Source organism: Ammospiza caudacuta, chromosome 14, assembly GCF_027887145.1.
Source record: "Ammospiza caudacuta isolate bAmmCau1 chromosome 14, bAmmCau1.pri, whole genome shotgun sequence".
NCBI lineage: Eukaryota > Metazoa > Chordata > Aves > Passeriformes > Passerellidae > Ammospiza > Ammospiza caudacuta.
The window spans coordinates 19,139,859-19,261,754 of NC_080606.1; the positions used below are offsets into that span (position 1 = coordinate 19,139,859).

General features: G+C 53.3%; 1 protein-coding gene across 2 annotated transcripts; it reads right to left on the bottom strand.

The window, feature by feature from the left end:
- Nucleotides 1–44,748: 44,748 nt before the first annotated feature.
- On the bottom strand, nt 44,749–104,868 carry PCDH19 (protocadherin 19). 2 transcript variants are annotated; one of them, XM_058814083.1, is made up of 5 exons: nt 102,728–104,868; nt 99,568–99,895; nt 75,982–76,040; nt 72,291–72,460; nt 44,749–48,693 (listed from the first exon to the last, which is right to left on the bottom strand). In XM_058814083.1, the coding sequence occupies exons 1-5, from the start codon at nt 104,866–104,868 to the stop codon at nt 48,107–48,109; spliced, it is 3,285 nt and encodes a 1,094-aa protein (XP_058670066.1). In that variant the 3' UTR covers nt 44,749–48,106. The 2 variants fall into 2 exon arrangements, with proteins under 2 accessions (XP_058670066.1, XP_058670064.1); XM_058814081.1 differs by having other exon boundaries at nt 72,291–72,463.
- Nucleotides 104,869–121,896: the final 17,028 nt, after the last annotated feature.

The following is a 121,896-nucleotide window of genomic DNA, read 5'->3' on the forward strand; positions in this document are numbered from 1 at the left end:
CGAGCTCCTGAGCCCCACCATGCAGCTCTGGGGCCCTCGTGGAGATGGATGGCATTTCTCCAGGGACATGTGAGGTTCAGGGCCACAGAGCAGCTGCCGTGGGAGTGCAGCAGATAATCAAAGCCTGCCAGCCAGAGGAGATCCTGGCCACAGCTCTGCCAGGGCAGAAGAGGGAATCCCAGGGAAGGAGCCAGATTCCAATGTCTGTAATTACTTATTGACCTGAACATCTTCACTTGTACCTCCAGGTAGAAAATCTGTTTGAAATTCTGGAGCAGAACCTTCCAGACAGGATGATTGGACTGTCACCAAGGAGATTATTTCTCAGTGAAGTAACATACCCATCTCTGCATGAGCTGTGCATCTGACAAACCTGTTCCTGGAAGTTTCCCAGTTCCCTCCATGGCGGATATTCACTTCCACACAAGCACTGGATTCATTTTCACTGTCACACACAGGGTCCAGCACTTGCACACCCAAGTTTCCTACAGAACCCCTCTGCAAAGCACATCCCACATCCCTCTCCCTTCATTTCCCTCTGGCTGATGGCACTGAACACAAAGAAATATCACTCAAATATGCGCCTGGAGACAGGGCACAGAGAGGAGCATGTCCAATTTGTCACTGTGCGAGGAAATGGAGCAGCCCCAGCAAAGCCTGTTAATAATGTACAGAGATGAGCTCTCCTTTGGAGCCAGTTCCAGAACAGTGGAATGACGGGCACCGGGTATCCCAAAATCCTGACTCACCACCTCAAAACACCTGAATTCAGCTAAATAAGAATAAAGAGAATCAGTGCTGGGCTCTTAGTTGCTTTCCTACTCCTGAGCACTGAGGATGCCCTGTCTTGTCATGTCCAGGAGCCCTCACATGAACATCAGTACATGTCTGTGTGGCCCTGCCGCCCCTGGGCATGCAGCAGCCCCCCACAGCTGGACAAGCAACATACATTCCCCCACAGCTGGATTAGCAGCCCCCACAGCTGGAGCAGCAGCTCTGAGCCCTCTGCAGGGGCTCAGTGCCCAGGGCACGAGGAGGGCACAGCATCCATCCCCTCCTGCAGCAGCCAGCCCTGCTCTGCCCGCGCTCTGCTGGTTGGCACCAGCCTGGAGGTGATGCCTGTTCCTCGGGGGGCAGAGGGAGGGAAGGGCAGGCACGTGCCTGAACAAGTGCTGGCTGCCAAAGCCTCCCTGCACAGGAGCTGCTCGGGCTCTGTGGCCTGGAGTCCCAGTGGGCAGCAAACAGCCCAACAGCTCAGCACAAACCCAGGACAGCTTCCCTGGGAGAGGAGCTGCCACCCCAGCACCGTGTGGCACATCCCCACTTCCCCTGGGTGCAGCCAGTCACTGCATCCCCTTTGATCTCTGCTGCAATAACAGGCTAAAAATGAACATTGTTTTCTTAAAATGCAGGGGCGTGAGGAAAGAGGGTGAGAAGGAGCAAAATTGGCCTGCTAGGTTCATCTCAACCATAAGAAAAAGTCTTTTTAACTTCTCTTAATGAGGACTACTTTTTCCAGATACTACCTAATTATTGCAAATTGCTTCATCTTTTAATTGTTACTGCAAGGCAACTAAACATTGTTACGTTGATTGCTCAAGAGTGGATTGTTAATGGCTTTAATCATTTGATAATCCAGTAATACAATCAATGTAACTCTGCACCTTGCAGGAATAATTTTGGGATACACACGCTAGGAAAGATATCCTGCCTTACCACGTGTCAGGCACCAGATCCTGCCAGTCTTCCCAAGGGCAGCTGCTCTGACTCTGGGAGCTCAGCTGTCCACAGGGATGGGATGGGATGGGGATGGGGATGGAGATGGGGATGGGGACGGGATGGGATACCCTTTTCCTCACTTCTGTTGGTCCCCAAATGCAACCATGGCTGGTTTTCACAGGTGACCACGGGGGTGTCGCAGACATCTTTTATGAAAATCCTTTCCTTAGGATTTTTCCTCCTGAGAAGCTGAAAGGCCTCAGGAACAAAATGCAAACAATGGTTATCTGCAGCTGTGGAATGCAACAGGTGCATCTGGGATTGGTCTCATGTGGTTGTTTCTAATTAATGACCAATCACAGCCAGCTGGCTTGGACAGAGAGCTGAGCCACAAACTCTTATCATTCTTTCCTATTGTATTCTTAGCCAGCCTTCTGATAAAACCTTTTCTTCTGTTCTTTCAGTATAGTTTTAATGTAATATATATATACCATAAAATAATAAATCAAGCCTTGTGAAACATGGAGTCAGATCCTCGTCTCTCCTCTCATCCTCAGACCCTTGCAAACACCGTCACACAGGGGAGTCCCCAAAATGCAACTTTAGGCATAAAAACACCCCTGGAAGGTGAATTCCTTCAGAGCCACTGGGAGAGAGGGGAGGAGGAGCACAGCCTGACAGGCTCAGTCAAAAAAGTCATTTCTGACAGACAGCAAGGAGACTAATGAACTAAAGAGTTGCTTTGATTTAGTCTTCAAGGAAAAGGAGACAATTAAGAGGCTCTGTAATTCAATAACAGTTAGCAGGAAGAGGAGCTGTCACAGGCACGAGCAGCAGTGCCAGCGCACACACCCTGCAGGGAACAGGAGCAGTGGGGCTGTCCCTGCCCCTCAGAGGCTGAGGGAAGGGAGGGAAGAGTGTTTATCCTGACCCTGCATCCCAGCAGAGTGAGGGAAATCAGGATAAACACAGCTCAGCCTCCCTCTAACACCAGGTAAAATCCAAGGGCATCAAATGGAACATGTGGGGGAAGCAGCCACCAATAAACCAAAGAGATGAAAGGCAAGCCCCATCCAGGCAAAGGCTGCCAGAGCAATTTATCCCCAAATTTTCTGAAGTGGTCTCGAGATCAGAAGGATCCATTTTCATTAGGGTTTAATTTTCTCCTGTGTTGGGAGCATACTGTCCATCAGTGGTCAGGGGATGGGCTGATGTTTGCTGGCCAGGAATCCGTGGTGTTTCCACACACACAGTGCTCCCACTGCCATCAAACCTGCCTGCAATTAAACAGAAATTAGCTCTGCACCCTTTGGTGATGGCTCAGAACAGGCAGGAACAAAGCTGAGGGGATGCTCCCAGCAAGATCTGATAAAGTCAGCAGCACCAGCCCTGGCAGCAGCAGCACCTAAAGCAGGAGTGTGAAATGCAAGCTGGTTCTGGCGGTCAAAGGCACATTACTGAGTTAGTGAGAGGATTTTTTTCCCTGTCACCTCTCCCTGTAGCTAAAGGTAACTTCTGTCCCCAGCAGAGCAAGGCAAACACGCTCAGGATAAGCTCCTTTGCAGGACAAAGCCCTGGCAGGGAGGGGAGAGCACCTGGGACAGCCAGGGCAGGTGAGAGATGGCAGCACCCAGCCCAGAGCTGATCCTCTGGGTTATGCCCTCCTTGGGGAGCAGCCTCATGCCCTGGCACAGTCCCTGCCCTGGCACAGCCCCTCATGCCCTGCACACTGCCCACCTTGGTGCTCCCATCAGGCAGAACCCACGGTGCTGGGGAAGATGAAACAGGAAGGCCTTATAAATATGATTGCCCGGCAAAAGCTTTTGAGAATATGGAAACTATAATTGAGATTGAAATGAAAGCAAGCTTTGACATCCCTCAGTTACTGAACAACTGGAAAACAATGGTGTGGCCAGCTGAAGGTGATCCCCTTTTGATGGAACAACACCCTTGGCAGAAGGGGCCCAAAAAGGAGATTTTAGGGTTTAAAGTGCAGCACCATATTTCCATTTCAGATTTTACACAAACCCTGCCCACTGTTATCAGCAGCTGCCCAGCAGATAAGGGCTCAGCCTCCCGTGTCAGGGGCTGTGTCTGCCCCCAGGAACATCCCCCGGCTGGTGGCTGCAGCTGCACAGATCATAACTTCTATTACCAAAACATCATAGGGCTCCTTACGCCGTGTAAATGAGATGAACTACAGGAGCAAAGATGTAGTGCTGATTAAAAATACATGTGCATGCACCTCAACAGGTCAGAGTCCAGCAGGCAGAAATGTTAAGTGGGGTCCCACTGAGTGCCCTGCAAGGTCAATACCATTCAGTAGTTTTATTAACAACTTGGAAGCCAGGCCAGGGGTATGCTAATGAAATCTGAGCATTTTACCAGGATGGGAGGGTAGCAAATAATTTGCAGGACAGGAATAAAATACAATACGAGCTTGATGAATTAAAGAAGTGGCCTGCAATCAATACAAAGAGATTCAGCAGGACAAATGCAAAAGATTAATACATAGGAAGGAATAAACACAAGCAGGGAGGCTGTATGGAGATATCTGGGCAAACAGCTATCCAGCAGAGAGCGGGCTGGGGGGATGATCGATTGAACAGAAGTCAATAGCACCAGGCTGCTGCATCCCTGCAAGGTAATTATTCTGCTCTTCCCAGGGCTCCTCAGGCTGCTGTTTGAAGCAACACACCCAGATCTGGGCATCACACTCTAACAAAGACAGACAAGCCAGAAGGAGTTCAAAGGACGACAAAATTTGCCAAAAGAATTCGGGAAAACAAAAAAAAAAATCTTTGTGTGCATGTGAAAAATGAACAGCAAGTGTGAGGCCTGGCTCTGCCTTTGTTCCCTGCCATTCCCAGGACCCTGCTGAGGTACAGCCCCAAAACTGAGCCTGGGCTCAGCCACAGCATGAGGTGAGGCATGTCAAACAACAGGATGGACTAAAGGGACACAGCACTGATGCTGGGATTAATCAGGGCTCACTGTGCCCCTGGTGAAACTGCAGCACTGGGCCAAAGCTCCAGCAGAGAAAATTCAGGGGAGACTTAACTCTGTGGTGAGTCTGAAAATTCAGGCAGTGGAAAGCAGCGAAACACCAGAATTCTCCTCTTGGATGGAGCTGAGACCAATCAGACACAGCACAAAAAACAGAAAAAGATAAAAAATCTGATCCCGGTGCCCATAGAAGTCTCTGGTTGGAAATGCTCTGCTGGCATCTCCCCATCAGACTCAGCCCCCACAGACCCTCCTGAGGAGGGTTCTGGGATGCTGCAGAAAGCCCAGGGCACCCAGGAGCCCCCAAACTCAGAACTGAGACCCAGAGAAGTAAAGCACCACATACAGCACTCCCACTGCCATCAAACCTGGCTGCAACTAAAGCAGAAACGAGCTCTCCACCCTTTGGTGATGGCTCAGAACTGTCAGAAATCAAATCTGCTTGGCTGCAGCTGGAGCAAGAGCCCACGAGAGCTCCCTGTGCCCCAGCACTGAGAGCTGCAGGAGGGAGCAGGGGCTGGGGGAAGGCAGAGCCTGGACAGGAGCCAGAGCCTCTCTCGGAGCTCCAGCGTGGAGACGGAGGTCTGCAGCTCCACGGCACACTGTGCAGGCTCCTGCCAAAAGCCCAATTGCACCATCTGCCAAATTAATATTCCTATTTTTAATATCTCGTTTAAAGGGAAACATGAAGCGGGGAAAGGAGGGGGAAGCAGAACAGCCCCTCGCTGACTGGATTTATCAGGCCTGCGAGGAATCGCAGCAGACACCGGGTCTGCTCCTTCCCCGAGCTCCTGCGATCAATCCCGCTGCAGAGGTGCGGGGCTGCCGGGTCCGAGGGGGAAATGCACCACCGAGCACCTGCTGCTGCTGCCACCGCCGCTTGGCGAGGGGGGCTCCGGGACACGAACCGACATGCTTCATTTCTCCGTCAGGAGCTCCTGCCCTGTCCTATTCCCATCCTGGAAGCTGCCCCTGCAGCCTCGCTCTCCTGGGAGGGACACAGGAGCTGGACATGGAGGGGAAAGGGGTGAGAGTGGAAATGAGAGAGAGAGAAGGACGGGAAATCCCTCTGGAGAGCAGCAGTGGAGTGCACAGCCGTGTGTGCCAGGGAGGGACAGCCTGCGGAGCTGATGCTGGATTAGCAGGGGAGCCCAGGCAGGAGGCAGATGCTGGGAGCCACAGCAGGGTTAGCAAAGCTGCAGGGCTGGGGCAGGGGCTGATGGCCAGCCGTGAGTCCCCCTTCCCCGAGCAGCAGCTCCTGAGCCGCTCCCCGGCTGAGCACAGCACCGCTGCTGGTGCTAATGGAATTAAACATTAATATGCTAAACAGGACAGGAGTGAGAGAGGGGCTTGGATTTCTCTAGGTAGCAGGCATGTCTGAGGTTAATGCCTGCCAATCCTTGTTTGCTCTGCCATGTCAGAACCCGTGTCCTCATTAGGCAGCCCATTAGTCCCCCGAGGCCAGGGGCCCATTAGCTCCGTCCTGGTCCTGGCAGCGCTTCGCTCTCTCCAGGAGATCGGCTCTCATTGCCAGGCGCAGCATCCACTGCACACCCGCTCCCACCTGGAGCCTTTGCAGGGCCCAGCCTGGGGCATCACCGAGCCAGCCCCAAACAAAGCGCTCAGGGAGCGAGGGTTTTACCTCTCCCACCCCGGGCTGGTGCTCTGCAAGGTGGGATGGCTTCCTCACCTTCCTCTTCCTCCTCCAAAACACTTCGTGTCTGCTCCTACTCACTCATTGCTGACTTTACATGACGGATGCTATGGAACAGGAAACTTTTCCTGGCCAGGAAAGGGTCCAGGTCCAGTCTGGAGCCACACATTCAGCGGGACAGCTTCCCAAAAGGAGATCCCCAAAGTCACCGCGATAGGAAATTGGCCATACCTCAGAGTAAACAGCCTGCTACCCCAGAGCGAACATTTCCATTGAAGTTCTCCCCTGTGCAGGCAGGGTCCTTCCGTTTCTCTCTATTCCCAAGCCTCAGATCGAGCAGAACACGGGAGCAGTTACTTACCTCTAATCAGGAGCATTAGTCGCTCCATTGAAGTCAATGGGACTTCTCAGGTGCTTAAAGCAAGGAATGCGCTCCGAGTGTGCTGCTAAGGCAAGGCGAGGGTGGCTGATGGAGACAGGCAAAAAGCAGCCAACAAATGAACCAGAACCATCTGCAAATGACTCCCAGCTGGGCAGGCTCCCTTCTAGCAGTCCCTTAGACTGCTCTGCTTGCTGAGGAATTTTTCATTATGAACACAGATCTGCTGCTGCTGCTGCTTTTAAACGGGGCTTAGCAATGGCAGCCCCTTGGGGAACTCCTGAGACACAGCCAGAGCCTCCTGCCCGCTGCTCGGGCACCCCCAGCCCAGCCTGGGCTGGCCCGGGACTGGAGGGTGGAGTATTTAAATCTGAATGGAAAATGGAAAATAAGCCCATGGCCACCATGTGGGGAGTGCTGTGATGGCTCCCACCTGAGTTAGGCATACTATTGTTATAAATGGATAAACTGGTGAGGTTATAGATGGATAAACACTGGTGAGGTCTAGAACATCACCATGAGCTCCCAAAGGAGGGCTATGAGGAAGGTGGAGGGTCTGCAGGAGAGGCCACATGAGAGAAGCTGGGGTCACTGGGCTTGTTCAGGCTCGAGGAGACTGAGGGGAGAGCTCAGAGCAGCTCCAGTTTCCTTGGGAGGGAAGAGGAGGGACAGACACCAACCCCTCTCTGTGGTGACAACGACAGGACCCAGGGAATGGCCCAAAGCTGTGTCAGGGGAGCTGTGCACACCTGGGAGGGAGCACCTGCAGGAGAAACTGCCCCTTGCTCAGCCACCCATAACCCTGACAATGAGCACCAGCTAAAAACAGTTCTTCCTAAAAGCTCAAAATTCACGTTTTAAAAATTCACCCTTTTCTGCAAGTAAACTGTCATAAAGTATTTACAACTTTCAAAGGGAATCTGAATGCAAAACAATTCTTCCCTTTTTTCAGGTGAGAAGTTTCAGAAGCTCTAGTCCTGGAGCTGTTTTCACAGTAGATTCTGCATGTTCTCTATTGCTTTTTAAAGACATTATGGGTGGCAGTTTGATTTTTATTAATTATTTCTATTGCAGCAAAACATAAGGCTGATGTGATGATGCTCTTATATTGTGTAGGAGTAGCAAATAATGAGATTATCAAGTTTTGTACTGCTTCTGAAACGCTGTATTTGGGACTTGTAACATTTGTTGCAACATACCCTGTAGACAGTATTTATCAGAGCGACGCAAAAAGAATCCATAATATCCAGTGCTGCCTCTGTGATGTGATGGGAATTCAGGGGAGCGGTTTGAGCCTCCTCCCCGCAAGGACCAGCACCACGACCACAATAAAAATGAGCCATCAGATGTTCCTGGATGTGTCCTTGAGCAGAGATGTAGCTCACAGACCAGGTTAATCTTGTCCTTGTCCCTGGGGGTGACCTGCTCATCCTGGAGGGGCTGCTCCCCTTTCCCTTGCAGGCAAAGCCTTGGGGCAGATAGCTTGAGGACTTTCGATTGTGTTTGGGTTGCAGTTATTGTAGACAGCATACAGGTAGAAGTTGAGGAGGGTGAGTTTAGGGCTGTAGATGATAAGGATTGCCATTCAGCCTAGGTGGGAGATGGGAGAAAAGGCTGGGATTTTGGGGATTTGTGTTTGGTTGAGTCCCATTCATCCTCCCAGGGCTGCTGAGAGGATGGCCAGGATAGTTGGGAGTGTGGGGTTTGACTGCAGGGGCTGTGGGGGCTCACAGCCTCCAGTACCAGCCCTGTTATCAGAGATGCCCGCATGCCAGGCAGGAGATGGATATCTGCTCCAGAGCAGGACCCACCCGGCATGAAGGGAGAGAGCTGCTGGCAGAGAGAATGTAGCTCACTATTTAAATCCCTCTTTAAAAAAAATGTCTTTCTTAATAAAATTTCCTTAGCAGAGTCTCTCTTGTGTACACAAAGCTGTGGGCAGATTTCCCAAAGGGTACAGCAGAGATTACAAGATACAGCCTAGGCTGGAGCGTCAGGGGGTGGATGCTCTGAACTCAGGGGGTTTCTAAAAGCACAAGGGAAATTATTCCAGAGTTGGAGTATTTCACAATGTTTTAATAGGGGACAAATTACTCATTTTTCTCTACCCTCTGCAGATCTGTCCAAAGAATCACAAACACTTTTCCTGCCTCAAATCATCTCTAGTGAGAGTGATAACAATGCATCCCCAACAGCCTCGCTCCACCTACAGATCCCGAAGCACTCGATAAAGTTTCTCAGGTTTCATGAGAGCTGTTTTCCAGGGGCAGGGAGAGGTGAAGTGACTTCACTAAAGACCTTACCTAAGTAGTCGAACCAAAAAAGTCCCTTATTATAGTAACACAAAGGCTTCCTTTAAGATGCTACAATTTGACATCATCCCAAAAAATATAATGCCTCGGGGCATGACTCCACAGCCATTAGCGTTTGTGTAAGGCTTTCCATTGACACCGGTGGAAGCTGGGTCTGCCTTTTAAAAGCCATCCCTTCATCCACTCAGACAAGCCCTTTCTTTCCTTCCTTCCCATTTGCAGCTGACGTTCTCCAGCCCATTTTCTGGAAAGCGCCGACTTTTCCATTTTCACATAGAGCAGCTTGATTTCCTGGCCCGTTTGGGATGTCAGGGTGTGCTCCCAGGAACGCTAACATGACATGACAGGCAGATGCAGCTCACCCCGGCAGGACCGGCCAGGGAAGCAGCTTAAAGCAGCTTTATTCCAAGGAAATGTGCTGCAGAGGGAGGGCAAGGGGAGGACTGGATCCCCCGTTTCTGCTCCCAGAGAGATTTGAAGTTTCACAGGCGGGTTTTGCTGCCAGCACGGCCCCAGAGGCGCTGGGCACAGCCAGGGCACTGCCAGCCCAGCCAGGGACAAGTGCAGCGTCCCAAGCCAGGGTGACAAGTCTCTCTGCTTGATTTACCAGCTCACACACACACAGCCAAGCTGTGTGCAAGCTCTGGGGGCCTCTCCAAACACCCAGAGACATCCTCTGGCAAAGGGGCAAAGGGAGCCGAGGATGTGCCTGGCCAGGCTGCGATGCCTCGGAGGGACAGCACAGGGTGAGTGACGGAAAGAAGGGAACATCCCACATCTGTCATGGCACAGAGAGGCTTGTGGATGTCCAGGAGGGTGAACCATCACCCAGATGGGCTGTGGGTGTCCCCCCACCCCAGCAGCAGAGGCAGTGCCCGTGCCTCGCTGGCACAGCTGCTCCCCGAGAAGGGAGAAGGGAGAGGGGCTGTGTCAGGGTGAGCAACGACTGCGCGGCAGCACAACAGCCTCTCAACACAGAAATTACTCCAGGCACAAAGAAAACACCAACAAAGATCATACTCGACAAAGAGAGGCAGGAATTTCACAGCAGAAGAGAAGAATAGAGACTTTAAAAGCTGCTTTCATTTCACTTTGCAGCTATGTCCATGGACAGTCGAACTCCAGAAACGCTGGGGCTTGGGGCACGCTGCGGGTCACCAGGATTTCCTCATTTATTGCTTATTTCTTATATAAGCTCACTACAAACAGAGGAGTCCTCGTCCTCTCTACATTGTTTGGAAGCAGCGAGACTGAACGGGATCTTTTCTCGGCTCTCCTCTCCTCTGAAGGGCTGCAGTAATGAGCAGAGGATGCAGTTCACTTGGCTGAGAGGGGAGGCTATTAGAGCTGCTGCTAAACACCCACATCAGAGAGCCTGGGGACAGCGGCTCCCTCCTCTCCTTCCCGGGGGAGTCACAATCTGCAGCTCCACTCGGCAAAGAGCGAGAGGAAGGAGCTCCTAAAGGGCGCTGCCAAAAGCACTGACCGCTCCTGGTCCAGCTCCTGCACAGAGCTCTGGCTGTGGGTCAGCCCCAGGAGATGGAACGGGCTGTCTGCAGGGAATGCCACTGTCCACATGGACACCGAGGAATTCAGGTTCTCTGAAATCTCCTGTCACAAGGCCAGGCTGAGATCGCTGTGACCCTAATGAGATTATCACCTTAAAGTAGGTTAGTGTGTTAATAAATTAATTATGCATGGAGGTAGCCGGTTGTCTGAGGAGAGAAGGATTAAAATTACCTCCTAGATAAATTAGGAGCAAGACATCCTGTGGGGAAGGCGGAGAAAGGAAGATCTGAACACGAAGGGTTCCTGCAGGAAACCCAGAGAAGAGCCCAGAGGTGAGACCTGCCCTGTGTGCCTGGAGCCAGCACCCTCCGTGTCCAGGGACAGCCAAACTGTCTCAGACAACTTTTATGGAAAATCCTTTCCTTAGGACTTTTCCTCCTGAGAAGCTGAGAGGAACAAAATGTGAACAATGATTATCTGCTGCTGTGGAATGCAACAGGTGCATCTGGGATTGGTCTCATGTGCTTGTTTCTAATTAATGGCCAATCACAGTCAGCTGGCTCGGACAGAGAGCTGAGCCACAAACCTTTGTTATCATTCTTTCTTTTCTATTCTTAGCCAGCCTTCTGATGAAATCCTTTCTTCTATTCTTTCAGTGTAGTTTTAATGTAATATATATAATAAAATAATAAATCAAGCCTTCTGAAACATGGAGTCAGATCCTTGTCTCCTCCCTTCCCCAAGAACTCCTGTGAACATGGTCACACCAAACCAGCATCACCCAGGACACAAACCACACAGGGGCCACGAGTGCTGGAGGTGATGCCAACCTGCAGCTCAAGCTGCCAGAAACCCAAGGGCTGTCTCTGAACTCCCCGTGGGATGAGACAAACACTCCAGGAGGGAGCACCGGGTCCCTCCTCCCCGGAGAAGGCAGTGATTACTGAGGACATTTCCATGAGCGGTGTATGATCTTTATTTTTTCATGCACAATGACCTTTAAAAGTACTGGCTAAGCTATTTGCATTGCCTGGCCCAGAGTTCCAGCAGACAGCAGGAAGACAAGCATTAACCTTAATGGCTAAATCGCTCCGTGCCACCGCCGTGGAGATGGAGCGCTCCCCTGGGCCCGCACAGGACTGCTCTCGTTTCATTGGTATCTATTTAAGCAGCAACAAGCCTCTCCTAAAGCTCAGAGTCCCAAACCTCCCAGTGCCTCCCTGGCTGTCTGCAGGGGCAGCCCAGGAAGGACTGTGGGATGTGATGGTGTTCACAGGGGTTCTTGCATGGGGAAGAGATGAGGATGTTGACTCCGTGTTTCGCAAGGCTTGATTTATTATTTTATGGTATTTTTTACATTAAACTATACTAAAAGAATAGAAGAAAGGATTTCATCAGAAGACTGGCTAAGAATAGAAAGGAATGATAAGAAAGGTTTGTGGCTCAGCTCTCTGTCCGAGCCAGCTGACTGTGATTGGCCATTAATTAGAAACAACCCCATGAGACCAATCCCAGGTGCACCTGTTGCATCCCACAGCAGCAGATAACCATTGTTTGCAATTTGTTCCTGAGGCCTCCCAGCTTCTCAGGAGGAAAAATCCTAAGGAAAGGATTTTCCATCAAAGATGTCTGCGACAGTGGGATGCTGTGGGAAGGAGGCAGGGATGGGATGGACACCTCTGAGGGACACAGGGATGGGATGAGGTGGGGAGGGAGAGGCTGTGCCCAGCACACACACCCTGCAGTGGCTCCTCTGCTCCTGCCATACACAACCAGGCACTGCAAACCCAGGTTTGACCCCCAGACCACCCCGTGGCACTGACTGAAGGTTTGTGACTCCCTGGAACTGGGATCTCACACTTCCATTGCAGTGACACGGTAAAGTGTAAGTTGTATTTATAACCACAGTACAGAAACAGCACAAAGAGGTGTAAATAATATCACAGTGCCCTCAGCACGTGACTTAGGTGAAAGCACCTGCTTTGGGGAAGGTTTATTTGTGTTCACACACACAGAGCCCAAGAGGTGTAAGCAATGCTGAAATGAATTCCTAGAAATTGCCCGTGGCAAAATGTTGTGTGCTATTCAGCCAGCTCTGATAATTAAAACCTCCCATCCAGTCAAGGTCAAAACATGGCCCTCATCCAAGCACATGTGCTTCCATGGAAAGGTTTGAGCTGATCCTGGAGACTCCCAGAAGGGATCCATGTACCTCTGACAGGCACACGGCCACCTCCAATCACACTGCTGTTTCCTAGCAGCTCCCACAATTGCTCTGTGATGATTTTGGGAGGAAGATAAGAGCAGCAGCTACAGAAATCACACAGCAAGAGGTGTTTGTGGGTGGGTGGGTGCTCCCACCCAGCCATGGCACCTTCTCCAGCCTCTCCCCTCCATCACATCAGCCTTAATGACTGCTCAGAATCAGAGCTTGCAGAGGTCACAGCACCCCTGAGCCACAGCCAGGGCTCTAATTCCCACCTGGAGTGGGGTCATTGAGGCTCTGATGTCACCTCTGCTGGCCTGCAGCCCCTCTAGCACTGAGGAGCACCTCTGTCTGCAGGTGTCTGTGTGTGCAACGAGAGCCACACACTGCTGGAAGTACACACAGAGCAGGAGGGGAGCCACACACTGCTGGAAATACACACAGAGCAGGAGAGTCACACTGCTGGAAACACACAGAGCAGGAGGGGAGCCACACACTGCTGGAAATACACACAGAGCAGAGCCCTCACCTCTGCCTCTGCCCTTACCCTCCCAAACGTGGGCTGGCCGGGACAAACACATCCCCAGAGAGCTCCAGGCTCACAGCCCACTGCCCACACAGACCCCAGGGATGCTGGGAGGGTTGGAACCAGGTGATATTTAAGGTCCTTTCCAACCCAAATAATTCTACAATTCTACAGCATCATGCCCGACCCAGCCAAAACACAGACACAAGATGGGTCCTAGTGATGGGTCCCGACCTGGAGCACAGACATGGAGGGGTGAAGGTGCCCAGGGGATGTGCAGGCCCCTGGAAAAGCCAGCTGCCTGCCCCAGAGGGCACAGAGACACCGGTAACAACTCCAGTGACCAGGGAAGGTTTGACACAGGACATCTGTCAAAGCCCTCCCACTACAAACCACTGAGAGGAAGCCTGTGAAGGTATTATTGGAGCTTGCATTGTGCTGCTGAGCAGTGCTATTCTTCATGTCCTTTTGTCATTTAAGAGAGACTTTTGTGACAGCATTTGCCTATCTCTTGTAATTCCGTACAGGTTTGTGAAGTGCCCTTTTTTTTTAAAGAAAAAAAAAAAAGCCATACATTAGATTTCCCCATTCTCATTTTTCATGATGTACAATACTGTCTAAATCAGTTTAAGATCAGGCCTGTACATCATCTCTGGAAATGAATACAAATACCTCTTATTCCAGTCAAATTAAATAATCAGGAGATACAGTGGCCACTCGCATATTGAATATGAAGAAGCTCAAAGCCTGGAGGTTTGTGCTGCTGTGGAAGCAGCCACACTGCAGCTCTCCATCCCAGCTTACCACCCCAGGGACAATCGAGGCCAGCTCTGTGTCAGGGGCCAGACACAGGTTTGCAAGGGGGTCTTCAGGATTGCCCGCTGCAAACAGGGGGATGCAATCACCTCATCAGCAGGTAACTGAGCACCTGGGGACTGCCCCAGTCACATTCACATTTCTGTGCAATTTAACCCAAAACATAACTCAGTGTTCACTGTCAGTCCTGCCTGCCTGCCCCAGCACAAGCTGCAGGGGCTCCTGAGACCCTCAGCACTGCCAGGACCAGGACACGGCCACTGTCCCTGCCCAGGAGTGACCATGGGCACTGTCCTGCCCAGGAGTGACCACGGCCACTGTCCCTGCCCAGGAGTGATCACGGGCACTGTCCCTGCCCAGGAGTGACCACGGCCACTGTCCCTGCCCAGGAGTGATCACGGGCACTGTCCCTGCCCAGGAGTGACCACGGGCACCTGGGCTGGCACAGGTTCTAACAAGCAGCAAATGCCTCATGGAAAGGGACACGGTGACAGCACACAGTGCCCCTCTGGAAGCCATTACCTCCTTTTAACCAGCTGCAATTACCCTGATTGGATGGAAAGAGGAGGGGCAGGTGTGGAGGGCAGCAGGAGGAGGCTGGGGAGCTGCAGGTACTGACCCCACCATTCCTGCCTAGGGCCATGGGCATCTCTTGTCTGCCACGTGATGTGACCCCCTTGATGGGCAGTGCCCATGCAGGGCACCCGCACATCTGTCTGACCACCACATCTGTCCCCAGGGGCAGGGAGCACCCCAGGTTCTGCTGGGCAAACCCATCCCTGCATCCTGCATCTCCCCAGCTTTCATCCCTGGCTCCAGCAGCCAGCCCGGCCACCCAGCTCCCCAGCCTTGCTTGGTATGCCCAGCCATGCCTCCAGCCAGCAGTATTAGCCTCCTCCTCAGCTGCTCCAGCGTGATTTTGTTTGGGTGATGGGAGCTGAATGCAGTAGTCAAGGCTGACACGTAACGCTGATTGATATATTGGCGCATAAGGGTTTTTATGTTACTGGCAAGTGACTATCAGGCACTGTGACGAGCTGCCTGCCCCTTTTCAACTCACCGGTGAAAAAATAAAAAGTAAAGCAGCAGGGGATGTGGCGGGAATGCTAAAGGAGATGCTGCCCTGCCAGCAGTGCCTGCCCCAGCCCCAGAGCCTGTGGCACAGCCCAGGGACTGGAACACCTGCTCACACAGCAATGAGGAGCTCGGTCCAAAAAGGAACCTACGGCTAAAGGAGGTGCTGAAATCTGTGCTTGGGGTGAGCAGGACCCCAGAGGCTCAGGGCCAGCAGCCTGTCCCTGCCTGAAGATGGCCAAGCACTCCTGTGTCCCCTTGTCCTCTGTGGGGTGCAGAGGTTCAGCGACATCACGCCATGACCAATATGATCCAGTGAAGCCAAATTTATCATCCCTAAAAAGACTATTTATAATAAATCTCTACTGTCCACGTGTCTCTAGCTAGTACATGATTGGGTAACCCTAGCTGTTCACACATCTAAATTAGAATGCTGATTGGATCACCTAATTATTCACCCGTCTTGCTGTGGTCATCTGGCCCACCCATAACTCACGTTTTTCTTACTTTCCCAAGCTCGCTGACAAACTTGCTGAGTCCTGATGACTCTTCTTGTATCGCTTTCAAGCATACACCAATCCCATTTCTGAATATGTCCATTATCCACTGTTTGTGCATGTGCCCATTGTCCATTAGTACAAGCAGGCTGGATTGCGCATCGGCTGAATATGGCCATTGTCTAACAAGAACTCCTCAAGCTGCAAAAACCTCTCAAGAGTCCTCCCTGAGCAGGACATGGGGCACTCCTGGCCTGAGCCCTGCAGCCCCAGAGCAGCAGCTGCTCCCCCTGCCCAGCTCCAGCAGCTCCAGCCAGGATCAGCCAGAGCCCGAGTGAGGGAAGTGGACTCAAGCATGGGACTGGAGTAGGAGCTTTTATGAGCTTTACACAGGAAAAATATGCCTTTATAAAAGCTTAACAGCAGGTAGGCATAAGGCCATGAGAAACAGGGAGGTGGTAATGGTCTTTTGAAAGTAATTCCTTTCAACCATAAAACCAAGACTTGATGAAAATGATAAGCCATGGGATGTGGCTGCCTGATAGTGTATTAACATAAATGCTTCCAGCAGCAGCCACTGCAGCCCCAGAGGCAGAGGGAGCAGGGGAATTTCAGCCTGCTCAGCCAGCACTGAGCTGCTGCACAGAGAGCCCTGTGAGGAGCATGGCAGTGATCATTAATTGTTAGCTGGAAATTACCAAAATTGGCCCATCTGCTTGGCCTGCCCCTCCTGCCCTCCACCCAGGCAGGACAGGCAGTGGTGCTGGGATTGAGAGCTAGATCTCATCCCATCCCATCCCATCCAGGCAGAATCACATCACTCATCACTCTGTGCTTGCTCTAGAGCAGGTCCTGTTTCCACCTCCTTGACCTTCTCTGCATTTCCATCCCCCAGGTCCCTGATAGACCAGCAGACACCCCTGCAGAGAGGGCTCTTGGGAGCCTCTTTCCAATTTCAGATCACCTTTCATCAGGGAGATTCTCACCTCTCCAGACCATGGTGTTGGCCGCTGAGGGCAGCCTCTGTGCCCTGCCCACAAAGCTCCCCCAGGGGTTTCCTGGAGCACAACTTCTGACCAATGAATTTCCAGGATTGCAGCATCCTGTTCCCTCACAAAACTAATATTGCAGGTCAGTGGTGTCCCCAGCAGCAGGATGTGATTTGGTTGCACAGTCTATTATGTTCAGAACGTGAAAGGTCAGGCTTAAATGGGATTTTTCATTGTAAAAGTCACCTACATGAATGACACGCAGAACCACCACGAGGCATTTGTAAAGCACACTCCAGGATTATGGATGCACCATTTACTTCTGTTTATCCCCCAAACAGGAAAGCAAAATATTTGCCTCTCCCAAGCCTCAAGCTTAAGACATTTCCTGGCTCTCTGTGGCCTTTGGTGGCAGGATGTCAAACCAACAGGGATGCAGGGAGCCATAAACACAGCGGGACTGCCATCCTGCAACCCTGCCCTGAGGTTCCATTCCCCCTTGGCTCCAGGGGGGAGATGCTCTGGGGCTGGGGGCAGTGCTGCCAGCGGGGATGCTGCAGGTGCCAGGAGCCCACAGTGGCAGTGCTCAGGGATGGGACACGGCAGGTCTGACCACAGGTGAGCAGATACAAGAGCCAAGGTCGTTTGGTACCCCAAAGGGTTCCCCTCAGTGCTCAGCAGCATCCCAGCCCCATCCCAGCCATTCCCAAACCTGCTCTGGCTGGGTTTGGGCCCCATCTCTCTGTACCCTCTCCCATCTTTCTCTTCACACTTCCCATTTTTACTGCCAGGATGAAAGGGCTTTGAAAGCAGACTCCTCCGAGGACTCAGGGAAAAAAGGGATCAAGATGTGAGGCTCAGGGGGAGAGGGGAAAGGTTTTGGGGACAAAAGAACAAAGGCACTTTGGCCTTTCAGGATCGCGCGTCCTGCTCTGGCTCACTGCAGAAGATGCAGAAGAAAGGGAGAGCCCTTTCAGCGTGGAAAAGCAGAGAAAGGTTCAGCACAGAGAGCAGCAGGAGTGAGAGCAGCCCCATTATCTGACAGAAGTAGAAATAAGACTGGGGGAAAGAATGACTTAAAAATAAAAGGAGCATTAAAACTGATGTTTCCCGGAGCATACGAGTGTGTGTTTCTTTCCAGGAGGAGGGCATTTGGAAGGATAAGCAGGGTTAAAGAGCCTCATTCATCTTCCCCTTACAACTGTGCTGACTCAGAACCTGGTCAAACAAGTTTAATCTTTTTAGCAACAACAAAGAGAAGTGGAAGGAGGGTGGAAGGGAGCCAGCCTGGATGGGCAAAGAGGGAGAAAAAGCACAGAAAGAAAACTTCCTTTTCACAGCTTTTGGTTATTCTTTCCACAGCAGAAATCTGTCCTGATAAGCTCAGGAAGAAAACCAGTGTCACCAGAGCTCTCTGCCTGTGCTCCACGCTGAAAGGACAGGGTGGGGACAGGGTGGGGACAGTGCCAGTGCTGCTGTCCTGAGCCCAGGGTGGTGCCAGGGGGGCAGAGCACTCAGAGACAGAGTGAGGGGGAGTCTGGGAGGTCACTGGTGGGGATGGAGCTGGAGTCTCCTTGTTCCCAGGCTCACACACTGGCACTCGGTGCCAGCCAAATGCTGGCAGCCCTGGCATGCAGCAAACCCCAGCTCCACCTCAGCCCTGAATGTGTTTGAGCTCCCTGGGCCAGAAGAATAGCAGAGCAAGGCAGAGAAACTGCTCTTGCCTTTTTCTGGAGAAGAACAGCATGAGGACAGCACCGTTGTGCCTTTCCTGAAATGGAGGTGTTCATTACCAGCACTGCTCTGGGAGGAAAATGGCCATCACAACAGGAGAGAGAATGCTTTAAAAAATCAAATACACCATACAAAATAATCCTACACTGGCTGGGAGATGAGGTCTTTTTCATCCTTAATTTCTGTAATTCCCAGTCATGCTGAGTATGATGCATCCTCATTTATAATGTAAGAGTTAAGGTTGGGGCAACAATTATTTTCAGGATCCTATAATCTCAACTGTAAAATTTCACCCCAGGCTGAAAATGAAAGAGCAAATCCTTCACTTTGGCATGAGCTGTGTGAGACACAAAGCAGTTCCACTGCTAGCGAGTTACGCAAATATAAATGCACATTAGATTCCCCACTTAACTTTTTTTTTCTGATCTTGAGCCAAAAATAAGATCTGAACCGAAATATGAATTTTTCATTGCGTGTTTCTGATTCGAGATGTAAAAACAGAGTTGGGAGGCTGCGAGCAGGTACCTGCAGAGCCCTGGGATGTGTTTGCTGAGCACACACCCTGCAGACAGCACACTGTCTGGCTGTGCTGCTGCAGAGCCTCTCTGGAGCTGCTCTCTCCAGCCCAGCCCTGGCTGCCCACCTGGCTGCACGCTGCCAGGCAGCCCCAGAAATCACAGGGAAAAGGGCTGGAGAGTGCTGCAAAACACAGCCCCCTTGGAAAGGCCTGCGCACAAACACAGAGCCCAGCCCAGCCCAGCAGCGTGCCTGGCACCAGCTGAGCCCTGCCTGGCTCTGTGCTGTGCTGGGCTCTCCTGCCCCAGCCACGCTGTCTGGGGAACACCCAGCCTTGGAAGGGAGAGATTCTGATGGGGAGCCCCTGCTCTCCCAGGCCTGCCAGCCCCCAGGATTTTATGGGGAGCCCCTGCTCCCCCAGGCCTGCCAGCCTCCAGGCCTCAGCACCCATCTCTGCTTGGGGAGGGGATGCTCTGACACCAGGGTGCTTGTGCAAATGCAGACACAAGCCCTAAAAGCACACCAAGAGCTGAAATGGGGAGAGATGGGGATGGAAGGAGCAGGAATCCACATGGGTTGGTGCCAGTGGCAGGTCAGGCCTTCAGCACGTGCCACCAGAGAACTCCCACAGGGCAGGGACACCTATCAGGACATGGGGATCCCCTCCTTTGGCTTGGTTTGACTGGATTTTCTTTGCCTTGAAGGGAAAGCAGCATTCCTCAGCATTCCTGTCAGGGATCAGTGCCCACAGGCTGGGCAGGGCAGGCAGTGGGATGAACATCCAGAGCGGTGCCCCCCTGTCCCAGCACAGGGACACAGCAAAGCAGCCCAGCCAGGAAAAGGGACCCAGGCACTTCTTTTGGTGATAAAATGTGACGTGCCACGACAGGCTGGGGAAACATCCACTGCCATTATTGCTGCTCTGGCCATTAACAGGAGGAATGGCCCCTGCTCTGGAGAGGTCTGCCCTGCTCTGCTCTGGGAAAGCATCCCAGGACAGCCCTCAAGCACCTGCTTGAAATTCAGCTCATGGCAAAGTGTTTCCCTCATTTGGGCTGGAGTAAGCAAGCACTTAAGGGATTTTTTTTTCTCCAAGCAGAGACAAACCAAGGCCACACAGACACAGAGCTGAGAGGAAAAACAACAGGGGAGGCTTTTCCCTTTCAGAAGATCAAGATGCTTTGAAAGACAGCAAGACTGAGTCTGCAGAAGAGCCTGGGCTATGGGACACGTGGCAGATGCACCTGCAGGCCACGAGGGAGAGCGAAGCCCTGAAATTGTGCAGCTGCAGACAGATGTGGGTGCAGCTGTGCCCCCACACCTGCGCTCACCTTAGCTCAGGCCCCCCAAAATGCCCTCTAGAGCAAACCCTTTGTCATTTCCAGCTTGGGAGTGCGAGTGGCTGATCTAAACCAGCCTGGACTGGTGGCAGGGGCTGCTCCTCCTGCAGTGGTGAGAGTGGCAGCCCAGCCCTGGGTGGGGAATGCAGGAGTGGGACCTGCCCCAGCACTGCCCGAGGAGTGCACACCCCATCCCTGGGCACCTGCCCAGCCCTGGTGATGCCATGGGGTGAGAGGGGAGCCAGACACCAATGTAAACCTGACTGCAGTATTACACACATGCACACAAGGCTGAGAGATGACAGAATTATATAATTTGCTCGGTACAGATTTGCTGCTCAATTTTGCAAAATGTAGCGTGTGATGCAGATTGCTATGAGTGTTTGTTTTTAAATACCAGATTAAATGGGCACATAAAATTACCGTAGCCTTGAGCTGATCCATTGCTCTATGACATTTAACGTTGGCTTGCATCAGTCATGGCACGTTGCGTGGCATCACATAATGCAATGTGACATGAGTGATGAGTGCAGAGCTCTGCTCCATCACCAGGGAGGGCTCTCCAGCCTGAGAGCCATCTCTGGGACCGTGGCACAGCTGGTGCTGCCACTCTGCTGCTCCTCCCTGGGCTCGCCCCCGAGCCCCCAGGATGTGCAGGCACACGAGCAGGGTTCCTGGAGCCCAAACATGCCATAACAGGATTTTCTCTGTTTTAACTCCTTCTCTCGGGCCTGGGCTCCTCCCCAGTGTGCTCATCTGGTGCTCAGCACCCTCAGCCCTGCCTGGTTCCCCAGCACAGCAGGGGCTGAGCTGCCTCAGGGCTGCCCACCCTAAGTGGGCTGATGAGGTGGGGATGGAAATCCACACCGAGCTGCAGGGAAGCACAGGGGATTGCAGGGAGCATTAGCTAAATACCCCAGTGAAAGGAGCAAGGGGGCTTGCTGTGCCACTGATGCTGACTTTGAGGGATGGGAGATGGAAGAGATTGCCTGGGGGCCTTGGACAGAGGAGGAGGAGAGAGGCCAGGGGCTGAAGAGGCAGCTAGAGCTGCCAAAGGGCGCCCTGCACCTCCTGCCCGTCCTAAACACGCTCTGAGAGGGAGGTGAAGAAAATCACAGAGGTTTTTGCCAAACCCATGGAGAGATGAGGAACCACTCTGCAGCACCAAGCCACCTCCGCAGGCCCAGCTGTGCTGCAATGATGCAGCTCATCCCTCCAGGAGATGGGAACGCTGCACCTCCACCCTGGAGCCTCCCTCAGCCCCTCCGTGGCTGCAGCCTCGCTGGGATGCTCAGCCCCCGTTCCCCCTCTGCATCCCACCTGCCTCCCGCTCCTTCTGGGCACAGCCTGGAAATCAGATCAAGGAAATTATCTGGGCTAAAAATAACCCAGATATAATCCTTTAAACTGCCAGAGAGGCAATCAAAATTACGATATTTAGGGATTTGCATGCAGTAGCTAAACGAAGATTATCTTATTTAAATTAGCAGGGGAAGGAAGGAAGGTCCATTGGGCAGGGAGGGGCAGAGGGAGCTCTGACCACCCCTGCCCACACCAGCCCCTGCAGCAGGACCGGGCCCCAGACAGTGCCCAGACCCACTGCCCATCACACTCGGCACAGGGAGAGTTAATTGTAGTGAAATGGGAACGGGTAAAGGAGCCAAATTGGCATTTAGTGCTTGGAACAAGAGCCATCCCTGACAGAGCGTGCACAGCTCCCTTGCAGAGAGCAGCCAGGAGCTGTCCCTCAGAGAGCACGAAATAAGCACCATTTACTCAGCTACCACCACTCACAGGGTTTTTTACAAATGATTGTCCCTCTGTGTGCCACTCTGGCTGGACTTTGGCAGCGAGGACACCAGAGCAGAGCCAGCCTGGTGCTGAGCAGCACAGCCACAGCAGCACGCAGGGACCCAGCCAGAATCAGGCTGTACACTGTACACACTGTGTGCTTGCTGCTCCTCACCCAGTGCATAAAACCTCCTGGGTTTAGGCACCAAAATGTGTGAGATTTAGGAGCCACAGCCCTGCTGAGCCCAGGGATGTGGGCTGGGACACAGGAGCTCATCCCCTGCTATGTATGTACACCCCAAACCACAGCAGAAACGATCCACAGAACATCAAACACTGAACCAGGAAACTTCCCTAAGCCCAGCATGGGGTTAAGCTTTGAAATATCTCACCACAGGATTTTACAGATGATTAAAATTTACTGGAGTTCAAGAAAAAGAAAGGAAATGAGTAGGAGAAAATTCCCCCGTGGGCTGAAGCATCCCAAGCCAACCCACCCCATCCCTGTGCAGCTCCTCCAGCCCACCCCAGCACTGGGGCGGTGGGAGCCCTGGGGACGCAGCTCTGCCTCTTCCTACTCACTTCCCAGGGCTGTGGCCAGAGCCCCTCCCAGGCTGGCTGGCCCTCTGCTCTGACCTGTTATGACTGCTCTTAAATCCTTAAAACAGCTCAGTTTAAATGTCAGTGAAAGATCAGTGGGAAGAGCACATCCCCAGCCGGTATCGGGGCTCTGCTGACAGCAGGTAATTTGTTATGTTGCTGTAACATGATCCTATCTGCAGCCAGCCCTCCCATGCTAACATTAGTTCTGAAAATGGAGTATGGGCAGCCCAGACAGGAAAGGCTTGGGGAAACTTTGTCCAGGAGAGAGGCACTGCCAGCAAATCCTCCTAAAATCCCTCCCATCCCTTTATTCTCGGTGAAGGTGGGGTTAAACATCCCTCTGTGATCCTGTAAGGAATCCAGGTGTGGGAGGGCTGGAACTGGGTGGTCTTTGAGGTCTCTTCCAGCTCAAACCATTCTCTTATTGGATCCCCTTCCAAGAAGACTTTTGTGTTTCCCAGTGCTGGTGGGTGCTGAGGGCTGGGGGACCACAGGGCAGAGACAGCCTGTCCCATGGGGCTGGACTGCCCACGAGCACAGGCACATGGGCCAGCTCTTGGCTAGGGTCCCCTGTAAATAAAATCTACTCCTAAGATCTCAAACCAATGAATTTTCCCAGTGGATCTCTACCAAGTTATCTAGCTGAAGGCTCTGGGTAATTGTGATGGATTGAGACAATCGCCCTGGCCGAGAGTGAGCAGCAGCAGGGACAGGGGATGAGCACGGCCAGCGGCTCAGGCCCCTGGAACTGATTTTATTTACACTGGGACATCCATCAGGCCCAGCAGCCCCAGAGGCACAGCCCAGCTGAAGGAAGGGGGAGCTGTGGAGGAAGGCACAGCCCCGGGAATGAGCAGTGCAGGGCTGAGGATGGGAGCATGGCAGCCTCCCCCAGGACAGCCTGCAGGTCTAAATGGCAATGGCATCGCTCACCCCACATGACTGCAGCGATTTAAAGGCCTCCCAAATCCAATCCTTTAAGGAACAAGACAGAAAACTATAGCAGTACTGGGAAAAATAAGTGGCTAACACCCCAGCTCCTGAGAATCAGCAAAAGAGAGCAGCAAGGAAGCTGCTACGGCACAATCTGCTCTAAGGTTTGACGCTAAAAGAGAAAGAATTAAATGTATAATTTTACACAGCACTTTAAAAAAATCTATTTTCATTTTCAGAGATTGGATTTCCTTCTTGTCCCTCTCCCAGGTAATTTTCTCTCTACTCGGCCTGATGCTGGTGATTTCTCACCATGCTTCCAGCAAGTGTGAATGGTGAGTTGCTTTGCAAACTCTGTTCCCTCCAGACTCAGATTATTATTCGCTATTGATTCATTGCATCCATCCACAAAGATGTGGACTGCAAAATATCCAGGAGCAGTACAAGAAAAGCAATACAAAATACCATTAAAAATGCAAAGAGCCAGCCACGCAGACAAAGACCAGGGGCACGAGCAATGGCAGCAGCAGCAGGCTGTGGCACTGGCCCCAGCTGCCCTTCTACAAACTCAGGGCAATCTGAGGCAGAGGAGGACAAAGACAAAGCTGGTGTGTAATCCTGACTGTGCCCACAAAAGCATTCCAAGCAGTAAGGGCAGCAGCCCTGGTCAAAGGTAACAGCAGTGGGTCCAACACATGAGGGTGGTGTGACCATAGCAGCAGGGAGACATCCCAAATTCCCTGCAGCCTACTCCCAGTACCCCACTCTGTCTCCTAGTAACCTAGAGCAAAAAACCTTCCACCCTATAACAGCCCCATCCAGGGATGGTGTGAGTTCCCTGGGAGAGCCCACACTGGTTGGGAGAGGAGCCTCAGAACCAGAATTGCTGAAAATGCAGGCAGGATGCCCAGGGACTGATCCTTCTGCTGTGCCTTTGGGCAGGTGAGGAGCCTGGCTTTGGCTCTGCCTTTGGGCAGGTGAGGAGCCTGGCTTTGCCTTTGGCTTTGGTCAGGTGAGGAGCCTGGCTGTGCCTTTGGCTCTGCCTTTGGGCAGGTGAGGAGCCTGGCTGTGCCTTTGGCTTTGGTCAGGTGAGGAGCCTGGCTTTGCCTTTGGTTTTGGGCAGGTGAGGAGCCTGGCTCTGCCTTTGGCTCTGCCTTTGGTCAGGTGAGGAGCCTGGCTCTGCCTTTGGCTTTGGGCAGGTGAGGAGCCTGGCTCTTCCTTTGGGCAGGTGAGGACCCTGGCTCTGCCTTTGGCCAGGTGAGGAGCCTGGCTCTGCCTTTGGCTCTGCCTTTGGCCAGGTGAGGAGCCTGGCTCTGCCTTTGGCCAGGTGAGGAGCCTGGCTCTGCCTTTGGCTCTGCCTTTGGCCAGGTGAGGAGCCTGGCTCTGCCTTTGGCCAGGTGAGGAGCCTGGCTCTGCCTTTGGCCAGGTGAGGAGCCTGGCTCTGCCTTTGGCTCTGCCTTTGGCTGGGTGAGGAGCCTGGCTCTCCCCTGGCAGGGCTCAGGCAGGGGACATAACTGAGCTAACTGAGACATCCCTCCCTGGGCAGGGCAGCAGCGGGCATTCCCCACCACCCTGGGTCTCCCAGCTGCAATCCAGGTTTAAAGCAATTCAAAGCTCCTCTTTGCAGGCTCCCCGCTGCAGACCCCACTGTGAGCAGCACCTCGCAGCAATGTTCAGAGGGGACCAGAATTTCCCCATCTCCTTTCCCCTGTGAACCCTTTGGGGTTTGCATTGCACGAAAGAGAAAAGAAGAGGGAAAAATATGGCTCGGTGCATAATCCAGGCAGGAAAAGCTACGTACACAGAGCACACAAATCATCTAATTCGGGGCTTTGTTTGCAGCAGTTTAATATTCATAATGCACCTATTTTTATATTAGTGCTACCCATGAATATAAGTGAATAATTGCAGCTGATTAAAGACAAAAAAGAAAGGAAATGTTAACACTGAGACAAACAAACACTGACTGTGTGATAAATAGAAACACTCAAGGATTTAATTCCCTGGATAAGAGGTGGGAGGGGGCAGTGAGAGCAGAGAGCTCCTACCACAGAATTCCTCAGAACTGATTGCAGCTCCTGTTCCTGGTTGCACCTTCTGACAAACAATTTACAGAGCTAATGTGGTTTTTGCTGTCCAAATGGTCTCAGCCCAGTGCAATACTGGAAGTTTGTCTTTCCCTATCAACCACAAGACTGAATTTGTGTGTTCCCTTCCCCTGGTGGTTCATGTACAGCCAGACTGGGCAGGCTGGGGCCAGTCCAGCTGGGCAAAGGGAGAGCAGTGCCCAGGAGATGGGAGCACTGGGAAAAGCCCCTCTCTCTCCACCTTTCCATGCAGGTGCCCCTGATCTCACACCTTGGCACAGCGAGATGCTCTGTGCCCCCCTGGCACCCGTGGGTCCCTCTTGCCCATGGCACCAAAATGAACAAAGTCTCATTTTCTCTCTGAAAAAAAAACTAAAACTGATTTTCCGACTTCTGGTCAGATTTTCCACCAAATTTAACACCCTACATGTCGTGCTCAAAATAGAACCTCTAAGAGCATAAGGCATGTGTTGTTAAGGTTTATTTTATTATATAATATTACAGTCATTCGGGATAGATTGTATCCCCTGGCAGTTTCAGAAAAGTTTTTTCCCTTGTATTCATTAGAAGGAAAATAAAGTGCTTGCAAGGGAAATCCTCAGTTTCAGTTAAACTGAGTGCATTTGCAGGGACTTCACCTTCAAGAAGGCAGCAAGATAATTTACATTCTGACCTAGATTTCTAACCCAAATGTATTTGCCTGAATGGGAAATGACATTTCATTTGCTCAAGGGTTCTATTTATTTAATTAATTATCAAAGAAAAGGGATGGAAGGAAAGGCTTTCCTTCTCAGATTTCTAGCAAAGAGCTGGGAAGAGATGAGACTAATTCTCTGGCCACACAAGTGGGAGAAGAGTGGTCTCTGTGTGATACCCAAGCCCACCAATCTGTGCTGGAGCTCAGGTTCTGGGGTCAGTCAATGCCTCAGCCCATGGGCTCTGTTCCATTGGCAGCAGGTGACAATGGCAAAGCCCAAAGATGCTTTGGGTCATACAGACACATTACGAATGTTTCCAGAAAGTTGGAGTCCCAACCAGTGAGAAATCAAGAGGTTTGGGTGTAGGAAAAATGCTGTCTCCTTGTAGGAAAAATACTATCCCCATCTATGGGAGAGTCCCTGGAACAGCTCAGGAGGACCTCCAGGCACTGAACAGTTTACCTCCACAGCCTGGCCGCTCCTGGATTGCTTTCCCAGCTAATTCTGTGCTGTTTGCAGGGTGGAAGTGAGCAGCAGCCAGCAAGAGGCAGAGGGAGAGAGGAGTCCTGGTGACCCCAAACCTCCTGCAGGCACCTCCTGTCTCCATGTTCCTCTCTCACACACATTGCCCCTGCACCTCCACGTTCCTCTCTCACACACATTGCCCCTGCACCTCCACGTTCCTCTCTCACACACATTGCCCCTGCACCTCCCTGTTCCTCTCTCTCTCTCACACATTGCCCGTGCACCTCCATGTTCCTCTCTCTCACACACATTGCCCCTGCACCTCCATGTTCCTCTCTCACACATTGCCCCTGCACCTCCCTGTTCCTCTCTCTCTCTCACACATTGCCCCTGCACCTCCCTGTTCCTCTCTCTCTCACACACATTGCCCCTGCACCTCCACGTTCCTCTCTCTTACTCACACATTGCCCCTGCACCTCCACGTTCCTCTCTCACACACACATTGCCCCTGCACCTCCACGTTCCTCTCTCACACACACATTGCCCCTGCACCTCCACGTTCCTCTCTCACACACACATTGCCCCTGCACCTCCACGTTCCTCTCTCACACACACATTGCCCCTGCACCTCCATGTTCCTCTCTCTCACACACATTGCCCCTGCACCTCCATGTTCCTCTCTCTCACGCATTGCCCCCGCACCTATAAACACCCAGTCCCACCCAGAACAGCCCTGCACAGCCCAGGGATCCCTGTTCCACACGGCAATGATCTCTCCCTGCCTCTCCTGTCCCCACATTCCTGATGGAGCCGCACTGACTCAGACGCTCCTGCTCCGGGGAGCGAGGGCAGCCGCAGCTCTGAGTCACAGCCGCAGGACCCTGAGCGCGGCTCTGCGGAGCTCCTCACCTCACGAAAGGAAAGGAAAGCAGAGGAAAGGAGGGAGACGGCGCCCAGGGCCGCAGCGCAGAGCTAATCACCGAACGAGAAAAGCCTTTGTGCGCCGTGAAGTGCGGGTCAAAGCGGCTCCGCTCGAGTGCCGTCAACAAGTCCTTGTTCTGACACAAACAGATGCTCATCACAGAGTGATAGATGAATGGGAAAAGCAGGAGGAATTGACATAATCACGAGGCAGCACCTTTAAATATGAGTGTGCTAAGATAAAGCCTGCCCCTGCCCTCCACCTGCGCGCTGGCAGCTCCCTGCAATAGCTACTCCTGGTACATGACAAAAACCAAGTCATTAGCTCTCTATTTGCCGGCAGCCGATGCCTGACCTGCGGAATCCATCTGCCTAAGAGGTTTATTCTCTCTACTTCACCGCTGGCAGTTCCATCTCTCACCAGGCGCACGTTTCTGCACCCTCCGAGCTGAGCACGGTCCCGCTCGGGAGATTCCCAGTGAAATCCTCAATGGCACCGCATCCCCTCTCACTGGGGACCCGCTCCTGTGCAGCCTCCAGCACCATTTCAGAGCCCCTGGGAGATAAAACCTCCCTTTCGGCAGCGCTGGGGTGACTCTGGCAAAAGGGGATAACGAGAGTGGCGATTTGTGCTCCGGAGCTCCCATTGTTCCCGGCCCTTTGTCTGGCTGCCCGATGCTCACTGGCCACCTGCCTCCCTCCCCGGCCTTTTGGGGAGGATTCTGCGCTTCCCTTTGTGGCTGTCCCTGCCCCACGCTGCCCGAACGGACCTCTGAAAGGAGCCAGAAAAGCGATAGGGACACAGCATAGCCAGGACAGGGGAACACACCATGGCCAGGACAGGGGACACAGCCCGGCACGGGGCAGGGCTAGGCAGGAGGCAAAGAGTGGATCTCTCATGATAAAAACAAATAAAACAAACAGAGCAGAAGAAAAACGTGAAAATGAGCCCGGGGTTCCTTATGGGAAATATTCATCCAGCCTCCGGAGGCTGCTGTAAGTTACCCAGGAGCTGCTGGATGAGCAGGGCAGCGAGCCTGGCAGGGTTTCCTGGTCACGCCCGGGCTCCAGGAACAGCCAGGCTGTGCTGGCCATGCCCGCCGCCCTCCCTGTGCTCCAAGGGCCCGACCCACACAGCAAAGGCCCCGTCTGGGAGGTGAGACAGGCTCGGAGCATCTCTCAGCACAGCCAGCCTCAGTCACGAGCTGCTGTCAGTGTGTCTGGCAGCTCTGTCTGTCAGGGTGCAGCCTCTGCATCGCTCTCTCACTGTCTGGAGCTGTGATTGTCTCTACAAAACACAGTGCCACCTCCTCTGCCCTCCTGCTGGCTCCACAAGGACTCCAGCCCCGCTGCTGGCAGGGATAAAGCTTCTGCTGCCAGTGCCTGTGCCCAACACGGCCCTGCCAGGCTGGCTCCAGCTGCCCAGCATCCACCCTGCATCCCCTTCCCCAGCTCTCCTGCAAGGATGGGGAGCAGCACCTTGGGCACCACCAAAGGGGACTCAGCTGGCACCAGCCATGAGGAGCAGACCCTCAGCAAGGGGAGGGTTTGCAGCACAGGCCTGTTCTCACACCTCCAGCCCATCCCGGGAGACAGTCACTCTGCTCTGCACAAGCCACGTGCTCTGTGCTAAGGACACGAGACAAGCCTTTCCATGGGCAGAGACCCAGCACACAAAAATAGATCATTCTCTGCTCGAGCCTGCAGACTGTGAATGGCGTTAAGGGAATAAATTGCCCCCGGCCACCCTGTGCCCTCCTGGCCCCAGCCCAGCAAGGTGTTCGTGGCAATGCTCGCAGGTCACACCTGGCTCACCCTGACTCACACCTGCTGCATCCCAAAATACCAACCTCCTCCAGGGAGAGCCACGGAGCTGAGCTAGCTATGGAAATCAGCTGCACACTGTGGTGGTGTTCACCGGGCTCTGAGGGTGAGGGAAGGGATGAGGATCTGACCCCATGTTGCAGAAGGCTTGATTTATTATTTTATTATATATATTATATTAAAACTGTACTAAAAGAATAGAAGAAAGGATTTCATCAGAATGCTAGCTAAGAATAGGAAAAAGAAAGAATGATAACAAAGGCTTGTGACTGACAGAGACAGTCCAGACTGCTGGACTGTGATCGGCCATTAATTAGAAACAACTGCATGACACTAATTACAGATCTACCTGTTGCATCCCACAGCAGCAGATAACCACTGTTTACATTTTGTTCCTGAGGCCTCTCAGCTTCTCAGGAGGAAAAACCCTAAGGAAAGGATTTTTCAGAAAATATCATGGCTACAGCACACCCCGCTCCTGCCCTGCACAGAGCAGGCTCCACACCAAGATACCCCTGTCTGTAAGGACCTGCCCAGCCCCACCGTGTGTGCAGATGCCGTGCTGCTGCTGCAGGAGATAACTGCTCCGGGAAGCTGCTTTACCCTACAGGGAGCACTCACAGACAAAAAGGCTTACAAAAAGCTGGTGTAGAGAAGCTCCTTACTGCCAGAGCTGCAGTGTAATGTGTACCCTGACATACATCTGCTAAGACCTGGCAGTGTGAGGTTTATTTTTTCCCCTAAGTTATTTTTTACCTCCCTCTGGTCCTTGATTTACCCTGCACGGGAGGATTTATGCGTTCCAAAGAGGCTGCAAAACGCTTTGTGGAAGAGTGCAAAAGAAGGGTAAAACAGCAGTGATATCTGCTGCTCCTGTGGGCTGGAGACAGCTGGCCAGGGGTGAAGGAAGGGAGTGTGAGAGAAGTCCAAGGGTGGCCACACAAGCAGCTCCATCCCAGCTCCCCTCACTGGGCTGAAGGCAGGACCCGCTGGGGGATGTCTGGGAAAAGCATCATCGGCTCCAAGGCTGCAGCTGTGACTCGCCCAGGGTGGGATCACCCTCAGTGTGCTGCCCACAGCCCAGGGACCTGGCAGGGACAGGAGCTCATCCCCGGCCCTGGCTGTGGTGGGAAGCAGCGGCCTTGGCCTGCACAGCGGCTGCCCAGGGATGCAGGGACAGCGGGGCCAAGAGCCCTCGAGGATTTTGGCTCTGCTCCCCAGCACCACTCGCAGGGACACAGCTGTGGCACTGGGAATGTGCCACAGAAACCCCCCGGAGCCAGCAGGGCAGGGGGAGCCTGTCCCCCAGCCCAAACACTGCCCAGTTAGCACAGCGCTGCTCTCACTGCCACTCTGCTGGCACCTTGTCCTCATGCCCTGTGGGAGCAGCAGATGGCACAGCACAGCACGGGTGCTGCTCTCACCCTGGCCAAACCAGGGAGCCACTGCACAAAGAGAGGCCACTGAAACCCAAACACCATTGTGCCCAGATGCCTGACACGGGGTGATCAAAGCCTTGCTGAGAGCAGCGGCTCCCCGTGAACTGGTGGGGAAGTGTTTAGCCCAATTTCCTCAGGAAATGAGGCTGCCTGAGTCACAACTATTAGTCACAGTGCCTAATGAATCCTGAGCCCCTTGGCCAAGTTCAAACAAAAGCTGGCTGGAAGGGGAGCCCACAGAGGTGTCACATTCCGAGGGGCTTTGGGGGGCTGCAGAGGGGGGGATGCAGGAGCCGCCTTCCAGGATGAACATGCCAGGACCCAGCTCCATGCTGACCTAACCAGAGCCCTGCAGGGAGGCTCATCCATCTGAAACACCCCCAAAACCTCATTTTCTGCAAGAAGCATGCCTGAGGAGCAGGGACACCAGCACAGGCCGTGTCTCACCCCAGGGGCAGGCAGCAGGAGCAGCCTCCGTGCCCAGTGAGGAGTTTGCACTGCTCCAGCCCACAGTTTGCTGATTTATGTCTAAAACACAGACAATTAAATTACATGGGAGCTGATGCTGCTAAATGCATAAAGGCACTGAAATGCCAGGCCTCATCGGGTTGCCATGTAAATCACCATGGTTAGGCTGGGAAGGGAGAGCACGAACAGCAGGGGCTGAGCGTGCATCACCCGAAGCTCCCTGCCAGCAGCACAACCCAGGCACGCCTCGGGACAGCGGGCAAGGGTGGAGGGACACAACAGAGGGGCTGGCATGGGGACACTGACCCATTGGGGGGTTTGTTTTGGGGATTGCACCCCAGGTCAGAGCCACACGGAAGGGAGAGCCAGACTCCAGCAATTCACATGCCCAGCCATTCGGGTTCCAGTGAACTAAAATCAATACAAATAAAGGAATAATAAGGAGAGACACTGCAAGGACAGATGGGAAAGAAGTAGCCAGCTACTCTGCTAGGATAAAAGCACAAATGCTGCTGAGCTCCAGGCAGTTCCATGGAGGTGTAGGGCGCTGTGGGGCAGGTTTAGGGTGCTGTCCCATTCCACCACTCACCCTGCCCTGGCCCAGCACCAGGGCTTAGCTGGTGGGCTGCTGAGCTGAGTCAAGCAGCTGAACCCGCAAAAACCCAAACCTACAAGTACAGCCCCATGGGATGACAGAGCTGGGCTGCTCCAGAGGCTGATAGCACCATCCCCACACAGAGCAGCACAACTGGCTCAGCACAGGCTGGGCAGCACACTGCCTTCCATCCAGATCCTCTGCACATCACAATCCAGGCCACACAGGGCTGGGCAGCACACTGCCTTCCACCCAGATCCTGTGCACATCACAGTCCAAGCCACATCAGGATTTTCTCCTGCTGGGAAATTTTTGCTCCTCTCCAGCCTGGGAAACACCTACAGATGTGCCAGCAACCTGAGTGCTGCCTCAGAAACGGCCCAGGAGCCAAAAAAGTTGAGAATGTTTTCTTCAGTGCCCTTTCTTAACAACTCTGAGCCTGGCCTTTTGCTGCTCATTAATTAACTCGTTGTTAATTAACGAGCAGCATTCCTGGCATGTGTCATTGAAGTGGTGGGGAAGGCATGGGAGAGCAGGGCAGCCGCTCCTCTCAGCAGATTTTCGCAGCAGGAGTGACGGAAGGCACGGAGCTTTGGGGATTTCTCTGGAAACATTAGTGCTGCCAAAGGTCACCCATTTCTGTGAGAGCTCCACAATTCAAACAAGCAGCCCTTGCAAGCCAATTAGCAGCGAATGTGACAGATCTGGATTTTATTTATTATTATTTTATTTTATTTATTTATGTAGCATCTAGCAAACAAAAGCAGGTTTCAGCCCCTATAGCAGGGCCACAGGGCCTGGCAGGGCCACGTGCTGGGTGCACTCAGCATGTCCCCACGGGTGTCAGGTCCTCCACAGCACCACGGGCTGTGGCAAAAACAACACCCCACAAATTACCACCAGTGCCACAATGAGTAAATTTAAACTGGAAAGAAAGGAAACCCTTTTCCACACAGAGCACAATTACACGGCACTGTTTATTGCCACCAGATGTTGCAGTAGCCAAGGGCACGAGCTGCTTCAAAAGAGACAGCACACACTCACAGGGAGTGGATCAGCAGGCCTGGCTGCCATCCCTGGCTCGGGGCATCCCATCCCTCCCTGCTGGAAGGCAGCAGCTCTGCTGCAGGAAGGCTCAGACCCTGCTCCCAGACCCTGCTGCTGGCTGAGCACAGAGCCAAGCCCTGGGCTGGCACAGGCACCGCCTGCTCTGCTCAGGGGTGGCAAGGTGCTAAAGAGCCAGCCTGGAGCCAGTGGCACCCTGGCAGGAGCTGGGCAGGGCTCCAGCTGCGCTCTGCAGGGCTGGTGCTCAAGGGATGCTTCAGATCCTCAGCAGAGCCCTCCTGGTTGGGGGGAGCCACCTGCAGGGGTTTTATTTTTGTTTGAAATCAGTGTACTGCACAAGGCAGCCCATCTTCACGGGCTCACCAGGGCCCTGCAGCATTCCACACACCACCCTTTACCTGCCCATCCATCCCCAGCAGGACACAGCAATGTCCCACCCCAAACTCCTCCACACCTGAGGAAAACCACTCCGTCCCCTTGGTCACAGCTCAAACCCGAGTGCTGCTGCTCTGCCCACACTGGGAGGGTGCAGCAACAAAAGCACATGGTGCTGCAGGATTAATCACTGCCACTCACTGGAGAGGTTCACACACACATCAGCCCAGCAGGAGCAGTGCCGAGCTTTGTCACTGCAGAAGTACTTTTCAAATATACATATAGCAAACCTAACATCAAAGATCCTGAAAGAGAAACTTCTTTCAGATGATATCCCAGGCTCAGCGTCTACAGAGCACAAACAGAAGGGATGAATGATGCTGGAAACAACAAAGAGAAGTAAATTGTCTCCTCTGGATGAACTCAAGCTTAAAATCTCAAAAAGGAACTTGTCTTGCTTTTGTCTCAGCTGAAAATCCACCTCCTGCCTGGACAATACAGGGCTATTCAGCAGGCAAGAGGCAGCCAGAGAGCTGGGCTGCAGCCTGGACAAACTCTGTTCACAGCCCCAGAGCTCACCAGGGAACAACTGAACCTGAGCATTTGCTTTGGTCTGCCCATTCAGACCTCCACCATATTAATGTAATACATTAATTAACAACAGCAGGTCACCCTGTGACGAGCCCTTCATTCAGTGATAACAATTCCACCAGTGCTCATCTGCACCCCCAGAACCCAGTTACACAGGGCTCTTGTCTGTGGTGGCGCTCACAGGGGTCCCAGGATGAAGGAAGGGACGAGGATCTGACTCCATGTTGCAGAAGGCTGATTTATTATTTTATGATATATATTATATTAAAACTATACTAAAATAATAGAAGAAAGAATTCTATCAAAAGGCTGGCTAAGAATAGAATAGGAATGATAACAAAGGCTTGTGACTGACTGAGACAGTCTGGACAGCTGGACTGTGATTGGCCATTAATGAGAAACAACCAGATGAGACCAATCCCAGATGCACCTGTTGCATTCCACAGCAGCAGATAACCATTGTTTGCATTTTGTTCCTGAGGCCTCCCAGCTTCTCAGGAGAAAAATCCTGGCAAAGGATTTTTCAGAAAATATTGTGGCTACACTTGTCTGTCCCTTTGGGGTGATTAAACAGGGTGAGAGGGAGTCTGGGCTGAAGTGGGCATTGCAGGGCATCCCTCCAACCCTCATGGATGATTCACAGGAAAATCCCGGAGCCAGAGCAGCTCCAAGCCCTCAGGAGAAGGGGCAGCAGCAGCCAAGGCTGGGAGCACAGGGCAGCACCCAGCTGTCCCGTGTCACCTCAGGAGAGGCGTCCCCAGCCACTGCAGGAACTGCTGCTTCGCCATTTAACTAGTCAGCATTAATATTTATCGCAGCATGTTCACAATTGTAAAGATCTTCATTTAAAATGTTTTGTGCCTCACACCCTGTCAGCAGGGAAAGCACCATGAGGCAGGAGGCAGGCTTGCAGGCTCTAATGCAAAGTGATGGCTCCAGCTTCAGAAGGGAAGCCTATTTCCAGCAGGAACATCTGCTCTCAGTGTGGAAATGGGTACCTAGCGAGGGAGGCTGGGAGCAGATGGAGCAGGGAAGTTTCTCCTCCTCCTGTCACAGACCCACAGCAAGTGAGGCTCAGCACCCATCCCCGTGCTTCCCTCTCCTCTCGCTCCAAAGCTGTGCCAAGGAGCAGGGGGTGGCAGAAGCACTTTAATTGTTCACCGTGGCAAGGCTACCCCAGTTTAACCCGGTGCCAGAAGCCACGCTGCTGCTGCCGAGGCAGCTCCTGTGTCTCACATGCCTGCAGAGCCACAGCCAGCCTGGGAGGAGATCTCAGACCCCGGGGAAGGTGAGAACTGTCAGAGCATCAGGAGCAGGAGAGGCTGAGCTGAACCAGGCACGGGAAAGGTGAGAGGACTGCGAAGTAAAATAAAGATTAAGGTGGAAAAGTGAGAAGAACTTAATGCTAAGATCTGTTAAACCTCCCTCTTGCAAAGTCTTATGCAGGTGCTTAACTTTGCAGGCTGCGAGTAATCCAATTTAAGTCTCGGCAGGATTTAACAACTTTAATTCAGGGGAATTAACGATAGTGCGCAAAGTTAAGCGCACGCTTACTGGGTAAAACAGTGTGAAAAGGCTCCTTAGGAGAGAGAGCTTCGTGACTTGGAACTTTTACAAGTGGAAAAAAACACCATCAAATATATCGAGAAATAATCTTGCACTGGCTTGGAAGAAGTGTTTGATGTGACCTAAAAGTCTCTTCCATCTCTGACTTCTATTAGTCTGTGACAAGACTTAAAAGGTCAGCCAGTCCACCCCTTTGCTAATGCAGGATTATTCCCCTCAGCACAGCGCCTGCTACTTTGCCCAGTCCAGTTTTAAATGAAAAGCCTTGCAAAACTTCCTCTTCCCCAGGACCATTATCCTCCCAATTCTAATGTGTTTCTTTTTGTCAATAGTTCTGTCAGTATAATGAAATCCTCACTGTGCTAAATTGCTAAAAAAGATCTAAAAGTCGAATCTTCTTCTAATATGACATGAAAGTGCCAGTATAAAAATAGGATTGTATTAGCGATTCTCCACTGTATTGTATTAACATCCTATTTCACTTAAGGGAGGCAGGACTGAATTATCTGCGGATTCCTCCAGCCACTACTCTTACAGAGCTGTGTATTTGGGGTTCAGAGCTGCATGACTTCCCATTAAAGCAATACAATAAAATCCTCTGCGGCATGCAAAATGCTGAGGCAAGCGTCTGGGGCACGTGCCAAGCCCGGAGCCCAACCCTGGAATCCTTGCACCCAAGCAAAGCCCACAGGCTCCGCACAGCAGGGATGTGGAGAGCAGTGTGGGGAGGCCAGTGGCAAAACATGAGGCCCCAGGGGTGGGAAAGAGGGCAGAGAGGAGTCTGAGAAATGGCAGAGTGAAAATATCCACTGTGGAAGCACGGTGGGGAGAAAATGGCAGAGTGAAAATGGCAGAGTGAAAATATCCACTGTGGAATGAAAATGGCAGAGTGAAAATATCCACGGTGGAAGCACAGTGGGGTGAAAATGGCAGAGTGAAAATATCCACTGTGGAATGAAAATGGCAGAGTGAAAATATCTACTGTGGAAACACGGTGGAGTGAAAATATCCACTGTGGAAGAAAGGTGGGGTGAAAATGGCAGAGTGAAAATATCCACGGTGGAAGCACTGTGGGGTGGCTCACAGGTGAGAGCCCAGCCCAGGTGAGAGAAGGGAAGAGCTGGCAGCAGAGCCTTTGCATCCTCAACACAACAAAACCAGGCATCTGCAGCCAATTTACACAGCATGGCAAGAAATCCTGTTGCAGGAAGGGCTCTGAGGCTCCCATCACTCTCCAAGGAACAAATCATCCTCCAGGAGGGCTGGGCAGCAGCACAGGGGCAGTGCCTGAGCAGGCAGAGACCAGAGGTGGGACTGGAGCTCTTTTGGCAGGGCCCTGGCTCAGCAGGGGCTGTGCACAGCCTCTCCTGCTGCTCAGTGGCAGCTACACACGGCTCCTTCCCCCCGCCCTGCGCTCTGAACACGCTTTCCAGCGAGAAACTCCGTACAGCCTGTTCCTACCAGCATCCAGCAGAGCCTAATACAGATTTCTGCATTACCTTGCAGTAAAACTCAACACTAGCACGGCCCCAGTTTCCCAAAAACCAAGTCTGAATACTCTGAAGGTCCCCAAGATTCAGTGAAGCTGTGGGGAGCATCCCATTTACCAGGAATCTGGGGGGGAAAAAAAAATGTTTCATCTTGTTTCAGCCCACTTCTAGTCGCTATTCCCAGCATGTTCTGCAGCCGTGCCCTCCCTGGGATTTACTGGGGCTTATTTTCCCAACACATGATCCTTCATTGCTATTCTTCTTCTTCTTTTCCTTTTTTTTTTTTTTTTTGTGTGTGTGTGTGTGAACTGCATAGCAGAAAGCTATTGAGCAGAAAGCCAGTGGGAAGCCACAGCTATTGTATCTCTGGTTTAGTTCCTTATCTGCTGAGGGGTCCTTTTGTGATTGTGTTGTGGAAGGACACGGAGACAGCGCCTTTTATCACCAGCACAGCATCTCCGGAATGAAAGGAGAGGCAGCGGGGATGCAGATGTGACGTTCAAGTATAAAAATCCACCATATGGTAAAGATTGCTTCTGCTACAGTCTGGTCAAGATGTTGACACTTTGGTTATGAAAAGCAATATGTATCTCTCTCCTGGTGGTTTCTGTTCAAATTAAATGTTTTGTATCAGGCAGAGAACTAATAAAGAGCCAGGTTTTCCCTCGACAGAGGACTAGTAACAAATATGGAGTAATGTGAAAGCTGACTTGAAAATTACTATTCCCAAAGATGCAATAAATGTAGAGATAAGATTTGCTTAGAGGACTCGAATGAGATAAATGCTAAAGGTGCTGCTGCTGGGAAGAGAGTCCAAGGGGAACGAGCAAAAGCGAAAAAGGCGCATTTAAAAAACACACAGCCTGACCTGTCAATGTTTCTGTTAGCACTGAATCCCTCCCGGACATCGGGCACGGGTTCAGCCTCCCAAACCCTCCTCCTTCCACTGTTCGGCACAAGCAAAGCACCAGGAATTAAAGGGTACCCGGGTGCCAAGCACGGAGCTTGGAGCAGAAAGCAGCTCCTGCCTCTGTAAGGGCTTTGGGAGGGATGCAGTGCCCTGCAGGTGTGGGCATGGGCAGGGAGTGCCAGGGAGCTGCAGCAGGGCTCGGGCATAGCCCTGGGGCCAGGGATGCGCAGGGACCGAGGGTGAGATGGAAATGAGAAACTGAGGTACAAAACCGGCCTGAACCATGCGAGGCTGCTCCCCCACTGACCGCACAGTGCGGGCACCGCGATTCAGCCCGGCTCGGGCTAAAATAAACTTCTCCCATCAAATATTGAGCAGCCCGAAATCTCCTCCCGAGGCTGGCCCAGGGCTGCGAGCCCCGCTCCGGTCCCGCTGCCTCCCCGCTTAATGCGAGCTAACAGCGGCGCCAATGACTTATTTAAGAGCAGATCAAGAAATATCCCAGCTCTCTTTGGAGACTTCAAAAGCAGCTGAACACCACCGGTATCGCCCGATAAAGACACAGCTTTGCTGTACCATCTGCCTCGGGGGATCCTCGCTGTGCTGGCGGTGGGGAGGGGGACCGGGGCTGCCTTGGGGACAGCCGTGTGGAGATGGGGACAGTTCTGCACAGGTGGGGACAGCCCTGCGGAGATGGGGGGACAGCCGTCACCCAGCCCAGCACTGCAGCTAAGGGGACCCAGGGTGACCCTTGCCGTGACAAGCTTGTCCAGCCAGCCTCCATCACCTTTAAGGAGGTGGATGAACTTACCATAGCAACAAGAAGAAAGAATTAAAATAAAATTTTTAAAAAATAAAAATAGTAATTTTTTTTTTTTTTTTTTTTTTTTTTTTTTTTGCCTGGGACACCCTCTCAGAATGGCTGTGAGTGTCAATGCTGGCCAACTTCCCTACACCACCAGGCAGGGATGAGGCACTGCAGGATGCAGAGGGTTTGGAGGCTGGGACCAACGATGGAGGAGGGATGGATGGTGCAGAGCCAGAGCTCACTGCTGGCTTAGCAAAGGCTCGCCCAGCCAGGCCCGCCACTGCTGAGCTGTGCCTTCACACAGCACGGAGGTGGAGAGTGACCCAGAGGAAGGCTGGGGAGGCAAATGGCAGCCTGCTGGAGGCTTTCCACTGGAGTTCAGAGCTGAGACTTTATCCCTTTTCTCAGTCCCACGCACAGGCAGGCAGGGCTGGAGCAGAAAGACAGAAGAACCAAAGTGCTCTAATGGAGACCTTGGGACTCGCTCACTGAGCAAGGAAAGAACGTCCTCCATCAACAGATGACATTTCCCACTGGGGAGCAGGGAACCAAAGTTCCATGACCAAAGTCTCTAGCCCAGGCCGAGGCTGATTGGAGATTTGTTATTGATTCACTGTGGCCAGAATTTCATCCTGTGATTTAAACCTAACTCCTCCAAAGAGAATAAGATCAATTTTACAGAGAATCAAATACATAAAGAACAGCCTTTGAGCTGGTGTGCAGCAGACACGGAGAGGGGAGTTTAAAAAAAGGTTCTTTCCTTATCAGGAGAGTTAGGAAAGGAAGAAAAAGAGAAAGAAAAGAACCTGGAGAATGTTATTTGCTCATTTTCCCTTTCTCAGTCAAAACAACCCTGTTGCTGCCTGCTCTCCTCATGGGCACAGAGGGTTTCTGATAGCAGTGCCAGGATGGAGCTGCTGCAGTGCCCATCCCTGGAGCCTCCTGCCCAGATCTCCACCTTCAATCCAGCCCTTCCGAGGTGGTCCCTGGCCCATGGAGCTGCTCCAGCAGCACCGAGGCCCAGCAGGTCTGGCATGCTGGGCTCTCACACCCACCAGGGCTGGCACAGGTGAGGGGCAGCCCCTGCCCCAGTTCCCTCCACATTTGGGGATATGAGCTCCCACCAATCAGCCTCCATCCCTCCTGCCTGGAAAGCTGAGAGCCCTCACACTAAGCTTCTCTCTTGGAGGTTTTATTATCATAATTCCTTTTTATTTTTGCCTTGGAAGACAATTTATCACCCTCAGGCAGCATAGATTGGCCTCTGCCAAGGCTGATGATCAGCTTCTGTGCCTTTTTCCCCTAAAGCACAGAGCACTTGGAGCTTCTTATGTCCTGAAGCTTTGCAAGGGATCAGCCTGGTGCTTGACCCTGTGCTGCCACCCCAGCCACCTTCCCTTGCCTCGGCCAGGAGCACCTGCCAGCACCATGGCAGAGGCTTCTGCAGGCAGCCACCCCCCTGCCCATTATTTAACTGCAGCCCAGAGACGATTTTTCTTGGGAAAAGCTTTTAAGCTTGATCAGTGATGGGGTTAATATTGTTTGCCCTGTGTCTCAATTTTTTATCTGTATTAATGGAAACTGCCACGGCTGGGTTTTCCACAGCAGCACCACAGTGCTGCTTCCTTGGGTTGTTGTGTTTTGCAGGCTGGGCTGCAGTGACTGATCACTCTGCAGCACAGCAGATCGAGCTGTGTCCCCCAGAAGCTGCCCAGACCCCCCTGCCCCGGTGTGGTGGCTGCCCCAAAGCCCAGGGTTTGTCCCCAAAGAGCCATTCCAGCAGCCAGGAGGGAGGGGAGCTGAGCTGGCTGCGTGTGGCAGCAGAGGTGAGCTCTGTAATTGTGCACCTGCCTGTGTTTGTTCTGCCACGGCTCTTTGGGGATGCTCGCTTGCATCACGTTCAGGAGGAAAGGACAACAGCACAAAACAAAAAACAGCTGCAAGTTAAACAAGTGGGAGCCCGCTGGGGCTCTTGGACGCTGGTTCCTGCCCAAGGCAAGCAGGCAGCTGGTCCAGCACCAGACACAGGAGCAGAACCCAAATCCAGACAACAGAAAAGCAGACCAGGGACCATCACTTGCCCCTCTGGGCCCACAACAAGCCCTGAGCAGAGCCCTGTTTCAAACAGGGATATATCATTTTTGCTCTATGCTTTCACGCCTTTGATTCCTCCAATTTATTTGTTCTTGTCTTTGTGGGCTTAACATTCAGCGTGTACAATAAGTCATTGCTTCTTAATCCAATTTGGCTCTGTTTAGATATTCCCGTTTAACATCAAATGTAATATAGAATAACGTCCAGAAGAAACAGGAACGAGTTCCATGGCTCTGAACCTTGCCTGCTGAGGGCTGCCTGTTTTCTTTGCTAATTTATTCTCACGCCGAGCCCCTCACAGCAGCCAGAGGCACAGCAGGGTGGGGGCTCTGTACCTCGGGGTGCACTGCAGCACCCCCAGAAACTCTCTCATACACGAGAGGGACAGCCTGTCCAACCTGTCCAATGGCAGAACCGTGTCCTAGGAAGGGTGGGGACCTCAGGGCACCAGCGGTGGATGCTCACAGGTCCCTCCCTGGGCGTGCAGCCCACCTGCAGCAGCCGAATCTGTGCCCCGAGTGCTCCGTTATCAGCGGCGGCACAGAGCAGCCCAACAGTGCCACAGACAGCAGTGCCCGGCCAGAGCCCGCAGTGCCAGGGGCTCACAGAGCATCCCAACAGCGCCATACGCAGCCCCCAGTGCCAGGGGCTGCCCGGAGCTCGCAGAGCAGCCCAGCAGTGCCACACACAGCCCCCAATGCCAGGGGCTCACAGAGCAGCCCAACAGTGCCACAGACAGCAGTGCCCGGCCAGAGCCCCCAGTGCCAGGGTCTGCCCAAGGCCCACAGAGCAGCCCAGCAATGCCACACAGAGCCCCCAGTGCCGGGGGCTCGGCGCATCCCGGGATCCTTCCCTAGCCCCCGCAGCGAGCTCCCTCCCGCACATCCCCGGTTCCAGACAGGCAATCCCGGGTTTATCTGCGGCAGACGCTCAATCCCTCCCGGGCCGCCCACTCGGCGCTGGCACGGACACGGAGCAGTGGGACACAGGGGACAGCGACCCCCGGCCGGGGAGCACGGCGGGGACACAGGGGACAGTGACCCCCGGCCGGGGAGCACGGGGACACAGGGGACAGCGACCCCCGGCCGGGCAGCACGGCGGGGACCCGTCTGCAGCTGCCATCACCGATCCCCAGCCAGCACAGCGAGCGGAGGGAGGCGGCTAAACCAGGACAAGCCCAGCACCGCAGGGCTCCGGCAGGCTGCGATACACGAGAAAAACCTTCCGTACGGGGGGGTTACAGCCCCATCGCATCCCCCAGCCGGCCCATGGGCAGGGGATGTGCCCTGCTCCCCCAGCGAACCCCGCTCAGCCCTGGCAGCCCCCCAGCCCCCCGCTCCAGGGCAGCCCCTCCCCAGACAGCCTCAGTTCCTACCTGGCAGCCGAGTCCAGGCGCAGGCACGGCTCCGGCCCCAGGTCCCGGTGCAGGGTCCCAGCCCGGGCACGCCGCAGGACCCAGGCGGTGCCTCCCCGGGCACGGAACCGCCGATGCTGCGGCACCGCTGCTCCCCAGCCCGGCGGCAATCCACCCCCTGAAACAAACGGCAGCCTCCCTCGCACAGCCTGGATTATCTCCTTTACCCACCTGCCAAATGAGTCACTAATGAGGGTGCAAACAAGCTGCAGGTGCGGGTGCCGGGCTGGCTGCGCACCGTTACCTGGGGGGTGTCCGTGCCAGCGCACACCTGTGACAAAGCTGAGCCCAGGCCGGGCAGTGATGGGACCTCACCCAGGTGTGGTTACCTGCAGCTGATCTCTGCTCCTGCGTCCCTGTCAGGCAGGATGATGCTGGGTGTGCAGCTCAAGCATCTCCCCACGCCAGGGAAAGGGCTTCCCACGCCACTGCTCCTGTTCCAGTTCCATTTGGTGTCACCCTGACTGAGGCACTGAGTGAGCAGAGACCTTGTGGGAGCATTTAGCCTGGCAGCCACAAAGTGCTTGGACGCTCTGTGTGTAAATGTGGTCCATGAACTTGTTAATTCAGAGGCAGTGGGTGCCGCTCACCATCTCCTCCAAAGCACCCTCCTGAAAAACTACAGAAAATAAAGTCTCCTCTGCCATGCCTCACTAGAGAAGTGTTGGAGGCGCTTCCTACCTGTGCTCACCCTCTCACAGTGGTGTTCCCCTTGAAGGTGAAGCTGGCAGAGCAGAGGACCAGCACTGTGCCCAGTTTCATGGGGGCTCAGAGCCTGCCTGTCCCAGCTGATCACCACTGGGGATGGTGATGGTGATGACCCCTGCTCAGGACCAGGAAAGTTCTGCCTGAGGTCTGCAGCCTCCTGGGTGCCAAAGCTGACCAGCCATGGGACAGGGACGGGGCTGGGGTGGCACCCAGCCGTGCACAGGACCAGCACCTGGAGCCCATCAAAGCAAACCCACTGAGGCATATTTAACCAAACACTTACTTTCCATTTTATTCAATAATTGCTTTAATACTAAAATGCATTAGATGCTCAAAGCAGAGAAAAGAAAATCACATTTAGGTGGAAAACAAAGTTCTCATCAGATGAAAAAATCCCAATGTGGCAGGTACACCATTTGGAAACAGAATCATAATAATTTAATAAAGCTGCTTTATCATCTTCATAAAATAGACAGAATGGTGATTCTTCTTTTTTTTTTTTTTCCTTTTTCCATTTTGTTGTTTACAATGATTCAATCACTGTGAAAATGTACATAACATACATATCAGCATATACAACAATTTATTCTTCATATACTCGGCAACGGAGACACCATGACGAGAACGTACCGCGCTCGGTGCCGCGGCCGCCGGGGTGGTGCTGCTGCTGCTGGGGCCACTGCTGAGGGAGGGGGGCTGGGACCCCAACCCAGGGGTGTCTGGAGACCCTAGCCCAGCTCAGAACAGCTGAACAGAGCCACTGCTGAGGGAGGGGTGTCTGAGACCCTACTCCAGCTCAGATCAACTGAACAGAGCTGGTTTGGGAGGGAGGGGTGTCTGGAGTGAGGAAGGGGTGTCTGGGACCCTACCCCAGCTCAGACCAGCTGAACAGAGCCGGTTTGGGAGGGAGGGGTGTCTGAGACCCCAACCCAGGGGTGTCTGAGACCCCAACCCAGGGGTGTCTGGAGCCTCTCCCCCAGCTCAGACCAGCTGAACAGAGCTGTTTTGGGAGGGAGGGGAGTCTGAGACCCTACCCCAGCTCAGACCAGCTGAACATCAGCCGACACCAGCGGAGGCTCCGTCTCAGCCCCAGCAGAGCAGCAGCAGGGGCAGTGGGGTTTCTCCCCGGCGGTTCCACAGCTCACAGGTTGGATCAGAGATTACCCAGAGCTGCAAAAGCAGCTGTAGCAACAAGACCATCAGTTTTCCCCAATGACAGACAAATGTGTTTCCATTCAAAATTAGATTTTTTTTTTTTTTTCTCTCCCTCCCCCCCACCCCCACCCCCTCCAAGAATAATTTCAACATATTCATCAGACAGTGTGTTCTTCACAAAAGCAACTCGTTTCCTGTTTGGAAAAATAAAAATTAAAAAAGAAAGGAATTCACTTTTGCACAAAGTGTGATCCACAGGCCACCTCCAGCTCACAACAAACAGGGAACGGCAACAATCTCAGCAGACAGCGCTTGGAGGGGGGATGTTTCCAGCCATCAGTCTGCCCCCAGCCCTCCACCGTCCCTCCCAGCCCAGCCCTGCAGCCCCGAGGAAAGGCCAGGGGCTCCCAAGGGAGCAGGGAAGAGCTCAGCCCCTGGCCCCAGCCCCAGAGCTGCTCCAGATGGGTCCTCGTCATGCTCGGGGGAGAAGCGTCGGTGCTTGCTGCTCTCCTGGACCAACAGGGAGCAGAACAAGTCTGCCTGAAGGGAACCAACAGATCCCAGCGACTTTTCCTAAACCAAATCTGAGGACAGGTCTGAGTTATTAAAAAGCACAATAATTACATCTGGAACCCTTCCAAAAAGCCTTCCTGCCCGCCCCGCAGCTCGGAACGTTTTTTGCATGGCCGGTTTCGATGCAAGTAGGAAAAAAAACCAAGGGACTGCAATTTGCCCAGGAGCCTGAACTCATCTCGAGTGACACAGAGGGACAGTGACAGGAGCACCAAAATATTCTGGGGAGGGCCAAGGCAGCGAGGCCAGGGCAGCTCTCTGGGTCTCCCCTTGGCCCCGCACAGCAAGGCCACACCAGGGAAGGGCCCCTCGCTCACATCCCCCACTGCAGCCCGGGTCAGCCCACAAAACTGGTGCTTAAATGCTTTTCTTGGAGGCATAAGGGTTTACTGACCTCTTTAATGCCCCCTTTTAATACAGAACTATTTCACATTCTTTCTCGGCTGTGCTTTTATTCAGAGTGGCAAGGAACGTTTCCTCTGGGTAAATTAGAGAAATGTTTCTATTTTTTTTCTTCTTTTTTTTTTTTTTTTTTTTCCTCTCTTCCTTTTCAGTTAGCATCTATTTTTCACCCGAAACACAAGGCTGGTGGTGGCAGCTCTGCAGGCAGGGGGCAGGCAGGAATTAAGGCTGGTGCTTTTCCAGGCACCTGGGGATGGTGATGGGGCACCTGGGGATGGTGATGGGGCACCTGGGGATGGTGACGGGCACCTGGGGGACCCCACTGCCCACCCCGGGCCATGGGGAAGCTGGGTCCCCTCCTGGCAGAGGTGTGGGTGATGACGGGGCCACACGGAGCCGTTGCCCTGTGAAGCCAAGAGCACCTGACAGATGGGGCAAGGCAGGTTCTGTCTCTCAGCAAACACACGAACGCACGGGAGAAATTCTCCCCCTCCAAATAAAAACCTTCCAGAGCTGACAAAACCAGGTAACATCAGAATAAACTCAGCTGAACAGTTGCAGTTACTCCAACCCAGTTACTCCAACAGCCCCGAGCCAGCCCCTCTCCTCTTTGCTCGTGTTATAATAAAACACACATCTGGGGAAAAAAAAACACAGAAATAAATGACAGCAGTAACAGTACACAGGCAGGAAACACAGCGGGAACAGAAACAACATATCCCTGAAAAATGGGCTCAGAATCCAGAAGAGGGGAGAAAACCCCCAGTTTGCTTTCTGGAGGGGTGCAGGACATCATGTTAGCACGTGGGATGGGAGCTGAATGAGGTAGTCATCACACCAGTGAGGGAAGCATCACAAATTTCATTAGACAACTGTTTTTTGTTGATTCTTTCCCAATTCCTGGCCCTAGCAAGTGGCAGGGGGAACAGGCTGACTCTGGACCTGTCTCAGACCAGCTGTGGCTTCAGGCAAGATCAATCTGCCCTGAAGAAATAAATGGCTGGAGTTTTATTTTATTTTGAGGATGATAACAACTGGAACTTGTTTTCTGGTTGTTTTTCATTTAAATAAATCAAGTAACAAATACTTTATCATGATATGCAGACCTAGAAAGACTCTTTCTCTAGAAACCACTAATTTCAACTTGCTGGTACAGCAAACATTGGCAAGAGCTATATATTTTTCCTTCCAGAATCGATTTTAAATTCTAGGAAACATTATTGAGGGTAGGAAAAATCTGTTCAGTGAAGGGTTAATAATAATAGCAATAATAATAATAATAATAATAATAGACTAACTGAAATCCTCCTACCTTACTCATACCTCACTGAGGAATCATCACTGCAAGAGAGCAGAGAGCTGTGGAATCCCTTCCCTCTCTCCCTTCTACAAAATGGCTATTAAAGTAGCTCAATTTTCAAATCAATTTTACATGAGTAGTTTGTACCCACACAAAAAAAGTCCTTAATTATGAGAAAAAATAAAGAATTACTTTAATTTTTTCTCCATTAAGAAGGCACATTAATTGAATTAGTAGCGTTGTTACGTATCACCTGTCTGCCCCTAACTTAACATCACTATTGCTCATTCCATACTTATTTATGATGCAGGGATAGAAAGAAATCAGAAGGGTCTAAAATCCATGCCATGATGTCGTACCTACACACACCCTCGTGGTGCAATCACGGCTGGGAAACGCTGACTGGGAAGTGTGTGTGTCTAATTGAGAACGTAATTTAGATCTCTTAAAATAATTCCATCTCTTTGACTTGGAAATGACTGGAGGCGAGGGATATCTAAATCTGGGAACTGGAAAAAAACCAAAATAGCCAACTTCTGGAAAAAAACCTTTCCATGCATTGCCTTGAATTTATGCAAAAGAAACGGGTAAGGGGAAAAGTTCAGCACAGTGCATCCGACAATTGCAATCCAGGCAGGATTTTCCCAAAAACGGCTTCCCACAATGCCCTGACATTTTCCTGCAGGGGCTGGGGGAGGCTGCAGGCAATGGGTGGGGGCTGGAAGAAGCGCTTGCTCCACCGGGGCTGCAAACTGCAGCTTCCCCAAGGTTTAACTAAGATGATTGTGATTTATTTTTTTTTTTATTCCTTTTTTTTTAAGCCTGAAAGCCTTTTGCCATCACTAGACATACAGTAATTTGCAATATCAAATACAATAATAGTACAGGTAAGTATGTGACAGCAAAAGGATTCGTAAATGCAGGGGTGTCCATAGCAAAACACCGACACCTTAAAAGACAAACAACCTCGTGCTGGGTGAATTTGAACTGAAACTCACCCGACTGTCACTTTGAACAGTCCCACACAAGAAACAGCCGCTACTCCATCCAGACTACAAAACCGCCGGGGTGGTTACTAAAGATGTCCGAATAGGGAATTGGCCACTCAATTCTCTCCGGGAATGGAAATTTATCTTCGTTTTGAGATACAAAAATATATAAACTCCGAGGAGGAGGCACCGAGCGCTCCTGAGGACTGGGGGGGTCTGGCCTGTGCCCCCACCACCCGCCGCCTCCCGGCCAAAGCCGAACACGGCTCCTCGCTCGGGCTGCACACCCCTGCCGCCCTCGAGACACATGGGATTGTCACATCAACGATAGCTCCATTTATAAACAATACATTTAGGGAAAGCTTTTAAATACAGCAATCTGTGAACCATTGGTAAGCGATAAAAACAATCTGCGCTGGGAGTCGTGCGGTCCCTCATCCTCATCCTCATCCTCATCCTCCTGTGGCCGAGTGCTGCTCAGAGGACGATGTCCTTTAGCCTCATCCTCATCCTCGTGCCGCTCAGAGGACGACGTCCTTTAGCCTCATCCTCATCCTCGTGCCGCTCAGAGGACGATGTCCTTTAGTCTCCGGGCGCCGGGCGAGTCCTTTTCCCGGCTGGCCTGCAGGAGCGGGTTGCCCTCCTGCCCGCTGCTCTCGCTGTCCGCGCCCCGGGGCTCGGCCTCGCTGGGCCGGGAAGGGCCACTGTTCCCAAAGGGCTCCCGGCCGCCGGCGCAGTGCCCGGCCCCGTAGGGCGCCGCCGGCTTGCCGGACAAGGGGCTCTTCAGGTGCAGGGGCGAGGTGACGGGGCTGACGGCCTCGCAGCCGTTGCCGGCCTCGCGCACGGCGCCGCTCACCTTGGGGCTGCAGCAGGCGGCCGAGTCCACCGTTCTTTTGCCTTTGGGGTTGGCGAGGCGCTCCTCGGCTGGGGGCTCGCCGCCCTCCTTGCCGAAGGTGGCGAAGGTCCTTTTGGCGCCGCAGTCCGCGTAAGGCTCCGCGTCCACGGCCGTGGCCTCGATGGACAGCGCGATGACGTTCCTGCCGTGCTCGGGGGACTTGGCGCGGCTGGGCACGGCGCCGCGCGGCATCCAGCACCTGTCCGAGTGGCCCAGGATGCGGCACTCCTCCCGGCAGTGGAAGCCCTCGCTCTGCTCTGCAGGAGAAAGCACAAGGCACGGTGAATGGGGTGCCCACAGCCTCCAGCCTGCCCGGGCTGGGGGCACCACACCGAGCTGGGCACTGCAGAGAGGATCCTACCCCAAACTGCACTGACTGAACCTCAAACAGCCATCGCTTTCAGGGCTCTACAGACTGGAGTTTAATTTCCAGTAGGTTGTGTGTCACCTGTCAGCACCAGCACAGAAGCCTGGAGAAGGAGTGACGGCAGCAAATCCATCACAACAGGGCTGTCGGTGTGTCAAGCCCTCAGAGCCAGTGGTTCCGGGGTTTAGTGGCCAGTGTTAAAAGCCACCATGTTTTAAGCTTGGTTTGACGCGACATTTAAGCTTGGCTTTTTGCAAGGAGGGGAAGGGAACAGAGGGAGGAAAGAAAAGGAGGAGGAGGGAAGGTTCGTTGTGGTTCTGCTGTATATGTGAGTTTTAACTTGTTGCTTAATCCCCACTGACCTCTCACACAACAGAGGCTTTATAAATCTCCGAGATTGTCCACTCCACTGAAGATTAAATGTGTCATTTCCAGTGCTGGGGCTTTATTCATACAGGAGCAATAAAGATTCCTTCTCTCGACTTGGGGCTGTCGTCCCAACACCACTTTACAGTGCTGAAATATGGACTGGTGGTTTAACCCTTCCCAAGGACCCTCCAAGACCAGGTCCAAGGGCTCCCAGGCGAGAGCAAACCCTGGTGCCCGGGGCCTGTGTGCATTCCTGCACTGTCAGTCAGCCCCAGAGGGCTGCACAGCTTCACCTCCACATCACAGATGGACAAAGCGAGGCTCGGGGAAGCAGCCAGGCTCAGCCAAGTGCAAAGCTGGAAATGAAATTCAGCAGTTTCACCATGCCCAGCCTTTGCTGAGCATCCGACCGTGGCTCCTGCCTCACACCGCAGGATCCTGGCTGCTTTTCAGTCTCGGCTTCTCCTTCATTTGATAAGAGCTTGTAATTGCAGCTGCCCTCCTAAAGCACAGCCCTTCCCCACGCAAAGACGTGGCTGCTTCCTCCCATAACCCACACAGCAGCACTAAAGCTCCAATGCCATCACCCCCAGGAGCCCACGCTCGGTCGGGGCTGGGCTGATGGATGGAAGGTGCAGGCTCAGCCCAAATTTCCTTCCCTCCGTCTGCAAACCATTCCTTGTGCTGCTCTGTACATCTGTGTGCATAACCTCCGCTCCTCAGACACATTGGTATTTCCACCACATGCGAGCACTAGGGCGGCTGATAAAAATTCTCAGCACATAACACAATGCACCAAAATATGAGCAGCTTAACACTTACAGAGAATAAACGAGTAAAAGGCAGACCTCAAAAAAAAAAAAAAAGGAAGAAAAAAATTAAAAAAAACACCAAGAAAGGGTTTTTTTAAAGAAAGTGAAGAAGCCAATTAATTGAAAAATATATGGGTAAAACATCAGCTTTTTCTCTACATCAGAGCAGCAAGCCAGTGATGTGGAGCAGGGGGCTGGGTGGAGGGGAGGAGGTCTGGGTTTTGGCAGCTGCCTTTACAGCAGCTTGAGAGAAGGATGCCCTGAGCCCTACACACTGAACAACCAGCACTGAGCTCTAAAAGCCCATGATCTTATACTTTGATTCTGCTAATTTCAAGTACTTGAGCAAAATAGAAAAAAAAAAAGAAAAATTGCCCAGAAAATATTGCTGTCTCCCTATTTATCCACAGCTTAACTTCAAAAGGGTGCTACAGGCATACAAAGTTGTGTAGTCTGGCTGTGATAGCAGAGGACTTGGTGATGGCTGGAGGGGCTACAGAAATATCTCGGATTCTCATCCCGATGAGACACTGATTTATTGTGCTGTGTGACCTTGGGCGTGTTGCTGGAGCACACATCACTTCAGTCTCTCCACAAACATGAAAAGCTGGATCTGTGAGCGTGCTGGGCTGGCTGGTCAGGCACAGGGGAGCTGCTTCTCCTCACCTTCCCTGCCCAGCAGCGCAGCTCAGCCCCCAATCCATGGCACTGCCATAGCCAAGGCAAACCTCACTCCAGAGGGAGCACAGGCAGGTTGCTCTTGCCTTGACCCATTTATTCCAGCTGCCACATTTTACAGCTAGAAACAATTGGAGGGCTTCCCTGATTACTGCAAGTGGATATTCCTCAAAGCCTACAAAGGCACCTGTGCTTTAACAACAGCTCACTAAAGGGCCTGGTGCCCCTCTGCCACGGAGATGATCAGTTTTGGACATTGCAATGCTTGTCTAGAACCTGCAGCAGCTGAAATGCAGGGAGGAAAGGAGCTGAGAAGCATTACATTACATTATACTGTTTCAATCTTTTGTATGAGGAAGGGAATGTTAACAAGTCTCAAAGAGGCCAGGCTGACAGGCAGAGGGTCACAGGTCACCACCATCCACAGACCTGAGACAACAGGTAGTTCCACAGCACATTCTGTCACTCTGTTCTGTGCTCAGCACACATGCCAGCTTTGAGACCTGCCCTGCAGCCAGAACCATCCTGCTCTCGGGGACAACGTGTGTGCAGGCTGCCCAGAGCAGCCCCGACCTGCAGCAGACACAGGGACCAGCACAGAGCCCCCAGCAGCAGCCTCTTCACATGGCACAACGGGCATCTCCAGCTACCCACCCATCCATCACTGTCTCAGCCCCCAGCTGGTATAAAATACTATTCAAACGCCTTGAGCAAGGCCTGTGGATACCCAGAAACACCATTCCTCTGCTGTCCCCGATCCAAAGGCATGCACAGCGGGGTCTGAGCCCCTCCAGCAGCTGACCCAGGGCTGATCCCTGCATGCTGCTCCTGCCCCAAGCAGAGGCAGGCAGGGACTGCTGGGCACGCTCCTGGTGCTGCCCTTTGCAGCTCAGTCTGACTCACCCAGCTTTGATGGCACCCAGGACAGCCATTCATATCCACATTCACATCACTGTACTGCTCTGTATTGTTCTTTACCACTTTAACAATCAGAAATAGAACAACAGGAAATTCTTTTACAGCCCCAGACCTGCCCTAGTCAATACAACTGTTACTGTCTGCAGTGACAAAATGTTCTCGGTGCATGGAGCAAAGCCCAGGTAAAAACCACCAGAAGCATGACACGGTGAGTGCCTGGCAGCCAGAGCAGGCAGCTCCCACCCCTGTGCTCATGGCAGGGCTGAGCAGGCTGAAACTGCTGCTGACCAGAGCTGGAGACAGCCAAAGGGAGGGGAGCAACACAGAGGCAAAGAGGGGTGAGATGAGCTGGAGATGGGCCAAGGGAGAGGGAGCAACAGAGGGGCAAAGAGGGGTGAGACCCCCGAGCTCTGGCACTGCTCTGTGTGAGTGTGAGCACATTGTGTGAGCTCTGGCACTGCTCTGAGTGAGTGTGAGCACCTCATCCTGACGCACAGCCCCCAAGGGCACCAGTGCACCAGGCTGGCAAGGACCTGCCAGCTGGCATGGGCTGGGGAGCACCACGGACAGGGACTGAGAACACCATGGCCCTGCGATAGAGACCACCATGGGCCAGGGACAGAGAGCACCATGGCCCAGGGACAGATAATAGCACGGTCCAGGGAGGGAGAACACTACAGCCCAGGGATGGAGACCACCATGGCCCAGAGCATGACCTGGGCTGCACTCTCCAAGGAGCTGAGGACACTGCACAGTCAGGCTGTGGGGACACCCATGGGGGCACCCATGTGGCACCCAGCTGGCCCAGAGACACGCTGAGCAGCTCGCCTGAGGGCAAGTGCCCTACACGGGAGCTGCTGTACCAGAGATGTGCAGGTCCCACTGCAGCAATATCCGACTTTCAGCCAGACTGCCCTCACCCAGCACAAATCCACAACCTTGTTTCAGGGCACCTGAAACAAGGCACTTGTTTCAGAGCAGTTATCCTGAAGTCAGACTTGGCAGGAAAAATGTCATTACTAAACATAAGCTCTTGCATAGCAAATATGAACTCACATAAAATCCACAGCCACCTCTGGAATAAACACGATCCTCAACAAGTCAAGCAAAATCCATGTTAAGCTCCAGATTTCAAATCAGAGCTCTACTTGCAACTCAGAAGACCAGCACGAAGGCAACTGCTGCAGATAGACCTGGTGGAAGAGATAAAAATCCCCACCTAGCCAAGACCCTTGGCACTTCCCAATGCCATGTGCAAGCTCCTGGTCGGAAGAGCAGGGACAGGGGATGGATGCCCAAGAGGCAGAGCCCAGCAGGAGCTGGCAGAGGACACGTGGTGGGCACTGCGGCAAGAGCCCCCAGCTCCACGCAGCACGGGCTGTTCCCTCATCACAGGGGGACTGAGGAATGTCCACGGTGAGCAAATCCCCCATTCCCTGTCCCACACCTGCAGCACAGCAGCGCCGAGCGGGTGCGCGAGGTGCCCGCTCAGCTCCCGGCAATTGAATTATCTCCAGTGGAATTGCAACGCTGGCCAAAGAGACAAAGTTAAATCGTAGCAAGGTGCAAGTGCCTGGGAATGTAATATTCCTGATAAATGGCCAGATGACATGTGCTGTTATACAATCTAAGGTGCAATTTGGGCGATGACAATAGTCCCTGGAGTTTCCATTTCCAAACAGGCGCTCGGTTCAATCCAATCCGTGTCAGAGCAGCTTTGCTGGGGTGATAACTAGAGCTCGTTTGTGCTGTTACAGGGGAGCAGGGAGAGGAGCAGGAGCCGCTTGAGAACCAGAAAGAAGGGGAGAGAAGGAGGGACTGAGGGATCCCAGCCTGCTGGGACATGCACAGGGCAGGGGAGTGCTGTGCTGAGCGGCCCCAGCCCAAAGCCCCCAGCCCTGAGGCAGTGCCAGCCATGGTGCCTGTACCTGGGCAGTGACAGCACCTGGGCAGTGACAGCACCTGAGCAGTACCTGTATTGGGCAGTACCTGTATTGGGCAGTACCTGTATTGGGCAGTACCTGTATTGGGCACTGAGAGTACCTGGGCAGTACCCATACCTGGGCAGTACCCATACCTGGGCAGTACCTGTATTGGGCACTGAGAGTACCTGGGCAGTACCCATACCTGGGCAGTACCTGTATTGGGCACTGAGAGTACCTGGGCAGTGACAGCACCTGGGCAGTACCCATACCTGGGCAGTACCCATATCTGGGCAGTGACAGTACCTGGGCAATACCTGTATTGGGCAGTACCTATACCTGGGCAGTGAGAGTACCTGGGCAGTGCCCATACCTGGGCAATGTCCATACCTGGGCAGTGACAGTACCTGGGCAGCGCCTGTACCTGGGCAATACCTGTATTGGGCAGGACCTATACCTGGGCAGTGAGAGTACCTGGGCAGTGCCTGTACCTGGGTGATGTCCAGACCTGGGCAGTGCCAGTACCTGGGCAGTACCCATACCTGGGTGGTGCCTGTACCTTAGCAGTGCCAGTACCTGGGTACTACCCATACCTAGGTACTACGCAAACCTGGGCGGTGCCCATACCTGGGTACTATCCATACCTGAGCAATACCCATACCTGAGCAATGTCCATACCTGGGCAGTGCCAGTACTTGGGCAGTGCCTGTATTGGGCAGTGCCTGCACCTGGGCACTACCCATACCTTGGCAGTGCCCATACCTGGGCAGCACCCATGCCTGGGTGGTACCCATACCTTGGCAGTGCCCATACCTGGGCACTACCCATACCTGGGCGGTGCCCATACCTGGGCAGTGCCACAGGTCCCCTCGTGCAGGAGCCCAGCTCTAGCTCCACATCTCGGTGTTCCTTCAGCAACCATGTGATTATACTGTAATCACAATGACACTGCTCCTGGGTACAGCAAACAGCACGATCATTAAAAAATTCATTTCAAAATCTTCCTGGAAGCTAATAAATTTTACAGCAGTTTCAATCCTTTCTCATTGCAACAAAGAAAAGCTTAGTTCCAGACAAATTAGAAGTAAATTGATTGCCTTAGGGGAATCTATTCAAATATCACTTTTCCATGTTAGAAATCTCTTCCTGAAACAAGAAGAGGAGAACCAGGGAGAGCCAGCACGGGAGCAATGTGGAAAAGCAAATCATTAAATCTCAGTTCATGAAACTGAGGGGCGGGGGGGGGAATCAAACTTAAAATAAAATGCAAATGTCTCACTGGGGTGCAGGCCCAACATTTGTGACAGAATTTATGAATAATAAATATGAATAAATAGTAAACACGAAGGGATCAAACACTGTTGTGGCTGTTTACTCATGGTTAGCCATCTTTCATGGACAAAGCGCAGCTGCATTATTTAACACTCCTCTTCCAGCTACTTCGGGGTTTCTTTTCAACTCCAGCACCTTCATCTCCTCAGGACCCAGCACCCTCAGCACACCAGAGGAGCCCACACCCTCCACCCCAACAGGAGTGGCTGTTTCAGGCTCAGGGGCAGCGATCCTCTGCATTACACTCCAGATAAAATAATAAGCTCCAGCAAAATACAAACAGTCCCCAGCCGTGGTTCATCACTCCCTTGTAAATTAAGACTCTGCACCTCTCCCTTATCTCCTCTAATAGCATAACATCAGGAAACGAGAGGTGGGGAATAGTGTATTATATTTTTGACCTGTGGGCTTCACAGAGCCTTCCTTGCCTTTCCTAACAAGAGATCTCCAGTCAATGCAGCAATGTAATCCTGGCGTGGCTTCCCCTGCACAATGCTCAGAGGATACTAATAACCAGGGACAGTGACAAATGCTCTTTACTGCAACAAGAAGCCTTTCCTTCCCTCTCTTTCACCATTATTCGGGATTTATGCAAGCTAAAAACGCTGTATTTTTAATCCTGGATTGCCTGTCCCAACACAGAAGGTCAACAGCGCTTGGACAAAGCACAGGAATTATTTTAATGAAACAAGGGCTGTCATTTAGATTTATTTATTGAGCAATTGCTGCTAAGGACCTGTGGCTGCATGCAGCTCATGGGCAGTGCTGCTGGGATGGTCAGCAGAGGTGTGCAAGGGGGCTCTGCAGACACAGACAGCTCCCAGGGAACGCTGAGGATTCCCTCTGATTTGCACAGCCAAGAGCTGCCCGTTCCCCTCTTGCCCTGCTCTGCACCACCATGAATAGCTGAAGGGTCCCTGCTTTGTGAATGAGGACTGAGGGGGGACAGGCACACCTGGGTGCCTGGGAGCTGCACCCAGCGGGCAAGGACAGCCCCGATGCTCAGGATTTCCTGGGGATGCTGATGCCTCTGGGTGAGGAGCAGGCTGTGGCAAGGAGGGTGATCACCAGAAGGAGCTGTGCTGTGGGTGTGCCGTGCGCCAGAGTCAGACCCAGAAGGAATTATGGGCTGGAATGCAATTTAATGCTGGCTGCTCCCCTTTATCCAGGACCGCAGGCCAATCCCCACCTCATTCACAAGGAAAAATTAATTCCCTTTCAGAAGGCCGGCGGAACACACCATTTAAACTCCAATTAATCCTTTTCTTAAGTGGTCTGTGGAGCTCTGCTGGCCCCTGAGCAGCGGGATGTGGATTCCACCTCTGAAACTCCAGCATTTGTGCCTCCATCCAGGGCTCATTAGCATCCTAACAGGTCTGGGATGTGGGATCCAGCCTGGGAGCGAGGGGAGAGCACTCTGGGCTCTGATGGACCTCCTCCATCTCGAGCCATTAGTGCTCCACCACTCTCGGGCACGGCTCCTGTTAATGCTGAGGCAGCTCCTGCACGGGCACAGACAGAGCCACAACCCCTGACTTCATTACTGCAATTCAATTTCATTAGCACTGGATACAGAGGGATTGTCCTAAATAAACTCTTCCTTAGACTTTTTTCATGTTAATGCAACCATTTGAGTATATTATACCCTGCAGAGATGGAAACATTTCTAGTCTGTTTAAATACATTTCCCACAATTGGGACCAAAACTTTGTCTCAGTTTATGCCTCTGACACCAGCTGCCTCCCATTTAATGGGACTTTAGTCGCTGAAACAAATTAATCCAAAGGTTACTGTTCTCTGCTATTGTCATAGACGAAGCAAATTCACATTTTCTGTGGGGGTAAGGCAGGACCAGCCAGGCAGCCACATTCCAACGGCAGCAATAAATCAAATTATTACTCAGTCCTATTCAAAATCAGGCACCGGTCAGAAAATGGCAACTCAACCACCCTGATAAAAATCCAACAAAACAGAAACTACAGTTGGGGGAGATAAGAAGCAATTCCTGGATGCCTGTACTGGGCCAGCTCCTGGCCCAGAGCCTGTCAGGGCACATCCCTGCCCTCTCCTCGGGGGCTCATGGTTAATGCCTTACTTCAGCCTGCACCTCCATGGTTAATGTCATACTTCAACCAGTACTCCATGGTTAATGTCTTACTTCAGCCAGCACCTTCCTTGGCCAGGACAAAACAGATCAATCCTGATGCTCCTCCTGCAGGGATGTGAAGGCCAGGGTGCCCTGGGGAGGATGCTGCCCCCTCCTTCCCTGCCAGGCTTCTGGTGGCTCCACACAACAAGTGAGAAATAAAGGAGTGAGGTTATAAACGCTGATACATAATTTACTCCTATTATCAAGATTAAACACATCTTTGTATGCTTAGCATAAAACAACTGCCTTTCCCCAGATTTCTCAAGGACATGCATAAACTTCATTATTATCTAAATAATCAAAAGAGTATTTCAATAGAATATTTAACTGTCTGCCTACTGGAAACTCACAGCCTTAATCTAACACTGATCCTCTGTCGTCCTTCATGTAAATATTGTTGGGATGTCAGCCAAAGCCTAGGGAAGTGAGCTTCATCTTGGTGGATGGGAATCTCTGGTGTCAGATACAGTCAGCCTGACTAATGAGAGCCACAGCTTGCCAAAACCTACAGCCTCGCTGTCTGTTCCAGCCATTGAGCGCGCTCAGAAACCCAGTGGCACCAGCCCAGCAGTCTACAGATCCCAATCAGCTATCAATAGCTTAAGTGTAAGTGATTGTGGATGAAGCACGAGCCAAATGTGTTTCCTTTTGCAGTTTTAGGACCTTCAGTATTGTTATTGCACCAGTAATGCTTGCATGGAATTAATCATAGACGTACCCACAAGGCAAAACATTATGAGAAGCTCTTTGTACTTTCCTAAAGTGTGCAGCTCTGAGGAGTGGAGGGAGCTGGAAGGCTTCCCAGCACAATGGGGCGTTCCCCACCATCAAGGGAGAGCTGGGGAATTTTACACTTTTCTTAAAACACCGAAATGTTGGTTGCTGGCCATCTCTCATCATGACATTGACCTCTCACGCCTCCACCCTGGAGCTCAGCATTTTCCCCTCCCTGGTGCTCTACTTTAAGTCTCTTTCAGATGAACACAGGGTTTTTCCATGCTGGTGGATCTTTACTCTGAAACACAGTGATGGACCACGAGGAGATGTTTGCCTAGGGGGGTGAGAGCATCAGAAAATCCTACAAAGACAGGGACAGATCTGCAAACCTGCTCTACATTGTCCACCCTGACTCACAGGGACCCTCCTGCTCTCTCTGCACGGCCATGGAGCTGCAGAAAGGGTTCAAAGCAGGCTCCAGCTCCACACCAACCAGGGATAACAGCAATGCCAGGGAAATGCCACCTGTGGGTTACACTGCCCCAGGGCCAACAGAAGACATGACAGAATTGCCAGAGTCTGAGAATCTGATCCATTTAATTAGATGCAACTTTGTTCTGGCAATTAAGTTTACCTTCATTAATCCAAAGGGCAGATAAACATGCATGTAAAACTATTCTAAGGTCAATAGTTAAATCTAAAACCTCATTATAAGCTTGGGGAAATGTCTTTACCCGTGAGTCATGGACAAGCTCAATTCCAGCAATCCAGCTGGGGTCTCATCCTGCCCCACCCCACCCCGTTCTGTTGGCCCCACAGCCACGGGGGTGAGATGGAGAACAAGCCCTGCAGTGTGTCTGGGGCTGTCAGAGCCACAGGGAGACTGCTCAACAACAGGAATGGAAAATAACTGCATGTCCATGCCTTGCACAGGCACTGCAAGGAGAGCACTCAGCCACACAGCTCCAGCCAAGCTGCTGCCAACCCATGGGCACTGGGCAGTGATTCTGGGTCCCACTGGGGGCTGCACACCTCACTGGGATCGTCCCACACACCCCTTGCTGTGGCTCCAATGCAGAGGTGGGATGCCCTCGCTCCCCAGGACGGGCTGCTCAGCTCTGCCCCAGCTCCTGCCAGTGCAGCCTCTGAGGATTTCTGGTTCCTGAGGCACATTCCTGCAGCGCTGCCCCCAGGTCAGGCTGGATTGTGCTGGCTCCTGGCCCCAGCTCACAGGGCTGTCAGCTAAATTGCACCACAGCACCGTTACTCTCAGTGAGGGTGCGACAGACAGACGGAGCCCAGCTGGATTTTCAAAACCTAAGCACTTTGCAACACTGACAGGCAGGGAAAAAACAACCACCAACCCACAACCCTCTTAGTCCGAGCAGATTTCATCTGGAAATACCCAAAGCTAGTCAGTGTGAGACCCCACAAAGTCATTCCTGCTGAACCACCTTCCTGACCAAGCCTTTTAAGTGTGTCTCTGGGAAATACAGAGCGATAGTACCAGCCCCAGTCAGTGCTACCAGTCCCCACCACATCCTTTACACAGCCCTTGTGCACGGGGATAAGGCAGGGCTGCAGTGACTGATGGAACTGGCGCTACAGACACAGTTAGCACAAGGACGAGAGTCAGGTTCATTGCCCTGAGTTCAGCAGCTGCAGAGAGGACGCTGGGGCTGAGCCACCAGCCCTCTCCTGTCCCACCAGATGCACCAAGGGTGAGGGGGCTCACCCCAAACGTGTCCCCCTGCCTGATTGCGCCCCTGAGCAGCAGCACAGGGAGGGAGCAGCTCAGTCCTGCACAGAGGGATGGGGACAGCTCAGTCCTGCAGTCCCTCTCCACAGGGACCCACCCTGGCTGCCTGCAGCGCTTGCTGCAATGCTGCCTCCCTGCCACTGCACGCTCCCTCACTGCTCCAACACTCGCACATGCAGCCTGCATTAGAATTAAAAAACCATTAAAGCTCGGAAAGGAAAAACTTTGACAGGATGCGTAATATACTAAGGATAATTAATTAAATTGGATGAGGCACTGGGGGACAGGAGAAGAGTGGATGGAGACTGCTCTTGGAAAAGGGATGGTAATGCACTGATGTTCAGTGTGTGCCATTAAAAAGCGGCCTTGGAAGAGGCGAGGATGAGCGACAGGGGCTTCCAGAGACGGCACCAGCCAGTTGGGCACCTCGGATGAGCAGCAAAAGAGGTGGTGGCGTGAAATGTGGCCAATTAGAGTCCTTAAAAAGCTATAATGATGGTGGAAAAGGCACAAGAGAGATGGAAAAGCAGAAATAGCAGCATATTGCTCAACAGCAGTGCTCTAGCAGTGACAGCCTGCTCCAGAGAGCTGCTCTCACCCACCCCACAGGGCACAGACACCAGTTCCAACCAGCTCCCACCTTCCCCAACCAGCTCCAGGCTCCTTGGGGCCGACAGGGGATTCATCCTGGAGAGCATCTGGCTCTCTGTGGGATCATTCTTCAGCTATTTGTAACTCCAGGTGCAGCTCCTGAGTGTGGGCAGCACCCTGCTGCATCCATCCATCCATCCATCCATCCATCCATCCGTCCGTCCGTCCATCCATCCATCCATCCATCCATCCATCCGTCCGTCCATCCATCCATCCGTCCATCCATCCATCCATCCATCCATCCGTCCATCCATCCGTCCGTCCGTCCATCCATCCATCCATCCATCCATCCATCCATCCATCCATCCCCTGAGGTGGGTGGGAGCAGCAGCAGAGATGGGGCCAGGGTGGGAGCATCAAAGGCAGCCCCAGCCAGCACAGCAGGCACAACACGATGAGACAGGCACAGCCTGGCTGTTCAGCAGGACAAAGTTTGAACAGGCTTAACAATAGCATCCGCACTGATCATTAGGCAATTACAAGTGCTGAAAGTTGACAAAGCACCAGGACCAAATGAATTATCTCCCCAAATCCTGCAGGCAGGAGCACGGAAAAGAGAAAAGTCATTGTCAACAGCCTCTGATAGCTCACTGGGTGCAGAGCGGTAACTAAAAACTAAAGGGCTGTTCATTTACTTGCTGCTCTGAGAGATGAAAGGGAAAGGGCAGGAAATGAGATCTACAGAAATATTCTCATCACTCAGGGGTGGTGGGAGGGAAGGTCCTGGAAACACTGATCCAGCCAGGATTGCTCAGCGCCTGGGGACATCTGATTCAGAGGAAGGGACTGCGTGTGTTTGGGAAGAGAAGGCAGATTTTGGCTGGGGGAATTGGCTTCTGAATCATCCCCACGTTCCTTGCTCAGCTCTGCACATTCCTGCACAGCCGCCAGCCCTGACCAGGGACAGCCCTGAGCTCTCCTCCAGGGTGTGGCAGACCCCAAAGTGCCACAGGGACCTGCAGGGCTCAGCCCAGGCAGGACCAGGTGAAAAGCAGGGCAGGCTCAGCCTGTCACACCGTGCTCCTCAAGCACAGCCCTGCACTCTGAGTGACTAGGCACGCTTTTCTGAAAAACATGCAAATGTGATTTAAAGACTCTAAGTGATACAGAATATATCACATCCCTTGGGAACCTGTTCCAGGGGGTAATTATTCTAATTCCTAAAATCATGCATCTCATTTGCAGCTGGAATTTTCCAAGGCAAATCTCCATCTCCCGAGGCTCTGTGTTGCTCACTGAGTTAGGGAGGTGCTCAGCAGCAGAGATCTCCTCTTCCCTCAGTCTGGTTCTGAGCACAGGCTTGGATGGCCAATGTCTCCAGCAAGGCTCAGAGCACGTCCCTGAGGATGCCAGTCTCCCTCGGGTCCTATTTCAAGCCCAGTGCTCTCAGCTGAGAGAATCCTGGTGGATTCAAAAGGCTTTGAGTGAGCTCCCAAATCTCCAGACACGTGTTTGGGGGGGTGAAAGGCAATTTGTTCACCTATCCCAGGAGCTCCTGAGCAGTGTCCAGTGAGCCAGGGGACATGTTTGCACTGACAGGGCATCTCCTGTCCATGTGCTTGCCAGAGCTCGTGGTCCTTGCAAGGCAAGGCTGCTAAAGAAGGGCTTGTGTGGATTTTTACAGTGAATTAATTCAACATATCCACCCAGTAACAATGGAGGAAGACTGACAAAGCAGAGGTCAGGCAATGAGGGAATTGCAGGTAGAATTGTTAATTTTAATTACTTGCCTTCATTAAGATGAGGTTTCTGGATCCTACAGTGATGACTAACGGGTCAAAATTTTTGCATGAGTGAATAGACTTCCGCTAAAGGGTGAAACAGACACAGAATTGGTTTTGTATTTTACAGGGGCTTTTCCAGCACATGACGCAGAGAATTCCCAGAACCCAGCACATACCAGAGGGGAGCAATCAGTAGGTGCAAGATAAACATTTTCATGAGGCACAGAAGTGCCCAGAAAGAGCCCAGCAAGGTGGAAGTAAGTGACAGACAAGGTAAAACACAAGTTATACTCGAGCTGTCTGTGTCTCCTTGGCACTAGAATGAGCTGCAATACAAGAATGAGGGCTACCCGTGCTCCTGACAGCACTGAAAGGAAACAAAAGCTTGGAACAAGCCAAACACATTCAATTTGCCTGAATAATTCAGGCTGCTGAGTCATCATGTGCCTCATGGCCTGTCATGGGGACAGGCTGCCCTGCACAGGAAGGGTCTGTGAATGAGTGGGACCCACACTCACCTGAGAGTGGCTGCAGAGCCTGTCAGAACAATGCAGGACACAGCAGTCACCTGTGAGTGCTGCTGGCAGCTCCTGGGAGCCTGCCAGGACACACAGCAGGGCATCCTGCTCACACAGCTCCCGTGGAACAGCAGGGGCACAAACAACAAACACAGGGCTGCAGGAGAGCTGGAGGGCACTGCTGGCACGGGCATGGAGTGACAGGGCAAGGGGGAATAGCTTCAGAGGCCAGATAAGACATCAGCAATGAATCCTTTACTGTGGGGTGCTGAGACCCAGCACAGCTTGCCCAGAGAAGCTGAGGGTGCCCCACTCCTGGAAGTGTCCAAGGCAGGCTGGATGGGGCTCTGAGAAACACGGGATGGTGGCAGGCGTCCCTGCAGATGATCCCTACAGTCCCTTCCCACCCAAACCATTGTGTGGTGATGATGATGATGGGCTGGTAAACACAGAGAGTAAAAAACAAACCAAAGTCCAGTATACTGGACTATATATACATAGTAACTATACAGTAGTTACTATATATAGTCATATATAGTTAGTATTTATAACTATACATATAAATAGTAACTATATAGTAGTTAGTATACATAGTTATATATAGTTAGTATACATAGTTACTACATATATATATATATATATATATATATATATATATACACACACACATATATATAGTAAATTTCCGGAACACACAGAGCATGCCTGACCCTCCAATAATGCAGTATTTACACCCTCCAAAAATGCAGCTCCTGTCCCAAAAACACCCATCTCTGACAGTTCCTGAATTACTCCTGTGCACAGTCTAACTTCAGGTTTCCAACCCAACTGCTGTTCCCACACAAGAGCTGCCCCTGACAACCCCTCCCCAAGCTGTGCCCAGTCCAGGATCACAGGGAGCGGAGCTGAGGCAGTTCCTGTCCCGGGACAATGGCTCAGAGCCCCGTGGCTCCTGCAGAGCTGCCAGGACCAGCCCGAGCAGACAGGCAGCGCCCCACTCACACAGCTCCGGCTCTGCTCGGCTCCTCGCTGAAGCTGACGCTTCCCAAGCAGGCAGAGGAAATCAAGTGCCCGACCTATTTTGGTTTGCAGGAGATGAGGACACCCACCTCCCTTGGCTCCTCACGAACACTCCCAACCGACGCTCTCACTCTTTCATTTTTCACACGAAACAGAGCAGGAACAGCCACAAAACTGCTCTGCCTCCAGCACGCACCCAGCACAGCCAAGATTCTCCCCAGAAGTGCCAGAAGCTCCTCACCTTTCCCTCATCCCCAGCAGCTGCAGGTGCTCAGCACCCATGGGCGGTGGCACCCTGGGCACAGGGACCCTGCTGTCCCTGTCCCCACAGCTCCCCTGTGCCAGGGGGCTCTGCAGCCCTTCCCTGGCGTGCCAGGCAGCATCTGTGGTGAAATCTCACCAAATGATCCAAGATAGCTCCCTCCAGCTGGGACCGATTGAATATAGCCTGGGCACCGGATGATGTGGGAAATCAGTCGTAGCTGAGCACAAATTGCATGCACAGAGGTAATTACTGCAGCACAAGGTTGGTAGCACCACTACCCACATGACAGTGTGTCTCAGCAGTTTTCATTTCCTATTGCTTCAATTCAGACAGGGGGCTTTTCATCTTTTTTTCCCTTTTTTTTTTCCCTGTGGTTCAATTTAAACTCTTTTTCCTGCAGGGACTGACGCTCAGCCAGGATTTCTTTGGGATGAAGCTCTGGTTTCACTACAGCCAGTCATCCCATACACCTAAAATTCCCCAGTTTGTGACACCCAGACCTCGAGGCTGGCCCAGTGCCCTGCCCAGGTGTGGCTGTCACCCAAGGTGAGGTGACAGGTGACACAGTGTCACCAGCTGTCACCTGCTGCCACGTGCCAGCACCCCAGGCAGCTGTGGATGCTGGTCATGAAACATGACCTGCTGGCAGCCAGTGAAGCCAGCTAGGAAGCAAGTTGTTCTTCACACTTGGAAAAGGGTGAAATACAATAAGGAAAATGGAACAAAAAGGGGTTTCTGCTGGAAAATAAAAACACTGAGGGAGCTAATGCTGAGAGTGGGGAAACCAATCACTACCATTACAGATACTCAGCAAAAACAGGGGCCACCTTACGAGTGCTGTGATTATACACATCGTGACTAACACACATCTATAATAATACTTGTACAAAGAACTTATTTCCCAAACAGACACAGGGGTTAAATGCAGGAGGGAAGGGGAAATGACTGAGCAAAGGCAACACACACCCAGCCAGAGCCTGGCACAGCCCACGCTCCTGCTGCCCACCCACCCACTCCCCACGTACCTGCGTGCACCAGGAGGAAAGGCTGCCAAACTTCTTAATAATTCTGTGACCCATTTAAAACCATCTAGTCTTACATTCATATATGCTGCATGAGAAATAAAATACAGCACTCCCGAGTTTTGAGTGGCAGCACTTCCCTCTAGACAGATAAAAGCTGCGAGTTCTCTGTGCTGTTTGGTGCCAATTATTACAGAGTTTTGACTTATATATTATTACATAGATCATTTAGTAAAACAACCTACATACAAACCCAGTGGTGTGTCTCCCCTCAGCAGACACCTGCAGGAGCTGGAGCAGCCCAGACACTCACCCATATCACATTTTGGAGACGGGTGGGCTCCTTGCCCTGCACCCAGGGGAGTCACAGCTCCTGCCCTGCAGCGTGCAGCCTAATTAGCAGAGGTCCAATCAATTTATAGTTATCACACACATAAATGTAACTGCACCATGTTTTGGAGGGTAACAGGCACCCAACTTGTGGCAGCCCCTCAGGAGAGGCTGGCTCACACCTGAACCCCCAGGTACCAGGGCAGGGTCCACCTGCTGCCCCACCTGTGCCCAGGGGCTGCCCCCAAGCCCCCAGGCCCTGTCCCTGCCCCTGCAGAGCCCGGGGTCACCATGCTGCTGGGGCTGATTATGCCTTTAATAAAGGGCCCTGTATTTTCCAGAGGCTGCAAAATTGATGCGGGTTGCCATGGCAAGCACACATTTTCCCATTTAGCAGAATAATAGGCAGCTTTGTATAATTCACTGATTTCTGATGATTTCTTACCCCAAGTGCAAGTCGCTCAAGTTATATAAGTCACCTGTTGTTTAGTCAATCTGGCAATTTTAATTAGAATAAATTTTTATGATTCGTCTTTGCAACACTCAGAGCAGCTCTGCCACCAGAATGCCGAGATGTCTGTAAATTATACAGGCCCCAATCACATCTCTTTTTTTGCTGTTTTAATTACAGAAACATTGCAGCATTAATCATGTAAGCCTCTGTAAAACAAGTAACAGCCATCCCCTATCATAATTAAAAAGAAAGGCCAAGCAAACAGGAGCTCTGGAGTTTACCATATTTCCTCTGAAAATTATATTTTAACTTAAGAGTTCCACAAACATTGGTTTTATTTGGCTCTAATTAGCGCTGTGAAGGAAACACCGAAAGGTTAATAAGAGATGTTAGTTTGTAATGCAAGTTTCCCAGTGCCAGCCCCAGCAGTTCAGTCTGTTTCCAGAGTCATTAACGATGTAGATTGATTACAGGAGGAGATTGGGAAGTGCTGGCTTGCTGCGATAGCAGAAGGTTTGGTTTTATTCATATACCTTCCCCACTGCTCAATCTGATGGCCATTACCTTGACCACTTTGTGAGAAGGAAAGTGTTAAAGGCTTCCTCAGAAGTTACTGGCAGAGGGGCAAAAGAGGCCAGTGAGACTTTTCTGACTTGTTTGAGAGGCAAAAGGAAGCTGCGAGCTTGCCTAAATTGTTTATTTATCTTCAAACATCTTAAAATGCAAGTATTGGGCAGTGGTTCTGGAAAAGGAGGCTTTGGCAGAGCCAGGGTTAAAACCACCCCATCTTCATCTGAGACAAAGATCTTCTCTGCAAAGGTTCTCCTTGGGCTGGAGTTCAGGAACAGTTAACAAAACCAAGCAGAAATACAAGCTGAAATTCTCTAATCTGAAATACCTCTTCCTCATATCTCCCATAAATTGCTCTCCAGTCACCCAGTAAAAATATGGGTAAGCAATGACTGAATTTGACAAAATCTCATTAAAAAGTACAATAAAACAGTAGAAACTCTCCAAATTTCTGGGCTGATCATTCATCCATTGCAAACCTACACAACGGGGCATGGATTCAAGTTTTAATTTTCCTCTCCAAGTTGCCAAAATGTTCACATCTGCTGAGTGTTCTCTGTGCTTAGGGGGAAAAAACTTGAGGATCTAAAGGTTATAACTCCTGTGACCCTGAATGGAGCAACTTCAGTGATGAAGACTCCATAAGAACTATCTTTGAAGGAGCCTCAAAGCTGAAAGAAGAGTGCCAGGAACGTGGGATACAGGACAATGCTTCTCCTGCAAACAAAGGAGGCTGCACATCTGTTTGTTATTTAGTTCCGCTCTTGCAGAGGGGGATTGGCTTCACTTACAGCCATGGGGATGATTTCAGTGCCCCCAGAACCCTCAGCAAGGACTGCTCCAAGCTGTGCTCAGGGAGAGCAGCACTGAGGAGAGCAGCACAGGGATGTGTCTGTGCCAAGCAGCAATTCCATGGACAGATTAACCCTCCTGAAGGGACCCCTGCCCTGCTGCAGCACAGAGTGAAGGCAGCTGAGCCCAAAGTGGGGCCACCTGTCCCTCTGTCCAGGGATGTGATGTGTGATGCTGCCCACATCACCCTCTGAAGGAGCTGAGCTCCAGTCAATGGTCCCACAAAAGACATTATGCCCTCCACAACCCCAGTTAGGAAATGTGAGCAGGAGCTCGGGGAGGATGGAGAGAGCGTGGGCAAAAGCACCAGTGACCTCCACACAGAGCTGAACTCAAATGCTCAACACGCAATCATTAAAAGTGTGGGAATCACAAGACAATGAACTCCTCTGCCCAAAGAGCAGCTTACCCACTGGCCAGGAAAATCCTCCTCAGGGCTTACAGGGTACGTGAGGAGCTGATTGCTCCCTGCAGGCTGGCCACTGCAGGAGCACCACTGAGCTCACTGAGGCTGCTTTGGCAGAGCTGTGCAATAATAGAGAAATCACAGGAGCTGGGATAATTGACACTGCCCTGAAAGAAAGCTCACAGCATTCATCCATCTTAAGGGATGTGCTGTCACTCACACGTTAATGTCATACTTTATGTCTTGTGCTGCATGTATGAATACAAGAAATTAGGTGCTTTTATTAATTTGTAGAAGCTTCCAGAGGAATGCAGCCCCCAAAGCCCTAGAATATGTCACTGAGGTCTTTATGTGCTCTACAGAAAGGCTTTTCTGCAGAGTGAAAGGGAGTTGTAGGCAGAACGACTGCTGGAAATCAGCTTACAAAAAATCAACAGTTTCTAATACCTGTGTTTGCCTCCAGTTAATACCATTAGTCATGTTCTCAATTCACAACTGAAATACACCCAGACACTATGGAGATGAGCATGAGAACCAATTGGAATATTCCAGATAAAACCTGATCCCCTAAATGATGATACTTCTGAATAATTTGGGATGCAACCAGCAGAAAAGTTTCAGTGAATGTCACAGGCCCATTTCTCCTTTACACCCAAATCTTATTTCTATACTGTGTGATAGTATAAAGAAGACTTAACATAACTACTTAAATATAACCCATTTCTATTCAAAGAACCCTACATCTTGCTGGGGTTTATGGGACTCAGACACAATTAAATCTCCCCTGTGAGCAAAGTTACACAGATGTGGAAATGAATGCGGGATCAGGTCTTTCCAGATGACATTTCACGTGAACCTTTACTGCTGATCTGGCACCAGAAAAGTGGAAGCGATGCTTTTAGAAGCAATTCTCTGTAGAGAGCCATTACTGACATTGCTTAAAACCCTCTCATTTTGATTTAAAGCTTTTTCACTATTTTATGTCGGTGGTGACTATTTCTAACACTGCCATTTTCTGATTAGCCTGTGCTTATTATTTTCATATTTTCTATTTTTGTCTTAAACAGTGAATCACTGCTTCATTGGACCAATGATTTTCTTTCTGTAATTGATGGCTAAAATACTGGCCAGCACTGGGAATTAAGATAAGTGTGAAATCTGTTGCTTCTAACATTAAAAACTTATATTGGAAATACCTCCTTTCTGATTTCTGTGCTGGCTCCCACGACTTAGAGAGTATGAGAATGGCTCTTGCTCAAGGCAAGGTGAAAAAGGCAGTAGAATACATTTAAGCATATCTAGGTGCCTGTGCACATCCACACAAAGAAAACAAGTCAAACCTGCACAAACACTGTGATTGGAAGAGGGCAAAGGGATATAAAGGAAAAAGTACCAGTATGAGGAAAACCAAGGGAGGAGTAACTACCTGAATCACAAAACAGAGTATCCAGCCTCAAAGATGCTAATTCAGGTCCTGAGGGATCTAATCAGCCTCTTTGTTGAAGTAAAGATAAAACTTTTTGACAGCAAACGCTTTCTGATAAAATGGAATTTTCAATTACCCTGTGAACATCTTGTCCAGGGAAAGCCACTACCACAGCCTGCAGGGCTGGGAAACATCTCCCACCGAGTTCTGCCCGTGGTGCTGGGGGAAACGGGGCTCAGGAGCTCCCAGCAGTGCTCACCCCACACCTGTCCTCAGGGGCAGCTCCTGCACCAGCTCCACACCTGAGCTCCTCCTGCAACCCAGGGCTGCCTCCAGAGCTGCGCTTGGAGCCTCGGCTACACCAGGACACGGAGAAAATCCACCCCATCCTGTGGGGAAACAGGCCAAGGCACAAAGGGGAGCCCAGGATTGTGTCCCATCTCCAGCAGGCTTCTCCAGCCATCCCAAACCATCACTGGGATCCAGCAGCTGCCTGAAACCCCCCTCCCTCAGAGAAGCCCTGGAGGTTCAGCTGAGGACTCGTTAGGAATTGAGCACATATAAACTTCCAGCAGCGCTTAGCACCTCCACAAATAAACAAACAATTACAGGCAGCCAGGCAATTGCTGAAGGTGGAACGGCACCAGTGCCCGCCTCCCTCTGCATCCCATTCGTGCCAATTAGCAGGGGAAGGAAAACAATCCTGGCCTGTAATGAACTCCAAATTGGGTACATATTAGAGCAATTAAAGCCATCTTTTCATCAGATGAATTTATAATCAATAATTAAGATCCTGAGGTAAAGAGGGACTGGGCAGAAGTCCTGCTCCCAAAATACGCAATGTGGCCGAGCTCCAGGCAGCATTTCTGATGACCTGCTGCTACCCACTAAAGCTCAGCACTCTCCATGCCATGGTTTGCCATTTTTCTAGGTCATTTCCAAAGGAGGAGAAAGGGCTCCTGCCAGCAGGACTGGCAGCTGGTGTCACTCCCACCCAAAGTGGCACCAGGACAGTCAAACACCAGCAGCTCCCTGGGGCTCCCACGCCCAAGTACTGACCACTGGTGTAAGACAACAAAGGAGCTTGGATCCATCCAAGCCCGCCTCCCTCTGCAGGAAATGCAGCATCTCAGCAGGCAAAGGCTGGCCAGACAGGTCCACACTGACCACCCTGAGCCACCACACAGGATGATCCTCTACCAGCCAGCTACGGGGATTTCTGCCAGCCACAACTCATGGAGGACTCGTGGTGCCTCAAGCTGAGGTCCAAGCCCAGCAGAGACTGGACACAGGGGAGCCCCACCAGGGTCCCTGCCAGGAGATCATTGCCACTAACAAGCAAACTCCAACAACAACTCTCTCACCCCATTTCTCTGGGATTACATGAGATGCACTTTGGGCAGGGACAGCAAGCAAAGTATGGGTACATGCCAGGCTGCTCTCCAGACAAGGGCTGTGTGTTTGGAGCAGTAGTCAGCCAACAGTCCTGCACATCCTTCTCAATGAATTTATCCTTCTCAATGAATTTCTGGTGTTTTCTCCCCACCCTGCCACTCTGCCCCAAAATCAGGTAAAAATTACCAAGTGAAAACCATTGCTTTAATCATGTGGGAACTGCTGTTATCACCATCATCTCAGCATCTTGATTTTCCTGATTATTTTCTGCAGTTCCTGTTTCACAAATCAGCTCAGGCAACACTCTCTTTAACCTCTTTTCCAGCTTCTGTGACAGTAACCACTCACTTCCTCTCATTGCTCCACCAGCACCCCAATAACCTCACAGGGTCACCCCGAGCTCTTCCACACCAGACAGTGTGGGTCCTGCAGGGCAGGAGAGCTGATTGTGGCACACCGGCCTGCAGGTGCAGCTGGGTGCCAGTGCAGCACTACCCTGCTGCTTTCCTCCCAAAATAAACCAGATCCAGGAGCACCAACCCCTTGGGCCATTGCGGGACCAGGACACAGACAGACTGCTTTCAGAAGTCACCTTCTGGAAATACGCCTGATTTTTGGGTGTATTTTACATGCAGAGGGAAGTCCATGCTACAACAGAGTGAACCATATTTACTCCCATCTGACTCCTCCAAGGAGCTCTGCCTCCAACTCAGCCTCTTTAACTTATTTGCATTGTTATCAGAGCCAGCACGCAGACTTATCAGAAATGTAATCCCTGTAAAACCCTATCTGCAGCCCATTGAGATTGGGTTTTTTGCTGAAGAAATGTGACAAAAAATTAACAGATGCTGCTCAGACCATTCACCGGGATGGGAATCAATTATGAACATTTTTGCTTCCACAGTCATCCCTTACTACAAATGCATCTTAGGAAACCCTCTCCTGATCGAAATGAAAAAGCATTTCTTTGTAATAGAAGAATAATAAATGATAGCTATCAGCCTGCATTCTCTGACACGGTGCTGGTCCGCAGAGAATTAAACTGCCACTGTACAGTTATACAAATGTTTAATTTTTTTCATCTTTGGCCACAGTAGGGTTGTCTGGAAATACATTATCGCTGCGGATGCCATCCCTCTCCAATTAGTGCGGCTGGCAGCGTGCAATGTGTAGGTGACCTCTGTGTTCCCCTCCTCGTGGAGTCTCACAGGGTTAACTGTGGCCATTTAACAGACTCCATCGAGAATTAATACAGCCATCAGAATCTCCAGAAAAATCCCACACCCGGTGCCGCAGATGGCAAGAACTCTCTCTCCCCCGTTTGACTCTTTTATGACAGCAAAACAAAGGCTTTTAATGATGTTTACCATGAACTGAATTAAACAGCTGAAGACCAGTTCATAATCACAGCATTTTGTTTTCACATCCTTAAGTCTTTTAGCAGTGGGGCTTCCAGTGGAGCCTCAGCTCCAGCTTATCTCAAGATATAGCCAAGTGCCCCGAGGCTCCCCCGCGCCCGAGCACCAAACCTCCTTAATTGAAACAGACAGGATGTTTGCATTGGCTGCTTGCATCCCTCAGACACTAAAAGCGACATCCATGCCCAAGTACAAATGACACTTGGGCTCAGCTGAACTCCTCTGACTGCCTTCCTCCAGCTAACACCAGTCTGGCTTCAGAGCAGGACTCCATCCCTGCACACGGGGACCAGAAGAGCTGAAAGCTGCCACCTTTGCAGGGGAAAAGAAGCAAACCCTCGCCCAGTGGCCTGAGCTAATCCCTTGTGGGATGCCTGGCTGGTTGTCCATGTGCTCTGCTGACCTTTGGGAGGGTTGGGATCGGAGGGCTGGGAACGGAGGGCTGGGAATGGAGGGCTGGGACGGGAAAACCATCGGTGCTCCGGAGGGGAGGCGGGCAGGGACCAGCCCTGGGCACAGCGCCCTAATTCCTGCCCTAATCCCAGCTCCAGCACTCCCTCACTGTCAGGCACATCTCAGGTTTTTTGCTTGTGAGCAGAGGATAATCCCAACTGCTGGTTTACCTGACAGGCGTGGAGTGAAGATTAATTAATATCCACCCAGCACTCTGACGACGCACAGCGCTATCCCCAGCAAGCACTGAGCACCCTCACTGCTCACCCACCGGGGCAGCAGCAGAGGGGCACGGGGGCCGTGGGCACCCCCAGGGCACAGGCTCACCTTGCTCGGGGCCCTGGGAGCCCACGGAGGGCACGCTGGTGTTGAGCACGTCGTTGACGGCCGTGTCGCAGTAGAGCCCGCGCTGCACGTCGTGCTCGCTGTCCGTCTGGTCGCTCTCCTCGTGCCCGCTGTCCTTCAGGCTGTTCCCCTCCAAGTCCTTGAACGTGGAGCTGCTGGGGAAACACAGCTGTCACTGGCTGGGTGGGACACGGTGGCCCCTGACACCCCGGGGTGCTGCAGTGAGAGCTGCGGGGATGGGAGGTGCGTGTTCCCCCAGCACCCAGTGACACCCAGTGGCACCCAATGACACCCAATGACACCCAGTGAAACCCAGTGATGCCCAGTAACATCCACTGGCACCCACTGGCACCCAGTGACACCCAGTGGCACCCAATGGCACCCAGGGACGCCCAGTGACACCCCCCAGTGACACCCAGTGGCACCAATGACACTGCCAGGCACAGAGAGCTGGGCAGGGACTGGGGGGACACTCCCTGACGGGCACCTCTGCCCCCCAAAACACAGCATCCAGCCTGCACCACCCCTGCTCCTGCCCCTGTGGGTACCCCTCAGGCTGCCCTGCATCTTGCAGAAGCTCAGAGTGAAGCAGGATTTGAAATAAAATTTAAAAAATATACATTAAGTGAGCTGCTTCTACAACTTGGCTCTCCCAAGCTGCACTACCTCATACTGAAGTTACACAAGATCTAAACCTCATTTTTTTAGGTTATAAGCCAAGTACTAATCACTTCAAGCACAAAAACAAAAGTCTTCCTGGAAACAGGAGTGTCTTTTAATCATGATGATGCATTCTGATTTTTAAAAATAAACCAGTGATTGTGGGTCCAAGTTCACGCAGCTTTAAGGAAATCTGACACGCAGTCAGACATCCTTGACATCCTCTGCAAGCACAGGCACAGCTGGGAGGACCAAGCACTGAGCTGCTCCCAGATCTGCCCAGGGCTGAGCGGCCCCAGAGCCCCTGCAATGCAGCCAGAGGGATGGAGGGAGGGCAGCTCCTGTGAAGACAGGCTGGGGGAGCTGGGATTGCTCACCCTGGACAATGTTCTGGGAATACAGCCTCTTCAGTTCCTAGAGGAGTAACTTTTTACATGGGCAAATTGTGATAGAACACACAAATAGAGGGAGAGTGACTTTTTACACAGGCAGATAGTGATAGGACAAAGAGGAATGGCTTTAAACTGGAAGAAGAAGAGAGATGGTATTTAGATATTAGAAAGAAATTCTTCCCTGGCAGGGTGGGCAGGCCCTGGCACAGGTGCCCAGAGCAGCTGTGGCTGCCCCTGGATCCCTGGCAGTGCCCAAGGCCAGGATGGATGGGGCTGGGAGCACCCTGGAAGGTGTCCCTGCCATGGCAGGGGTGGCACTGGGTGGGCTTTAAGGTCCCTTCCAATCCCAACCATTCTGTGACTCTATGAAGAGCTGCATTTTGGCTGCATTTGGGACCCCAACACCCTGAGAGGGGCTGTGTCCCAGGACCAGGGGTGCTGTGAGCAGCAGGGACACCTTGGGACACACCTGACCCAGGACCAGGGGTGCTGTGAGCAGCAGGGACACCTTGGGACACACCTGACCCAGGTGGCACAGCCATCAGGGTGTCCCTGGCGACACCCACCCTGTGCCCCTTCCACACCCAGCCTGGCATGGCAGAGCTGCCCCCACTGGGAGGATCCACCTGCAGCCACCTGTCTGAACTTCCTCCCTGGCTGATGTGGTGTGAGACGTCAGGGAAAGCCTCAGCCTGGGCTTCAAAGCCCCAAAGAGCTGGAGATTTTCATTACTTTGAAAAGCCCTTTTGTGTCTCCACGGAAACCAAGCAGACCACCTACCATCTAATGCTCTGCAAAAGCACACGAGGGGGGAGCTCTGAAATACATATAAATTGGTAAACCTTCAAACACTACCTTTTAAATAAAGATGTCCCTATTGAAGCCGCTGACTTTGATTCCAGGTGACATCAAAGATTTTTAAGTTAAGAAAGCACTACAAATCTACAATTCATTTGTGTGAGTGTAGATGAGCGGGAGAGGCAGGCAGACAACACAGGAAAAGTACAAATAGATTAATTAAGTGCTGGATTTGAGAAGATTCACTCACCAAAGATAGCAGAACTACAACATCTTCATAAAGGCAAAGGATGAAAATGATGCCACAGTGTGTTACAGAGAATATTTTTTGTTCTCAGACGTCTGCACAGCACTCCTGGCACCCGTTGTACTTAAGATAGAAGACAAAGGTAGAGAGCAGGGGAAGCGCTGTCCTACACGGAGCTGCTGCTCGTAATGCACTGTGCTACAAGGCATTTATCCTCCCTGCAGTGAGCCAGACTGTCATGCAGCAGCCCCTGACGTGCCTCCACGGCTGACACTTCCTAAAGCATGGGCAGGTCTGGGGGAAGCAGCAGCATCTCCCAAACAATACAGGCACAGAGTCAGCCCCCTGCACAGGTGAGTGCTGCTGCCTTTATCTGAGGTGGGAGCAGGCAAAGATTAATGGATTTGGGGTTTCTCAGCGTGCCTGAAGGCTCTCTGGCAGGAGCAGCGTGGCCCAGGCCAGCCAGCTCTCTCAGTGTCCTGTTAGCGTGGTTAAAGAGCACGGGCACTCAGCACACACACCTGCCCTCCGCAGCTGAACGCGCTCGCAGCCCCTCGCTGCTCGGGCTGCTAAGGTGTCAACAAACAGGCTCTCAGCCAGGCACATAATTGGGTATTTTTACTGCTCAGATCAGATCTCAGCAGCTCAGGGCTGGCTTCTGCTCTCTGTAAAACCCCTGGTTCAGCGATGGCTTCTGCAGAGTCACGAGCACAGCTGGGCTGGGCACGGGCACGGCCATGGCTTGGTCCCAGCACACCCTGGCCAGGCCCTGGGGAGAGCAGGGAGGTGGGCAAGGAGCTGCTGGGCCCATCCTGCACCCTGCTCCTGTGCAGGGAGCTGTTCCTGCAGCCCTGTGAGGAGCACTGACCACGCTGGGTCAATACATGTCCCTTCCTGAGCCTCCTGCCCCTGGGCGATGCTCACCTCTGGGTTAGCACAGCCCAGCAGGGCTCAGCTGGGTAACCCTGGTGTGAAACCCCCAGAGACAATCCCTCACACTGCCAGGCTCTGAGGAGAGCAGCGTTCCACCCAAAGGGCTCTGTTTCCCCAAGGGTGACTGCCAGGCTGCAGTTGAACTGATTGTTTCCTTTTACACACGGGGAAAACTCAGCCTGGCCAAGTGCTGTTTGCCGTGGTATTCAAACTAAACCAGTGAGCTGGAGCCACGAGCTGCATCCAACCCAATTATTGCCCCCAAACAACTTGGTGTTTTTTTAATTTTCCCCGCCTCACATGGCAGGGAGATCTCACCACCCAAATCTATCCTTTTATTCCTGTGCATTCAAATGGAATAAACTCTCAGAATTTGAAAGTTGTCAGGGTAACAGCACTCTACCTCACTTACTGCACCTTCCCAGCATGAAGAAGCCAATGAGAAGGAAAAAAATATTTCCTTTACTGCAAACCATGAGCAATGGGACTTAATGGTAAATAAGTACTGTTTTAAAAGCAAATTATTACTCTTAAAAAGTTTTGCATATTAAAATAAGCAAGTAGTATATAAGGCAGCATGAAAGAACATTAAACCCCTGGGATCTGGCTGGGCAAAGCAAGCCCTCCAAGCAAGCCCACGTACCTTTTTATTAAATGAGCTCTGCTGTTCACGTAGTTGGAATCAAAGGAGTAGTTCTCAGTCTGCAAGGAGGAAAAGAAAACGGAGATGGTTACAAGTCAGATTTCTCATGAGTGGGAAGAGCCAGGTGTGCAGGGCCAGGATGAAACCTTTGGGGAGGGAAGGAGCATCCCATGATGGCACAGGCCCCTGGGAGCAGGACAGAGATGGAAAACCCCAGCACCTGTCTCAGTCTCTCCACCAACTTTCACCAACAAAAAAGCTGGCTGGTGACCACAGAACAATTTGCAGAGAAGAAACAATGTGGCTATGCTCAGTTACAAAACTAATTGCTTTTAATTCCCTGATGGACTCCGTTCTGTGCGTGTCAATTTGACTGAAAGTTCAAAAGGTATTTTTCTTATTAGTGTATAATTAACATGTTAAAATATTTATTGCATAGATATGTAAATGCCAGCAAGGTAATCCCCTGCCGGAGAATTTAATGTGGGCACTTTTCTTTGTTTTACATCATTTCATTTGCAGAGACAGTGGGCTCTGTTATTAATAAAAAAGCAAACAATGGGTGACATGCTTAAAAGTTGGAGGGGAGTAAAAGAAGGGGAGAAAAGTCAAAGGAGTTGTTACTTGCGAGAAAAACCCACCAACTCGTTCTGCACTTGAAACACATCTTTTACCCTCAGATTACACAGCCCTGGGGCTCTGGTGCTGGCAGCAGAAGGAGCAGGCTTCGCTCTGCTCCCCTCCCTCCAGGACAAGAGCAGCCTCCTCCCAGGACAGCAAAGGGAGCATCCCCCTGCCCCAGCCCTGCCTCCTCTGTGCCACGCTGCTCCTCGCCCCGTGGCTGCTCTCCTTCCCAAAGAGCTGCTCTGGGATGCCACGGCCTGCTTTTATGGCAATTATGAACACGGCAAAAATAAATGCATGCATCTTTAATGTCTCAATAAATAAAGGAAAGCAGAGTCTGCTGCTGACGTAGTCACAATGGCAGGATGCAGGGAGAGGGGCCGCTGCAGCAGAGCCCGATGTGAAATCCAGCCGTGCCCCAGCAGAGGTTACACGGCTCTGCCAAGATCACAAAGCACAGGCAGCCCTGGCTAAGTGTAACCTTTGCTGAGACACAGCACAAGGTCCAATTTACCAAACAGGAACCTCCCAGAGAGAGGCAGGCGAGGAGCAGCGAGCCGGGGGAGCTGGCCCGGCGCTGAGCACAGCTCTGTTATTGCTGCACACAGTAATTACTGCTGGGGAGCCACGCTGCACATTTACTGCACACACCACTGGCCCGCACTCCTGCATCCCTGCTCCTGCCGGTGCCTTGGGCGCTGAGAGCTCAGAACAGACAGACACACGGACTCTCAAAGCGTGTGATACCTGAGAACCCAAACAGCACAGGAATCACCTGGCCCTGTGTTTGTCCGTCTGTCCTGGGGCTGCCGTGCCAAGGGAGTGGGTTACATATGATACCTGAGAACCTCAGCACCACAGAAATCACCTGGCCCTGTGTTTGTCCGTCTGTCCATGCCAAGGAGGTGGGTTACATATGATACTGAGAACCCAAACAGCACAGAAATCACCTGACCTGTGTTTGTCTGTCTGTCCTGGGGCTGCCATGCCAAGGGGGTGGGTTACATATGGTACCTGAGAACCCCAGCACCACAGAAATCACCTGGCCCTCTGTTTGTCCGTCTGTCCCAGGGCTGCCATCTCAAGGGAGTCCCACAGCAGCCCCCAGCCCTGCAAATGGGCTGAGAGCAGCCAAGCAATGGATGGCAGAAGGGATGGAAGCCACTTTTGGCACAATCCTCACAGGGTGGGGAGCCCCCCATCACCCAGCACTGGCAGATGAGGGATCACAGGCCCAGAGCCTCAGCTGGCTCCATCCCTGCATCCCCAGCAGCAGGGAGACCCCTGCACCCAGCCCTGCTCCATCACCTCCATCCCTGTGTGTGCACAGCCCTGGGAATGCCAGGAGAGGAACAGCTGGGGGAGAGGATGCAGACAGCAAATTCCAATATGTACAGGTACACCAAAGAGCTTTAAAACACTCAGAGCCTGGACACTGCATGGCCAAGGCTTCAGGGGCCAAGGAACACCCAAGGGAAAGCCAGACCAAAAATCCCAGAGGCTGAGGAGACACCACATGTGCTGCCATCAAACTGCCACAGCACAGACACAGAGCTGGCACTAAATCCCCCTCAGAACAACATCCTGGGAGCTTTGCTGTTGATTTCAAACCACAACCAAAGCCCATATCCAGGCTCAGCTCGTTCACCAAGGAGCAAATTCCCCATGATTTCTGTTCAATGGACTGGAGAAATGTCCTTCCTGTGTGTTCCTGCTCCACATCCCTGCTCAGGATGCTCTGTGGAACCCCCACATGCACACAGAACAAAAGGGCTCTGAGGGGCTGGACACAGCATCCGTTCCCAGGCCTGGAACTCCCCCACCGCTGGACACAGCACAAGTCATGATAATTACTTCCAGATTTCAGGCAAAACAAGGAGTGACACGGCCACAAGGATGGGAAATCCTCTTCCCTGCACCCCCAGAGGTGAGAGCTGCCTGTGCTGCCCACGCTGGCACAAGGGTGGGCTGCTCATCCTTCCCTCCAGCCCTTTTCTTTACTTAGCCATGGGATTATCTGTCAAGGTTATCTCCATGCAGACTAGGGGATCAAACCAGAAAAAATTAAAAAAAAAAGAGATTTTTCATGGAGAAGGGTTGCTTTACAGCTTGCATTATTCAATCAAAGTTCACTTGATTTAATTCTAGTTCATCCTGCAAGGTGCAACCACTCACAAACAGAGGCAAAATGATGGGAAAGGAGAGCGTCTTCGACATGTCAACATTTTAATTGGGAAAGGATCCACTCCCTCTCTTAATGAGACCCAAAGAACAAAGTCAAAGCACAAAAAAGAGGGAAAAGGTAAGGCTGGCTGGCACCGATGAAAGCGTGCTCTTCATCAAGTGCATCACTGAGAGGCTGGCCCTCATCTTCTTCATTATTTTGGCAAAAGCAAATGAACTGTCACTTTCTCACTAATCAGCATCACTCCTGCAGGAATCAAAGGGGAGCCCAGCCCCAAGTCCAGCCTCTGCTTTCCATGTTCAGAGCCAGGCACAGCCAGGACCTCCCAGACATGCTGGCAGCTCTCATCTCCTCGCTGTAACTGAAGAAAGGATGCTCACACTTGTCACCATCAGCCCCACGGCTGCCGTGCCAAGAATAAACACCACATCCCAGACACTGGGAAACGCTGAGGAACGCCTTGCATGAAGCCTGAGGCCTCAGCCCGCATTTCTCCTGGAGGAGAGAAGCCCTGCTGTCCTCCAGGGACAGGGCTGTCCTTGCTTTCCAGATGCAGACGTGTTGGTGGCACTGCCAAAGAGAGCCCTGGCTTGCCCAAAGCTTACCAGCGCCTAATTTGAAAAAGGCTCTTAACCGCTGCCTTAGCAACACAAATACAAATATAACAACAGACACACTGCAAACTGAGCAATCGGGAGGGAAATGTTACACTTTCTTTTTTTCCCCTAGCGGTTGCTTTTGATTGAGGACTGCCAATTCCATTAAATTAAAAAAAAAAAAAAAGATGTACAAACGTCAGTGTAACTCTGAATATCGATGGGAGGACTTCCCCGACAGCAAAGGGTCTGTGAGCACCAGGGCACTGCTCTAAGGACTGCTCACTCCCTGCCTTGGAAACAGAAATAAACCAGAAATAAACCATAAAATAAAGCATCCAAAGGCGCCTCAGCAGGAACTCAGGCAGTGCCAGCAGGAAGGGCAGCAGCAGCTCTGGGCACCAGCAGCACTGGACACACAGAGGATGCTGCTCTGGGCACCAGCAGCACTGCACACACACAGGATGCTGCTCTGGGCACCAGCAGCACTGCACACACACAGGATGCTGCTCTGGGCACCAGCAGCACTGCACACACACAGAGGATGCTGCTCTGGGCACCAGCAGCACTGCACACACAGAGGATGCTGCTCTGGGCACCAGCAGCACTGCACACACAGAGGATGCTGCTCTGGGCACCAGCAGCACTGCACAGACAGAGGAGGCTGCTCTGGGCACCAGCAGCACTGCACACACAGAGGATGCTGGCAGGGTCACTGCAGGGTGTCAGGGATGGGTCCTGGGCCGTGCCAGCAGCCTGGGAGCAGCACAGGGGTGTCCCTGCAGCCTGCTCGCCTCAGGGCAATGCCTGGCAGCTGGCTCTTTGTCACTCTTCCTCCTTTCAGCAGTTTTAGATGTGGGATATCTTTCAAACCAAACTGCACAGAGGTGAAAATCCAGCTTTCTCCACGGCAGGTGGATGCAGGCTCTCGATAAAGGCTTTGGCTCCTGCCCATCAGCCCCCAGCACAGTCCATGGCTGTTTGGAGCTGGAGCCATCTCTGCCTACCCAAAGTGACAGGTATCCATCCATCTGCCAGCCCTGCCTCGGAACATGGCTCTAAAGCATCTCCACACAGGGATTTTTTGCCCTTCTTCTCACTTCAGGGTGAAAACATTTCTGTCTTTCCACAAATTACTGTAAACCTGCTGCAACCTCCTGCCAAAGCATGTAGGGACTCTTCACAAAATCAGCTTCATAAAAATGACACATTTAGCACCACTTTTTCAGGGTTATCCCTTGAGCCTTTTTTCCCCTACATGCCTTGTTAATAAAGCTTGCATGTCACCCTTTATTATTAAAAAACAAAGCGGACCTTTCTCCAAGGCTGCAATGTGCATCTCTCCTTTTGGTTTCACAAAATGCTCCAGAAACATTGACGGCTCCTCATCCTCTGCTCCAAGCTGCACATCTCCACCCAGAGCAGCAGTCTCCTGACTCCCCTCTGTGCTGCAGGCATCACTGGGGACCACAGAAATGGCAAATTGTCCCCCAAAGTCCACTGGGCCTCCCTGCTGGAGAGGGTAGGGCTTGTAAGAGCACTTCTCCTGGTCCTTGTGTATCCTCAGTCCTGTTCTCCATGGGCCACTCAACCTCAGGCTCCAGCATCTGCAATAGAACTGATGCTGCCTGTTAGGAGATCTCACCAGCATTTAATTCTTATGGTTTGAATTACATTGTGGGTGATACAAAATTCATGCAAATTAAATAAGAACGCTCCAGCTGCACTCGGGAAACAGTGAAAATTTCAAAGTAGGGACCAGGTCAAATGAAGTATGCATCAGCAATGAGGGAAAGTCATTATCATTTAGCAAGCTGCTTATTTAGCCCATGGGAAACAAGGAAGAGGTCTGAGACTCCTTCCCACAGGGAGCAGACGCAGTGGGAAAGCCCAAGGAGCACTGGGATGGAGCACTGGGATGGAGCACTGGGATGGTGCCCATGGGCCAGAGGAGCAGCCAGGCTGGGGTTGATGTTCTCACACCCAGCCACAGGGCTGGTGTCCCTCTGCACACAGACCCAGCAGATCCAGGGCTGGTGTCCCCCTGCACAGGGATCCAGCAGATCCAGGGCTGGTGTCCCCCTGCACACAGACCCAGCAGATCCAGGGCTGGTGTCCCTCTGCACACAGACCCAGCAGATCCAGGGCTGGTGTCCCCCTGCACAGGGATCCAGCAGATCCAGGGCTGGTGTCCCCCTGCACACAGACCCAGCAGATCCAGGGCTGGTGTCCCTCTGCACAGGGATCCAGCAGATCCAGGGCTGGTGTCCCCCTGCACACAGACCCAGCAGATCCAGGGCTGGTGTCCCCCTGCACAGGGATCCAGCAGATCCAGGGCTGGTGTCCCCCTGCACACAGACCCAGCAGATCCAGGGCTGGTGTCCCTCTGCACACAGACCCAGCAGATCCAGGGCTGGTGTCCCTCTGCACACAGACCCAGCAGATCCAGGGCTGGTGTCTCTCTGCACAGAGATCCATCAGATCCAGGGCTGGTGTCCCTCTGCACACAGACCCAGCAGATCCAGGGCTGGTGTCTCTCTGCACAGGGATCCATCAGATCCAGGGCTGGTGTCCCCCTGCACACAGACCCAGCAGATCCAGGGCTGGTGTCCCCCTGCACAGGGATCCATCAGATCCAGGGCTGGTGTCCCTCTGCACACAGACCCAGCAGATCCAGGGCTGGTGTCCCCCTGCACACAGATCCAGCAGATCCAGGGCTGGTGTCTCTCTGCACAGAGATCCATCAGATCCAGGGCTGGTGTCCCCCTGCACAGGGATCCATCAGATCCAGGGCTGGTGTCCCTCTGCACAGAGATCCATCAGATCCAGGGCTGGTGTCTCTCTGCACAGCAGCACAGACCCATCAGATCCAGCTCCGGGCTGGGAGCACACTCAAAGGACGTCAGGACAGATTTCTCCCGTTGTGTGTGTGTGATGGATCATAATTAGTAATTAGCCCCGTGCTACCAGCCCTCCTCTGCCCCAGAGCAGGGTCGGAGGCCAGGACCATGACCAGGTGCAGTGCCTGACCCACGAGAGGAGCTCTGCTCCTGCTCTGGCACTGAGCACCTGCAGCACCCAGAGCCACGCACAGCTGGGAGATGCCAAACCCCTGCTCCCCAGGCCCTGATCCCCCCATAGTGGCACCTCCTGGCACGGTGGGTGTCAGAGCTTTGGGAGCAGCAGCAGCCCAAGGCTTTGGGCTAAACACCAGTGCAAACCCCACCAAACAGCCACTGGGGCTTCCACCATGGGGGAAAATCAGCAAACACTGACAGATGCAGTGCGGGAGCGATGCCCAGAGATCATAGCAAGGAACCCAGCACGTGTCCCTGTGCTGTGGGTGACACCCCTGCAGGGTCAGCACCTTTGCATAGGACCCATCTGGCCACTGGCGCCCATCAGCAGCTCCAGCCACCCCATGGGCACTGCAGCACAAGCCAGGAGGGGGCACAGGAGCAGGACACACCTCTACAGCCCCGGCAGGACAGAAGGAACACATGAAGCAACTCAGCCCTTAAGGAGCATTGAGGAACCATCACCTGGAAGAGCAGGAAGGACCTGGCCTCTGGCATGTCCCTCTGCAGCCCTCTGCCCACACCCAGCTCTGACAGAGCTTCTCCTGCAGGAGCCTGCCAACTGTGAGCTACAGTGCAGTGCCTCGGAACCAGTAAGTGCATCTAGCATCTGATATTGATGGTTTATAATTAGATGTAATACAGCAGATCATTTTCCTGCCCTTGATCAATGAAACCAGCTCTGGGTTTGGGGTTAGGCTGTTTTGCAGACTGATTGCTGCCTCAGCCCACTGGAGCAATGCCTGGCTCACTTCAGCAGGAACGAGCAGAGACGAGGATGTGCAAACACAGCATCCATTTAGATTTACTGGCCCCAAAATATAAACAGAATATTTATTTCTGGCCTTTTAAGTAGTAATTCCAAATTTAATGAGGTACAATGAACATTCCTCAGAGCCAGACTCTACGGCTACTTAACACCACCAAGCCTCTAATTACTAGTGCAGCTCAAATAAAGGGCATTCCGTTATGATGGACATTATTAAACACTGGAGGAACTGAGTCCAGCCTCCATTTTCTCTTGATGAAATAAAAAGCACTGCAGAGAAATCACAGGGAGAGTTCATCCTTTAGCATCACTCCTCTCATCAGACTAAGCAGCAGTATCAAGCCAGACTCTATTACAGTGCAAGCATCCCACTAATCCACACTGAACTCCTGTCCCCTCCCCAAATAAACACAGGCTTTGTCATCTCTTGTTTGAAAATGGATGGGAGGCAAGAGAAAAGCTGCTGCTGAGATGTGATTTTGAAAAAGAGGTATAGGATTAAAAACTCTGATCGAATCCAGGAGCAGCAGCACACAACAAAGCAAAAAATTACACCCCACAAAGCCACAAACTGTGTCACCGGGCTGGATTTGCCAGCAGATAGAAATCTACAGTTATGAAGAGCAAAAATCCCGAAACATCTGCCTTACATCCACGTGGTATCTATAACCCCAAAGCTTTTTGGGGGGCATGGCACAGGGGTCCTCCATTGGAACCATCACAGCAGATAGCTGCTTGGCACCATTCCTCAAAATCTATTGAAAAGCAAAATACTGACCCAAAAGTGGGGCAGGCTATCTGGAGAGGAGCATCCAGACACGTTCTCACAGGGGCCAAGAGCAGCAGGGGCTGGTGATGCCCTGGCAGCCACCCTGGCTGGGACAGGAGGGACTGGGGGCAGCAGGGGCAATGCCTCCCTCCCTGTGCCCACGGATGGGGCACAGCCTCCTGCACAGGGCTGCTGCCTCAGCGTGCCAAGGAAAGCTCCCTGCAGGGATGTAACAGCCAATAAAGCTGATAGAAAGGGGTTTTCCCATTGTACCTGCACTTTCAGACGTGCAATGGATCCACACTTGCAGCTCCCAGCACACACTGCACCCCTCCCTGGGCAGTGAGAGAAACAATCTGGATCTAACCAGCAGGCCCAGGGTGATGGGGCATGACTTGGAGATTTGTTAAAGAAACCCTTCAGAACTGTCCTTTCCCTGCCTCCTGCCATTAGGAATGAAAACAAATATAACAGAAGAACCTTTTTATAAATGTTCCCGTCTCCAGGGCTAAATAAAACTCCCTGTCATTCACCTTCTGGAGTGGCAGGTCAGGCCAATGCATTTCGTAGGGAACAGGAGAAATCACAGATTTGTCACTGCAAAAAGGAGGAGGGAAAAAAAAGAAAAACCATAAACCAAAAATCATTGCAGCTGAGTTAAAATAGGGAAGGCGTGAGATGGTGCTGCCAGCTTGGCACATCAGAGCCAGGGGATGCCCCCCGAGCATGCACCAGCCCTGGGGCACTCAGGGGCCACAGGGACCCTGGCCCTGCCCCATTTCCCAGAGCAAACCCCATTTATTCTGGTTTTTGGGCAGGCAGACAGAGCTTCCCAACCCACACAGCCCCAGCATCCTCCTGCCATGGCATCACCAGAGGCCAGAGCTGGTGCCAGGCTTGCTCCTGGCACACGGTCATGGGCACCCAGACCCAGCCCTAGCACCTCTGCAGCACTCCTGCCTGGCTTCAGCTGCAATCCCCCCACCCTGGCAGATAATCAAAGCCAGACAAACCCTGTCCTGTGCTCATGGTTTTATCATTCTCAGTGTTTATCTGCAATTGCATGGGAAGGCTTGCAATCAGGATAGCCTCAGGCAGCTCCCACTCGAAGCCTCCGGGGGATTTCGCTCACAACAAAACTCTTTATCAAAACCAGTTTTCCCCTATTTTAATGCTTTTTTCCCTACTGGTGCAGGAAAACACAGCTCTCAGCCCACAGAATCTCCCTGCAGCCATGAGGCTGGCAGCAAATCCAAGCAGGACTGGCCTTCCTCCCACTGCCATCGCTGTCTCAGCTGCATGGGGAGGGGATGTGAAGCTGGCTTTGCTCAGCCCACCCTTCCCCAAGGTGCCACCAGCCCCAGCATCCCTGGGGACACGGCAGCACCCTCTGCACAGCCCCTCTGAGCCAAGCCACCAGCTCTGGGCAGCAGAAACCGAGGAACTCAGCTAACAGGAGCCTGTGCTCTCCCAGAACAAACTGCAGGGAAATGAACGAATGACAACACAGCCTCACCACACGAGGGGATGGATCTCAGCCTGGCACTCGCTGGGTGCCCTCTCCCATCCCCACCCTGCCCACAGCCACCCCACATTAGTAACAGCCTGGTAAACACAGCCCCTTGGTTATTACAAAGATGCCAAAACCTTACTACTTCTTGTTCCTTCCAGTTAATGTACCATGGCCGAGGATAAATTGCTATTACAAGGAACTAAAAATAAAAATGTTTCAGAGGCCGTAATTGGCTTGTCTTGTTGGGCTTTTTAAGGAGCCAAAGTACCAGTTCCAGGCTATTAGCCCTAAGGTTGTAGGAGAATAGTATAAAATATTTCTTCATTAAAACCCTACCTTCTCCATAGAGGTGTTTTTCTTTAGGTTTTTTTTCCTCCTTTCCTTCTTTTTTTTTTTATTATTATTATTTTCTTTTTAAAAGACATGCGTTATCAAATGAGCTTTAGTTAAAAGAGGGCTTGGAAAGCCCAGGGGTGATATAAATAGACAGAGCTCAGTGCAGCTGGAGAACCAGCCCGAGCCTTCACTCATCTATTCAGGTCATTTTTCTACAAAACTTACGTAATATTCCTCAGTTGCATCCATAATCTTGGGTCATTTTTAATAATCAGCACCAATTCTTGCAGTCCTTGGGGAGACAGTGCTGAAAGCACCCGGTGGGTCCAGTGGGACAGGACCATCACCCATCACAGGCTGCAGCCCACTATGAGGCCACCAAGGGTGCCCAGGGTGCTCCCTGAGATGGGCACTATGGCTTTTGTTCCTTTTGAGGCTTTTTGATGCTATTTGACTATTAAGAGCTTTAATTACCATTACTCAGTATCAACAACAAGCACCACAATCATAGTTTTGTTTTTGGAGGGAGCCAGGAGCTGGGTTCCAGGATCCCTGTGGGTCTCTTTCAGCTCAGGATCCCTGTGGGTCTCTTTCAGCTCAGGATCCCTGTGGGTCTCTCTGAGCTCAGGATCCCTGTGGGTCTCTCTGAGCTCAGGATCCCTGTGGGTCTCTCTGAGCTCAGGATCCCTGTGGGTCTCTCTGAGCTCAGGATCCCTGTGGGTCTCTCTGAGCTCAGGATCCCTGTGGGTCTCTTCCAGCTCAGGATCCCTGTGGGTCTCTCTGAGCTCAGGATCCCTGTGGGTCTCTCTGAGCTCAGGATCCCTGTGGGTCTCTTCCAGCTCAGGATCCCTGTGGGTCTCTCTGAGCTCAGGATCCCTGTGGGTCTCTCTGAGCTCAGGATCCCTGTGGGTCCTTTCAGCTCAGGATCCCTGTGGGTCTCTTTCAGCTCAGGATCCCTGTGGGTCTCTCTGAGCTCAGGATCCCTGTGGGTCCTTTCAGCTCAGGATCCCTGTGGGTCTCTCTGAGCTCAGGATCCCTGTGGCTCTCTCTGAGCTCAGGATCCCTGTGGGTCCTTTCAGCTCAGGATCCCTGTGGGTCCTTTCAGCTCAGGATCCCTGTGGGTCTCTTTCAGCTCAGGATCCCTGTGGGTCTCTCTGAGCTCAGGATCCCTGTGGGTCTCTCTGAGCTCAGGATCCCTGTGGGTCTCTCTGAGCTCAGGATCCCTGTGGGTCTCTCTGAGCTCAGGATCCCTGTGGGTCTCTTCCAGCCCAGGATCCCTGTGGGTCTCCCTGAGCTCAGGATCCCTGTGGGTCTCTTCCAGCTCAGGATCCCTGTGGGTCTCTCTGAGCTCAGGATCCCTGTGGGTCTCTCTGAGCTCAGGATCCCTGTGGGTCTCTTCCAGCCCAGGATCCTCGGAGGCTCTCAGAGAAGCAAATGCCTGCATTCAGCAGAAGCTCCTTTCAGAGGCAGCAGATGCTCTGCCGAGCGAGGACGCGGCGCTTTGGCACCTGCTGTCCTGATGACGACGGTGACGATGCATCAGCAGAACTGCTCTAATTTATGGCCACAACTTTAAAATTGGCTCCGAGTCCTTGTGGAGCCCGCTCCCACTGACAGGAGCACCTTGGGACTGCCCTGACCACCCGTGACTGCCCTGACCTCCCTGTGACAGCAGCTCAGTGCAGCACAGCACTGCAATAAATAATGATAATATCAGCGAGGATGATGATCCATTTCTTGGTAATATGGCCCAGGAGGGGAAGCACAACAGAAAAATTACAGCAGAGCCTCTAACCCCCTGCTTTTTCTCAAAGACAAGGTTGGATGGCACATTTCTTTGTGAAACAACAACCCAACAGGTATTTACTGCTTCTGTTTTGTGATGTGAGGGCTGCTGCTAAAATAAGACTATTTCTGTTAGGTACAATTGCTATTTTTTGATAGTGTCTCAGCAATACCTTGTTAAAAAGGGCAAAACAACAGTTATTAATTACCCTAATTAACCCAATTCATAAGACACATTTGTGTGGCTGTCATGACAACTGCTTTGACTAACTTGCCAAGAATAGCTTAGCTGTCCATTCAAATAAATCCCTGATAATTACTAGTCTAGTTTACTGGGCTTCTGTGATAATAATAATTAGTGCTACTGTACAAAAGGTCACGTTAAACAGTTTATGAATGATGCATTTCGCATGGTGATTACATGAGTCACGCAGCAGCCAGCAAATGGACACAGCCACATCCCCAACATGGAGAGCTGGGACCACATCCAGCCTGTGGCTGCTCTGCCTGCAGACAGCGTGCGGGATGAGGGGGAGACAGAAAACACCCAAAATACCCAAAACACCCAAAACACCCAAAACACCCAAAACACCCAAGCGTTGGGTGGAGCCAGGACAGCCACCCAGCTGCCTCCTGCACCGCTGCAGGGCCAGCTGCCACCACTGGAGATGGTCCATGAACAGAGACACCCAAAAAGCTTCCAAACCCAGCCTGTCTCATGGTGGTATCTCACCTCAGCAGCTCATTTCCCTCCCTGACAAGGGCAGATGATCTGCAGGAGGAGCTGCCTCCTCCAGGACCTGCCTGAGCTCCAGTCTGGGCTAGGCTCTCATTTACCTTCACAACAGCAAGCCCAGCCCAGTCAAATGTCATTTCAGCTTTGCTGAGGTTTATTGGTGAACACTGATCTGTGGGATTCCCTCTGGCTATGCCTACACAGAGGCAAGAGAGGATGGGACCACGCTGCACCCACGCTGAAATATCCTGCAAAGCCCCAGGGCAGAGGGCAGTGGGGCAGGGACAGAGCCAGGGCATTCACTCCTAATACAGAGGACAGCTGCCAGCTCTGTGGAAATCTACAAAATCACTCAATTTAGAATAAATTCTGATTAAATACCACATATGGTCCTTATTGTCCATCCCTTCTTACCTATCACAGAGACATCTGCACCTGCACAGGGTCTTGATCAGCAAATATTTGTCTGCCAGGGCTCCCTCCTCCCTCAGCCCCACCTGAACTTGCAATTATTGCCATTGATTGACTTTAGGAGAGCAGCAGGCACAGCCTGGAGCCGTGAGCAAGCAGGGGACCCCGCTGCAGTGATCAGCAGGGCCAGCAATTGCCCTGTCACACAGGGCAGGGCATGGTGCAGACTGCAGGCAGCAAGGCCACACAAACGCTTAAAACGTCCTCACAGTGTGAAAAGCGAGCGTGCAGAAGTGACACCTCCTTTCTCTACAGATCTGCTCCCCCAGCATCTCCCAGCCCCGTGAGGAATTCATCTCACTGAGGCTGAAGAGCCAACAGAGCCCTTGGAGGGGTGACTCGGGCTTGTGTCATGGCAAAATAAGCACTGATGGGGAGGGTTTCGATTTGGGGACAGATGGGTTTGAGGTCCCAAAAGGATTTCAGTGCTGGACCCTGAGCCCAGGCTGAGCCCAGGCTCACCTGCACATCTTCCCCACCTATAACCCAAAGTACATGCCAGAAGGTGAGGTGCTTTTTTCATCAGACCAAAAGGAGGAATCAGGGAAACCTGAAGCCGAGCAGAGCACTCCCCAGCTCTCCCAAGTGAAGTCTGCAGCTCACTTCAATATGTTAGTGCCTAATGAAGGTTTCCCCCTTACTCTGCAGGGTACAATCATTCTCCTCCTAATGAGCATGTGTTAATGGCATATTAATGCTGACAACAACTAAGTGCAGGGAACAGGAGATGAACATATTCCAAAATTTATCTCTTTTTTCCCCAAACAAAGGAACCCATGGTGTGGCTGAACCCCAGCCCAGCAGGAGCCTGTGGCTCCCACAGTGATGCTGCCAGCCCTGCTCCAGCTCAGCACAGGACACAGAGCCCAGAGGGGCACGGCTTTGCTCTCACTGACCCAGTCCCCATAATTGATTGCTGTCCAGGGAGAGTCTCAGCCCAAGCTGGCACTGCCCCTGGGCACAGCACCTGGGGAAGGAGGCAGAGGAACTGCTCCCAAAGCCCTGGGAAGTGTTTTGGGCATACAGGTTTGGGTCTGTATCCGAGGCACAGCCCCAAGGCTCCGCTTACTGAACGTGTGAGCTGGGTCCCTGCCAGAGCATCCAGATGTGAATCTGAATATGAAAGGTCCAGGAGGGAGCAGGTGACAGAGGCTCCAGCCCCATCCTGCTGCCGGCGTCCCAGCCCATCTGGGTTTGCCTCAGCAAGTTTACATAAGCTCTCAGGCACGGGAAAGAACACACAGAATGGGTGTTTTCCTGTTTTTCATCCTCACTCGTGAAAACAGTTCTGAAAGCCCTGACAGCTCCCCAGAAGCAGCCTCAGTGTGCTGCAGCATGTGCTGCCCACCAGCAGGCACTGCAGGGAAGAGCTGCTGAGTGCCCAAGTGCCCAGCTCCTGTGTGCTCCCACCATCACTTACACTTACATCTCCAGATCGATAATCGATGCTGCAATCAATAGCAGGGAATTTAGCTACATTATAAAAACAGTAAAATCAGCCAATACTGAGAAATGGCTATTGAGTCCTGTGTTTTCTGTACTCACTTAGTCTAATAATGGTGAATGATATTTTCCAAGTACATTATTCAGCAATAAAACCACCGAATTATTTGATCTCTTCCTAACCTTTATGATTCTAAGCACTCTTTTTGACCCAGATTGAATGAGGCAACATCTGCAGAGCCTTTCACAAAATTGTACTCGGTGTGCACTATTGTAAGTCTGCTGCCAAAGATAAATGTTATTATTTTAAAGCCATCATCCTTCTAATAGATGAGCAAACACACTGCATTAGCATAGCCTGCAGAGCTGGAGCCCGGGTGAGAAAATGCCAGAGGGGTTTCACTTAATGGAATTTTACATACCTGACTTAGGATGGGTTAATGCAATCCACCAACACGGGAATTTACAACCTGCCCTGTGGCATACACCTGCCAGTACAAACGATGGAATAATCCAGCAGCTCCAGCTCCCCGTGAGAAACACAGGGCATTCACACCCAGACCTCAGCAGGGTGCAAGATGAGGAGCTCACCTGCAGATGAGTCCCCAGCACACTCTGACTGACAGGTTTGTCACACACCTGCCTGTCCTGGGTGCCAGGTGCAGCACTGGCATCACCTGTGGGTGCTCAGTGCCATCAGAGGCTGCAGGAGTGCAGCACTGGCATCACCTGTGGGTGCTCAGTGCCATCAGAGGCTGCAGGAGTGCAGCACTGGCATCACCTGTGGGTGCTCAGTGCCATCAGAGGCTGTAGGAGAGCAGTACCTGTCACCCACCTGCCTGTCCTGGGTGCCAGGTGCAGCACTGGCATCACCTGTGGGTGCCCAGCTGCCATCAGAGGCTGTAGGAGAGCAGTACCTGTCACACTCCTGCCTGTGCAGCATCAGCTGTCCCCAGCCCTCACCAGGCCTGGAGAACTCTCTGTAATTCCATGTTAAACAGGAGACACTTCAGGCTCAGCATGAATCACTTGTCCAGCTGACATAAGCCATGCCTCCACTCCAAATCCACACAAGGAGCTAGAGGGAGACACTGGAGCAGAGATGCTGTGCCTCTTCTCCACAAACCCTCCAACAGGTGCCACAGACAGGCTCTGCCCCAGCAGGGACAGTGACATTGGGAGCTGCCAGCAGCCCAGTGTCCTGTGCTGAGCCCTGGTGATGCTGTCCTGGGACCCTGGGGACACTGGGGACACTGGGGACACTGGGGACCCTGGGGACACTGGGGACCCTGGGGACTGGAACTGTCCCAGCCCCAGCACAGCCCTGCCAGGGCAGCACTGCCTGCACAGCACCCCACCCATGCCCTATGCAGAGCACGCTCTAATTTGAATTATAATTACACTTATAAGCACACAGATTACAACTATTTATGCTACAAATAAGACCATCCTGTATTTTAATTAACAGAAAATGATTGGAACTCAACTATAGCCTCTACTGGGAACAATATCTGACAATTTATTGCAGCAAGGCCACGCCAGCCCCACGAGCAGCCTGGCAGGAGAGGGGGAGCGGGCAGGGCTGGGGGGGCTCACCCATCTGAGCCCTCACAAAAGAGCAGGAGCTGCTGGCAGAGTGGGCAAGGGGTCAGGAGAGAGGGATGGCAGGGAGGAGAGAGGGAGGGGAGATGGAGGAGAGAGGGAGGAGAGAGGGCAAAGCCAGGAGAGATGGAGGAGAGAAGGTTCCAGGACAGATGATGGGGCACAGAGGTCTCCCAGGAGAGAGGGAGGCTCATCCCTGGGCAGCCTGCAGGCACAGCTGGGGATGGACGCAGGCAGGGCACGGCGGCTCTGCCCTTGCTGGCAATTCAGGAATGGCCTGAGCGGGCACAGCTGGTGAGGGCAGGAGCCCGAGGAGCTGGAAGGGCACCTGGCTGAGGAGCTGCTCTGGCTCACAGCCCTCAGGAGGGACTGGAGGAAATGGCAGCTGGAAAATGCAGCTCTTCCACCCAGCCAAGCAGATGCACACAAGGTTATTCAAAGGCTGCTGCACTTGGCCTCAGTGATGGCTCTGCATGAGCACGTGCTGCAAGCAAAGGAAACCAGAGGGAGAAACCACAGAGACCACTCGATACAACACAGATTCGCTGGGATACTGCTGTAAGAAAGCCCATGCAAGACTATCCTTTGGATGAAAATTTTAAAAAACTTTACTAGAAATCTTTCCCAATTCAAGAGAAAATTCTTATCTGCCATGTAAATATAGTTGCAGAAGCTTTTTTTATAGACTTCACGAGTTATGCATTAGAAATGTGCATCAGAAATTCAAATTTTCCAAGAGGAAATATTTAAGGAACCTACCAACCCAAACCATTCTATGATTCTATGAAAACAAGAGAAGCCTCTCCAGTTCCAGTAAAAGTGAACCATAAAAGCAGTAGCACAAAAACAAATGAGATGTATCTGATTATATGACATATTATATACCCACATAATTAGATGCAATATGTAATAATTCCATACACACTTTCTGTAGGCATAGGGATACAGGTGTGAACACTGCAGTGTTAGGTTACTGTCTCAACCTGATGATCTTAAATCCTCGAGCTAAATGATTCTGTGATTCTACGGAGGATATCACAAATACAACATACAGTATGTAATATACAACAATATGATCATATCCATGGGAGCACTCAGGCCTTGCTGTTAAACACAAGCAGCCCTAATCCTCCACAGACCATTGGAGCAAACCCCTTTGGTCCTTCCAACCAGGACCCTACCATAGCCCAGAAAACCCCTGGAAAGCCCCAGGAGCTGCCAGGATGGGGTGGCAGCCCCACATCACCAATACAAACCATGTGCTGTTTACTGGGGAACATGGCAATGTTTAGCTCCTAGCTGAACTCAATCTCAACTGCCTTTTCCAACCTAAATGATGTGATGATCTTGGGAAAAGCCAAAGAGTGTTGAACTAAGGGCTTGCCCCACACCCAGGGAGCGTGGCATGGTTAAACACAAATGGGGGCTGCTGTATTTATCTCTGTTGCAGGGTATTGAAGGGAATTTCTCCATACAACAGCTTGGGGCGATTGCATTAAGAGATGTATAATTTGGTTAGGCTGACCTCAGACTGGAATAAAGAGCTGCTGATTTCCATAATGTCAGCCTGTGACACTCTGAGAGGTCAGGGAACCCACAGCGATACACAATCCACTCTGGGAGCAGTGAAACTGAGAGATCTGCTGGGGCTTGGGGCCAGCAGGGGCAGCACACGGGGAGGCTGGGGGTACCAGGGTCCCTGGCAATGCAGAGTGGGGCTGGGTGCCCAGGCAGGGAGATTGGGGGTCCCATCCCACCACCCCAATCCCTGGCAATGCAGAGCAGGGCTGGGTGCCCCAGGCAGGGAGATTGGGGGTCCCATCCCACCACCCCAATCCCTGGCAATGCAGAGCAGGGCTGGGTGCCCAGGGAGGGAGATTGGGGGTCCCATCCCACCACCCCAATCCCTGGCAATGCAGAGCGGGGCTGGGTGCCCAGGCAGGGAGATTGGGGGTCCCATCCCACCATCCCTGGCAATGCAGAGCGGGGCTGGGTGCCCCAGGCAGGGAGATTGGGGGTCCCATCCCACCACCCCAATCCCTGGCAATGCAGAGCGGGGCTGGGTGCCCAGGCAGGGAGATTGGGGGTCCCATCCCACCATCCCTGGCAATGCAGAGCGGGGCTGGGTGCCCAGGCAGGGACAGGAGCCATCCCCAGGGAGGGCACAAGCAGTGCATGTCCAAAGCTGAGAGCGTCACTCCCGTTTGAGGCTGGCTGGCTCCAGGCAGGGCTGCTGGGGCTCGGGGGGCAGAGCAGAGCAGAGCAGAGCCTGACCTGCCTTCCCCAGCACCGTGCATCAGTGGCAGGCACAAAAAAGTGCTGAGTTACAGTGACCTCCCAAGGAGAAAACAAGACTGGCAGCGCTGCCTGCGAAGCCAGCCTTCCCACGAGTGGAACATCATCCCTGCTAATGCTTTAATTATTATGGCTCCTGAAAATAAGCCTCATCTCATCACCCCGCCTGCCTCAACACAGCAAACTTTCTCCGGGTTGGAAATCATCTCCTTTTCCCCTTTCTCCCTGCTCTGTACACAGCATTACTCAGAAGCAAGCCAAATCCCTTCCAATTATATATCATGACGTTTCCCCAGCGCCGCACTAAAGCGAGGCCCTTCACTTCTAAATGGCATGGTTTATAACAAATTGTCTGTTATACCAGACAGAAACTGATTTCCTCAAACCCAGCATATTAAAGTGAGTACATTCATTCTGGTTGTAACACACAAAATGTGATTATAACAGACACTTTGGGGGCTTTTTAAGGCTAGCGGAGAAGAGGAGGATAAGCTGGAGGGGAAGAAAGAATTGACAAGTAGAGAAATGACAGAGAAAGAGAAACAGCCACGCTGATTTCATTTCTTACAAAACAAAAATCTTTGTGTGCTGTAGAAATGCGCTTTAGTTAACACCGCCAGATAGCCAGAGCAAAAGCTGCCGGTGCTGCCTGAAACGAAAATTGCTCTATTGTGCTGAGAAAACCATTTCCCACAGCGAGCAGAACGCTTTCCAGGTAGTACAAAGCAGATCTGAAACCAACGGGGCCTCATCCTGCCACTGCTGCTCCCTCAAATAATCCCTGGAGCCACGAGGAGCCCCAGCTAAATAAATCAGAGTGAGCGAGGATTATGTGGGAGTGTATCAAGGTTGGGGGATTAGACCGGGATTACCACTAAAACCAGTAATTCCCCATCTTACTGATGGTGGCCATCAGCTCAGGAGGAGCTGGATGGCCACAGCTCTGGGAGCTATTGGGTGTGTGGGTCCTGTTTGGGTCAGAGATGGAGGAGAGAGGGCTCCATCCTGACCTTCTCCTCCTGTGGGCTCAACCAAAGCAGAACCAGAGCAGGACCACGCCTGATTCATGCTCTGCTCACAGAGCAATGCCAGGGCTGCCACTTCCAATACTGCCACCACTGAGCCATCCCAGAGCCATCCCAGAGCCATCCCAGAGCCATCCCAGAGAGCCAGCCAAGGACCTCCCTGCCAGTTCCACCCAGTTCCACCCTCTCACAGAGGGCTCTCCTCTCCCTGTCACACCTCCTGGCCTCTGGCAGCCAGGCCCTGCCACCACGGTGGCCCCAGGGCAGCCCTGGGGACAGAGCCAGCTGCTGTGCCCAGCACGTTTCCCATCCTGGAGCAGCAAACGAACGCCATCTCCCAAAGCAGTGCAAATCTGGCATGTAACAGATCCAGCCACCACACACACACCGTTTGCTTTCAAACACCAAGTCAAGACGCAGGCATGTGAGTGCTACCCAAGGGGGGCTGCTCTGCATGCAGGTCATGTGCCCTGGATCCTAAAGGGCTCAGCATTCAGACCAATTTCCACACCACCCCAATGCAACACGCATTTTTATCAAGGAAGCTGCCTAATGGCTCCTATTAGTTTTGATTTTTAATCTCCTGGTACAACTCCCAGCAATATGCATGCAAAACCTGACAACAAGCCCTTTTGGTTTCAAAGCTGACTTCTCATCCAGCTCAAGGAAGACAAAAAGAGCTCTCAGCAGCAGCAAAGGCCCTGAGCAGCAGTGCCCTTGCAGCTCCAGCGTGTCCCACTGTCCCTGCTGCAGAACCAGCCTGAACTAACAGGGGCCAAGCCTCGTGCTGTCAGCCAGGATCACCAGAGCTGTTCCAAACGCTTCCTACCATCACTGCCTACAGCCACGGGGCACTGAGGGGCTGTGGGCACTGCCCTGAGTGGCACCCTGGCACCCACTGAATCCCAGCAGGGCCAGAGCACCCCAGGATATGCCCCTGCATCCCTGATGCTCTCTTGGCAGCCGTACCCTGGCACAAGCAGAGCTGACAGCCCAGCCCCAGCCAAAGGGAAAGGCTTTATAAGGGTGGGCTCAAACTTCTGTTACACCCTCAGAGCGGGACTGCAGCCCCTCAGACACCCCTCTTTAATCCCTTCCAGATCACCAGGGAAAGATGAGAAGTACCAACAAACCCAATTATTCCCAGCCCCGAGACCTGCCACGGCACTAGAAGAAACATTTCCTGAAGCTCCACAAACAAGGCATCCTTGGGGACGGTTATTTCAAGGCTCCTGACTGATAAAATAAATGAGGTTCACGTTAAAGACCAGCCACATCACAGACCCACCACTGCTGGGGCAGCACGTGCTGCAGAGGCAATAGCTCACCCTCAGCCACAGCCACCATATGCCAAGTGACACTGCCACAGACACATTCTCCCCGTATTTTATCTGCTGTCAGCCCAAGCTTTGCCTTCCCATCAGGAGAAGTCACTCCTAGGTGGAGCAGCAGTGATCTCTCCCCGGTGCTGACACCTCACAGAGCCTCCCTGGGGAAACAGCAGCAGCTCCATTGCTGGGAGCATCCAAAGCAGCCCAGACACAGCACCACTGCAGGGGAGGCTCTGGCTCTGTAAACCCTGGGCAGGGAGTGTGTTTATTACACCCTCAGCCCCAGGAGGTGTGCCAAGAGCACCCTGCACAGCCACAGCACCATGGCACAGCACAGCACAGCGCTGCTCCGGCAGGGATGGCTGCAGGGGCTGCAGGGGCTGCAGGGCTGCCATGCTCCCCCATAGGAACAGCTGCTGGTGTTTCTGTGTCACCCCGAGGGCCAGGACAGGGTGACACCAGCACCAATGAACCACCTCACTCCCAGGGGTCACCAGGATTTATACAAGCCAACAGAACCCACACCACCAGCAAGACAGCCGTGCCTGCAACAGCTGGAAGCATAACACACGGGTTCTGCCAAGAAACATCAACATTCCCACCCTGAACTAAACTTCCAAACAGCTTCCCATTGGGATTTCTCCACCCTGTACCCCGATCCTGCCCTTCTGTCCAGAAGCACTCCAGAGGGGGAGCAGCCCCTGCCAGGACCCGTTTCTCTCACACCAGAGCCCTGGCAGGACTGGTGAGCTGCGTGCTGCCCCTGGCCAGCTCCCGGGGCTGCTGTTCCACTGACACTCCAGCACTCATTACAGGAGACAGACCGGTGTCTGCAGGCAAGTACCAGCTCCTCCCAGAGCACCTCACCTGCACAAGAGATGGGAGAATGGGGCGAGCTGCAGGCACAGGGAGAAACAAGCATCCCCTGTCCCTCACAAGAGGGTGAGCAAGGCAGGGACAGCCCTGGAGGGCACACTCCATGAGACCCCAGCCCAGCTGTTGCACCCAGAGAAGCACAGGCAGCAGTGCCTTCTGCATGCAGCTGCCTGCCAACTTTGTCAGTTGTGATGGTCCTGATGGTCCTTCCATCCTCCCTGGCACCTGAGACCTCCCAGTGCCAGCCTGCACTCCTGGAGAATGCCAGCCTGCGATGGGTTTGTGAATCACGGGCTGGCAGGATGCTCCACTGCTCCAGTGCCCATAGCACCAGCCAGGGATGCACTCCAGAATCCTCTCCAGAAGACACTGCCCCAGGAACACAGGAATTCCTCAGGGAGCACTGCCCACAACAGCAGTGGTCACTGGTGTGGGCCAGCCTGGTACACGACCTCTCAGAGCGGGTTCTGCCCCAGGGGAAGTGCCAAACCCCAGGGTTCAGTGAGCATTCTGCCAGTACCAGCACAGCAGGAGCAGGGCCCAGCACCAGCCCTCTCCAGCAGCCCTGCAGAGCAATGGGCCTGGCTCTCTGCAGCTCCAGGATGAATCTGAAGCAGCTCCTCTGCCTTCAGCAACAGCATTTTGCATTTACACCAGCACACTGAACACAAAACAGAGTGAGCCATAAATATTTCAGCTGCTTTTTCAGCTTTGTTATTCTGTTCAAAGCAGGAAACATGACAAACCTTTGATTGTTTTGCTTAAAACTAAACAATAATTCAAAGAGAGACAAACAAGCAACATTAAATGATGCCTGTGATGTACAGGAAAGCCAAAGAATTGGAAGAAACTGATGAGGATGGTGTGGATGAGAGCAGGTACCACCCATCCCTCCCATGCCAGCCAGGGTCCTGCAGAGTGCAGGGACAGCACTGGGCCAGGTGTGCAGGTGGGCACAATGGGACATGCTGCATGGTCTGCACCCCCAGCAGGGCCTGCAGCCTCCAGAGAACAGCCACCAACACTGCTCCCAACAGCCTTTTCAAAAACCTCCTGTGAAGGCCAGCGTCTGCTCCCCTGAGCATCGCCACACTCAGAATCCTCCTGCCAACAGCCCCCTCCAGGATCCCGGGCACGAGGACACAGCCTGGCCGGGCCCTGAGGGTCACCTCTGGGCTCTCTGCAGGGTCTGGGGATCAAACCCCCACCCACGGCCACACGTCAGGGGTGCTCCAGAGCCCACAGGTGAGTGCTGGCTGCTCCCCCTGCCCATGCTCCATCACTGCCTCCCCCTGGGGTGTGCAGCGCACAGGAACCACCAAAGCAGCGTGCTCTGTGCAACACACAGGAACCACCAAAGCAGCGTGCTCTGTGCAACACACAGGAACAACCAAAGCAGCGTGCTCTGTGCAACACACAGAAACCACCAAAGCAGCGTGCTCTGTGCAACACACAGAAACCACCAAAGCAGCGTGCTCTGTGCAACACACAGGAACCACCAAAGCAGCGTGCTCTGTGCAACACACAAGAACCACCAAAGCAGTGTGCTCTGTGCAACACACAGGAACCACAGCAGTGTGCTTGTCCACCACACAGAAACCGCCAAAGCCTGCCCTGTGCAGCACACAGAAGCCACCCTACTGTGCTCTGCCAGGCACACAGAAACCACCAAAACCTGCCCTGTGCAGCACACAGAAGGCAGCAGTGCCCATTTGCCCAGCAGCCCGTTTTGGCACCACTGGCACTGTCAGAGCCATTTTGGCAGCACTGGCACTGTCACACCAGTTTTGGCAGCGCTGGCACTGTCAGACCCCTGGGCACAGCTCAGCACAAACCCACCCTGGGCACAGTTCAGCACAAACCCACCCCAGGCACAGTTCAGCACAAACCCACCCTGGGCACATCTCAGCACAAACCCACCCCGGGCACAGCTCAGCACAAACCCATCCTGGGCACAGCTCAGCACAAACCCACCCCGGACACAGCTCAGCACAAACCCACCCTGGGCACAGCTCAGCACAAACCCTGCTGATCCTGGGCACACCTCAGCCCGAACCCATCCTGGGCACAGCTCAGCACAAACCTGTGCTGATCCTGGGCACAGCTCAGCCCGAACCCACCCCGGGCACAGCCCCTGGCCGCACCGCGCTCACCTCGGGCAGCGGCATGCCGTTGATGATGAGGTCGGGCTGCTGCGGGCTCTGCCCCGTGAAGGTGTGGTGGTAGATGTGGTTGGAGCCCGCGTTCCTGCTGTTCTGGCTCTCCACGTTGAGGAAGGTGCTCTCGGAGCGGCGGCAGCCCAGCGGCAGCGTCTGCTGGTGGTAGTCGAAGTAGTTGAGGGAGGAGGTGAGGGAGGAGCAGCTGACCACGTTCATTTTGTCCGTCTCCTCCACGTCCCGCGGCACCAGGCGGATGTCGTTCTTGCTGATCTTCTTCTTCTTGCTGGATTTCTTCTGGTGCCCGTAGGAGTACTCCGCGATCCTGGGGGACAGAGGGAAATGAGGGGCTGAGAGCATCCCAAACCCTGCCCCGCGCAGGAACCCAGAGGGCCTGGCCCCATCTCCGTGCGGGCTCTTAGTCATGCACGGTACGTCATGGTTTGGGGCTGGTGGCACAACACAACAACACAACTCTTTAGCTTATTTTCACACGCATAACGTTTTCAGGTCAAACGCGTAAAAAAATGGGAAGGGAGAATGCTTCTGTTTTGACCTAGTCAATGTAATTGTTGATATTTAGTTACTAGAAGTAAAGTCCAGCCTGCAGAAGAGAAAAATGGAGATGTTAAAATCCATGAACTGAAAAGGGTGCCTGCATTCATTTCCATGCCTAATAAGGATTTTAAAAGTGATTTAATTTGGTCCCCGTAATGAAAATTCAAAACGAATAGCAGATTTTTTCCCCAGTTCGTTTTCCATAGCAGTAAATAAAGCAGACCCAGAAGCAGTCCTAGCTGGCAAGCTCCATTCTCTCACACTCCAAAGGCTGTTTGTTTATTAATGCTTTATCTAAACTGCTGGTGTTTTGACTGTCTCCTGATCATACCTGATCTTTTCTCCAATTGAATTCCATTCCTGCCTCACACTGACACGCACATCCCCTTCTGCTGGGAAATGCTTTCACCTTCTCAAAACCAGAGAACAACAACCGTGTGCTTTGCAAAGAAAAATGATCCTTTTTGACCTTTTTATTTCACTGCAAGCTTGTTTTTCTCTGCCTTTCCTCCCCTCTTCGCTTCCCACCTGCCAAAAGAATCAACTGATGAACTGCTTTGTTTGCCTTCTGCAAAACACCAGAGGAAAAAAGTTACTGCAAAACAACACCCAAGCAAATAATGACAAATTATTTGCACCTTGCATTAGTTGAGTCTGCTCGGCTCAGACTGGCTGTGGCTCATCTTCCCACAGTGAGCACCACAACAGTCCCTGCCATTAATTGTACATGCACAGCACTGGGCAACTCGGTATTTCCTAGGGAAGCACATCAAATGCCATGCACAGTCAGAAATGCACATCTGAAAGTCAGGATTTTGCTCCTCTTCTTGTTGTGATAACAGCATTTTAAAAAAATCCAGTAGCTGCAACAGAAATAACTGGATGAATAAATAATACAGTTTATCTGGAAAGGCAAATCTTGGACAAATATTCTTGTTCCAGAAAGCTAATTGCCTGAGCATGAAAATGCCACTAAGTCGAACAGCCCTCATCTGTGCCTCATAAATTAACACGTCATTGGAAGAGTCTCCAGCAGCTCCAGTGAAGAATCTCTCGCACAAGGCACCGCAAAGCCCAAAGGCGTGGGGAGAGGGTGCCTGGTGCCTCCCCAGCCCTGCAGCTGCCTCCTGCCCAGACACACACCGATCACAGCCCCAGCACCCCGAGTGTGCAGAAAAATCACGGCGAGGCAGGGATTGCTGCTGTGCCAACGCTCTATATGCTGCTGACTCGTCCGACAATGCCTGATGAAGCTTTAATTGTTTTGTTTACCTAAATGTTTAAGTTTGGCAATGCGAGAGCCCAATTATTTCCTGCAGGCATTCATTTTTTCTGTCCTTTCTCTATTGACCAATTATTTAATTAAACCGCACTTCATTAATCCCCAAGCCGTCACAGTAAACCCGGGGCTTATGCGTTTGTGGGTAGCTGTTAGGGGCACCACCACAACATGATTTTTATCCATTCAGGTCCCATCCCCTTTTAATGGGCCGAGCTGGCAAGAAATCTGCTCTGTGAGCTTTCACTCGGAGCTAGACATCCCATAATACAGCACAGACCGACCTTTATTTGCAGATGATTTTTCCCCCATCGAGCAAAAAGGCTTATATACGCACTTTACGCTGTGAAAACGGGGTACAATGCCCCGACTCTCTGGCATTATTTCTGCGTAAATAAAACTTTAAAGACCGCACATCCCCCCGCGCCGCTGAATTGCCAGGGGCGAGCGTGCGTTTCCAAGGTAGAGCAAAATTAATTTCCATCCCTCCTCTCTGAAACGACTCGGTGCCGAAGGAACGGAGAAGTCATGGCTATTTCACTAGTAACAGGATTAAACCATTTATGAGGCATTGCAGCTGCTCTTTTATGGCATCTGATTGATATTCATGTGTGGTTAGCATTTGTCTCCTAACTTGTGTAACACAGAGAATAGTAAAAGAGAGACAATAATCGTCGGGCTGTTACATATTCAGGGGACTGGATTTCCCCGCTCAGCCTTTCAGCGCTCCGGGCGCGGGCTGACCTCCCCGCCGGCATTCCGGACCGAGGAGCGCCGGCCCAGCCGGGGCACGATGGCACCGAAACGGCCGGAGCCGTGCCCGGCAGCGCTGCCCGGTGCCGGAGCCGCTCGGGGCTGCTCTCCGTGCCGTGCCGGGGCCGGGAGCCGCAGCGGGCACACAATAGCGCCTTTGAGCGCCCGCCGAGGCTCGGGGATGCCGCTGGCAGCGGCTGCTGCGGGGATGCTGCGGGGCCGGGGGCTCTCCGCCCTGGGCAGCGAACCAGCCGTGCCCCCGGCGAACCCAGGAAAACCGCTCTGTCCGCTGCGAGCGGCGATGGAGCACGGAGAATCCGCGCTGCTGCAACAGATTGCCAAGCCGCACAATTAAGGCGATTCGTTACTCCGCGCTCTCCTCGCAGAGAGCGATTTCTTAAAGCTTTGCAAGAAATCTTCTTGCAGGGGTAGGAACCTCGGTTTTGCTCCTAAGGCAAATCCACCCCTCTTCGCCGCCCCCGAGTATACAGCAGCAAATGCAAAAGTAACAGCGGGGGCAAAAATCAAAGCAGACCCGCAGGTGCACATAAACAAAGGTAGCTTTACCTGCAGTTGTAGGTCCTGATTTCCTTGTTATCCCTTTTGCACTTGACTGCCACAAAGATCATGGTGACAAAAAGAATGGCTGCAATACACCCCAGGGCAATAATGAAAATCAAGGAGAGGTTAACAGATCCTATGGACTCCTGGGCATCCAGGGCTGGAGACAGGTATATCAAAATCAAGGCAGAAGCCGAGAGAGATGTTTTCCCATGGTCGTGAGCCACCACGATGAGCTCATAGGCTGTTTTGGCATTCTCCCCAAAGGCTCTGGTGGTCCTTATCTCCCCATTGACCTGGTCGATCTCAAAAAATCCTCTGTCTCCTTCCACCATTTCGTAGGAAAGTCTGCCATTTTCACCCTCATCATAGTCATCTGCCTTGACCACGGTGACCAGGTAGCCAACCCCCGCGTTCCTGGGGATGTACACCTCCGCCGTCCCGTTGACCAGCGGCGGGGCCGTGATCACGGGCGTGTTGTCATTGACGTCCAGGACGATCACCCTGACGGTGGCATTGCTCTGCAGAGAGGGATTACCCCCATCTTTTGCCAAGACTTTGAACTCAAAGGCCTTGGTCTGCTCATGGTTGAAGGACCTCAAAGCATAGATATCTCCAGAGTTGGGGTTGATGGAGACATAGGTGAAAACAGGCATGTCCCTGACTTGGGAGGGCACGATCTGGTAGGACACGCTGCCATTGAGGCCCAGGTCGGGGTCTCTGGCCGACACCGAGAGCAGGTAGGCCCCCGGGGTGTTGTTCTCCTGCACGATGACTTGGTAATAGGGCTTGGAGAAGTGGGGATGGTTGTCATTCTCATCGGTGATCTTGACGGTGAAGGACTTGGTGGCCTGCAGGGACGGGATGCCATTATCCCTGGCCTGTATGGTGAGGTTGTACTGGTCCCTCTGCTCGCGGTCCAGCCGCCCGTCCACCAGGATGGTGGAGAAGCTCTCGTACTCCTGCAGCCGGAAGGGCACGTTGCCCAGGAGCTTGCACTGCACGCGCCCGTTGGCCCCCGAGTCGCGGTCCGAGACGCGCACCAGGGCGATGACGTAGCCCGGCGGGGCGTTCTCGCTCACCTCCACCAGCTCGCTGTTGACAGACAGCAGGTTGATGAGGGGCGGGTTGTCGTTGGCGTCCTGGACGCTGATGGTCACTTTGCAATGGGCAGGGATGGAGTTAGGCCCCAGGTCCTTGGCCTGCACGTCCAGCTCATAGACGTGGCCCTCCTCGTAGTCGATGGCACCGCTCACCGTGATGAGGCCGCTCTGGGGGTCGATCTGGAAGAGCTCCCGGGCCCGCTCAGAGACGTAGCTGTGGAAAGAGTAGAGCACCTGGCCGTTGGTGCCCTCGTCCGGGTCGGAGGCGTTAAGGCGGATGACCGGCGTCCCCGGCGGGGCATTTTCAGGCACGCTGACGGTGTAGGCTGGCTCCTCAAAGAGCGGGTTGTTGTCGTTGGAGTCGATGACGCGGATGCTGAGCTCCACCGTGCCAAAGTTGGGCGGGTCACCACCATCCAGCGCCGTGATCACGTAGCTGTAGTGGGACTGGGTCTCACGGTCCAGGCTCTTCTCCACCACCAGCTCAGCAAAACGAGACCCGTCCCCCCGCGTCTTGGTCTCCAGCCCAAAGAGGTCGTTGGGGGTGATCTCATAGCTCTGCACCCCAAAACTGCCCGAGTCCGGGTCATAGGCACTCTCCAGCGGCACCCGGGTGCCAGGGCTGGCCGTCTCCGAGATCTCCAGCTCGATTTGGTCCGTGGGGAAGCTGGGCGCGTTGTCGTTAAGGTCCTTGATCTCCAGCTTGATCACGCAGATCTCCATGGAGCTGGACATCACCTCCAGCGAGATGACACACTTGGGGCTCTGTCGGCATAGCAGGTCCCTGTCGATCTTCTGCTTGGTCACCAGCAGCCCGGAGCCGGGGCTGATGTCCACCAAGTGGGGGGCCGAGTTAGAGACCACCCGGAAAGCGGCGGGCTGCCGGGGGTCCAGCACGAACCCGGCGTCCCGGGCGTCCTTGGCGACGTTGGCGATCACCGTGCCGGCCCGCTGCTCCTCCTCCACCGAGTACTTGAGGTTGACGAGGGCCCCGGCGCCGGCCCAGAGCAAGGCGGCCCCCAGCAGCGCCGGGAGAGCCCCCATGGCCGCGCCGCCGCTCCGCCCGCCGCGCCGCGCCCCGACGGCCGCCGGCCGCGCGCCTCAGCGGCCCGCCGCGCTCATGCGGGCAGCGCCCGCCGGGCTGCCCCGGCGGCGGCGGCGAGCGGCTGCGGGCGCCGGAGCCGCGGTCCCCCGCGCACACGCCAACGCCGTCCGCTCAGGCGCTCCGTGCCGGCGGCGCCGCGGAAGGGCCGGGCATGGCGAGCGGGTGCGGGCGCAGAAGCGGGGCGCTGAGCCGAGCGGTAGCGGAGCGAGGAGCGAGGAGCCGAGCCGTGCAGCGCAGCGCCGAGCCAGCCGAGCCCGCTCCCGCCGGCGCTCGCTGCGGCGGCCGCACGCCACTGCCCGCAGTCCGGAGCGCCGGCGGGCGGCGCGGGGGCGGGCGGCGCGGGGGCGGGCGGCGGCCGGCGCAGCCAATGGGCGCTCGGGGGCGGGACCGGCGCGCCGCGCCGCCGCCAATGGGAGAGCGCCGCCGGCCGGGGGCGGGGCCGGGGCGGGGCCGGCGGCGCGGACGGGAGCGGAGCGGGAGCGGAGCGGGCACGGAGCCGCGCGGAGCGGAGCGGGACCGGACCGAGCCGCTGCCCAAGCCGGGAGCCCGCTGTCCCTACTGTCCCTGCTGTCCCTGCTCCCCTGCCCCGCTGAGACCGTCCCGCTGCCCGGGAGCTGCGGACGCAGTGGTGTTTTGGCTCCGCGGCAGCGGTTACCGGCGGTTACTTCTTCAGCCAGTGCGCGCTGGGCGGTGGCGGATCTCGCGGGCAGCGTGGGGACCACAGAATCCCGCGGAACGCCCAAAGTCCGTTCAGTAGAGACCCAACCCTCTGGGGCAGGAGGACCCCGCCCCGCCGGGCAGTGTTCCCGGGAGCCGGCGAGGGGCCCGGGACCGCCCAACGCCCCCGGGAGGCTCCAGCCCCGCAGCGCTCGCTGCACCCTGCTGAACCCTGGAGAAACCACCGCGGTACCGTGTCCTTCTAACATAACGATGAAATAAAGCGTTCCCGAGTGCGTGTGCCCGTGCCTTACCTCCCGTCTCCGCGCCGTCCGCAAGGTCCCGGGGGCTCTGTGCGGGGCCGGGGGAAGATGTCACCGGGAAAACCCCCGGCGGGTCGCGGTTCGGAAACCTCCTAACACGCCGCTCCCCTCCCCGGGGTTACAGCGGAGCCGGTACCGGCGCCGCCGTCGGCAAAGCGTCCCGCAGCCCGCCGGTCGGCAGCGGGCAGGCAGCGAAGGGAGAGGGGGGCAGCGGGGCGGGGGTCCGGTGCATCTGCCGCGGCACGGGTCCCACTGGGTGGTTGGCATCGAGAACCGACACCTGGGCGGTGCCGCGCCCCGCGGGCACGGCCCGGTGTGGCCCGGCCCGGCCCGGTCCTGCCCCGCCCCGCCCGGCCCAGCCCAGCCCAGCCCGGCTCGGCCCGGCCGCGCCGTCGGGCCCCGGCGCGCCTTCCCAGGCACAAGAGCGCCATCTGGCGGCCGCGCGGGGGGCGGCACCGAGACACCGAGAGAACGGGATACCGAGAGAGCGGAACACCGAGACACCGGGACACCACCGGGACACCGAGAGAATGCGACACCGGGATACCGAGACACCGGGACACCGAGCGAACGGGACACCGGAACACCGGGACTCCGGAACACCCGGCCTGGGCGGGGTCCTCGCGCGGCACGGGCCCCTCCCGGCTGGGAGGGCCCGTAGAGGGTGACCGGGGCACCCCCTGCCGCCAGGGACAGCATCCATGCACGGTCACCGTCCCCGGGACAGCATCCGTTCAGAGACACCGTCCCCGTGATCCCATCCCGCATGGCATCTGTCCGGGGACACCCACCACTCTCCGGTGACACCTGTCCCGGACAGCAGCGCCCTTTGTCTCCATCCCCCGGGACAGCGTCCCTCCAGGGTGCCCCCGTCCAGGGAGGGACACAGCGCCCGGGGACAGCCGAGGGGACCCGCTCCATCCTGCGGGACACCGCAGGGACGCAGGCCCCCATTTCCGCTGCCGTGTCCGGGAGCCGAAGGACAACAGCCGGCAGAGGAAAGGCCTTTGGCAGGTGTTCCTTCTCCCGTCCGGCAAGCAGCAGCGTAGGTCACTGTGACCCACGGGGGAGTGGCAGTGGGACACGGAGGGGTGGCATGTGGGGACGGCACGAGGGGCAAGGCCCTGTCGAAGTCTTCCATGAGAAAATTAATTCTGATTACTTGAACTGTGCCGTGCGGATTGAAAACCTGGCTGAGGGATCATAAACAAAGGGTAATTAGAAGCAGGGGGAGGTGTTTATGGGGTACTGCAGGGATCTAGGTTAGGGCTGCTCTCATTTAATACCCTCATTAATGACCTGGAAAGAGGGAGTAAACTACACATTAATGAATTTGGCAGATGATGCTATACTGGGAGGTGCTGTGAGCTCCAGCAAGCATAGAAAATTAACACAAAAAGGGCCTAGCGAGATTAGAAACACGGGCAGGAAGCGGCGAAAGGAGCTGCGCCGTGCACAGATGTGAGCGGAGCGACAGCAGGGCTGAGCCGAGCTGAGCCGAGCCGAGCCGAGCCAAGCCAAGCCAAGCCAAGCCAAGGCGCGGTGCAGAGCGACGCCCCAGAGAAAAGCGGGGGCCAGGGGTCAGCAGGGGGACGCTGCCGTGCGGGGGCAGCGGGGACGGACGGGGCGGTCCCGCCCGGCTGCGGGGCTCAGGGGCGGCCCCAGCGCCGCTCCCGGCACAGCCGGGCTGGCGGCCGTTCACAGGGAAGCCACACAAATGATCAAAGGCACGGAGAGACTGATTTCTGAAAGAAGATTAAAAGGCTTAAATATATATATTGCTTGGTTAAGAGCTGTCCGTGGGGAGACAAACTAAGAGCCTTACAGATCTGGTTGGAGTAAATAGAGAGGGAGGGAAGGAATTATTTAATAGAGTACAAGGGGCATCACCAGAAGGGATGACAGGAAATGAAGAAATGGAGCGTTTAGGTTGAATGTCACAGGGGGAAAAAATCCCTTCTGCTGACAGCGAAAATTATGAGACTGCCACGTGGTTCCCTGGAGGGAGAAAGTTCTGTGGCTTGAGATATTTAAAACCAGACAGGATCAGTCTGAATATAAAAGCGCCTGGGATCAGCCACTGGCAGGGGCTGGGCAGGGATGCACCTCATTTCCCAGCTCTTTTTCCACTGAACTATTTCTTTATAGATCATACCTAGAAAAGACCTGCATTTCTTTATCGCATATACATATTTCTGCTGCTATAAAGGAAACCACAGACAATGGATGCTGTGCCAATCACCTCAAAGCCAGGCAGGGCTGAAAAGGCCCTGAGATCAGAGGAACTTCACCTCTGTGGGTGCAAAGGGGGATTAGAAGTGGGTCAATAACTGACAGGAGGTTGCTGAGTGTAGAACCTGAACAGCGTGATGTTCACAAGGTCTCCAGGTGTGCCTCCTGTAGAACATCTCACCTCCCACGCTTTCCTGCAGGATGCTCTCCAGCTGAGCAAGGAGAAGCCAGGCCACAGCTGGCCAGCCACCCGTCACCTGTGGCCTTGGTCACTCTGCACCTGTTCACCTGCAGCTCGCTGTGTCAGAGGGATCCCTTCGGAACAGAACAAGCATCGATTGCAGCCCCACCTCTTCCCCATGTCCTGCCTCACTGGAGCTCTGTGCGTGCTGTCAGCAGGATGGATTAATAGTCCCATTATCAGTTCAGATGGATGGCCAGGGTGAGGAGAAAACATCGCGTCCCAGGGAACTCAAGTAGGCACATTAATAAAGATGCCACACGTTGGCGCTGAGATCCAAAAGCTTCACTCCGCTCCTTGCAGCACAATTAGCTCACGCCAAGCCCAGCACTCCTGTTGCAGTGCGCCTGCTGCTGCCCTTGGCATCACTCCTGGTGGCCTGGCTGGGAGGGAGCTGGTGACAGGGTGGTGCCCGCGCTCCCCCTGGCCAAAGCCCCGCAAGCCCGTTCTGTAGCAGCGCCTCCTGCTCCTGCTGGGCGGCTGCATCGTCCCCCTCGGAGCCCGGGGCCACAGGAGGAGGCTGAGAGCAGGATGGCACCAGACCTGTCTGTCACCCGCCTCATTGCTGGGGCTGGGCAGCACGGGACAGAGATCTGATCTGCCCACCCTGTAGCATAAGGAAAGCTTTGAATTATATGCAAGAAGTGCAGCTTGCAGCTCTTTGTTTGAGCACTAACGTGACGACTCCTCTCCAGCCCTCATCCCTGTCAGAAAGTAAATCTCAGCATCTGAAAGGTGTATATTTTAAACCATGGTATCAGGGGTTTTATTGAGCATTCCTTGTGCGGGGATGGTGGGAAAGGACAGGCAGGGAGCAGCCCTTGCCCACAGATCTCTGCTCCTGCTCACATCCTGCCTGCCCTGGGCTGTGGGGCTGCAGAGCAGGGTGGGCTGGGGGGTTCAGTGCCTGCCCTCATCCCTCAGGCCCCTGCACCAGCCCCCTCATCCTCTGCTGGAGCCGGGGGGAGCAAAGGCAGCACCCCATCTCTCTGCAGAACTGGGCAGAGCACGCACAAAATAGTTTGAAAATTTGAAATCTGTTTTAAACATCAAAGACAAACTTTATCTTTTTAATTTTTCAGAACCTTTCTTTTGGTTTCTCAGTTCTGAAGTGTTGTTTTTCCCCTCTCCAGCACCTTTTCTTTTAGCTACTAGGTGAAGTAAAATAAATGATGTAGGTTTATTTTTTTTCCTTTCTTTGCTTATCCAGTTCTGCACAACTTGAAAGCTTTTCAAAGTATCGGGTGTCAGGAGTTACAGTTTAGGTTTGTGGTTTTTCTTCCCCTTGAAATGTTTCTAATATCACAGTGAAGTAGAAAAAGAAAAAACCTGTGGCATAGAAAAAGGAAGTGAAGAAATAGGAAGACTCAGAGCAAAATCCCCAGACCATTCAGCCATGAAACCTCTACTGTGTGATGAGAAAGAGAAGCCCTAAATGGAGAAAAATACAAGTTTTTATATTCGGGGGGTGTTTGGAAAATGAGACAAAGTATTCAGCTTAGATTTAAAGACATTTTTCTTTTCATCTCAAGGGAATTCAGTGCCCATTGTCAAGAGGGTTTGGAGTAAGGAGATCCTGGCCAGCTCTGCCCATCATCCCTCTGAGAGCCAAACCTTATTGAGCATCTGCAGGACTTGCAGACATCTGTATGTGCAACTCTGTTAGCACTTTGCACATAGTGCAGATAAGAGACCGCTGCTGTAAAATATTGAGTCTTTAGACTATAAAAAACTGTCTTTCTAAGCTGAAATCTAACTTTATTTGTACTCCTGCAATTCCACCCAAGTCAGCAGGGTTTCCTGGCTGTTAGCAAGGGCACAGTCTGGCACGCTCCTTGCACTGAAGAGGTTAAAGTGCCAAAGAGAGGACAACATCGCTCTGAGGAATTCGATAAACTCCTATCACTCAATACTTTAATTCACTTTTACTGATGCAGCATCTTTTATCAAAGATTACATAATGCTGAATAATCATGAAGCACATAATGCAGAACCAGACAGGCAGCCATAATCAGATTTAAAGCCTGTATTATAAAAGTGACAGGTGCAGGGCTGATTCTCTGCTCCAACTCTGGTGTCAGTCCAGAGGAAGCCCGCTGGACCCAGTCCCAATTCACACAGCCTGTCTGGCAGCACAGCGTGGGGAACGGGGAGAAATGCCCGTGGGGAAAGGGGAGAAATGCCCGTGGGGAAAGGGGAGAAATGCCCGTGGGGAAAGGGGAGAAATGCCCGTGGGGAAAGGGGAGAAATGACCGTGGGGAAAGGGGAGAAATGACCGTGGGGAAAGGGGAGAAATGCCCAGCTGGGCTCTCTGAAGGTGCCTGAGGAGCCAGCAGCCCCATCCTGTGTGACAGAAGCAGCACAGGGCACAGCCAGGAGTGGGAGGGAGCTGCCTCTCCCCAGCCTGCACGAGACAAGAGCGAGGCAAGGGCAGCCAGCATCACAGGACGGTGTGGCTTGGAAGGGACCTGAAGGATCTTCCAGTTCCAAACCTTCCCACAGCCAGGGACACCTTCCACCATCCCAGGCTGCTCCAAGCCCTGTCCAAGCCGTGCTTGAGCACTCACAGAGATGGGGGATCCATGGCTTCTCTGGGAACCCTGTGCCAGGGCCTCTCCACTCTCACAGGGAAGAATTTCTTTCTAATATCTAACCTAAATCTATCCTCTGCCAGTGTGAAGCCATTTCCCCTTGCTCTGTCATTCCATGCCCTTGTTCAATTCCCTCTCCAGCTCTCCTGCAGCCCCTTTAGGTACTGCAAGGGGCTCTGAGGTCTCCCTGGACCCGAGACGCGAAGCAAAGCATGCTGCATGGTTCAGGGGGCTGCAATAAGTGATACAGCCTTTCCCCCACCTCACTGCTCTGTGTCCCGCTGGCTGCTGCAGGATCACACAAAAGAACTGCGGCTTGCTTGATTCAATCCCATCTTCTGCTAGGAAAGATGACCTGGAGCTCTGGAGGGGGCTGCTGATCACCCCTGAGTGCCTCCCCACAGTGCAGTAGCTCACCTGCACCTGGCAGCCCGTGGGGAGACACACATCCCAGCCATGCCGCCTAAATATTTCCCATGCAATCAATTCCAGGGTATAAAACCATCAAACAGGATAACCTTGTGATCAAATGGCCAATAGAGAGAAGCGCTTAATATTCCCCGCTCCAGGTAATGAGCCGTATTTCCAGCCCGGGCCCCGAACACACATCACGGCGCGCTAACTGCCCTGCGCTCGCCGGCACAACAGCTAAAGCAGAGATTAAAGGCAGGGGGGAGAGAGGAGGGAGGGCAGAAGGCGAAGCTCGGGGAGGATGGGATGTGTGCCGGGGGCACGTGCAGGGGGCGAGGCGGGAGCGGCCCCCGGAGCAGGGGCAGGAACGGGAGCGGCCCCCGGGGCAGGAACGGGAGCGGCCCTGGGGCAGGAACGGGAGCGACCCCCGGAGCAGGGGCAGGAACGGGAGCGGCCCCCGGGCAGGAACGGGAGCGGCCCCGGGGCAGGAACGGGAGCGGCCCCGGGGCAGGAACGGGAGCGGCCCTCGGGACAGGAACGGGAGCGGCCCCCGGGGCAGGAACGGGAGCGGCCCTCGGGACAGGAACGGGAGCGGCCCCCGGGGCAGGAACGGGAGCGGCCCCGGGGCAGGAACGGGAGCGGCCCCGGGGCAGGAACGGGAGCGGCCCCCGGGGCAGGAACGGGAGCGGCCCCGGGGCAGGAACGGGAGCGGCCCCGGGGCAGGAACGGGAGCGGCCCCCGGAGCAGGGGCAGGAACGGGAGCGGCTCCCGGGACAGGAACGGGAACGGCCCCGCTCCCCACATGGCTCGGCCGCCTGCGTGCGGGCCGGAGCCGCTGCTGGCCCCGCAGGTGAGCAACAGACGGCCCCGGGCTGGGCACGGATGGATGGAGAGGCAGCCAAGGCTCTCCCTGCAGGAGATCCGCCTGCCGGTGAAGGTTATCCCGGGTGATGGGACAATCTCCGCTCTCTCTGCCCTGCTTACAAACAGCACATCTTAATTCAGGCTCCGGGTCCCCGCGTGGACAAACAGATTGTGATGGTCGGGGAATAGAGACACCTGGGGAAAGACAGTGATTTAGTGGAACAGAGCAATGCAGTGTCTCGAGTCTGAGCGGCTCCACAGATAACACAGAGAGCTCAGCCAACTCCGACAGCCGCTCCAGCAACACCCAGCCCATCTTTCACAACACTCGCGAACGGAGCTAAATCACTTGTTCTGCATTTCTCTTTCTGCTTTTCTCCCCCTTTATTTCTGGATGCTACTTAGTCTGCTGCTGACTCCATGCAAGGGGTCAGAGACACTGCACCTCTTCCATCTTCCAGCACAAACTGGAAGATGTGGAACTGGCAGAACACTGACAGCTCCCAAAATTCATCTGCCTTTACCCCTGAGCCACAAGGCTCCTTCCCAGCACGCCAACAGGCAGGACTCATTTCTGGGATGTGCAGCCTCCTGCTGCAGCCCTGAGCGTCAGCTGGGGGATTTCAGCAGCATTCCTCAGCTGGTGCAATTTGTCCTGGCTGCAGAGCTGCTGGCAGAGATCCAGCACCAGCTGAGAAGCAGCCACGGGGCTGAGAGCAGGCTCCAGCTCCATCCCACCAAGGTGCCCACATCACGGAATCTGGCTCTGGTTCCTTCCATCCCACCAAGGTGCCCACATCAGGGACTCTGGCTCTGGTTCCTTCCATCCCACCAAGGTGCCCACATCACGGAATCTGGCTCTGGCTCCTCGCTGGTTTTGACTTTGGCATTTCAAGGCTGCCTGCCCACATCCCACACCCAGGCACCTGGCAGCCCAGGCACCAGTCCCAGTGCACTTCCCTCCTCCCTGGCATCCCCTACTGCAACTTCTGCAACTGCAGACACAGGGAGGCTGCAGAATGCACCCACCAAAGCCCCAGATCTCCCCCAGCATTGCCACGTGGGTTATTTTCACCCATCAAACTGAGACTGGCAGGTTGTGGCTCCCCTCCTGCCCTGTCTGCAGTGAGCCTGATGCTCCTGCCCCGCAGCACAGCCAGGTGAGCAGTGGTGTTTGAGCTGAGGATGTCAGGGAAAGGGATTCCTCACATAACATCACCTGGGAGAGGAGGCAGGAAATGCTAGAAAAATGCCTAACAATTGTAATTATGTCCTCCTGAAATGGCTACACGATGTCAGACAAGGGCTGGCATATCTTAGCACAACTGAACCTGGGTGGATGCTGTTCCAAGCCAGTGATTAATAGCCTGCAAGGATTTGTTTTGGCAAGGTGGAAAAAACTGAGTAGAGTGTCTAAAAAGATGCCAGATGGATGGCCTGGAGCAGAGCCCCCCAGCCTGCCACCAGCACACTCCAGAGCAAGGGCCTGCTCCTTATTTGTGGGGTAAGAGCCTCCTGGCAGGGAGCAGCTCCTGCTGCTGCCCCAGCACTCCCCGAGCTGCTCCCAGAGCCTGGCAGGGCAGGTGCAATGCTGAATGCAAGGGGCAGCCTGCAGGCAGGGGGCTGGCTCTGCCTCCTGCAGCACGGCATGGGGAGGCAGCTGTGCCACCATCCCTGCAGTAGCCGTGCCACCAATCCTGCAGCAGCCGCGCCACCATCCCTGCAAGCAGCCGTGTCACCATCCCTGCAGCAGCCGTGCCACCATCCCTGCAGCAGCCGCGTCACCAATCCTGCAGCAGCCGCGCCACCATCCCTGCAGCAGCCGCGCCACCATCCCTGCAGCAGCCGCGCCACCATCCCTGCAGCAGCCGCACCACCATCCCTGCAGCAGCCGCGCCACCATCCCTGCAGCAGCCGCGCCACCATCCCTGCAGCAGCCGCGCCACCATCCCTGCAGCAGCCGCGTCACCATCCCTGCAGCAGCCGTGCCACCATCCCTGCAAGCAGCTGTGTCACCAATCCTGCAGCAGCCGCACCACCATCCCTGCAGCAGCCGTGCCACCATCCCTGCAGCAGCCGCGTCACCATCCCTGCAGCAGCCGCACCACCATCCCTGCAGCAGCCGCGTCACCATCCCTGCAGCAGCCGCGTCACCATCCCTGCAGCAGCCGCACCACCATCCCTGCAGCAGCCGCGCCACCATCCCTGCAGCAGCCGCGTCACCATCCCTGCAGCAGCCGCGCCTCCACAGAAAGTTCTGGGCCTCCTTTCCACTGGAGTGCCCTGACCAAGCCCAGGCTGCTCTTTCTCCCCTTGCCCAGCAGGCAGCACTCACTCATTTGCCCTGGGATGATGAGACATCCCCTTGTGGGCACCCAGAGCAGCAGCTGCTGCTCCAGCAGGGCACAAGCACAAAGCAGTGTCCCTCGAGAGGGCACCCAGCTGCCCTGGAGCAGGGGCACAGCGTGCCCGGTCTGTACAGGTGCCCAGCCTGCACAGGGTGCCCATCCTGCCCAGCCTGGGGAGGATCTGCCCTCTCCCCAGAGCCCCGGGACAATGTCCCACCATGCCAGCAGGGACCCTGTCCTTGAGAGAAGGGCGTGCTGGGGAGGTGGCAGCAGAGCCCATCCAGGTACCAATTGCCATCAGGTACCAATCTCTCAGTGTCTGCTGATGCCAACCTATCCTGATTGTGAGGCTCAGGATAAAAGTGAGCCCAGCTGGGCCGTAAGATATATTGTTTGGATCAGGCTGAGAATCAGTTATGCAGTGTTTTATTAACCATAATGGATAGCTGTGCCTGGTAAAATGAGTAATAATCTTGTTTAAGGGCTCGCTCCTGAATCACACAGCGCTGTTGCCAATGCTACAAACTTTCCTCACTGCTCTGCAGGCCAAATTCTGTCCTGGAGCAAGCAATACCCTGGACAGAAGACCACAAATCAGACAGAAACAGCTTTCTGCCTTTTTTCATAAGAAATAGAGGTAATATGACATGTAGCATCTTCCATCTCCCAGTCCCTCTGATTTTCACACTCCATCTCATCACAGTCCATCAGCAGAGCTATCTCACCCAGCACTTACCCAGCCTGCTGCTCCACATCCAGCCTGGTGTTTCCCTGGCACACAGCTCTGCCTGGGGTAAATGGCTGCTGGCTAATGGAAGGAAATAGAGGAAAAAATAATTTACATCAGCTGAGCATTCTGTACGCTGTTATTTTGTGATCATCTATAATTTTGATCTATTAACAGTAAAAGGTGCATCTGTTCCCTGGGTTCATCTTGTTTACAGGTGATGTAAACAAAACCCAGGGACTGGTGAGCTGTTTGGGGGAGATTTTGTATTTCTGCAGACACCCCTGAAAGCCAGGGTGGCACGTGGAGAGGGACAGCACCCACCTGATGGAGGAGCCAGGAGGAGCAAGGAGACACCACAGCCATCACCCAGCTCTGGGCAAGGAGCAGCAGGAGGGACAGCACCCACCTGATGGAGGAGCTGCCTTTAGAGCAAGAGCTGCTGCAGCGTGTGACACCTCAGGAGTGCCACGAGGAGCCAGGAGGGGCAAGGAGACACCACAGCCTTCACCCAGCTCTGGGCAAGGAGCAGCAGGAGGGACAGACACCCAGGCACTGGGCAGAGCACACAGAGCCAGGAGACAGCTGCTCAGCCTTGGGGACAGCAAAGCACACCAACACTCACTGGGCTTCTGCAGCAAGTGCCATGGGGACCACTCTCTTCAATGCAAGCTGGTTGCCTGTTGCAGACATGTTTTATGAAAAATCCATCCCTTAGGATTTTTCCTCCTGAGAAGCTGGGAGGCCTCAGGAACAAAATGCAAACAATGGTTATCTGCTGCTGTGGGATGCAACAGGTGCATCTGGGATTGGTCTCATGTGGTTGTTTCTAATTAATGGCCAATCACAGTCAGCTGGCTTGGACAGAGAGCTGAGCCACAAACCTTTGTTATCATTGCTTCCTATTCTATTCTTAGTCAGCCTTCTGATGAAACTTTTTCTTCTATTCTTTTAGTATAGTTTTAATGTAATATATATCATAAAATAATAAATCAGCCTTCTGAAACATGGAGTCAGATCCTCATTTCTTCCTTCATCCTGGGACCCCTGTGAACACGGCCACAGTTGCCCACCCCTCCAGGAGCCTCCTTTAAGCTCTGTTTTGTCCCAAGCCCAGGAGCCATCTCCCTTTTCCTGTCCCCTGCCCAGCCCAGCAGCACAGCCACTGTCCCCTGCTGTCCTCCCCAAGAGATGTTCCTGCCCACACCAGGTATGGAACATCTCCCTGGGATTGTGAATAAAACCCCATCTCCAGAAATCACAGCCACCAGCAGCAGCTCAGCCCAGCGGGCTCTGGCTGCTCCTGTCATTCCAGCACTGAGGATTCCATGGCTCTGGGCTCTGCAGAACCTGAGCTGGAATGGACAGAGCTGGTGCAGGTATCCAGCAAATTTGCAGCAAACAGCTTATTGGAAACATTTAGCCCTCTTTCTGTTCATTAACGAAGTTCAAACATACTTTGATTTTGTTCGTGTTTGCTCATTATTGGGAGCTGCAGAGGGATGCTCTAATGGGGACGCTCCAGAGGGGCACAGGCTGCCCGTGGTTCCCAGGCAGGCAGCAGCAGCCCCAGCACGGCCCTGCAGGATGGAAACCTGGCCGGGATTCAGGCTCCTTCCACCTCCCCACCCTCCCTCCCGCAGGCTCTGCTGCGAGCAGACTTTGCTCCAGACGCCGAGAGCCATTTGAAGGGGTTTGCAAACAGCAGCACGGCTCTCATTGAAACAAACCTCCAGCAGCCCGTGTCACCAGGGAGAGCAGCGGCTCTGGAGCCATCCCCTGCCCCAGCTCTCATTGAAACAAACCTCCAGCAGCCCTGGGACCACCCCCTGCCCCAGCTGCCTGGGACACGGTGCCACAGCAGCAGCCTGGAGCATCCTGGCCACGGGCAGCTCCTGCCAGCCCTGCCGTGCCACAGGGAATGGACACCCCATGGCCAAGGTGCTCCCTGTGGTGGGAGCACCCCAGCCCAGGCACAGGGCCAAGCTACGTTCTCCACCCCCACAGAAATTCCTGCACGGATAACAGAGCTCCAGGAGCATGAGGCTCCCACATGGGCGAGGAGAGGCAGAGCAGGGCCATGAGCTCTCTCCTTCCCCTGCTGCTGCAGCCCCTCCGACCTGGGCCAGGAGTCTGGGTGACCCTGGCTGGGGGAATCAGCTGAGAGCTGTGGGTAAGGCACAAACCCCTCATTTATCCCATTACACCAAGAGGTGTTGGAGCCACTGCCACATCTCAGCACTGCAGAGGGTCTGACCAGACTCAGAGAGTTGCCCTGCCCCTGTTGGAGCCACTGCCACATCTCAGCACTGCAGAGGGTCTCACCAGACCCAGCAGCGCTGCCCTGCCCCTGTTGGAGCCACTGCCACATCTCAGCACTGCAGAGGGTCTGACCAGACTCAGAGAGCTGCCCTGCCCCAGCTGTGGGACCAGCAGCCACCACAGGGACGTTCCAAACAAGGAGCCCACACCAAGCACCAAAAGGGTTTGGTGTGAATGGTTCCAAACAGCCCCAAACCTCCTGCAGCTGAATATTCCAGACCTGCTGTGCCACCCGGGTTACTTCATGCATTGCATTGCACAATCCCAGTTTATTTTAGGAATTGCATGGTGATGGATAGCTAGATGGAAGGAAAGGCCATTATATGCTATAAAAAGCTGCAGAGTCTTCCTGACTGCTCTGTGACAAACCATCTGCTTCTCCTGCACCTCCCTTTGTTTATCCTGCTCAGCTCAGCTGAAATTAAAATTGACAAAAGCAATTTCTCCCGATCAGGTTGGGAAGATAAGGAGAGAGGCTGCTGCACACAGTGCCATAGAAACCTGGGCCACTCCTGCACTGCCTCCTGCTCCTGTGCAGCAGCTCAGGCTCTGGGGAAGTGCCCAGCTGCAGGGGAAGATCCCCCACTCCTGCCAAAGGAGAAACACAGATGGATTTAGCCACGGGAGATCCATCTCACAAAGGCAGCGCTGAGAAGGAGTTTTGTTTTAGCCCTGCTCCCATCCCCTCCCCTTGGATTCAGGCGCACAAAGTGGCCCCTTTGATTAGAAAAGCACATTTGGATGGAGCTGGAATTATTTCCCCTTCAAGGGAAAGGAAGGGGAGAGGCAGCATATTTTCTTGGAGAATATTTCTGGGGCATTTGAGAACCTTCTAGGTTATATTTGCACTGCTAAAGCACTTTGCAGATCAAAGCACTGAAAAATGTGGGTCCAGGCTGCAGACACAGCTGCACTCAGCCCTGGCACCAAGCCCCCAGGACTCGGTAGCACAATCTCTCACAGCACACCTGGCAGGGGGGTTCAAAAGCTCTGGGATGGAAGAGAGCCCCTCACCAGCTGCTGGCAGCTCTCCTCAAAGGGCTGGGGCTCAGCATTGCCCCTCCAGCCCAGCAGGGTCAGCTCCTGGAGCCCATCTGCATCCGCCAGCGCTGCTCAGGAGCCCCAGGCAGGGAGTGCAGCTCTTAGAGGATGAGGGACCTTCATATTTCTACATCCAATTTCTTCAGACATGGTAATAGCACGAGGCCTTTTTTCTCTGAGATGCAGGAGCAGCTGCTCAAGTCTCCACTGAATTAAGCTAAGGGCAAGTTTTGCATTTTGAAGAGAGATTTTTTTGGGTCTGGTATTTTTCTTTCAAACCTGAGAGCAAAGAAAGACATCACAAAAACATCAAGCTGCAAGACATGCCATTTTCCCTGTGCTGGTGTAAGTCAGGAATCGCTGAACAAAACCACAGCCCGTGTTCCTGACAAATTCCCCCATGGGCCGAGTAAAGGCTGGAGAAATTCCACCCAGAAGGTAATTACTTTCTTTTTTTTCCCCTTCCTGAAGTGATTAGAGTGGCAGGAAGGCCTTGGAACAGAAGCACCTGGGATCACAGGAGCAGCAGCGCAGCGTGAGCTGGAGCTCTCTCATGGGCTGCAGGTGCCAGGATTGGCAGGGCAGTGCAGCAAAGTGAGGGGACTGCCAGGTGTCACAACCCTTCTATCAGTTAAATTTGGAGGTGGGAACCTGCAGGGCCGAAGGGGAGGCCAGAGAGCTCTAGATGGGAGCAGGAGCCCCGTGACACAGACTGCACCTTCTGCAGGCACCCATGGCCCCACGGTCACCTCTCAGAGCCCAGGAAAGCCACCCCAGCTCAGGTGAGAGGGAGCAGGGGGCCCTGGCTCCCAGCCAGCCCTGAGCTCCCCTCTATTGCCCTGCACTCACTGGGAGGGCTCACACGGCTGCAGCAGGGCTGCTGCCACTCACTGCCTGCACTCCATGCAGGGCCATCGCAGCTTTGATTGCATTACACATCAAGGGGCAGATAATGCTGATAAACCCCTCTGCAGAGCCACAGCCAGCACGTCAATGGAGCCGCTCTGGATTTGCATGGGATGCATTACCCCGGGCTCTGGAGCTGCTCCTGGGCTTGTCCAGGATAAGCAAGATTAGATCTGGATCAATCCCAGCCTTAGTGGGGCTCAGCAAGATTAGACCACAATCAGCCTGGCTATTGATCCCATAATTTGTCACTCCTGTGCTGGGGAAAGCATTCCCCTGCAGGGACAGAGGCTGCCCTGGCACAGGGGTGGCAGTGCCAGCCCTGCTCCCCTCGCTGTGCTCATTGGATGTGTCACTCACTCAGCACTGCCATTGTTCCCTGTGACAAACTGCTTAAAATTCAGCACTGCACTCCTCCCCACATGTAAATGGAGACAGGGATTTACTCCAGGACATATATTTTGCATTAAAAGAGTATTTTAAGAGTTGGAGTAAGGACTCACCTGGCTCCTCATCTATCTGCAGCTAATGAATCCCCACCAAGCAGCAGCCCTGGGGCGCCCAGGCCTGGGCCAGAGCGTGGCACAGGCAGAGGAGCAGCGTGGAGCCTGGGAGGGAAGGCTGGGGAGAAGGGACACAAAGAGAATGGGGAACGACCCACAGCACCCCAGCCTGGCAGCCCGTGCTGGCACCAGCCAGGGCCAGGGGACGTTTGGTGCCTGGGAAAGGGACCTGACTTCATCCAGACCTTGCTAAACTCCCTGGGATTTTGAAGGGTCTGATGATTATAATAACTCATTTGGTTTAATTTTTTTTTTTTTCCATCAGCTGCTTTTTATGCATCCCTGACTGTAGGAGTTGGAAGGATTCAAAGACTTTCAAGCCTGCTGTCAGCTCTGGGGCCCACAGCAAGCAGGGAGGAGAGGGAAGAGCTCTCCTGGCCTCTGAAGCCTGCTGCTCCTCAGGGAGCAGTGGGAAGTTATTTCTGCAATCTGGCAGCTGGATCAGCCGGGGAGGGGATGACACGAGACGAATGAAATAATGGTGCTCTGTGGGCTGAGCAGGGCAGGATATTGCCCTGGCAGCGCTCCTGGCAGCAGGCTGAGCAAGGCAGGGAAAACACAGGCACAAACCTTCTGCCTCCAGCAGCAAAACCTCCTTCTGTGCGCGCCTTTCCCCTGCCTTGTCCCTCCTGTGCAAGGCAGGGCCATTCCCGGTGCACAGACGAGTTCCTCTGATCAGGAGCACTGCACCCAGCTTGATTTGTTCAATGAGACCAGCCCCAGTGCTGGGATTTTATCTAGCCAAGCACACACCTCCCGAGGCGTCCCTGTCCTGCTCTTTGGAAATGTCACCTGCTAGAGACAAGCATTTGACAGGTGACACCAGTAAACCCCTGGGTCCCACTGCTGCCAGGGAGACCCTGATGGGCCATGTCCTTTGAGGCCCTCTCAACCCCATTGTCCTTTCCCACAGCAGGGTCTTGCTGTGTGCTGGGGGTCCCTGGAGGGTTCAGCCGCATCTGCAGACAGCGGTTTCTGCAAACCACCCTGTGCAGGTTTGTTCCCCCTGCTTATCCCAGTAAATGTGTTTCACTTAATCCAATTTGCTCTTGCACTGAGGCACATCAAACACAGTGGCTGCCGACCAAATATTCAAAGCAGCAGCTCCAGGCCCTTGCTGGTGGCTTGGGAGAGGAGGAGGCTCTGTGTGGGCATCACCCATGGAGAGGGCAAGCAGCTCCCCAGCCCTGGGACGCAGCTGGGGTCACCAGCGACCAGCAGCAAGAAACACGGGGCAAAAAGGACTAAATCACATTTGTACAGCCTCCTCCACCGTGTTTCCCTGCACTATTGAAGAGACAACATGTTCTCTTCTAGTCTTTACTCTTTCTCTTTTGCACTCAATCCCTGCTGTGGGCGAGTGAGTTCAATCAAGCGCTCCAAGCCCAGGTTTGTGAAGACTCTCTGATCACACTCTGGGTGTGGTGTAGGGCTAGAAAGGCATCTCTGGTCCTGCAGCAGGACAGAGCCAGCCCTGGGATCAGCCAGAGCTGGAGCTGAGCTGCCCTGGGCTTGGAGCTTGATTTAATTCCATGGCCAGTCACAGTCCAGCTGTCCGGACTGTCTCGGTCAGTCACAAGCGTTTGTTATCATTCTTTTTCTATTCTTAGCCAGCCTTCTGATGAAATCCTTTCTTCTGTTCTTTTACTATAGTTTTAATAGAATATATATATCATAAAATAATAAATCAAGCCTTCTGAAACGAGGAGTCAGATCCTCATCCATGCTGGAGGTGCCTGCA

Excerpts from the sequence above, each read along its gene's own strand:
- PCDH19 (XM_058814081.1), bottom strand. The coding sequence starts at position 104,868 with ATGGGGGCTCTCCCGGCGCTGCTGGGGGCCGCCTTGCTCTGGGCCGGC. Across the intron at positions 99,896-102,727 it reads ATCAGGACCTACAACTGCAG|GATCGCGGAGTACTCCTACG; the intron begins GTAAAGCTACCT and ends TCTGTCCCCCAG. Across the intron at positions 72,464-75,981 it reads AGAGCTCATTTAATAAAAAG|CAGCTCCACGTTCAAGGACT; the intron begins GTACGTGGGCTT and ends GTGTTTCCCCAG.